General features: G+C 40.3%; 1 protein-coding gene across 1 annotated transcript; it reads right to left on the bottom strand.

Moving 5' to 3' along the window:
- Positions 1-27,546: 27,546 nt before the first annotated feature.
- Positions 27,547-132,347, bottom strand: TMC1 (transmembrane channel like 1). The gene is made up of 20 exons (XM_042912074.1): positions 132,295-132,347; positions 131,701-131,777; positions 127,783-127,954; positions 119,315-119,443; positions 99,279-99,369; positions 97,468-97,549; positions 89,989-90,095; positions 87,003-87,101; positions 70,793-70,935; positions 66,414-66,558; positions 65,611-65,805; positions 62,730-62,909; positions 62,442-62,603; positions 55,470-55,598; positions 45,815-45,882; positions 40,416-40,655; positions 35,287-35,412; positions 31,554-31,632; positions 31,400-31,451; positions 27,547-27,614 (listed from the first exon to the last, which is right to left on the bottom strand). Exons 1-20 carry the CDS (start codon positions 132,345-132,347, stop codon positions 27,592-27,594), a joined length of 2,352 nt encoding a protein of 783 aa, XP_042768008.1. The 3' UTR covers positions 27,547-27,591.
- Positions 132,348-144,179: the final 11,832 nt, after the last annotated feature.

The following is a 144,179-nucleotide window of genomic DNA, read 5'->3' as shown; positions in this document are numbered from 1 at the left end:
TTTCCCATAAGGCAGACGATGCAATTTGAAGAAAAAGAATGGCTTTGCTAGGCTTATAAATATCCCATCTGATCTTCTCCTGGTTTATAAGCTTTTTTAGAATCAAGGAAATGTGGGAAGCTCTGACATGATTATACCCAGCAGGTAAAAGAGAAGCACTGAAATTCCATTTCTGTAAGTCATCCACATTGCAATGAATTTTCCAGGGCTCTTCTGGTTGTGACAGATTGTCCGCTGTAGATTTGAGGAGGAAGTCAGCATCGAATGACTGCAAAGTCAATATCAGCCCTCTAGAAACAGACAAAATCATTCTGTACCTGCCACGGGGCTATAAGGGAGAAGGAATCACGTATACATTTAGCCCAGACCTATCATTATATAGATGAAGACACTGAGGGTCCTAGAGGTAAAGCGAGATGGTCGCTATCACACAGCTACTTAGTGGCAGCTTTACAACTAGAATCTAGGATTGCTGATTCGTCGCCTGGGATCTTTCCCAGCAGCTCGCAACTTACAATTTTCTAAACAAAAAATGTTTGCTATTTGCACCTTGAGTTGGGAAGTGACTTGAGAGTTGCTGCCATACATATTGGTGGTGGTTGGTTTGTTGTACCAACTTAGTATGTGTTTGGGGAGCCAGCTTTACTCCATTCTCACTTCATATGGTTTGGGAAAGTTGGAACCCGTGCATGTTCTCTAACTGCTGGGATGGGCATTAATTCCCATCCGGTTGACTCTGAGTGAATTCTGATCTTCCTGGGTTTGTAGTCCCATACCAGTGACCTACTTAATTTGCATCCTATTGAGGGTGACAGCCTACCATATGTGGAACGGTCTTGCTCTTTTAGTATAATAGCCCTTGCCGTTCAGTTTTGATAAGAGGTTATCATTCTGGGGCTCAACAGGATGGAGGTTTGTTTTAAAGTGACAGCCTGCTTCTCGCGCATTCATTCTGGTTTGTGCAAACTGTCCCACGTGGCCTGCTTGATGGAACGGGGCAGAGGTGTTTTGCAGCAAGACAAAGGGTGAATGGCCAGCTTTGGGGAGCTCTGCCTGCTCCTTCCAGCTCTGACCAGAACATCTCCTGTATTATTTACATACTCTGCTTCAACAACAGATTTTTAGTTGAAAATGAGATACAGAGGGTCACCTGTGTGGCTCAGTCAGTTGAGTGTCTGACTCTTGATTTCCACTCTGGTCATGATCCCATGGAGGATCGTGGGGTGGAGCCCCGCATCAGGACTTGGTCATCCCAGGGTCCCTGAGGCACATTCAACATGTTGGACTCTGAAAAGCTGTCGGGGTCACTAAAAGCAACTTGTGGCATTATTTAGTGACTGTAACGCCAAGCCGGTGTTTCTCACATCCACCAATAGATTATGATGTTTTAAAATTTCCCATTTCTTTCAAAAAAATAAACAAAAAAAAGATAGGTCCCGTAAGAAAGGTAACAAATGGTTTCATATCACTACAAAATTAGGAGGGAGAAGAAAGAAAGAAAGAAAGAAAGAAAGAAAGAAAGAAAGAAAGAAAGAAAGAAGATATTAAGAAAGAAAGAATCCAGAGGAGAGGTACCTGTAATCAATAATGCCTAATCCCCTGGGCCCCTGATGAATTCCAATCTCCCGCTGGGAGGAAAACAATATTCCATCCTCTTCCTTGAGATGTACCCAGGTATGACATAAAATTCAGTCCAGCCCAAATGGAGTCCATCCTAAGGCATGGGCCAGTGAGCCAATAAAGTTTCCTTTTAACTTGAATCTTTGCCCTTGAAAACAAGACAAAACCTGCCTAATTCTCATTCTGTCTCTTTTTCTTTCCCTGTCTCTTCCCCCACGCCCCCCCCCATACTCATAACCAAATAAGAGATATTCCCATATTATATACCTACTATTTCCTCTCTCTTGAGCTGCCACCATACTTTTGATAGAAACCATTTTTCAATGTTTGGGCAGCTTCAACTCTGCATTAAAAAAGAGACAGGGCAGAAGGTGACAGCAATCATCACAATTTATTTTTTGTTGTTGCATGTCCTAGAAAAGAAACTCATCATTCTGGGATAATTCAATACTTTGAAGAACAGCCCGGAAACACAAGTAAAAGGCCTCAGTGTTCTTCTAGGCAATGTAGCTACAAGAACTAAGGGGTCCAACTCTGCTTTGGAAGAGAGCTCTAAATGCATGTCACTATTTTGGAATATGTGCAAAGGATCTTAAAATGTCTCTTCCTGGATTCCATGTTCTGTTCTGTTTTGTTTCCTTCCTGTTGTTCTTGGGGAGTATGGATATGGGAGACGGCATCAGCAAAAAGGACAAGGCAAAGAATTATTTCTTTTCTTGAGTTTTCTTTTTGCCACTGAAATAAAAATATAATAACCATGATAGTTATTGCATATTAAATTCTGCTATGCACATCATGGTTTCATTTAAGCCTTGAAGTTCATGCCAAGAAATAGTTGTCTCTATTGTATTGATGAAGGCTGTAGCTGGGGAGGTAGGGATGAGAATTTGCCCAAAGTCATAGGATGTCCTCGTTGCTAAGAACCTGTGTCCTGAACGAAGCATTTTGCACGGACTATTTTGTGAAATCTTCACAGGACCCCTGGAATAAATGCATGATTATCAACAGTTTTGTAACTTGTCAAAGTAACAGGCTAAGTGGGAAGTTCAGAGCAAAATTAAAACCTGGGTCTTTCTGACTCTAAAACAAATGTGCTCTGACTATACCATAAACATTCTCATACCTCGTCAAAACAAATGGCCTGAGTTTTAGTTATACATGGTTATACATGGTGACCATGCATAGCCAACGATAATAGATTTAGCTTTTTATGGACTTCCTGAAAAGCATTTTTTGCAACATCCTTCAGCAAGCATTTGTTGAGGTGTCTGGGCCAGGCGTTGGGCTGGACGATAGAAGCATGGCCATGATAGACTTGCCCCAACACTTGCCCCCAAGGAGTTTGGAGTCTAAGAGAGTGGGGAGTAAGGATGGGGGAAGAAGAAGAAGAGAGTGAATTAGAGCACACAACACAAAGTCACACCCTTCTACAACACAAACTCAGTGAAACGGAGACCCAGTAAACTCTAAAGTAGAGTTTTCAGCCATGGTACCACTGTCATTTGGGGCTGGATAGGTATTCTCTGTAGGGAGTGCCCTGTGCGTTGTGGGATGTTTAGCGGCACCTCTGAATTCTACCCACTAAATGCCAGTAACACTTTCCTTCCTCAGATTTGACAACCAAAAATGCCTCCTGGGGATGGGAGGTAGGGTAGCCCCCAGTTCAGAATCATGGACCTGGAGGTACACCATGGCAGAGATAAGCAATGAAACAAAATTGCAGGTTGTTAATAATGCTGTCTGATTTTTTTAATTTTTCTTAATTTTTTTTAGCATTTTATTTTTTGAGAGACAGACAGAAAGAGAGAGAGAGAGAGCATGAGCAGGGGAGGGGCAGACACAGAGGGAGACACAGAATCTAAAGCAGGCTCCAGGCTCTGAGTGGTCAGCACAGAGCCCTATGCAGGGCTCGAACCCACGAACATGAGATCATGACCTGAGCCGGACCCTCAACCAACTGAGCCACCCAGGTGGCCCTGTCTGATTTTTAAGTAAGGGCTTGTTCCGTGCCAAGTACTTTAGAAACCTGCTATCATCCCACCCTGACAATAACCTTTTGATGTGTATAAATCATATTGATGACCCTTTTATAGGACTAAGGCACCAAGAACTCAAGTAACTGACCCTATCAGCTATGCAGTAGTTTCAGGTAGAGCTAAGATTTGAATCCTGGCCTGTCATCTTAATACATGCACTGACACATGAACAACATTTTTAAGTCTTGCTGGTTCTCTCATGTTCTTTACATGTCCACAGACTAAACATAAAACTGTCAACATAAGAGAATGCATATTTATAGGTTAACCCACTTCTTTTGTGGGTATTCTATCTTGTCCACCTCGGACCTAATTAATCTAGTTAATTCTAGATGATTCAGTTATGGAAGCAATGCCCATAGCCCATATATCTAGGAAAAATATGGGCTTTAATTCTGAAGAGTGGAATAAGTTTCATATCTTGGTTTATCTTTTGGCCATCCAACCACTAACTGTGGAAATAATCAAATACTATTGGCTGAGGCTAAATGTTTCTAGATATTTTTATTGGAATGAGTTAACAGAAGCCAAAAAAAAAAAAAAAAAAAAAAAAGACCTGGATACCTTCTCTCCCTTAAATAAATACCTACAAAGGATCTCCTGGATTACTAGAAAGTTTTCATTTAAATTTCCAATTCTATCATTCCAGCAATACAAGTAAATTTGCATTAGTTATGTTTTTTAGGTATTTCTCGGAAAATTCTAAGTGGAATATTTCCTTTATGGACAGAGTTTTCTTTTTTTTTTTTTTTAATGTTTATTTATTTTTGAGAGAGAAACAGAGTGCGACCAGGGGAGGGGCAGAGAGAGAGGGAGACACAGAATCTGAAGCAGGCTCCAGGCTCTGAGCTGTCAGCACAGAGCCCTACCCGGGGCTCGAACCCACACAACGTGAGATCATGACCTGAGCTGAAGTTGGTCACCCAACGGACTGAGCCACCCAGGCACCCCCTAGAGTTTTCAAATAGTCCATTTGCTAGGCTTACGTAGCTAAGCGAGAATAGTGATCATTTTATACTCATTCATTTACTCCAGTAGACTTTTAGGATCTGCTTCCTGTTCTTCAATTTTTTGTGTGTGCATCTGTGGTCTATTAATATGTATCCCAAATCCAGTAACTATAGGAACATCAACATAGGCATCAGAATTGTTACTGGAGCTTTATTAAATCAGTGCACTAATTGTGGACTGTTATCTGTGAAATCAGGACCTGGGGACAATAAGGCCACTGGTAACATTGTGACCCAGGGTGGCTAAAGCGCTGATTCACAATTAGCCTGCTGCACTGTGGCTAAGGATTAGGGAGAATTAGGACTGTTTGTCAGATCTCTGACACTCAAGTCTACACCCTGGACACAGTGGCACCAGATGCGTGTCAGGCGGTGTGTGGGGACGTTCGACGACTTGATTTAAAAGAAAAATCATCTGTAGATAGGACGTTGTTTATTTGCCCGGCTCAGATTTGCCTTTGTGCCATTTTGGTGGAAAGAAAGAGAACCAGATCTGCTAGTGTATGTAATAAATCTCCCCCAAGAGGCAGGGAGTTTGGCCAACTGAAAATGTGAAGCGAGTTATTTGCATACACTTTAAGATTACTTTAGGAACAAGCATTGGAAAACCTTGTGTCAATCACAAATTGATGATTTCTACCTTCAGGTACTACATAAAACAAGTATAAAATAAAAAAAACAGTCTGAGTGGAATAGCACTGTGTATATTTCAAAGGTTTTCACAACAAAGGTTTTTCACTAATTTTGATAAGATTTCCACCACTCACCACAAATATGTATGCCCCTTATTAAAATAATAAGGTACTTAAGTAATAAGACTTCTGCCTATGTATGTACATAGAAAATAATTGGATTCTCATTCACACACTTTGTAACTGAGCAAATTTGCTTCTTCACTCTAATTGGGCCGTGAGTCGTCTTTTTAAGTCCATACTTAAATGCCACTTAAAGAATTTTTTCCCATAACCTCATAACTGTAATTAAGTCCCCATGTTACACTGTCTCTTAAAAGCCACACATTTTATGCGGAGCATTTATAGTGATTTACAATTTTATATGCATGTTTGTTTAATATCTCTCTTCCTTATTAATGCCTTATCTACCCCTGTATCTCAAGTCCCTAGCACCATAGCAGATACTTTGCATATTCATGAATGAATAATGAATAAATGAGAAGCAGACAAAAGAGTGAGTATGTGTTCCCTTAAAGAAGCAAAGAGCAGCCCCCAGTAAGCCTTTGCTGTATGTTGTTTCTCTTCCAGAAATGTCTGTGATATTTCTTCTTGTATATTTATAATAAAATTCTCTTTTCTTGAGCCAGCTGGAATGAGTCTCCATTCCTTGGAACGGAAGAGTCCTAAGTCATAGCTAGAGAATGGGGCACATTGACAGAATTGTCAAAGTGAATATAATAATAACAAGGTAACGTTCTAGCAGGAAACATCAGAGGAAAGCAAGAGTCCCCTTGGTATTGTTTATCCTTGCTTGGTCCAATCTGAAACTGAAACTCCCAACCAATTTGCTTCTTAAATTTAACCCTTTAAAACTGGCCTCTGACTCCACCTGGTGGAGATTCAGAAACCTGTGGAAATAAACCAATCCAAATGAGGATAAAAAGGCACCAGACTGATTTCATTTCTCAAAGAAGAAAAGACACATACTGAAAAAGTAAAATAGATGACCTTCTGGAACGTTTTCACCCACTCAGAGTCCCTGACAACAAGTAGGCTTGCTGTTCTCGGCTCAGTTCAGAGGGTCCAGGGATCTGCATGTTCCATTTTCACAGATTCTTGCCCCAAGCTTCTGGGATCCTTTCTACCAATGGGAAGTACAGGCAGGAGTCTTGCAGGCTGGAGTGGGGAGACGGGATTTGCTTCCTGTTCTGGATTCTGTTGGCACTTTCCAGCAGCAAGAGAGCAGCCAACACTCCATCATCATCTGATGGCACTTCTGGCATCCGCAGCAACAGTAGGTACCATCGCATGCTGGCCAGTAGCCCCTCAGCTGCCCCAGTACGGGTTTGGGTGGTGCTTTATTTCTGGTTTCAGCACTGGCCCAGACAGACCCCTTCTCCAGGATTCTGGACTCTGATGGCACATAGCCTCCAAATATTCCTTCAGATAGAGGGTTTGTTGCTGGTCCCACAGAGCTATCTGAGTATAACCAATTCCCTGTATTTGATTCCTCTGTTTGAAAACCTAGAGTGGATTTTGACCCACTTCTGCCTCGAGGCCTGAATATCCTGATTCAGATCAATTTCACAAAATGAATTAAAAATTAAAAGTTGGGGCGCCTGGGTGGCTCAGTTGGTTTAGTGTCTGACTTCGGCTCGGGTCATGATCTCACAGTTCATGGATTCGAGCCCTGTGTGTGGCTCTGTGCTGAGAGCTCAGAGCCTAGATCCCGCTTCAGATTCTGTGTCTCCCTCTCTCTCTGGCCCTCCCCTGCTCATGCTCTGTCTCTCTCTCCCAAAAGTGAATGAACATTTTAAAAAATGATGCAATTAGACAAGAAAAATAAATAAAAGACATCCAAATTGGAAAGGAAGAAGTGAAATTATCTCTGTTCACAGACAAGTGGATCTTATATGACCCATAAAACTTTATACAGCTTTAGTTCATAGTAAAGAACTGATGAGAGGCGCTTGGGTGGCTCAGTCGGTTGAGCAGCCGACTTCAGCTCAGGTCATGATCTCGCGGTCCGTGAGTTCAAGCCCCGCGTCGGGCCCCGTGCTGACAGCTCAGAGCCTGGAGCCTGTTTCGGATTCTGTGTCTCCCTCTCTCTGACCCTCCCCTGTTCATGCTCTGTCTCTCCCTGTCTCAAAAATAAAAATAAAAATAAAAATAAAAATAAATAAATAAATAAATAAATAACTGATGATTCCATAGACACACACACACACACACACACACACACACACACACACAAATACACATATACCTGTTAGAAGTAATAAATGAATCGAGCAAAATAGCAGTATACAAAATCAACACACAAAAATGAGTTGAACTTCTATATATTAACAATGAACAATCTCCATAGAAAATTAAGAAAGCAATTCCATTTACAGTAGCATCAAAAAGGATAAACTCCTTCAGGAGGTTAATTTAATGTGCTTTTCTACTCCCACCACTGAGCTGTATCCAGCATCTAACTTTTGGTCTTTAATACTCTGGTGGACTGAAGGGACACAGGATCCTTTGGAGGAGAGCTCTATCCAAGCCCTAGAGAAAAAAAGACAAAAGTCTATGTGGATCTGGATTATACTGTTTTTGCCAAACATCTACTCCTTATAATAAATCTACTCCTTACAATAAATTTAAAATTTCTGCTGTTAAAAAACGTGTTTCTCACCATTTCTATCCTTGAAATTTGGTTCCTTCCACACTCCCTCATTAATTTCATTCTAGAAGTTTACACCCTTGATGATTCTCCCAGTAATCATGACACCCTCATAAAAATATATGTAAATTTCCAGTGATGCCAAAAAACCCTCAAAATGAGAGGACTATCAATCAGTATTTGTCCATTTTCAAGCATACCTTATTCTTGGAAAAGTATCAAGCTTCAAAAACAGATAATTTCACAAAATATATGGTCTCAAGGTCTCATGATCTAACAAGGGAGATTGATCATTAGAAAGGACTTATCCTAAGCGTTGCATCACTTTGAATGCAACTTTGGGTCCTGCAACTCAACAAAGAATCAACTGCTCTAGAATGTAAACCCTGGACCTTGGCAAGTCAGAGAGAGTATTCATTTGCTTTAGGGTTTGAAAATATTATCACCACCTTCCGGTAAAACTACTGCAATTTTGGAAAAGTAAACACATAAGAGCAAAAATAAGAATGTAAATATGTAATGAAATCATTAATTAATGCAGATAAATGCTTTCATCGTTATCTTTACAGCTCCAGTTGACCCTTGAACAAAGGCAGAGGTTAGAGGCTCCAATCCTCCCCTCCACCCTTATAGCACAGTAAAAAATTCTGGTATAACTTTGAGTCCTGAAAAACTTAACTACTACTATCCTGTTGACTGGAAGGCTTACTGATAACATACGGCCAAGTAACTCATATTTTATATGTTGTATGTATTATATACTGTATTCCTATAATAAAGTCAGCTACAGGAAAGAAAATCATAAGGAAGAGAAAAATACATTTATACTATAAAAAATCCACGTATAAATGGACCTACACAGTTCAAACGCATGTTATTCAAGGGTCAGCTATATTTGAATTTTACTCTAGTATTTGTAATTGGTGTGATATTATGTCCACGTTTTAACTGCTCCTTAAGTTGCTAAAGGCATTTAAGAGATTTTCATGTCTTATGTTTTGATTTTAATTAAACATTTGGAAGAGTAAAGTGAAATAGGTTCCTAATTGTTTAAATATTTGAGATATTCTAACTTTAACTTTAAAAGTTTTGATGGATTTGCTTTATAAGTAGTACAGAAATATTTAGAAAGTTTGTGGTCACTCAATGTTCAAGTGAGTGTTAATAACAGAGAGGTTTTGAGTTTAGTGAATGAAGCATTAAACAAAGTAAAAAAGTATGTGTTTTCCATTGCGGAATTAAAGGATCTATCAATGTATTTGACATTCTGTGTAAATTGCCACACACTGATAGAGGTATGTATTATTCGTTGGGGTCGGGGGAGGGATCTGTCAACTCACTGGTCTCTTCCTCCTCCAACGCCACAGATGCCAGAACCAGGAGCCCCGCAGGCCATAGCTTCAGCTTTATTTGGCTTTTAATACAGCCATGCCTTTTTAATTGTATACTTTTTGCCCTTTACCCATCACTGGCATATATTTGAAGCAGACTGCAGTCATGATGATCTAGGGCCATCTTAACTGAAAATCTCTCCTAATGGGTTTTTAAAATTGAACTGGAAATACATTTTTCAGATATATGTATCTCCTATTTAGTTACAAACTTCTTTAGGCTTTATTCTTCTTTGTATCTGTAGACACACAGAAAAGCATTCAATAAATATATTTGAAGAAATTACGAAAATAGTAATATTTTGTGAATACTAGAAATGCTGAAGAGGACAGATAATATCGCTCATATATTATTGATGGGCAAGTAAATCAGTCCACCTCTCTGGAACTGACGTCTGCAATGTCTTATAAACATGTTCATAAGTTTTGACTACACTTATAGGAATCTGGCCTTAGGTAATAATGAAAAGGAGGCAAAACAATACAAAAAATATTTGGAAACAAAGTGTATATCCACCAATAGGGACTTGGTTAAACGAATTACAGTTCACTCACTGGATGGAAAATTAACCCTCCCTTAAAAATATGTGTTGAGTATCATATAGTAATATGAAAGATTATTTGTGGCATAAGCTTATTTTAAAGGCAGCATTTAAGGCAATTATGACAACATTATGAAACATATGGATTAAAAACTGGTCGAAAATAACATCAAAATTGTAACAGTGTTAATTCCATCTCTCTTCCATTTCTCAAATTATGTAAAACGTGGTTTTGTAAATTGCCTTGCCTTCTGTCCTTAAATTTGCATCAGAATTAGATGCAGTTTTAAAATTGTTACTTCCTCCAACTATATATTTAGTTGCAAGAATCAAACAGAATATGCATTTTGGAAAATGTGATGTTTCATCCAGGAACAAATTCTACTTTCAACTTTTAGCTTAGAGTAAGCATGAATTTAATTTCAGGGACCCTATTACTTTTAATATATCATATCTCTACAAGTTTTGTGTACACGGTTAATGTAAGTAAATGGTGCAACAGCTTTTGGAAAAATGAGGAGGAAGGGAAAAGAAACATGGAGTTGAGATTACAACAAAATAAGGCTCAGACAGACTTAAAAATGATGGTAAACATCCCAGTCTATGACCGCCACCCACACGAGAGTGAGGCCATCTTGAATCTTCCACCCCACTTAGCTTCCGATCTTTCAGATCATCAGTACATTTGAAATCATGCAGGAGTTTCTCTCTGGAAGAGAGTACTTGTCGTATGCCATAGTGTTGAACGTTCTTCTATGATCTTGATAATGGAGATCATCTGGCACAGAGTCAACAGTCCTGGCAGCTCTGAGATTCTCCCCAATGAGTTCAGCAATCCAGGAAAGTTCATACCCCCTGGAGCTCCATGCCTTCTTCCGTTGGAGGTGGTGGGGAACACATCTCCAGAGACTTAATGTCCTCCAGGATTCCTGTTGGTTTAAATAGACAGGGCAATTGAATGTTATCCTGCATAAATACACCAAGGGAGTTTGTTAAAAATGTAGAGTTCAGGGTCCACTCAGCAGGGACGAAGATTGAAAAGATAAAAAAGATAGAGATTAGAAATTTGTATATTTAACGAGCATTTAATGACCACTCCCATCCTTACCAGTGAATCCATTGAAGATGGTATGTATGTCCTATTTATTGGTAAGTAGTGTCTTACCCATTTCTCAGAGTGGTCTCATGCTATACATTGGTTATGAAACTGTTTCCAATTCAGAGGCCTTCCCTAAACTCATCCAGAGATGGTCAGACCGAGTTGGCTTCTCTCAGCCTTCCCTGACCTTCAGCAGCTTCCAAATCCACGTAAGCCGCATCCTATTGACTTGGTCACGGAAGCTTTGGGAATTTGTACTGGGCTCTCTCGTGGTCTGTGTGAAAAATTGTAGTTCCTTTTTTTGAGAAATATATGATAACAAATCTGTTGACCAATATACCAAACATCTCTTCAAACTCACACTAGTGTAGTGATGAGTCATGGGTCAGGATCCACTTGACATCTCAACTTAAGAGCGGGTTCATTTGAATCTCGGGCTTCATTTCTAAGCGGAGGCCCTGTTGCCTTGGAAGAAGAAAAGATGGAAGCTCAAGATATGACACCGTTGTTTACGCTTCCTTTCCTTTTTTTTTTTTTTTAACCTTTATATCCCCTGAGTGCTAAATCAATGCTCACTCACCTGAAATAAATCTGGCTACTGGTAACCGGTACTGGTATCCCGGTACTGTTGTTTCAGATTCCCAGAAGTTCTTCTCACCACCTACTTTTCTGGCTCATATTCACCCCTATCACTGGATTATCCCTGAAAAAAAAAAAACAAACTCACCACATGTCATCATCAGCCTCATCGTCGTCGTCGTGGTCATCGTTGCCATCAACATCAAATGTTTATTAAACACATACTAAGTGACAGGTATTTTTCTGAGCACTGTAGCTTTCATTGAGTTACATTTCAGTTTCCCATTCTTATGAGGTCTGTATATTACCCCTAATCTGTAGGTAAGGAAATTCCATAGTGGCTTTTTCCCTTTCATTCTTACTTCTACAATCTACAGTGAAAACCCCCTCAAAGGAAACCCATATAGTTGCAGCCTGGGGCCTTTTGGTTAGTTCTTTTTCTGAAATAGAGTCAATCTTCTGCTTGTTCATGTCACACATACTTGAAAAATGTGTAAGACTGTTGAGTGCATATGTTGTAAGGAAGATTCTCCTCTCCGAAAAATAAAATATGCTAAAAGTATTCAGTCAAGATACACACACACACACACACACACACACACACACACATACAGTATTTTTCCCCTCAGTGGGTTTCCAATGGGTAGCATGTCTTTGTGCATCACGCATGTGAGAGTCAAAGAAAGTTTCTGACTGGCTGAGCCTAAGTCACATGCCGGCTCTGTGGCTGTATCAGAATAGAGACAGATGTGGCCCCTTGGGCTTCCACAGGGGAGACACTACTCCAAACAGAAGTTAACCTCCCCAGTGGCACTGCAATGGTTCATTTTATGTGTCAACCTGACCTGATAATCTGGGTATATCTATGAGGATTTTTTGGGTGAGGTTGTGTTTAAATTTTAGACTGAGGAAAGCAGATTTCCCTCCTTGAGGTGGGTGGGACTCATCCAATCAATTGAAGGCTTGAATAGAACAAATACTATTTGAACGTAATGGGAACTAATGACTGCCTTGAGCTGGAATGTTGGTAACTCTGGCTCTGCCTGGATTCCTAGCCTACCAGCTTCTGGACAGGATCTATACCAACAGATCTTCTGGTGCTCAAGCCCGACTCAGATTGTAAAGGCATCATGGCCTTTCCTGGGTCCCCAGCTTGCTGACAGCAGATCCTGGGCCTTATCAGCCTCCATCGTCATGTGAGCCAATTCACACACACACACACACACACACACACACACACACACACACACCTTATCGGTCCTATTCTGTTTCCCTGGAGAACCTGATTAATACAGGAAGTCAGCCAAAACGTGGCAAATCTTCACTATAACAGAGTCTTCCACCATTTTGAACGTGTTCTTAAATCTATTCTTTTCTTTCTCATCTACACACCTCATTGAAGTGTTAGACGTAGATTGGGGTTTATCATTTAAGTATCTTTTAGAGAAGTCCGTTTTTATTTCCATGGTATTGTTACTTGTTCCTCTTTAATTTTCCCATTTGTCACTTTTTAGTAAAATAAGATTTTAAAATGTCATCGTTTTTATCCAATTGTCTGATACCAGCATTGCCTGGGTTAAACTAAAATGCTGGGTTGCAGACGGCACTACAAATTGATGGCTTGCGGTGCTCATTTTTCAACTGTATGAAATTTCACTGGGAACATGCTAGTCAAGGACTTCTGGTGCCCCGTGTCCCTTCCCATGAGGGATTTAATTCATTCCTCCTTCTCCAGCTATAAAGCAAGACTGATGGAAAATGCTTTGGTGGGGGAGGGTCTTGGAGGGAGACTTTTCTCATTCTCACTCATTCTGCTCCTTTACCTGTAAAGTGTTCACTATACAAATTAAAGCAGAATAACAAAGAAACGGGCATGCTAGAAAGCATTAGGATTGAAGCCACATTGACTATTCTAACACTCACATGGTCCTGGGGAGGGCAGCTGTGAGCAGTGAACAGATTTGAAGCCAGATTTGCTCATGACGTGAAAGTTGTCTCTAATCACGCAGCCAGTCATTTCAACGGCACGGTATGATGAAATATGGCATTTAGTCAGAAAGTACTGATTAATCTATCAAAGCAGTTATTGCAATGAGAACGGTTCATTTTAATAAAGATTAAAAAAATAGAATCAAACCACTGCTCCTCAAATTACTTAGTGCCCAGGCACAGGTTATAGGAACAGCTCAATATAGCACCATTTTTCCCTAAAGCAGGGGGCACTCCCCCATCTCCTTCATTTCCAATACCACATTTACAAAGAGCATCTACTTATCTCTTTACTGAAGGAGTCAGTTTAGAAATGGCATTGCTAAACTGTCATTTCAAGACATTGTAATGGTTGCACTCTTTCTCACATCAAACCCACAGAGATGACAGAAAACACATTTTAAAGGATATTCAGCCACGCTGAAAAATAAAAAGAAGACATCTCTTATAATAGATAAGAAATTGTGAGAAATTCTGGAAATACAAGAGCCCAACAGGTTGGATTTATAAGGAAACTCATAGCACAAGAAAAGTGTGAGAAATTTCCCGCGGAAAAGGCGGGAAGAGCACCCAGAGTATCTTGCACTGCAGTGTCAGTGTGGATATTCTTGCCCAGGATGTCATTGGAAGTCATGTTTTTCAGAATCTCAAGAAAGCTCAGTTGAGGAATTAAGGTGGGCGGGGGGGGGGGTACTCTAATTCTTCTGCAAGCTAATAATCAACACGGAGGAATTACTGGGAACTAATGACTGCCTTGAGCTGGAATGTTGGTAACTCTGGCTCTGCCTGGATTCCTAGCAAGGAATTCACTGGTATCTAGTAGAAAGCAAATATCTGAAGGACTGAAGTTTGGGACTAACCTTTCCAGAAACCTGAATGGGAATACGGAGGAGAGAAGCAGGAATGATTTAATCCAGTATTGCCGTAGCTCTTGTCATGTATAAATGAGTGTTCATGGTCCAGTCTGCTAACAGTTATTCTTGTCAATGAAATAGATACCGATAAGTTTATCTCATGGCATATTTTAAACAAATCCAATGAGTGGTGTGTCAAAAAATAAAAAGTTTGGAAAACAGAAGGTGTCCTTAAATTAGCAACTTCAATCAGTGATTCTGAACAGTCCTGTGAACTTCCTAGGAGATCTTACTGTCATTCATTCATATACTGCCCAATGACATTTTCTGGCATTTTGAGGGTCTGAATAGTTGCTCTAGGCTACAGTTCTTTGTAAATGCCTTAAAAGAGGAAATGCAAGGAAAAGAAGATGTAAATATTATTGAAGGATTATCCCTTGGGAAATCAGAAATTGACCTAATATCTGAATGAGCAAAAGCATATTGATTTCAACAAAAACTCGACATTGTTTAAAAAGGAAATAAACTTATATGAAGCAATGTGTATCCTAATACCCAACTTAAAGATGGCTATGGGGTACTTGGGTGGCTCAGTTAGCTGAGCGTCCAACTCTTGATTTCAGCCCAGGTCATATTCTCGTGGTTTGTGGGATCGAGCCCCACACCAGGCTCATGCTGACAGTATAGAGACTGCATGGGATTCTCTGTCTCCCAATCTCTCTGTCCCTCCCCCACTCATGTTTGCTCTCTGTCTCTCTCAAAATAAACAAATAAACTTTAAAAAGAAAAAAAAAATCTTTTGGATGAGTGAACAAACACCAATGCAGAATAAAAGTGATCTTCATTACAAAACAGATCACGGTTATCAACGTGTTTTTTTTTTTTTAATTCAAGGATGTTAACTTTTAAACATTAAATACATGTGGTATGTGGTAATCTTTACATTTTAAATAATTTTTATTTGACATTTGTTTTGGTTTCATGTTCCAGTCTCCCAATGCTAGTCATTAATTCGTAAACTTTCTTCATGCTAAAGACCAGGGAAAGTAAAATATTAGCAATCTAGCTAGAATTTTCTTTCAAAACGCTTAAAAAACTGCCTTGAAAACTGTGAGTTATGTCACAGTTTGAATTCCAGGAATGTCAGCTCAACAAGGTTCATCCACATCAAATGTCCGCTGTAACTCCTAGCCCGTCTGAAGTTCCATGTGCCAGACCCTGCATGGAGCGCTTCGTGGACTTTAATTCAACTTCCTCTCGCAAAGCCTCGTGGGGGAAGTGTTGTTATTCTCCAGGCTTTACAGGGAAGGACAATAAGCCTAGAGGGCAGTATGTCTTTCCCCAGGTCGCTCACCTGGTTAACAAGGGGCAGATGCTACCCGAACGTTGGACCCTGGAGCTCACGCTCTTCACCAAGGCTCCATGGCCCCCCTCCTCCATGTGGCATGGGCACCCTCGAGCTGGGACAGTGACAAGACTTGGCCTCTAGCCTTCAAAAGCCAGACTCTAATGGGGTAAATAGATGCATAAATAAGTAGCTGTAATGATGATGATGAGGAGGAGGAGGAGGACGAGGAGGAAGAGGAGGAAGGAAGGGAAAGGAAAGGGAAAGAGAAGGAGGAGAAGAAGGAGAAAAGGAAGTTATAGATGCTAAGATAAAGCCATGAAACCTGTGCTGTACCAACCTGTCTAACCTAGCAGGGGGAGACTCGCCCGGTTCCAATGCCATTAACCCTGCTGGCACAGCCTCTCCCTCTCCACTGCCTCAACTGCACGACGAGAACTTTCACACAACCTCCCGGTCTAGTGTGAGGCCTGCCCGAGTGAACCCCTGTGTGGTGCTCAGAGCCTGTGTTAGAACTTCTTACCCTCAGGGAAGACGAGGTTAGTAAAGCGGACCGAGAAGGTCTGGAGAGACTTCTCAGAGAGCTTTCGATTCCAACTAAGCCTGGAAACAAGAGGTATTTGCAAAAACAAAAACACAAAATGGCCGCGGCCTAGGTGGGCCAACAAAGCACCTTCCGGACAGCAGGAACAACCAGGAGACAAAACCACACACAGGCTACATCTCAGCTCAGGGTGTGGTGTGCGAATGGACGTGTCAGGAGAGCGAGCTTGACAGAGATGCCGAGAAGCCTGAAGGGACTGAAGCCGGAAACCTAGGAAACAGCTAGATTCTAAGCTGGAGAAGTGTCTTCATGTACCTCAGCCTAGAGGGACTAAATGTAAGTTTTCCTTTGCCTAAATGAAAACCTATTTCTGGTCTCTCAGAGAATCCTGGGTTGTTGTTTGTCTGTTTTTAATTTAAAATTTGAATTATGAGCCGATAGGCCCCCAAAGCTCTGTACTCTTCCTGCTCCTTTACCTCTGCCTGGAGCACATAGCGTTGCTCAAAAAGAAAAACAAAACAAAACAAAACAAACAAACCCTGAATTAATTTGGAAAACAAAAACAATACAGTATAAAATAAAAATAAAAATAGATCGATAACGCTGTCAGGCTGGCTCTTAGCGGAGTTAGTTTGCTGTCTGTTTTTACAGTTAATGAAACAATTCTTAACAAAACCAAGCCGCATAAACAATCTCAGCAGGAAGAGGTAGCCTGAGACGTCACAGGATGAGAATTTCTGCTACTGCATTAATTAGCGTTACCTTCCAGTGAAACTTTAAAAAAAAAAAAAAGTTTGAGCTCCCCCTTGTGGTGGTACATTTTGAGAGCTGAACCCAAATCCTGGGGATTTTTTGACCCTGAGGGCCCTTGGACAGCATCCTGCTGACAGATGGAGTGTGCCTGTGTGCGTGTGTGTATTGTTTTGTGCTAATTGCTAACATTTAAACTATTTTGGTTCTCTCTCTCTCTCCTCTCTCTCTCCCCCTCCCCCTGCTCTATCGCTCTCAAAATAAATAAATAAACATTTAAAAATGTGTTTCTATTTTTTTTTAAAGGGGGAGCCTGAGTGGCTCGGTCGGTTAAGTGTCCTACGCTTGGTTTCGGCTCAGGTCATGATCTCATGGTATGTGAGTTCAAGCCCCACACTGTGCTCCAAGCCAACAGCACGGAGCTTGCTTGCGATTCGCTCTCTCCTCTCTTTCTGCCCCCGCCTCTCTCAAAATAAATAAATAAACATTAAAAAAAATGATTTTAAAATAATTTCGTATGTGACATAAAAATTCCAGTTTCTGGCTTCTCTTTAAATATCAAACGATCTGGAGGCACCCGGGTGGCTTAAGCATCCGACTTTGGCTCAGGTCATGAGTTGCAGCCCCACATTGGCCTCATTGCTGACAGCCCAGAGCCTGGAGCCTGCTTCACATTTTGTGTCTCCTCTCTCTGTCCCTCCCCTGCTTGCAATATGTCTCTCTCTCTCTCTCAAAAAGAAATAAACATTTAAAAAATTTTTTAAAAAATCAGAAAATCTGAGAGCCCTGGTTCTGCAATAATTAGCTAAACTGAGTAGTGAAGGCTCCCTAAAGATAGGACAGTTCTTTTCATTTTCTCATATACCACTAGACAAGTTCATTCATTGTGTTATTTTCTTGGCCTCTGTCAGGGGCTGGGTTTGTGGTCCCTGATAAAGCAGGAAGTGCGTAACAAAAAGGCACCAATGTCCTTGGAAGAGCACAAAACACGGACTAAAGGGTTCTTCTATTTCTCAGCTTTGCCACTTCCTGGTTGGGTGACTTTGGGGAAAAACAGTCCCTATCTTTAAACCTCTGCATTCTCCCGGTTTCTTGTACTCATCCAATCCTGCTGGGCTTTCTTTTTTTAACTAAAGAGAATAAAACTTACAGTATGTAAATGAGGTATGGCTTATACCCTGCAACACTATTTTTTAAAGAAATATTTATTTCTCTAAAGCAAACAAACGATGGTCAAGCTTCCAACTGTCTAGTTCTCTGTAATTTAAACTCTTTTTGTGAGGTCCCTCCCACTCCCCAAGAGGGAGTAAGTAATCAAAACAGACAAGGAAGTGCCCTCTGGGTGTCCCTTTCTTATCAGCTTTGTCTATGGTGTCACCCTCCCTGACATGCTTCCCCAATGACCTTGCTAAAGCGGCCCTCCGTCTCCTCCATCACAGTGACCTCTTTTGACCTTTCTCTTGGTCGTTATCAATGGCAGAAGTTGCTTTATTTTTTTTTTCAATTTACTCATGTGTTTATTCAGCGTGTTTATTTGTTTTTGTAACGGTTATTGTCTGTATCGTCTTCATGGAAACATCTCTTGTGTTCACTGATGGGTTCTGGAGCCTCCTACAGTGCCTGACGCTAATTGTCCCGCAAATATTTATGCAACTTATACAGCAGTTTCGCAACCTATACTGAAGGCTCGTTGGTTCTGTATATCCTCACGGAGGATAGATTAGAAAGGAGGGAGATTAGAAAAGGGGGAAGGAGGGTCATGGAAGTCCAGCTGATGTTATTAAGGAAGACAGAGAGCAATCAAGGAGGTAACGATTCACTTTGCTGGGTTGTGTGCTAGCAGGGGGGAAGCAGTTCTCAGAAGTCAGTATGACCCTGAACGTGAACCCCATGAACCCAAAAGCCAAAAGGATTCATTGGATTCATCGAGGAAAAGTTGGTGTCACTTATGAGTCACAGATTTGTGACATTTATGTTTCATAATTTCTAACTATAAAGTAGGTTTAAGAATAAAATAATTAGGAACACTGGAAAGAAAACTGACATCTTGATCCTTATGTCCTTGATCTCTTTTATTAATTTTTCATAGTTTATCACAGATCCACATGCATATTAACAACAGTAAGAAGACAGTCAACACCCATCTGAAAAACGTGGTTAAGAAAAGTTAACCACAGGGGCGCCTGGGTGGCGCAGTCGGTTAAGCGTCCGACTTCAGCTCAGGTCACGATCTCGCGGTCTGTGAGTTCGAGCCCCGTGTCAGGCTCTGGGCTGATGGCTCGGAACCTGGAGGCTGTTTCCGATTCTGTGTCTCCCTCTCTCTCTGCCCCTCCCCCGTTCATGCTCTGTCTCTCTCTGTCCCAAAAATAAAAAAAAATAAAAAAAAAAAGTTGAAAAAAAAAATTTAAGAAAAGTTAACCACAAAAGCTATTGTAAAGTAATAATTTTATTTTTTTTTTTAATTCATAGGCTCAGGAAATAGTACGAGTTAGTATTCAATTTCATCATTGCCTCAAGAATATTATCCCTCGGTCAAAGAGAAGGGAGCTCTGTGATCCCATTTATATGCCACTGGTTTTTAAGCAACAGAAAAGACAATACAAAATTGTCAAGGTGCATGTCTGTCAACACTTTCTTCCTCCCTCTTCACAGACCCCTGCACCTCCAGACAATCTAAGCAATAACACCGTGAACCAGCTGCCTTCTCTTTGACCTGGCATGTCATTGCTTTCAAGAAACTCTGATTTTTATTCTATATTATTTTATTTTAGTAATTTCTACACCCAACACGGGGCTCAAACTCACGACTCTGAGATCAAAAGTCGCATGTTCTTCTGACTGAGCCAGCCAGACGCCCCAGGAAACTTTGATTTTTAAAAGATTATTATCGCTGCTTAACTAAAAAACTTCCCTGGGCGTTACCAGCCTTAAGTCCAAAGGAGGTATTTATTAACATTAAGATCCCAAATGTATTGCATCCATGTCTCAGTACCTACGCACTGGTACCCTGCAAAGTGCCACCTGTTTATGTGTGTTGGTCCACAGCTTATGAATTGATCTCTCAGGCTCATTCACCATGAAGCTTGTGTTGTACTCTCATTTTGCACCTCCAGTCCCTCAAACGAATATCTGAGAAGTGCCTGTCATGGATGTCTGTCGTGGGGACACCAGAACCCTTTCAAGAGGGCCATCTCCCGTGCTCCCCAAGCTGTCAGTTGATGGCAGAACCACAGTGGTGTCATGCTCCATTCATAGGGGCGCAGAATGTCTCTCTTCCCTTCTCTGTGTTAGATTTTATTCCCTGGCCACAGGTAAGCATCACAGGTAGCCCACTGTCCAGAGTCCCCCTCCACCAAGTTACTCCATCAGGCTCTGTGTCCAGTGGACTCTAATTCATTCCTATTTCCCTTCCCCACTTCCTCAAAGGCAGCATCCCCCACCCCCAGTGCAAATCAGCTGCTGAAATTCGATGGGCGGGAGCCACCAGCCCTAACAGTTTATCGTCAATTTCCTAGCACATCTGAAACCCAGCTCTGCGAACGATGCACTTGAAACCTTCACAAAGTCTTATTTCATAAACACAGTTTGGAGAGCAGCGCTCAACTGTCCAACAGAAAGGGAAAGCAGCCACAAATGTAAGTCACGCGTCACTTAAAACGTCTTAGCAGCCACACTAAAGAAAGGACAAAGAAACGAGTGCAAGTAATTTTAGTAATTCAGTTCACTTAGTCGAAAATACACAAAATGGTATCTTTCCCACACTCGAAGTGAAAAAGCAATATTAATGAGATATTTTTACAGTAGCTTTTTCATACAGCCTTCCAAATCAGGGTGAATTTTATGTCGCTAACACATTCCAAGTGCCAAACATGTTGCAAGGGCTCCGTAGTCCCACGTGGCTGGTGCCTACCTGACACAGCGGGTCTGGTTTAGAGCACAGGAAGGAATCTGAGAAATCACGCGCGCAACCCCCTTATCTTGCCAATGAGACGGAGGGGGGCTGCACCCTTCCCAACAAGTCAGGCAGCTAATCAGTAGCAGAGGCAGGACTAGAACACAGGGCCCCTAATGCTCAGTCACATGCATGTTTATTCATTGAATGCTGCTTATATTTGTTAAGCCACTCTGCTACTACAACCACCCTTCTAAAAAATACTAAGGATGTTCCAAAAAAACTGAGCTGGTTTTTTTTTTTCTTTTTTCTGTTTTTTCAAAGTACCCTTAATGCCCAAGGTGGAGCTTGAACTCAAGACCCTAAAATTCAGTTGCATGCTCTACTGACTGAGCCAGCCAGGCACCCCCAGACAGTTGTTCTTATTGGGTCTGTGAAAGATTAGGTTTTCCCGACCAAGCAAAACCTTCTTTGCAATTGGTTTCTGACTAATAGCTCTCTGAAGCAGATCAATTTAAAATCATCCTAATTTTTTAAACTAAAACATGACTGACGTCTTCAAATCAAAATATTTGATTGACAAGAAAAGGAGAATTATGGGTGATATTTATTCAGTTGTTCACTGCGTCCTCCATGCCAAACGGTGCCAGGCGGTTTTCAGCATCATCACCGTCTCATGCAATCCCGATAGCAATTTGAATGGAGACAATTATAATCCACTTTAAAGGTGACATAAATGAAACTTAGTGACAGTAAGTAGTTAGCCTGGGTCAAAAAGCTAATAACGAACATCAGAAAATCACATGGCCAGTGAACAGCGCTTTTCATCAGAAACAGAACTTGAACTCAAACCTTGGCCTCGACTCCCAGGTCAGCACTGTTTACCAGTCATCCCACTCCTGCCCGCTGCACTCCATTCAGCCCCCAGTTAGTAGCCTGTTGAGTTGACATATATGGAGCCTTTTCTGTGATACAAAGGTTGAGTATTTCCACTGGATCTTATTACTTCACTAGGGATAAGCATTTCCCATGAAATCGACTCATTCCATGTTCCATTGAAGTCAGTTGTCATTCCAGCCAATGAATGGTTCCTTCTGCAGCAGGGTAATTTTCATCTGCTGATGGGCCATGCCATTGTCATTTATGCAACTTTGAATTCCACTGCAAATGTATTTGTCAATTCCGAGGTCTATGTCCTAAGCACCTTGCCCTTCAGACCTTCTAATCTCTCTCTTTTCCAGAGGTACCTTCACATCATGCATAACAATACTGCATTCACAAAATTTCTTTTAATTAATGTTGTTCAGTTTGACCTGCCTTAGCACGCACAGGATTATTTCTCAAAACGTGTATTGCAGCCATTTCTCCACTTACTCCTATTATCAGATCTGTGCTATATTCACACAGGAAAAAAGTTTGATCCCCAAAAGAAAAAAAAAAAACATTTTAAGATTTTAACGATCAACTCAGTCACGCTCTCTGTTCGTGTTGACTCACGGTCCTTATTTAACCCATTTATATAATCCTTGCAAAATGCTAACCATGCCCATAGGGCCTTACATTCTAAATTATAAACACATCAGATTGCTAATTCCATGGCTGGATTATACGATACAGCAAGTAAGCAGGTGTTTAGAGAATCAGCAAAGCAGGATTTTTTTTCTTTTTTCTTTTTTTAGAAAGGAGCGTCTGACTTCAGCATCCATGTAGTTTAGTATTTTAAGACTAATCTTGTTTTTGTTTAAAATTAGATGTTGGGGATCACCATAATATTTTCAGTGTTCCACCCCTATAAGAACTATGATCTGGCTCTGGATAAATCTTATTTCAGTAGTGTTCTCGATTACTTCACAGAGCTGATATGTATAGTCAAGCACAAAAAGTAGTTGTAGGATAACTACAAATATTTAGAATTCCATGATAACAAGCATGACAACCGTGTCTATTCCTGAATGCTAGCTGCATGCCAGGCCCAGTGCTATATTCTATAAAGGTTCTATCTCTTTTAACCCTAAATAGACACTTTATGGAGTAGGGCTCTTATTAGCTCCATTTTTATTATTTTTTTTTATTTAAAACCAAAATTTTTTATGTTTGTTTATTTTTGAGAGAGAGAGAGAGAGAGAGAGAGACCAAGCAGGGGAGGGGCAGAGACGGAGACAGAATTCAAATCAGGCTCCAGGCTCTGAGCTGTCAGCATAGAGCCTGACACAGGGCTCGAACTCACGAACTGTGAGATCATGACCTGAGCCAAAGTTGGCTCAGCTTAACTGACTGAGCCACCCAGGCACCCCAGCCCCATTTTTAGAAATGAGAAACATGAGGTTTTGAACAATTTCCTTAAGGTCACATGACATATTTTATAGCCATTAAAAATGTCTCGAAGTTATTTTATGGCATGGGAAAATGCTAAATCAGGAAGTAAGATAAAACTAAATATATCTCATGATCCAAAATATTTTATTAAGTCTGTGTGTCTGTGTGTGCGAATTTGAGGGAAGGAAAGTACACCAAAATATTAAACAGCAGTTTTGCTGGGTGGTAGAATTACAGGGTTCTTTCACTTGTTTTATTTTATTCAAACTGCTTAAATTTGCTATAGTGAACATGTACCTCTATTGTAAGTTTTTAAATAACCATAAGGATTGATATGAAAACTTCCTGGTATGTGTGAAAAAGATGTGTGTTGTACAATATCTAAGTTCCCAGAAAAGGTCAAGTATTCCTTATATATGTTTTTCCATTACTCATAGTTACCAAGTCACCAAGACTGATCCTGGAAAAGACAGCTGGACCATCCAAGGCCAAGTATCAAAGCAATCCATTACAAGAGAAGTCAGAAAAATAAATCTAATAAAAGGGCTTGAGAACTGTCACCACCATACAATGGTATTTCCTTCTTGCAGGAAGTAAACACAAAAAGAGGCCATGACTATAGTTCATTTAAAAAAATACATGGTTAAGTCTCAGTGTCTCTCTTCCAAAAAACGAAGTGCGTACCTGCATTGAGAACTGGGAAAATTTGCCAAACCCATTCTTAAGTCTCTTGTTTTTGAGGCCTGCTTACATCTTCTTTTGGGATATATTTCTTCACGAATAAATTGTGGAGATGCTTTTACCCTTGTATACCAAACAAGGCAAAAGAAAGTTATAACTGAGCATTATATTTTTTGACTCAAGGAAGGAAATAAAAGTCATGAGACACCTATCTCCTTGGTTTCCCTCTTTTGAAACACTCCCTTGGTTTTCCCCCAAGGAACAAAGCCTAAACTGTTTTGTTTACCTTCCACTCACTAAGCATGTGATGCCAATTCTGCATTCCAGGGTTATTTGTCCATCAAAAAATCCTAGTTGTGGATGAAGGCTGGAAAAGGTGAGAGTAACATCTGGATTTTGCTCGGCATCGCACTTGACAGAGAATGAGAGAGAGTAAAACTCTTTTCCAATTTCTGATAGTGTACTGTAATAGCTGCCTCACTGTGAAGAAAGGGACACTCTTGCCTTGAATGGAAAGGTATCATTGATTTTCCTCAATCTTAAAACAGTTTCATAAGTTCTAGTATCATTCTAGAAGATTCTGGAAACCAAGAAGATCAATATGGCAGGTGGTGGTACAAAACAGTGGGAGAAAATATAGAGAGTAGGTGATACTTGGGGTACATTACGTTTAATAAACATTTGACACACAGTATGTGATAAATGTTTATCAAGTGGATGAAGATGTGCCGGCTTCATCATGGTTCCTAACGATCACACACCCGGTGTGGTCCCAGCATGTATGAGAAGCCCACTTCCCCAGAATCTACCCATACTCTTTTAGGAAGGGGCTGGTAAAGCAAAGTGAAATATTTCAAGTTCCAGTAAAGTCTACTAGGTTAAAGGCAGGGCTCCAGCCCTGAAGTGTTAGACAGAGAAGTTGACCCGAAACCTCTTCCTATTAACTCATCCACTGAGGAGTGAAGATAGCAAAGGCTGACCCCCTGTGGCAACGAGGGGAACTATAGCCCGTCATATGATAACATTTTGAGTCACCAAATATATTTCCAAACCCTGGCTAGCTCTGGCTCTGGTAGTTGTAGGGATCCATCAGAATAAGAAAACATAGTTCAGGTCAAAGTATTGTTAACACGAGCCCCTAGGTATGGTTTACACTATGTGCTACTCTCAGAAGTCAAAGGAGATAATTCAAAGAATGTGTCGAAATGCAGTTTTTCAGTTTTCAAATGAATGGCAAAGCTCTGCAGAAAAGTAAATTTAGTTTTCACATACATTGGTCAGAATTGGTTCTTTATTCGTCTTAGAAAAAAAATAAAAGGTGCAGTCTGGTTGGTTGGTTGGTTAGGTTTGCCTTCTCAAATTTTTCCTATGGTTTTGATCATTATATAGAGAAATAATGATAGAGAACTAAATCATAGCAATCAGAACCTTCCCAGTACAAGGCTAGTCTCCAAATTGTCCTCAAACAGCTTTGGAAACGGCACTCACCGTTTCAGATGCTTGTTCATGTAATAAGTACTATGGAAATATTTTTGTCAGCTCTCTGGAGACGAAAAGGGTTAAATTTTCTAAAAATGCTCAGCTTAAATCAGAGGAGTATTTAGGTGCAATCAAAATCCAACTTAATTTTCAATGTATACAAAGATTGAAATTTAGAATGTCATGTCTGAATTCTTTCTTATACCCTGAGCGTTTGTTCCCAAAGTACATTGTTTGAAGAGGTACAAAATTTCCGTTATAAAATATGTAAGTGATGGAGATACAATGCACAGCATCGGGAATATAGTCAATAATATTGTAATAACTTTGTATGGGGACAGATGGCAACTCGAGTAAAAAAAAAAAAAAGTGCATTGCCTACCTTGCCTTTAGGAGATGAAGTCCTTGGGTGACAGTTTGTCAGCTTTCAACACTTCTCTTATGAAGTAGATCAAGAACAAGGGAGTGTCATCCACATTGTAAATTTGGCAACACATGTACACCAATTCTCTAATCTTATTACTACACAGTACAAAATGATCCAAGTAGAAATAAGCACTAACTTTATTTACTCATCTGCATTATAATCGAATGAGGCAAGAAACCCTGCATCGCAACAGATAATTCCATTTCTTCCATCATAATAACACTTTTCATGCAGATAACACAAGTTTTCGTTTCACAGTGTGACTGCTGCAAGTTAAATTGATTCAATTTAATTAATAAGCATATGCTCAGTGCCTACCTGTGCACAGCACTATCCTAGGCATACAAAAGAGTTAAAAGATATGATCCCTGCTCATAGGGAGCTTACAATCTGGATAGGAAAGACGATGCATGCATACAGGAGACAGTAAAGTACTGTTAAAAAAGCACAGGAAAACCTATATAAATAATAGACTCTGAAATAAAGCCAGTAGGGTCCAAGGAAACCTCTCAAGTTTGGGAATGGAGGCTAATCGGGAAAGGTGGACCAGAGGAAGGAAATCTTGAATTTGTGTCATGGCAGTGATGGGCACACGGATTGTCAGAGGAACAGGGCATCCTTTTATGGCCAGAAGAAGAGTGAAAAGAAGGAAGAACTCCCGGACAGGGTAATAAAAACCAGCAAGTCAATTGCAGAGAATGGCAGGCAAATTGACTCAGCTCTGGAAAAGGACATTGTGGGTTCGCATATGTAACTGAAGTCACACAACAAGGCTGGCTGAGGGCATCGATTGCTGCTATTCAAAGTTTAAACAGATGATAACGCTTAAACACATCTATAAACTAAAGCCCCCTGTGAAAGTGTGTGTTTTCCTAACCTTAACAAGAAAGCAAAGACAAATTATGGAATATTAGAATCTAAACTCAGGAAATGTGATCCTTGGAGGTCATGATTAAGCTGTGATGGAGTTGTAATCATGTAGAATGCCTTTTTTTTTTTTTTTTAACTCATAAAGAGGTGGGTTGTCCAAGGTGAGAGACTTTCAATCCAATGCTAATCAGGCCCCTACTTCCCTTAGGATTTTTCTTTTAAAAAGCCCATTCCTTTTCCTACTGAATCCAGCAGCTAATAAAAAATATTGGGTGTATAGTCATGGGGACCCTAGATGGGGAGATGGAAAAAAAAATGGAAAAACAAGACGTTGGTCTCAAAATGCGAGTTAATGAATAATTACAGAGACTACTTGATAAAGATATTTCTTAACTTTGAGGGTAAAAAGAGGTGAAGTATTTCTGTTCCCAGGCAAAGAAAACTAAGGCAGAAGAAGGGTATAAGATGAAAGTCCATATACCCAAAGTTTTTTTTAATTAATGCAACAGGTAAACCAGTAACCTGTATTGTTGAATCACATCCACTTTTAAATTCCATTAGTTAGAAGAAAAGCCAGGGAAATAAGTCAGGGGAAAAGTTGGTGGTGGGGGAACAAATCCCTGAGTTTGGAACAAGGTGGAGATCCTTCTTGCTGAACTAAGACTGGTGACGCCTGGATTGACCAGCATGACCTTGACAATACATCAGGGTTAGAAGAGGGGAACGGCAACTTCACAATGTTTGTGTTCTTGCCCTTTTCAGAAGTGGCTGGTTTTGAAGAGCAAGGTGAAGAGTCCTTCTGGGCCCCCAGCATACCTGGGAACGCTACTGGCCACCAGCAGCTGCAGCTGTTCAAAAGAGAGAGAGAGAAAAGATGAAGGAGCAACAAATCAAAATTTAACTTTCAGGGGCACCTGGGTTGCTTAGTCAGTTGGGCATTAGTTCAACTTTGGCTCAGCTCATGATCTCGGGTTTCGTGAGTTCAAGCCCCACATAGGGCTCTCTGCGGTCAGTACGGAGTCCGCTTCAGATCCTCTGTCCCTCTCTCTCTCTGCCCCTTTCCTGCGCATGCTCTCTTTCTCAAAAATAAATAAACATTTTCTAAAAAATTAGCTTTCAGTGTGCTTAATGTTCCAAATGAGGTGGTCTGAAATCTGTATCTTCCAAATGTGCTCCAGGTTGCCATAATATTTAGCATTTTTACCTACAAAATATTTTTATATTTCTTACTCTACAAGGGGGTGAAAGTTCTGCTCTTTTTATATTTAGTACTGTTTTTATAATTAATATAAAAATTTATTCTTTTTGAATTTTTCAAATAAAAGAGTTCCTTATTGGCCAGTAGAAATTTGGTAGGCCTTTACTGAATGACTGTTATATAATAAAGTTCTGTATTAAGTTCTGAGGAAACAACTATGAATAAGATGGTCTCTGTTTTTGCAAAGGTTTTATATGTTTTTAAGTAAAAATTATGGGAAAATATCAAATAAATAGCATGCTATACTATTATATCTTTAAAACAATGAAGATAAAAACAAGCCTTACCTAGAATTCAGATCTTAAAAGTCAACTTTTGGCTCACCATTCTTTTTTTGTAAGATACTTTAAAAAAAAAATGTTTCTTTATTTATTTTTGAGAGCGAGAGATAGAGCATGTGAGAGTCAGGGGTGGGGAGCAGAGAAGGTGGGGGACAGAGGATCCAAAGCAGACCCTGTGCTCACAGCAGCAAGCCCAACATGGGGCTCAAACTCACAAACCATGAGATCATGACCTGAGCCGAAGCTGGACGCTTAACCAACTGAGCCACCCAGGTGCCCCTTCATTCACCATTCTAAACACGAATTTGATGATGTTACGTTATAGTCACAATCTATAGCAAACACAAGAACAGCACAGATATGTGTGACATACGTGCTTCAAACTAAAAGATGCCCACGAAGGTCTCACGTCAGCTTTAAGGACACACGTAAACTGATAGTGAGAGAATGGAAAGAGATATTCTGTGCAAGTGGAAACCAGAAGGAGGCACAGCTATACTTATTTCAGACAAAATACATTTTAAGCCAACGAAGTAGTAACAAGAGACAAAGAAGGTCATTATATAATGATTAAAGAAGACATAAATAAATGGAGAGAAATTTCATGTTAATGGATTAGAATTGATTTTGTGAAAATGTCCCTACCACCCAAAGCAATCTACAGGCTCAGTGCAATCCTTCTCAAAGTTCCAAAGACATTTTCAAAGAAATAGAAAAAAAAAACAAACAAACAACAATTCTTATATTCGATGGAACCACAAAAAGATCCCTAGTGGCCAAAGCAATCTTGAGAAAGAACAAGGCTGGGACATCATGCTTCCTGATTTCAAACTATATTACAAAGTTGTAGTAATTAAACAGTATGGCATTGGCACTAAAATAGACAACAAGATCACTAGAACAGAACAGAGTAACAAGAAATAAATACATGCATATGTGGTCAGTTAGTTTTTGACCAAGTACCAAGGATATACAATGAAGAATGAATATTCTTTTCAATAAATGGTGCTGGGAAAACTGGATATCCACATGCAAAAGAATGAGACTGAACCCCTATCTTACAACATACACAAAAGTTAATGCATGATGATTAAAGACTTGAATGTAAGACCCTAAACCATAAAACTCCTAGAAGGAAACCTAGGAAAAAGCCTCCTTGCCCTTGGTCTTGGCAATGATTTTTGTACTTGACACCAAAAACAAAGGCAGAAAATGCAAAAATAAACATTAAACTAAAAAGCTTCTGCACAGCAAAGGAAATCATCAATAAAACGAACAGGCAGCCTATGGAATGGGAGAACGTATCCGCAAACCACATATTTGAGAAGGGGTTAAAATCCAAAATAGACAAGGAAGTCTTACCATTGAACAACATCAAAACCAAATAACCTAATTTAAAATGGACAAAGGATCTGAATAGACATTCATTCAAAGAAGACTTATCAATGACCAATATCTGTATAGTACATGAAAAGATGCTCGACATCACTCCCAGGAAAATGCAAACTATCATATGATCCAGCAATCCCACTTCTGGATATATCCAAAAGAAATGAAATCATTAATTTGTATTCCCATGTTCATTGCAGCATGGAAGGATGGAAACCACATGAGTCTATCTATGGAGGAATGGATAAAGAAAACGTGATATAGATACACATAGATAGATTGATAGAGATATAGAATTATATAATATTTTTCAACCTATAAAAGAAGGAAATCTTGCCGTTTACAACAATGTGGATAAACCTGAAAGGCATTATGCTAAGTGAAATAAACTAGACAGAGGAAGGCAAACAGTACATGGTGTCACATGTGGAATAAAAAAAAAAAAAAGGCAAACTCATGAAAACAGAGAGCAGGATGGTAACCCAGGAGCTTCGGGGTGGGGGAAATAGAGTTTGGTAATAGAGTACAAATTTTCAGTTGTAAGATGAAGAAGTCTGAGGATGTAATGCATCACATGGTGAACTATAGTTAATGATACCGCATTGTATACATCGCAATTTGCTGAGACAGTAGACTTAAGTGCTCACACACATACACATACACACACACAAAGGTAAATATGTGAGGTCATGGATGTGTTGATGAACTCAGTGGTGGGAGCTCTTTCATAATGTATGTGCATGTGAAATCGTCCCATCGTACACTTTCAAGTTTTTACAATTTGTCACAGCTGAAAAAAAAATGCTAATGCAATTAAAAAAAACAAGTAGCTTTACGGTGGAAAAACCATCTAAGACAAATGTAATTTAAGGACATAGCACTGGAAATTGCTACATCCTCTCCTGTTGCCATAAAGGTCAGCTGACACAGAGGGAGAGCAGTGTTGAAAGAACCATAAAGAAATGGGGCTCAGCCCTGCTCACTTCTAAACTTGGGATAAAACGTGGTCTCAGGCCATCCACACCGCTCTCCTATTCATTTGTGTGGACTAATGAAGTTTTTTTCTACTTAAACCAATTTGGACTGACTTATAGTATTTACAAGGGGGGAAAGCCCTAGTAATATAAAGAGTTTTAAAGTTAAGAACGAGGGAAAAGTTTGAAAAAATGTTCCCTGAGGTTCTTAGACATTACTTTCCCATGTGGAATGCAGAACGTATCGGGAATTTTGGCAAATAAGGGTATGCCTTATTTTAATGGTTTAAAACTTAAGAAGGTTATAAAAAAGAGAGATGAATGAATTAGAAAAGGCTCCAGGAAATCAACACTGGTGAGCTCAGAAGAGCCTAGTGATACCTTCCTGGTGTATCCATCTATGTATAAAAACTGCCCCAGGGGGCAGAACTTCTGCATTTGTGTCTGCTATTTGTACATGACTATGTGGATGTTGTCTTTTTCTTCTGTCAATTTGCAAAGTCACCTGTCTATTACTATTGCTAAGTTTCCATTTTTCAAGTTTTCTTTCCCTTGCCTTTCCTCCACTGGAAAAGCTGAGAGGGTCTCAAAAGGTGAACAGTAAAAATTGTGGAATGACTCACTCAGGGCAGTAATGGTATACTACATCAAATGCCCATTTGGAAAGAAAAAAAAGGAGGAACACTTTATCCATAGCGGGGAGATTTTGCAATCACAAACATTTCTCCAACCTGCTCGGGCAGCTGCCATTTTCTTGTTGCGCATTTTGTTCTCCAAAGCTTGCTACACAATACAAAAAGGAGAGAAGGACGTGAGATTTCCCGGTGTTTCCTACTACTTGACATTAATAAAGATGATATTTTTATAAAATAAATTGTATCCGACCTGTTTCATCTTCTTCTTTAGATCCAGATTTGCTGCCTTCTGGCCCTTGGCAGTAGCATTGAGATAATAGATGGTCAAACTACATTTTAAAAAATAATAAAATATATGGTAGTTTTCAGTTCGAGATTCTTCTGAAATTTACATTCACTACATCATAGAATGTAGATAAAAGACTGAAGTACACAGAAGTAAAAAAAAAAAAAATGCACTCGGAACATGTTAGTAGAGCTGGACCTGGGAAGGTGGGACTCAAGGATTCTCTTCCACAGCATCAATCTGTCTACCATACCTCGCTGCCTAATTGTATCTTCTTGGAAATGTATTAACGTCAGTTTAAACTATAATTAAAAGTAACATTTCAAATTGATGCCAAGGGCATCCAAGGGAATGGAAAATCTACGGAAGCTTAGGGAATGTGTGGAATAAAAAAGAAATTGACTTTCTGCCTTAAATTCCCTCCTTTGGCTTTCACAACAAAGAATATAATCCTCATAAGTCATAGTCAATTCACATAGATATTTTTTTCCGTAGGATGTATTGTTTGCATTTCTCCCTTCTTTGAAACGAAAATGTTTTATAAAGGAATATCCTTGGCTTTTAACTGACATTTACATTTCTAGAAAGAGCAAATTCCAGCCAAACATTTGTGTAAAAATAAATATGTTCATCTTCACTTAAAGCAAAATAAACAAACAAAATGCATTAAAAAAAAAAAGGTAACTGACATTGCTCTTTTTTGCAAATGACTGGATACTAAACACATTTCCTCTACTCCCCAATCATGCCAGATTATACCCTTTATGAGCCATCTGGTGCTAGCAACACAATTATTGATATTGTTTAGCTGGGTTTGTTTATCTTTTATATGAGTGATGGGAATTTGAATGAAATTACATACATGAAAGCATTTGGCATATACTGTTTGATATGAAGTAGGTGCTCAATAAATGTGTGTGTGTGTGTGTGTGTGTGTGTGTTATGAAGATTTTTTTAGAAAAGCGCCTGGATTTGGAGGGTGAACGCAAAAGACCTCACAAGTCATTTGCAGTTCTGGAATTCTCTCTGTATTTGCCACCTTTTCTGTCTTGTGATGCAACTTAAATAAATACTCTTCATAAATCATTTTCTGGTCTCCGAAAGGAATGAACCTGGCTGCAGAGAACCTGAATTCTACTCAGTTATCCCAAAATCACCCAAGCTGATTTACTATGAGCCACTGGGGAAATTCAAAATGTCTGTAACTTGTAACATTCTCTAATTAAAGGTAATAAAGAGCCAGGCGAATTGTGTGAGCCCCATAAACTAGAAGATGACATCTCAGGATTTGAAAAATCAAATCAGCAATAAACTGAAATTGGGTTTTAAATCAGAACCTCAGAACTACAATCAACCTTGCAGGACATCTATTTGACCTTGTATCCTGCCAACTTTCTTCTGCACAGTCTGTATGAGGGGTTGGCAAACCATCATCTCCAGGGTAGAATGGACTCCCAGCCTGTTTTGCATGGCCCATGAACTAAGACGGCTTTTACATTTTCAAATGGTTAGGTAAGTGCTTACAGAATATCCTCAATTTTTCCTTTTGACCCATACAACCTAACATGTCTACTATTTTGCCCTTTTAGAAAACATGTGCTGACCCTGAGTGTAGACCATCCCTGACAAGTGGCTTCTAGCCTTTCTGTCTATTCCCACTCATTCCAAACTCACTGTTTGGTGCTTCAAATGATTAGGGAAAATAATAGATGGGAAATAAGACATGAGCTTGCATTGACTTATCAGCCACTTGATTTGGGGCATATCTTCCATGTGATAGCAATAATATGATTAATGAGGCCAACCTTTTAAGATTATCGTGGAAATGCAATGATTAATATACGGGTAGTGCCTGGGACATAGGCCATACTAGTTCCTCTTCCACACTCTTGGGACAACTTAGTCAACCTTCAACCACTGGCATCAGAACAGTGTTGCTCCACAGTTTAGAAATAAATCTGTCTCTTACTAAGGTAAGACTATACTCATAAAATCTGACATGAACTTTGATCAGTTTTTTTTTTTTAATACAAGATCTCATTTATACCACTAAGGGGCTTTGACTTTTAAAAACCACTTAATAACTTAACATCGCCCCACAAGCCACTGTATTACGAAAACTTGGAAAATAAAAATCACTTCAAGGGCCATCTGGTGAAACAGGTGGCTTCCAGCAGGTCATTTTCTTTCTTTTTTTTCTTTTTTTTTTTAATGTTTATTTATTTTTGAGAGAAAGAGACAGAGAGAGAGAGAGAGACAGAGTGCGAGCAGAGGAGGGGCAGAGAAAGAGGGAGACACAGAATCCGAAGCAGGTTCCAAGCTCTTGAGCAGTTAGCACAGAGCTTGATATGGGGCTTGAACCCACGAATGCGAGATCATGACCTGAGCCGAAGTCGGATGCTTAACCGACCGAGCCACCCAGGTGCCCCAACCAGATCATTTTCTAACATATCTGCACCAGACATTCACCATCAGATTCTGAATACCACCAAATGATCAAGGTTCTCTAATATACAAAAGTAATCTGTTTTACTGTTTAATTATTCCCATGGGCTCTCCTTCAAAAAAGGTGTCATAGTATAAAGCGGGAGGTAAAGGTTGGATTTACTGTCAGAGTCTTACTATTACCATTTTGCTATAGTCTTACCAGGGGAAAATCATCTTGTCCCTCTAAATTGGTGCCTTAATAAAATTGAAGATGAAGCCTGTCTTCTCTGACATGACTCATGACCATGATCATCACAAAGTAGATGGTAACAACTTGGCCCAGAACCCAGCTCATTTATTTCAAATCATTGGGATTTCTCTCCCTGAGCTTTCCTAGTTTTACCTTTTAAGAAACAAATCCTGTGCATCAGCTTTATTTCTAAAGTGTTTCTGAGGGTGGTTTCATACTTGCCCTTCTTGACTGCGAGCAGTGACAGTACCAGACTTTCTATTTAGGAGGGCCTCAGGCGTTGAAAGGAAGGATCAGGGTGCTTTTCCTAGCTCTTCAATAGCAAATATATTTTTTTCCTTAGAATGTAAGTTTATCTCTGTGCTGGTCAAGAGTCAGAAGCCAATGAAAGTTACAAGGGAACAAAACCCCCCTCCCAAATTCTCCTTTGGATATCACCTCTGACTTTTGAAGGGACAGACTAAGCGACCTTTCCAAGACCCTTCTGGGCCTCTGATTTTATTATCATGGACCCACACTTACTGATAGCCTTTGAGGAACAAGGACATGATGGTTTTTAAGACCCCTTAAACCTTTAGCCCTAAAATGCAGCCTATAGGGTCCCCAAAGGGAATATTAACTTAGAGACTCATCATTTCTGTGTGTTCACAGCCATCTGCTTTATGGGACAAGAGCTGGGGGCCAGGAGATCGGGGGAGCTCAATGTGCTGATTAGATTTAGCATTTAGCATTTATGTTTCCCTTGCTTTAGCTGTTTACTGATAATTATTTTGGTTACTTGGGAACAAATCTTATAATCCTAGGCAGGCAAAGACAGATGCAGATGGCTGGGAATTACATTCAATAGGATCAGAATATGGCTCATGAATTTCAGACTCTCACCACCATGTAATCAGCACTGAATTTGCTGAGGTTACAGCACAACCCTTAGAGAGCATGAGAAAGCTAAGAAAGCTGGAAATTAAAAGGAGCCAGGAAAGACATTACAGAGTCTCTTCCTATGAGAGGGGAAGCACATACGCCATAACCAAAACGACAGCAATAACCAGTCCGGGGTTAGAGAGCTGTCTCAAGATCTTTGCCATCCAGCTTGGGAAATCATGCTCCAGTGTTTCTCCAATGACTTCGAACATCCTATTTTTGCCACTGAAAAACAAAAAGGGGGGGAGGGGGGGGAGGAGAGAAGTTCATTTATAACATATGTAAAAGCCATGGTTACAGCAAGAAAACTAGACGTCTTTCTCAAACACCACCTAAGTACTCTTTCAGATTGGGAACCTAATGTTTAGCTACAACTCCTGGCACTTCGACCTGTTATTATCAACATATGGGTAAGACATGAGAACTGGTATCCCAACGTAAACACGCAGTCGAGCAGTTAGGAAATTAACCACAGCATTAGGAGAAGTCTGGTTTTGTTTTGTTTTTTTCTTAAGCTGTATCCCTAAGATTTTGATTGAAATATATTTTATAAATAACTTGCAAGTCTACCCCTTAGCCAGCTGTCCTTGTTGGAGAACATTCCCTTTGGGCTGCATAAAGAGTGCACTTAATTGTTGAATTAGCCTTGGAAATAAACATACAGAATAGCTTAACAGAATCAAGTCCACAAATAATCCAGTATCTCTCCCCATGCAAGAGTTGCTATCTCATTTTCCACAGAGCTCTTTCATCAGAGTTATTAACAGGTAATCACACTGAAGGGTGAGTCCTTTCTCTCACTGTCTTTCTTGTGGACAGGCTCTAATGACAGCCAGCTCGGTCCTACGGCTAAGAACAGACCATGAGAAGAGAAGGAAAGAAGCCTAAAGGGCCAAAGTCCTTAATGGATTTGTTCTCAACCCACTGAGGTAAGAATCAGCCCCTATAAACTAGAGAAATGAGGGCAGGATGTCTGTCTTATCTTAATATGTAATAGTCAGAATTATTAAGTAATACCCATCATGTCAAGTTATTTTTTCTGTATATGCATATTGATTCTACCATGAAAAGCTGTAGTTTTCAGAGCAGAGATTAGGTTATTTACCACCAAGTTCTTCATATCATCAGAATAAAGGCTGGTATAACACTTAATATTTTTGTTTCACTATCGTTTATTGATCTTCATACACTCTCAACTACTAAACAAACATGACTCACAAGTTCCAGATGAGATTTTTTTTTTTTTTTTTTTTTTTTTTTTGCCTCTGGCCTCACTATAATAAAGTCTTTCAAAACCCTGAGAGTAATTCCAGATATGTGGTCAAGGGGTTGCTGGACTGCCGAGGTGTTAAGTTTTGCTCCACAAATTACAGATCTGCACCCGGCAAGACCTGTGATATATTAAGGGGGAATGGAGTTTAGAGATAATTCAAGATTATATTGATTTATTTCTCTAGGGTTTCTTTGTCGCCATCCATTCTACCTGGCCATGCTTTCTTCCCAACCATACGGGATACAGCGAGAGTAAGAAGGTAAGCAAAGATGAGAGAAGGCAAGACATTCCGCTCCCCAGCTTCTTGGTCTGAAGCTGATGGACGTGGTTAGAATAGGGGAACTGGAATTTTACCAAATGTTCCCCTCCCATAAAGGTCTTCTCTGCATTCAGTGTGTCCCAAAGTCGAAGTCATTGGCATCTCTGGGGATTCTCCTCTTTCCAGGTCTGGTGTTCTTACTAGGAGTCCAGATCTCTTATGTACAAGCTAAAGAAGCTTCTACTAATCCCTGGTAATCCTTTTATCTGACAGTTAGCCAAAGCATGCCATGTTTTTTCTGGTCTGCTGTGACTCTACAGTCAAATGAAATGATACTGAACTTAAGCTTCTATGGGTGTGGCCCCACCCACCCTGGCTTAGAATAGTCTATAAGCAGACCTGTCTTCCCAGTGGACTGAAAGCTTCCCAGGACTAGAATCAGTGTCCAATTTACTCCTACATCTCCTCTAATGCTTAGTGTCCAAAAAATAGCCATTATTCCTTCATTACTTCAAGTTACTGGCCAACACTCTAACTATGCTTAGACTCACAGACATAAAAATACCTTTTTTTAAAAAAATATTTTTTAAAAGTTCATTTATTTTGAGAGAGATAGAAAGTGAGTGGGGGAGGGAACAGAGAGTGAGAGAGAAAGAGAGAGAGAAAACCCCAAGCAAGCTCTGCACTGTTAGTGCGGAGCCCAATGTGGGGCTTGAACTCACGAACCATGAGATCATGACATGAGCTGAATTTGGACACTTAACTGACTGAGCCACCCAGGTGGCCCCAGACATGAAAATATTCTATCCCCAACCTCTGAAAGTCAGCCACACTATTAAAAAAATAAACACATAAGGTATAATGGCAAATAAATAACACAACGACAGCGTCGCAATGTAAAACAAAAATAAAAATAAATATAAAAGTGTCACAATATAATATAAATCTGCACTTATTGTTTGATCTCAGTTATTTTAAAAAACTGCATAAAAAGAAAACCAGAATACAAAATTCCAAAATGTTGAAATGTGGAGGGTTGTTATTTCAGGTCTTTGGAGCCTTTGAAAAGTGTTTATTTTCAAGGAGAAACATTTCTATAATTTCCAGGTTTTCTGGGAGAAACACATAATAAGGCCTTTGCAGTGAGATGAAAATACATTAAAATATAATTACCATAATGCTAGCAGGGAGGTATGTGAGAACCCAGAGAATTATAAATTGTTCAGAATTATTAGCGAGAGGTTGGGGGAGAAGCATCGCGTCAGCAAATGTGGTGGGAGAAATTAGAATTTTCTTCATCTGGGTACAAAATAAATGGTTTTAAAATTGTTGAACTGTTTAAGGTGAATCCACTTAATAGCCTATTGGAATAATTTTCTGACAAATTCACCCTCCCAAACAGGTCAAGCAAGAATACCTCATCAAATTCCTTACAGAATTCCTTTTTTTTTTTTTTTTTAAGTTTTATTAGAGAGAGAGAGAGAGAGAGGGCAAGAGCAGGGAGAGGTGGAGAGAGAGAGAATCTTAAACCAGATGCAGGTGACCAATCAGGAGTTGGACGCTCAACGGACTGAGCCATCCACGCGCCCCACAGAATGGGTCTTCTAAGGTATTGTAGCCACTTTACCTGCGAACATACCTGTCCCTGGGAGTGATTAACCATCACTGTGCTATTGGGTGGGTGTGGCCATCCATTAACCTACCGCAAATGCAAGTTCGCTGCCCACCCAGGTGCCAAGTAGAGTCAGACACTCTTCCGGAGGCAGGCTGACAAAACCATCCCAAACTCAGGATCCTTGAGAATGCCAAGCCATGAAGATCCTAATTCATGCTTTCTCACTTCATTTTTAGGGCAGAGCAACCCTTTCAAACTTCTAAATCCAAACAAATAAATGAAGTATACATTCTTTTGCTCCAAAATGAGTAAACTGACAGGAGAAATAGACTAGTTAAATAAGATAGAGACACCCCTTTCCTGACATGCTATTGAAAATATTTAAATTTTCTTGATCTCAAAATAGTGATATATGTGCGGTAATTTTGCCTGAGTCTGCCAATCAGGGAACACTTGGTTAAAATCAGCTACTATGCCTTAGATACAGGCTCTTTTTTTTTTTTTTTTAATTAAAATCATAGCAACTCTATGTGATATAAAGAGAGGCAGAGGAATTAGGCCCAAAAAGCTACAATTGTGTGGCCATTGTGCCTGTCTAGCTCAATGATATTTTTCACAGGAACGCCCCCTGTGTAACCACCATCCAGCTCCATGTGGACATTGTGGGGTTTCCCTCCCGTTGATACATTTTTCTGAGAAGCATCGACTTCCAGTTAGAAAGTCAAAAGCACATCTAAAACCCATCCCAGATATTTAGTTGTGTGGGTAATTTGCAATTAAGTAAAGTCTTTGAATGGCTTATCTGTTGAACTTTGTACCCAGAGATTCATTAGGGATTTATGAAGACCAAGCTCTTCTTCAAGACTGCAATTTCATATTTAGTCTCCAGATGTCACTGTCTGCATTATTTATTTCAGCCCAGAGTTTGGGGGGGGGGGGGGCGGTTGGGGGTTAGGATTTGTCAGCATCAGCTTCCTGAGTATGACAGAACTCCAGTGGTTTTTGCCCTATCAGCTGGCTTAACATTTTCTTTCTTTCGTTTTGTTATTTTTTCCCCCCCAGGAAAGCAATAATAATAACTCAGCCTATTATTAGAGTGAAATGCCTCTTTTATACTTAGGTCTGTGGGCAACGAAACTTTTGACTTTAATTTAATAACTTGCGTCTGACAGCACGACGGGGATATTACATGTGGCCATTATTGCCTCACGCTCGTCATTCACGTGGCTTTTCACATTCACATTTCTTTCACTTGAAAAGGAGAAATAACTCAAATGCATGCTGAGCAGTGACTCAACAGGCAGAGATTCTTGCGGTTGCAGAGAGGAACTTGTGGTAGATTCATTTTTAGGGCCCTATTTAGGGAATGACATCTCAATTCCCCTGATCCCGGCGACTGGCTTTCTTGGTAAGTGTCACCGTCAGAACTCTGTCATAGAGAACTGGCGGAAAGGACCTTTCAGCTTGGATCAGAGAGACCTCTTGACTCTTTATTACTGACTTGAGCGATCTGTCCTTGTTTGGGGAGAATATATAGGAGCGAATGTCACCCTCAATTGTTTTGCTACCAGGTAACATTTTGGATTGTGAATTGTGTGCCCCACTTTATAGTCACAGTTATCGAATGATGATCCCATTTCCTAGGTAGCTTGTGGAATAATCTATTTTTAATTAATTAATTATTATCTATTTGACGTGATGTAGCACGTCAAAATTGCTTCCGACTTTTGGACACGCTGGCCCGGCACCAAGAAAACTGACACATCCCAACTATCATAATCTAAACACGCTCTTTGCCATCCCCTTTGAGCTCAGATTTATCATCATATTTACCCGGGTAGAGCCTGGTGCACTCAAATCCTTTTCCCTTTTATGATTCTCAAATAAGAAACCAATGCAACTTGCCTAAGAATCTCCATGTTACCTAATGAGCCTGGACGCTCAAAGAATCTCACTTCTACAGGCCAAAATGCCATTGTTTGGAGAAAAAAACAAAACAAAACAAAGCTTATAGGAGTGACCATTCCTATCTCCACGCCTGGAAGAAAACGACACCCGGATGGAATTTCAAAGGCAAGAACCTGAAGGGGCCACAATCAAAAGATGGCGGGAGGGATACGATCATGTACAGGACAGGCATGGTGGACAGGAAGAGAATGAGCAATAGCATGCCCAGGTAGAAATTATTCGATCTGGAAGCTTTGAAGACCCTGGCCTCGGGAACGTTGCAACACATCACGGCCCAGCACTGGAAGTACATGGATGTGTGGAGTCGAAGGATATTGATGCCTGGGAGGCTGGGGGCGAAGAAGGAGCCCATCCTGGAAAGAAAAAACATGGCTCTGCTCACTTCAAGTCGTCTCTTCGTAACAAAGTCACGCGGCACCTTGCTTATCTCACGTCATGTTTATTTGCCAAAGGGAGAAAATGTAGCGCCGCTTTCAAGCACACAAACTCTTTTCATAAATAAACTCGCCTAGTCAATTTCCGTCTTTGATGCACATTTTACCATCTTTCCCTTTACCACAGGGATTGCATACATGATTCTCTCACGCAATTATGCTGTCCGTTAACTATATCTGTTAGCATTAATCAATTTAAACTACACCAGAGAATATGTTACATATATTTACTTCTCTCTTCTACTTCTAAAATAAACTTGATTTCCCCTAACACTCAAATCATCAATTAATAAATCTAAAAATCTAACCTCTTTCTACCGTTACCCTTAAAACCACTCATTCTATTCAAATAAACTACACATCTGGATTAATTACTTTTCTTGTGGGCTAATTAATTTTTGCTTAATGGAAGAGAAAAAATACAATGAATTTTTCTTTTGCTGATGCTTTTCTCTATTAGCTGTGTAGCTACTATGGTGTTTTAGAGCTGATGTATGTATGCCCAGTAATAGACTGTGTTTTGTTGATAATCTATAGGAAGCTTTATGTGTTTGAGATGAAAATGCAACACATCCATTTAATTTAATTTAATTTAATTTAATTTAATTTAATTTAATGTTTACTTCCTTACACTTCTGTTTGTCCTGGAAATCCACCACTTTGTATATCTGGCTTTTAAAAACTATTTTTAAATGCCACTTTTAAAAAGGAAGTACTTAGGTGAGGTCACTTTTACTTGATGGCTTAGTTGGTTATTTTCAACAAAATAAATTTCACTTTTCTTTGATGAGAAAATCCATTAGCATCATCAAACAGTATTAATAGCAATGTATTGGTCCAAAACCAAAAAGAGGTTACATGGGCACTTATTTTAGAAGTATAAGCAGAGTCACGTCTTTTCAACTGTCCCAGCTATGATAAAGCCCTCAGTAGCTCTAGTTAGGGCCAGCAGTTTAGATTTCCTACATATGTAGAGAGGCTGTTTTAACCAATCCAATGTGAATTTGGTATATTATGTTGGAGGGGGGCAAGGGGTGAGTTAGAGGAAGAAATTCATTTCTGCTATTTCTATAATTGAAATGATGCAAACCAGCGTTAAGCTATTTCATTTAAAAGTGGAATCTTCCCCAAATCTGGATTTTCTTGTTGATAGGATTTGATACCACAGATCTGAATGACATTTGAACATAACGAGTGGACCAGACACTCTGAAGAAAGATAAACTATTTTTTTTTTAATGGTACGGACTTCAGGCGATGATCTACCCATGCAGGTTCATCAATCGTAACCCATGTGCCACTGTGGTGTAGGATGTCAATAGTGGGTGTGCCTGTGGGGGCCTGGGGGCGTATGGGAACGCTCTGTACTTTGCACTCAGTTTTTCTATGAACCCAAAACTTCTCTAAAATATAAATTTTACGAATTAAAAAAAGTAAGAAGATAGACTTTGGAACAACACGGGGTATCTTTGTTACAGGATAGCCAGAGAAAACCCGGAGCCTCAAAACTGTGAGCGAGTGAGTGACAGCCTCAGGTAAGGGGCGACAATTACATAGCAGTGCACTGTATTCTCAAATGCCAATATTAGTCATGTTAGATGCTTGTGAATGATTATGTGTGTTCCCTTCTAAAGCAGGGCTTGGCCATACGATTTGTTTTGCCCAAGGAAATGGAAATCAAAATGAGGTGTCTCACTACTGGATAGAAATGTTGAAAGCCCTGTGTGGATTTTTTTCTCATCTCTCTGCTACCCTATCCAGTGTTGTTCCAGATGGACTCAATTTGGCCGGTCTAGGACTCTAGAGTGAGAGTAACTCACAAGAGCAGATCCCTCTACCAACCCACATTGAACATGCAGAGTACATAAGAAGAAAACTTTTCCCTTTGTAAACCACTAAGCTTTGGGGGGGAGGGGGTGGTGTTTAGCTGCTATACAACCTAGTTTACCCTCAGACACAATTCTGTATATAATTTAATTCCTAGACTTACCTAAAGCCACACACATTTGTACATATATGTATATGCATCATTCGTCTGTATACGTATATATGCACACACCTAGGTACGTGCACCTATAAACCTCAGATTTTCAAAATAAATATCAAATGGGCACTCTGAACAAACAGGTTCAAGAACCATAACCTAGAAAAACAGATCCTGGCACAGTGATAGCTGAACCCTAATGCTCAAACTGTCTTTGCCGGTGACTCACTAATCAGCTCGGCTCACTAAGTCCCTTACCCACACTTGATCCTGTCATCTGTCAGTTCAAGATCCTTGTAATACCTTAGCCTTATAAAGTGCTTTTCTTCCAAGAAGATCAAAGCGAATGAAAAGCTTCTTTCATTGAGCTTTCCTTATTACTCCAGTGACATGGTACATGTCAGGTAAATTATTCACATCTGATCAACCAAGAAAATGAGGTAGCAGACAGGGACAAAGGTACAAGAGGTACACAAAGAGACAGTGTTGGAGCAATGTCCACACCCGTCTTCTGTCTCACTGTTTTCTGCTGCCCCTACACCCTGTTCTGATAGAGATATGACGTGTGTTTGTCGTTTTAAAATACGATGACGAAACCCTGTGCTATCCATTTTAAAGTGAAGTGCGTGATACAAAAGTGTACTGATCATGTCAGCCAATTACATGCCAAAATGGATTTTACCTTTAAAGTTGGACTTTAAGAACATCCACTAATTAGAAACCCCTAAAGCTGTACCTGAATGTCGCCAGTCACAAACCAACGGACGTGAGTGCAAACGTCCCACAGTCTTTTGTTTCTGTGTGACCAAGCTCCAGTACCAGTTCCTTGCGCCTCATAAGATAGCAGCTTACCATGTGTGAGTCCCCTTGTGTGGGGGAGCTTACCACACTTGGAACACACACTCCTCACGCCTTGCCCACCAACCACATCCTCCCTCCTTTACCAACTTTCTGGGAGTTAGGAAAAAGACCATCTGTCCAAAGGGTTGACCTGAAAGTAAGCAATAGTTCTTTTGCTTCTGTAACTCCGGGGTGTAGTTATCTCTGTACGCTCAAAAAAACACCATCACATTCTAATGTCCTCTTCAGACCAACAAGAAGCAAGGCTTGACCACTATCTAAAGGAGGAATACACAGAAAGGGATAGCGGAGAGATTTTGGTAATGGGTCTGCCCATGAGAGAATGGGGGAAGGGTTTTGGATATTTAAGAATTTCAACATGAACCATGGTGGACTAAATAGTTGCAAAATTATAAGCGAAACGAATCAGGACAGCCATTTCAACGGCTTTTCTGATCATGAAAATGAATTTCTAGGCCAGTCTGTTGTCTTTGCTATGAAAGAACAAGAAACAGACGTGTAGCATGTGTCTGCACAAATGGCATCCACCAGGCCTGAGGGATTTGTGGCACTCTGTGTAGAAGCCAGGGAGTTTTAAAACTGATACAAGGTGATGGTTTCTCATTGTTCCAGTAGTGAAGTTAGCCATTTTCTGCTGTGACAGCAGAATCCCCTCCAGAAAATGAAAGATCCAGAACTGCTAGAAGCTTTTCCCTTTACTCTCCCTGTTGGTGGTCATATGTCAGACCAACTTGACTTTCCTCCTTGCTTAGAGAATGAAAGATGCGTTTCACTCTTTAATGACTCTATGGGCACATGAGCCATAACTTGCAAAATTTAGAAAGCGAGAGGGCAGGAATTAGATTTTTAAATGTACCTGATAATGGAAAAGATCATCTTTTTATAGCCTTTTCTTCATATGTATTGACCTAGTGAGGCACAGGAATTGGACAGACCCCAGGGCAGGATGACGGGGTCCTTGATTATGGTCTTTATATTACTAAAGCAAGATAATTTTAACATTTGCAGAGGTCCAGTCTTGCAAAGGTTTAACAGCTCAATGCAGCCATGGTTGAAGGACTTAAGTGCTATATAAAGCTTGTGCAAAATTTGAGCCAAGTTACTAGGACTAGTACATAGGACAACGGCGTGGTCAGTGGCACGGTGTTATATTAAACAAGTGTCAGTAAGATAAAGATGCTCAATTGTAGCTTGTGGGTTGGGTGTTCTTAGTTAAAAGTGACAGATTTCCAAGACACATGGTCCCTAGATGAATCGCATGCCATGAACCAATTTTTAAACTCAAAAACAGTTTCTACTATATCGGCTCATCTTAACCTGTCAAGGTTTACAGTGAGAATGCTTTCATTTAATAAAAGATATGACAATCCTTTGTACATCAAAAGACATAATTCTGATGTGTAAATGGCCTGTGAAACAAGTTACGAAACAGTGATCGTATTTTTAGCTTGAACTTCCTAAAATATAAGTTACATCTCCAGTAGTCCAGTTACCTAAAACTACTGGATTTGGTAAGATATTTTTTTCAAAAGCAACAACAAGTTGTATTCTAAACATACTCGATAATGACAGAATAAAATCAGTTTTTCAGAAGGGCCTTACATTAATTTATTTCATACTGAACATGTGGCTATGGGACCATTAATGTTTCACCAGTAGACCCTAGTGTCACAGGATATAAAAGTATAAAAAAGCTTTCAAAGAAGCTACAAAGTGGAAATACACTCCCAGTATTTGATAAAGGAACGCTCTGCAAAACAGGCAGATGTCTTTGAGGACGAAGAGTTAAGATATAAATATAAATATAAATAAATAGAAATATAATATAAATGTAATATAAATATAATATAAATATAAATGAGTATAAATACAAATATAAGTATAATATAAATGTAAATGTAAGTATAATACAAATATAAATATGAATATAAATACAAATATAAATATAAATGTAAATGTAAGTATAATACAAATATGAATATAAATACAAATATAAATATAAATATAATATTAATATAATATAAAATAAACATAATATGTAAACATAAATATAGTGTAAATATAATATAAATATAAATACAAATATAAACAAGATTTTCCTATCCACTTTGCAAAGGCAACAGTTGAGTTAGACCCAGACTGGGGACCTCTCTGACACCAGGCTACAATGCATTATGCAATAATGTTCTTTGCGGCTTTTCTGTAAGTTGTAAACAGTCCAATAGCAGACCTACCAGATCATGCCTTGGTTGAAGATCAGAGCGAGGACATTGCCGCTGATGTCAAATTCAGTGTATGAAGGCTACAGAAGACACAGACATTTGCTGGATTAACATATCAAATGGTGCAAACTGAAAAACCCGAGTGGTTCATGTTTCTGCATAGGTATGCTTCCATGCAGCAATAATCACGGAATAATCAATCTAATAAACAAGTAGTGCTAAATAAAATAATGCAGCACCCTTTTTAACAAAGTAAGGCTCATTTTCTAAAGCAGTCATTCAAAATGTTGTGAACGTGTGGACCACTGGGCTCTCATGCATGGCCCACTGTAAAAATTGGAGCAACCTTCTGGGAAACGTTTGACAATGTATATTAAAAGCTTAAGAAAGTCTCAGTCTCTTTGGCCCTATGAGTCTACCTCTGGGAATGTGAGTTAACAAATCGAGCTTAAATGCTGACAAAGTGTAACAAGCAGAGATGACACCATCTAAATATCCAATAATGACTCTCTGGGCACATGAGCCAGAACTTGGAAAATTTAGAGAGCGAGAGGGCAGGAATTAAATTTTTAAACATACCTCATAATGGAAAAGATAACCTTTTTATAGCCTTTTCTTCATATGTATTGGTTAAGTAAATACAGTATATCTATACTGTGATATACAGTGCACATAATCAAGGTCACCGTTTGAAGAATGCTTACTTACGCAAAAGAAAACTAGGATTTGATGTTAAGCAACGAATATATAAAATTATACATTCATTATTTTTATCAACTGAATATGAAATTATGCATAAGGAAAAGACTTGAAAATGCCCAACAAATTACCAGGTGTTATAGGTGGGGGATGTATCATGACTTTCGTTTTCTTCCTGAAGTTTGCATACTTTAAAACACTGTAAAACCTTGGTTTGCGAGCATAATTTGTTCTGGAAACGTGCTTGTAATCCAAAGGACTCATATATCAAAGCGAGTTTCAAGAACCATTGGCTCACTTGTGATCACGTGACATTCGGCATCACTTACTACTTGCATTGCAAGGCATCCTTGATTATCAAGTAAAGATTTATTAGAAATGCTTGCTCGTCTTGTGGGACACTTGCAGAATAAGTTACTCGCAATCCAATGTTTCACTGTATTTTTCAAAAAAATGTGGATTTCCTTTACAATAAAATGAATATAGAGAGAGACAATTAAAGTTTAAGAAGTTATTCAACTCAATATCCAGTGTTTGTCTCCTAGATGCCACCCTGCTTAGGGTGCAGCATCAGGCTGTTTTTTTTGTACAGAGGGCCCACCAATAGGAACTGAGGTGGGCATCTGTCCCAGGGTGGCCTGTCGAAAGGCTTTCTGGTAACACATCAGGCATCCTAGAAGGAAAGCGTCTATCAATGGGAGTAATGCTAATTAGCAACAGCAATGAAACTGGCTCCTACTTGAGCTGGGCTAGAGAACAATCAGTCAGGAAACTGACTAACCAGTGACAACAGAAAGAAAAGCGAAATTGTGAACTGAGAGCACCAAGAAGACCATGAAAGAGAGACCAAACGGGAAGCAGGTCCTTAATCCTGTCCCAGATCCCGGCATCTGCGGAGGTGGCTTCAGACCCCCTGTATCTTCATCAAAACTCCCTGCCGACACACATACACACGCAGCCCACACACACGCATGCTCACGCCCACAAACATGCACACACAAGCGTCACTCTTCTTTTCAAACTCAAGAACCCCCCCTAAAAATATTTGTAAGAAGATGAGAGAGTTGTCTGGTTTGGAACCCCAACAGAACGATCACAGCTTTTGAATGCCTTGCCTTGAGAGTTCTTGAATCCAGGCCCGAATTTCATCAGGAGCTCTGTGCTCTGGACCACCTTTTCCTTTGCCTGAAGCCTTGTGAGCTCACAGAACACATTTGACAAATGCTCAGCTGGGTGGCCTGTGCCATCTGTGGCCTTGGAACGGCTCTTCTCCATGTCAGTTTAAGAACCAAACCTTCATCTTTGACCTCTTTAGAATAGTGCCATGATTTAGCCCACCAAGCTATGTAAAATTTAAAAAATTCAACCCTTTAGAAGTGTATTTTCTTTACTCTCACAAATATATAAGCCTCTTAAAGCCCATTTGAGATATTTTTACAACTAGGTAACTATAAAAACATAAAGGACACATTGGGAGCCTTTGTTCGCATACTGTGTGTGCAGCAGGGTCAGCCGGAGGGATACAACCTTTGATGCACAAATTGACCTGATGCAAAAGATGGGTAGAGGGCGTCCCTACTGTACCAAGGGTTTGGGGTCCACACACTTGTCTGAGTATTAGACCTTGCCCTGCCATTTCCTAGCTGCGTGAGCTGGGCCCGTTGCGTATCTCGTCAGGCCTCAGTTTCCTCACAGATAAACTGGTGCGAAAAACTAGGTCAGTGGTTGTCACACTGTGGACGAGAAGCCCAATCTGGACCACTGTCTGTTTTTGTAAATAGATAGTTATTAGAAGACAGCGGCCTTCGTTCGTTTATGTATTGTCTGTGGCTGCTGGACACTAAAACAGGAGAGCTCAACAGTCCCCGCCGAGACCATATCTCCTGCTGAAAGCAGAAGTGTTTTCTACGCTCCACGCACAGTACTTCTGATACAGATGTGTGGGCTTTCTCCCCATGCTAAACAGTGCCCCGATTCTCTACAGACATAAGCTGGATGCTCTAGCATTTCACTCAGTTCTGACACTGACTGTCCCGAACTTGTGCAGACCCCACAGGTTAAGGGCGCAGTCCCACAAGACTGCCCCACTGCAGACACCAATCACAAGTTCACATATATGCCAAGTGACTGGCTCTAAGTCAGAGGATCCTACATCTCCCTCCTCAAGTTTGATAATTTGCTAGAACGGCTCACAGAACTACAGAAAACAGTTGATTTGCTCGGCTACTGTTTATTATTAAATATGGCAGGAATAGACAGATGGAGGAGGTGCATGTGCATAGGGCAAGGTATGAGGAAAAGGGCATGAATGTCCTTTCCAAGCACACCACCCTCCCAGCACCTCAACATGTTCAGCGACCTGCTAGCTCTCTGAACCCCACAGGTCAGGGAGTTTTATGGAGACTTCATCAGTAAGCATGATCAATCATTAACTCACTCTCCAGCCCCTCTCCCCTCCCTGGAGGATGGGGGAGATAGGGCTGAAAGTTTCAAGCTTCTAATCGTGGTTCGGCCTTTCTGTTGACCAGTCCCCATCCTGAAGCTATCTAGGAGCCACCAAGCATTGTCTCATTGGAACAAGCAATGTTCCCGTTACCCAGGTAATCCCAAAGAATTTGGGGGCTCTGTATCAGGAACCAGCGTCAAAGACCAAATATTGGAACAAAAGATGATCCTAGCACCTGTACCGCTTAGGAAATTACAAAGGTTTTAGGAGCTCTGCCCGGGAGATGGAGACCAAATATATATTTCTTATTTTATCACAATATCACACCTGCAGAAGTGAGAACACTTACCATCCAGCCCTTTACTTTACAGGGAAAGTCTGCCAACTTCTGAACTAGATCATTTCTAAGATCCTTTTCTAATCTAAAATCTGTAATGGGTTGAAAAATTAGATGCAGTTATTAAAGAATTGCTTCTCTGTAAACATCTTAGAAATGCACTTGAATACTATATGAGTTCAACTCAGAAAATCTCACTCCAAAAAAAAACCAAAAACCAAAGTAAGGAGGCAAACACACATGTGCGTGCACACACACACACACACACACACACACACTCACACGCTATGAAATTCAATGCTCATTCTTTTAGAGATGGATTTAATGAAAACCTGAGATGATACTGTATTTTAAAGTTTTAAAAGCAATACTTTAATAACACAAGCATAAATCAGTTTGCAATACGTTTGCTTAATCGCCTCTAAAACATAAATAGCTTGAAGGTAAATGATGCTTGGGAAAAAATAGGTTTTCCTGAAAACTGAGAAATGAACTGATTCAAATGGGATACATATAACAAAATCACTAAGGGCTGCTCATCCCTGATAAGACTTTTAGGGGCCAGCAAAAGCAGATCCCATTTGGATTTAGGCTGAGGTCTGTAACAGTCAAGGGATTGGAAATTATCTTGTTTTATTTCTGGACCTTTGTGGCGGGCGGGAGTCAGTCATCTGCCCACAACGAAGACAGATGGTTGTCACTGGACTGAAGAGCCATGAAAACTCATCCTCTGTCTGCAAGCTTAGTTATTTGGGACAGATCATTAACCTATGGATATTGTGGAATATCTCAGAGAGAATTCTGTCATTGCAATGTCCTGTCTGACATACAAATCTCACTTGCCCACAGCTGAAATCACTCTGGGTCAATGGTTCTCAAGACTGTTCTGGTCCCCAGACCAGAAGCAGCAGTATTACCCCGGATTTTGTTAGAAAAGTAAATTTTGGGAGCGCCTGCATGGTTCAGTCAGTTAAGCGTCCAACTACGGCTCAGGTCATGATCTCACGGTTTGTGGGTTCGAGTCTTGTGTTGGGCTTTATGCTGACAGCTTAGAGCCTGAAGCCTGTTTCAGACTCTCTCTCTCTGCCCCTCTCCCACTTGCGTGAGTGCTCTCTCAATAAATAAATAAATAAATAAATAAATAAACAAACAAACAAACAAACAAATAAATTTTAAAAAAGAAAATGAAAAGTAAATTCTCTGGGACCTGTCCCAGATCAGAAATGCTGTGTTTTCACATGCCTTCGGGGGATTCTGTTGTCTCCTCAAATATAAGAACCACTGATGTAGGACAAATCCTAGCCTCGTCTACTAGGGTGACTCAGAAAACTCGGGGCTTTGTACTTCAACCCTCATTGTCTGCAGACATACTGTCCAATGTTCAAGTGGAACTTCACATCCAGAATGTACTGTCCCTTTTCCCATGTTGTCAACCCTTCATGGGATACTCAAGACTTCTTACTCACTCCTTAGCATGGCATCTTCCTGGACTGTTAAATAATACCTCATTCCCAGCTGGAGAACATCAGTTTATTTCTAATCAGAGCCTGACGCAGAGCTTGACATAGGACTTGATCTCACAACAGTGAAATCGTGACCTGAGCTGAAATCAAGAGTTAGATGCTTAACCAACTGAGCCACCCAGATGCCCCTCTTTCTAATTGTACATCACAGGCTTTCTTGTTAACTCCATTCTATTGCAGGTGAACTGTCTAATCTTGGGAGTGCTTTGAGTTACCCATGTCATAGATTGGCTCATGAATTCATCATGACTTGACAGAGTCCTTGAAATTTCTAGGGTTAAGCGTTACAGTGAAAATTTAACATGACAGAAATCTGGTTGATGGCTCTGACGCTGATTCAACTGAGTTTGAGTCCTAGTTCCACCAATGATTAGGGATATGTCTTTGAGAAAATTATGAAACATCCTCTAAGGCTTATTTACTGTAAAGTCGGGGAAAAAAGGAGCTACCTCATAGCATTGCTGGTATGAATACATGCAATAATATGTGTAAAGTATTTTGTAGAAGTTCTGACATATAATAAGAACTACATAAGATATACTATACTATGGAGTCCACTTTTATGATCTGTCAAACATATGCCTCTCATTGATTAATAATCTTGAACCCCTTCATCAGATCTCAGGGAAACCTCTTATATTTTCCATTTACGTAAATTTAACAAGGACCACCTCAAAAATGTAACTTGAAACAAGATGCTGAGGTTTCATTTGATTGACCATGTTCTAATACCATGCTGTGTATTCAGTTCTATTTCTTCTTGCATACCTGTTACCTTTTTTATTGATGAATAGCAAAGGTAATGTCAACACAAGCTAAACTGAAAATAAAGGCATTCTGTGTTGAACTGTTGCAGGAAACCCAAAGAGTTTACGTGAGGCTTTAGGGCTGTTGTGCCGAACCTGGGGGGGGCTAAAATCCCTCCTGGGAGAAACCATTTCACGTCCTATGAGTCAGTGAACACTTCGGAAACATTGAAAATTGTCTGCTCTGCTTGGAGAAGCCTTGGAAAACATTAACTTACATTACGTGCTCTAACAGCCTACCATTAGCCAGTAATTTTCGCAGCTCAGCTCATCTTTATAGGTTTGTTGTGATAATACTTCGGCCATAAATTTATAACTGGAGAACCATATGGGGTCGCTTTTCATTCAAGTTACTCTGATACGACCAGTATATACCATTCAGCATATTTAACATAATGGCTGTGTCCTGCCCTTGTTTATTCCCTGGCGGCCACACAAGCCTAGGCAACTCACTTCGATTCATAAGCTCTCAATTTTCAGGTGTGAAATAAAGGATGTATGACTGATTGTGTCAACATTCTGCCAGACATTAACATTCTGTGGCTCTCTGGAGCTGAGGCTGGAGTCCGCAGAGTTTAGTCGTTACAGAAGCTGTTGTAATAAAAGTGACTGAAAATTTGTGCTGAGAATGGAGCCTGTTTAAGAGTCTCTTTCTCTCCCTCTGCCCCTCTCCCCAGCTCGGATGCTGTCTCTCTTGCTCTCTCTCAAATTAAAAAAAAAAAAAGATAATAATTTTTTTTTAAATAGGATAAATAAAAGTGAATGAATTTTTTAAATTGTACATTCTCTAAGACTGGGCAATTCAACGTAGAGAAATTTCTCTTAAGGAAACAATCTGTGCCTACCATTATAACTTCTCTGTGAGCATATTTATCTACATGCCTATAAATAAACGTAACCATAATATTTATTACCATAACTAAAAATTAGATAAAGTTTAACTGACACCCAATAAAAATTTAATCAATGCTGGGCCCTGTCTTACGTTGGTCCCTCCACTGAGAACCCTGGCTTCCACTGGACCTTTGAAATTCTGAGGCTTTCTCAAGACCGGCCCAAGGCCCTCTTCCTACAACACGCCTTTGCATTTCTGATCTCTCTCTGTCCCTCTTCCCCTCTCTCTTTCTCTTTCTCCCTCTCTTTCTGTTTCTCTCTTTCCTTTCCTCCCTCTCTCCCTTTCTCCCTCCCTCCATCCACCCCCAAAGTCATGCAACCATTGGTTTCTTCTGTGGCATTTATATTTTCTGCTCTGTACTAATAACAAGGACTTGGGGGATCAAAGGGCAGTAAAGAGTGTGCGGGCCGGGGGATGCAAATTCCATCTGCCGCCAGGCAGTGGCTTCTCACTGCAGCCAATTTCTGCCGTGTGGGAATGTGGATCTAATGTTGCCAGCCCTCCCAATATGTCACGAAAAGCAAGAGATCCATATTTTTTTTAAATATAAAACTTCCAGTTGTAAAATATGAGCTCATTAAAAAATAAATAAATAAATAAAAACCAAACCAACCAACAAAAACACTCTGTGGACAAGAGAAAAATACATGTATCGGAAAGCTGAATCGAGGCATCTAGCCCAAGTGTGCAACCTCTCCTTAGGCTTACATCTTCTACATCTCTGTACCCCTATCACCCAGCACAGAGGTTTGCTAGTACCGATTTGCACCTGGTAAGCACTCAACCGTGTACCCTCTCTACGTGATGGGCCAATGATAGTAGGATCCACATCGAAGATCCACCATCCACCCTCTACTGTTTAAAACTTGTTTGGATATTGGGCTTCTTTCTAAAGAGCCTTCCAAAAGTAACATGGGAACAAAGTCTCTGTGACCTAAGACAGGAACTCGTCTTTTTTCCTGTACTTTGTACTAACCCAAGAGCACCATCAGCACTCAATAAATAATAAATTACAGTCATTTAATTACAGCTTTTATGCATCCAGGTCATGTTTTATTGACTTCATATTTGAAGCAAAATTTTCTAGCACTTAAGAAGAAAGCAGTAAGGGATAAAAGGCAAGCATAAGCCAAGCGATGGCCTAAGAAAAGAATGGCAATTTTTACGTCGGCCTCAGAAGAGCTGAATCAGACAGGGAAAATAGAAATGAAACCAAGCCAGCTGAATACCTCATAGCAGGGAATGGGAAAACAATACAACAGCATCCTGGATCCATAGCATTACCTCACTGGAGTTCACCAAAGAGCATTACCTAACCACTTCTGGCCTGTCCCAGAGGCACTTTCAGTGAGGGTGGCAGAGATGACCTAATCATCAAAGGTACAATCTCAAAGGCAGAGAGCCACGCTGAAGATCCAGGCTGGTGTCCTGGAAACCGTTCTGAGTATAGGATTTGTCCGGAGACTAGAGGGCACGGGACTGAGGAGAGGGCGGCGGAAAAGGAGACCCCTCCTCCAGCAAGGGGAGAAACAGCACTGGCTCCGCAATACGAAGCCAAAACTGACCCTGTGGGCACGTCCCTGGAAGCAGGCAGAATTCTGTCAACAGGTGGCGTTGCCTTGATGGTGTTAGAAAGCAGAGGTTCGACACTGACGTTGACACTGACGTCTGGTCGACATATGATGCCTGCCATGTGACAAGCATAGTTCTAAGCCGAGAGGTCAAAGCTTCTGTTTTTACAGGGCTCTCATTCAAACTGTGAGAGATAGGTTATAAGGTTGTTTTTAAAAGGAAATGTCAGATAGTTATACATCCTATGAAGAAAATTAAGCAGGGTGTTGAGACAGAGTGCCTGGTAGGCTCTGTTAGATGGGAAGGTCAGAGAACAGCTCAAAGTAGGTGACATAGTAGCTGAGTCCTTAATGACAAGAAGGCATCAACCGCGCCAAATTCTAGGAATCTGCACCCTACAGGGAAAAACAGCTAGAGCAAATGCAAGGATCATCTTGTGTTTGAGCATAAGAGAGAATTCCGAAGTGTACGGACTTTAAAGCAAGAACAAAATTGGTAGAAGACGAGGTCAGAGAGAAATAAGAAACAGATCCCATAAGGTATCGAAGGCCTTGGAAAGGGATTTGGAATCCATTTTAAGTACTTACAAGCCATTGGAGGATCTAAAGCAAGTGATTACAGTCAACCCTTCAGGTCATAGTTCCCAAGATGACTGTTACACTTGCAAAAGAGGGACAGCGGTCACCTGACAAGGTGGTAGACCAAGAGTGATGTGTGCCCTGCTGCTGCCCTTGAACTTTGCGGGGGGCACCTGGGGTTTAGCGTAGAGGGTGAGCTGGGGAGGGAGTCAGAGAAACTTGCACTGTTGTCGTGGGGCAGGAAATCATCTTGCCAGAGTTCAGAGCTCAGGTTCACCGCTCGCCAAAGCTCTATCAGCACCCTGGGCCTTCCTTGAAACTTCCACATGTCCCTGCTCGTGTCTCTACTGAGCTCTCATTACCCTGCGAGCTTTATGAAATTAGCACCATATTTGCTGAATTCTTTTATCCTTCAATGCACTGCACAGTAACTGTCCAGGACTCTGTTTCGTAGAAACAAAGGAATTGACAGAATGTGCAGTTGATACACCCATCTTGCCCTGCTTCTAGAAATGTCGGCAAGCTTCAAGGGGAGGGGGCTGCCTATGGGTCCCAGATCGATTGAGTTCACCACATTCACGGAAAGGTTGAGCTCCGCTGCTTTAGCCATCCCGGGCTAATTTTACCAGAATGTCTGAAATCATGACACTCCTGTCTGAAACCCTTCTGAATCAGAACTGTATTCCCTGGTCTTCATTATTAATGTCTTACAGGTGGCCCCACCTTCTAAAGTCTTTTTCTTGCATTGTGTGTGCAAATGATAATCCACAAAAGAATAATCTGATAAGAGAAAAGTGAATATCATACTTACATATCCATATTCCAAATCCCAGCACCAACAGTAATTGCAAAACCTCACAAAACATGCCCTGAGAAAGTCCCCAACGAGGATTGTGACATAAGTGGTCAGAACATCAGAAACGGTCAGCCGCACAAATTCCTGTTGGGATATTAGCCAGATTAAAATGAGCATTTCTCCTTTCAAATGGCTCTAGTGTCAACATCAGGTTTGTTCTGCTTCTGCATAGTATTAGCTTAGAAACCACAATGAAAAGTTAAAAAAAAAGGCCTATCTAGCAAGTGAAGACTATTTCACCCTTATTTTCTTAGTCTAAAAATAATTGTCTCAACATTCCAAAGCCACGGTATCGAAAGTCTTCTTACTGGGAAACTTTTATAGGTATGACATAAGAAAACCAGGAATATATTGACCACGTGTTAGTTTAAGACTTTAATCTAGCAAACAGCAATATTTATCGAGTTAAAAAGACACACTGGGAAAAGTACTGGCAGCAAATGTGACACGGGATTAGTTTGTCTAATGTGTTAAAAATGTTTGTAAGTCAGGGGCACCTGGGGGGCTGAGTTAAGCATGCAAACTCCCGGTCTCTCGATCTCTGCTCGGGTCATGATCTCACAGTTTGTGGGATGGAACCCCGCGTCAGGCCCTGCACTGACAGTGAGGAGCCTGCGTGGGATTCTCTCCCCGCCCCCCGCCCCCGTCGCTTGTCTGCTAGCTTTCTCTTTCTCTCAAAATAAATAAATAAACATTTAAAGATAAGATAAGATAAGATAAGATAAGATGAGATGAGATGAGATGAGATAATTAGTGAGAAAGAATTTTCTCATGGGGCAAAGGACCATTTGAAGAGCAGTCATTAGGTGAATTTCCAGCCTCACACGTCAGAGCTATGCTTCCCGAAAATTGTGTACCACCTCCAGGATTCTTGGTATGTCCAAGTACCATACGGAATAGAATTTATCTCCTATTTCTTTTAACTTTAATATCCCTTGTTCTTAAAAGATAACTACTACTCTTTTAAACATAATCTGCCATAAGTTGTAGTAAACTACAATACGGATGGAACACAAGCAAAAACTATGATATTAAACACTTTAAAATACGAACTTTAAAACTTAGCGTTAGTTTTCACCACCAGCAATGCCTGTGACAAGGGCCTGGAGGCCAGCAGTATATTTTGGGAAGTGTTGTGAGAGAACAGGAGTGGAGGTTGGGAAGAATGAAACAGAAGGAAGGAGAGCTTTGGCCCAAGAGCATGTTAAAATCTGTCACGTGAGTCTTACCCTGGTGGGCACCCACCTGGAAGCCTTGAAAGCCATATAGAATAAGCCTCCGAATTGTCCGTGCCAGAGACAGAAGGGAGACATATTGAACCGGCACCTAGTCAAGGGTGGCCCCACGTGGAATGATCACCCCACCCCGTGACAGCACAGAAACTTGGAGGGTGATGCAGACGGCTGAGTTGAAATGCTACCAGGTAACCGGGACGCGCAGCTGTTTGGGGCAGCAAGAGCCGGAGTAAAAAGTGGACCGAGAGAGCGTGGGGTCCCTGCACGCTCTGGAAGTTTCTGTATAATCCGACTGCTGTGTAGCTCCCCATATGCTTCTGGTATTGCTTTTCGCCTCTTCTTCACTCCAGCCCCACTGGCTTTCCTTGAGAGCCTCAGTCTCCATACTTCTTCAGACCACAGGGCCTTCGCATGTGGTCCTCATGCCACTCAGTCACTCTCACTTCACTTCTTGACTCAGTTTACACACCAACTCATACACATCACTATAGCATCCCTGAGTGGGGAGAGTTTCACAAGGGCAAGCCTCTCTGTATGGGGAGAGTTTCACTCCCCTCGGTGACAAGGGCAAGCCTCTCTGTACAAAGTTCTCAGATTCCTTGCATTTCATCGTCACCCTTGTAAATTCGCAAATTTGGCAAAATTATTCAAGAACATAGTTTTCACAAGGGCAAGGAACCAGCCCACCTTTATGCCCAATGTACCCCTAGTGTCCAGCACGATGCCTGCTTCTCAGCGGCTGCTCGATAAATACAGAATGAATGATTGGGTGATAGTAAATTCCTGCAGTTATTTCCGGCCACAACTTTTCCCTTCCCTGTTCTGATTCTCCTTTTCATTCCCCAACCAATTTGAGTTCAGGCTCCAATGACTAGTATCAATCAGAGGTAGGCGATGAGGGATATTGTTTTGGCTTGCACTGCCAGCTCAGGAGGGCCTCCTCAGGTAAGAGAAAATTTCAGAGCGGTTTTGAAGTTCCTACATGTTCCTAAACACCCTCACCCAATAACTGAAATCCTACTGTTCCTGAGCAGCGTTCTGTCACCTAAAATACCGGAAGTGCCTGGGTGGCTCAGTCGGTTAAGTGTCCAACTCTTGATTTTGGCTCAGGTCATGATCTCACAGTTCGTGGGTTCAGCCCTGCATTGGGCTCTGCGCTGACAGAGTGGAGGCTGCTTGGGATTCTCTCTCTTCCTTTCTCTGCCCCTTCTTTATCTCTCTCTCTCTCTTTCTCTCTCAAAAATAAATAAATAAACATTAAAGAATGTACCAGAAAAAGATCCAAACATTATACCGAGACATAAGAATATTTATTCACCAACCATTAGAAGAAAACAATGCTTGGGGCGCCTGGGCAGCTCAGCCAGTTAAGGGTCTGACTTCGGTTCAGGTCATGATCTCACGGTCCGTGAGTTCCGTGAGTTCGAGCCCCGTGTCGGGCTCTGTGCTGACAGCTCAGGGCCTGCAGCCTCTTCAGATTCTGTGTCTCCCTCTCTCTCTGCCCCACCCCTGCTTGCGATTTGTCTCTCTCTGTCTCTCAAAACTGAATAAACATTAAAAAAAAAACCCAAACAATGCTTTATAAGGGAATCCCCCAAACAGTGGCTCAGCTCACCTCAGGGGCACGTCCAATCCCAGTTCTAGCGTGTTAGTCAGGATGGGAGCACACTCTCCACACAGGGGCCCCGTTGAGCACCACACCTCACACCTCACAACTTAACACTCAGTCAGTTAAAATGTCTAGGCAGCTTTGATCAGTAAACCTAAGAGTCATGAGTAGATAACAGGAACACCATAGACAAGGGGCATCACAGAGGACCACAGACTCTAGAACTCTAGACATCCCATAGTAGGACGTTGGAGAGTATGTGTTGATGTTAATTATGTTCCTAGGGACAATTCAGCACTATGGGTAAGGATGCAAACTCTACCCAGACTATATGGGTTAAACGTGGGCTCCCGTCATTGACGTCGTTTAAGAGCTTGAGCAAATTATTTTACTTTTTTGGGTCCCAGTCTCCTTAACTATAAAATAGAGATAATAGAGATAATATGATTTATCTCAAAGGATAATTTCAAAATCCAAGGAGACAGCGCTGAGCACATCAGAGCCATTCAATAAATGCCAGACCTTGCTGTTGTTACGTTTAGCTGTTGGCTGCTTTCTCCTTCCCCAAAATGCAGACCTCAGTATATAGCTTCAAAGAGCAGTCTCCCAAGGAGGGCTTTGCTGCCTACCCATCAAATACTATTGGAAATGGGACTAAGTGGCTACATCTTGGAGATTCCCTGGAAGGATAAAGGAGCCACCGAATCATCTCATATCCAAACTCAAAGAGAGGTTTGAGTCTTACATCATCTTTAAGGAAACAAAGCAGAGGGGATCCATGGAGGAGAAGAGGAAACATCTGGAATGTTCTGACGGAACAAAGAATGAGCCTTTGGGGTGTGCCCCAACATTACATGCAAAGTAGTTGCCTCTACTATTTCCCCTGGAGTCACTATTTTTAAGTAGTTAAAAGAAATGTTTCTAGGTGCATGGATAGAGATATTGATCTCGTAAAGAACAGACTTTCCAGACTTTTCACGGTTTTTATGTTCCCTGTGTTCTCTTTGTCCCCATGGACTCTACCTCCCTCATCAATAGTCTGTTCAGAACCACAACCTCATGGGCCAACTCCTGCAGACTTTCCCTCAAGTGCTGAAGGTCCTCCTTAGAGAAAGGAAGGTGAACGAGAAGGGGGCAGTAAGGCAATATAATGAAGCATGAAGATGGGATTTTTTTTTTAATTTTTTTTTATATTTATTTATTTCTGAGACAGAGACAGAGCATGAGCAGGGGAGGGACAGAGAGAGAGGGAGACAAAGAATCAGAAGCAGGATCCAGGCTCTGTGCTGTCAGTACAGAGCCCGACGCGGGGCTCGAACTCACAAACCGTGAGATCATGACCTGAGCCGAAGTCGGTCGCTCAACCAACTGAGCCACCCAGGCGCCCCAAGATGGGATTTTTTTAAAAAGATCAAGACAAGTAGCATGGTCCCCAGAAGAGTGAGACAAGTGACTTTTCCTTTGTTTCAAGTCAGTCTGTGAGGAACTATTGCAGAATCTTCTGCATAATCAGAGACATAAGTAGCCTCCTAGATTGCATTGGCATTCCTACCTAATTAATCACTTTCTCTTCCCCGGAAGTGAGAAGCCTCAATCGTATTCTTTTTTTAATGTTTATTTACTTAATTTTGAGAGAGAGAGAGAGAGAGAGAGAGAGCGTGTGTTCATGCACAAGAGGCGCAAAAGCAGGGGGGAAAGAGAGAGAGAGAGAGAGAGAGAGAGAGAGAGAGAGAGAGAATCCAGAATAGGCTCCAGGCTGTCAGTGCAGAGCCCATTCTGGACTCCATCTCATGGGAACCATGAGATCATGACCTGAGCTGAAGTCAACAGTCAGATGCTTAACCAACTGAGCTACACAGGCACCCCGCCTCAATTTTATTCTTTACAGTTCGTTCTATCAAGACTGTTAAAGGGTAAATTTCTTAGTCCACATGCCAGTCTGCGTTCTGGGATATATAAAAGAAAACATTTCCAGCTCCTTGAGTTTGTGCAAGAAACTTATTTTCCCAAGTCTTTCATTTCTTTCAACTTTAGCTGAAGAGTCAAGGAGCAGTGTCCACGTGATAAGATTTGTGTTAAGCGCCGTGACCAGACTTCACTTCAAGACCCTTGGAATCCAGAAACCTGTGTACTGCTGTGTATTCATTTCCCATTGCTGCCATGACAAATTAACCACAAACTTAGTGGCCTAAGAGAACACAGATTTATTTTCTTATAGTTCTGGAGGTCAGAGGTCTAAAATCAAGGTGTGGGCAGCAGGAAGGAGTCTGTTTCCCCTCCTTGTTCTGCTTCTGGAGGCTGCCTGCATTCTTGGGCTCAGAGCCCCCTCTCTCCATCATTAAAGTACATCTCTCCAAACTCTTCCATGGTCATATCTGGTTTTTCTGACTTTGACCCTTTTCTCCACTTACGATTTCATCAGGTCCATCCACATAATCCAGGATAATTTTCTTATTCCAAAGCTCATCACTTAATCACATCATCAAAGTCCATTTTACCGTGTAAGGTAATATACTCATAAAGACTCCAGTGGTTAAGATACAGACGTCTTTGAAGGTCCACGATCCCATCTACCCACACCTCGGATCACCACGCCTCTCTACTAAGTAAAGGCAACCTCCACTTCACTTCACTCCATTTCATCTCATTTCATTCCATACATAATATGTGCTATAAACATGTATGGAATGTGCACGTCTAAGAATTGAGTATTTAATAAAATGTAACTGGAAAGGGAGTTTATCTGGCCCCTGAAACCTTAAAAATAAAATAAAATAAAATCCTTAATCATGCCATACTTTTTGGACACAGTCTTCGAGGATGTGTGTCTAGCATCATACACATTTTTCTTAATTTTTTTTCCCCCACAATTGAAATCACAGTTGATTGGCTTAAGTCTGACGAGCATCTAATTGAGCATGAGGGTATCTAATGATATCCACTTTTGTTTATTTTTTTAATTAATTATTTATTTTTAATGTTTTATTTATTTTTGAGACAGAGACAGAGTGCGAGTGACGGAGGGGCAGAAAGAAAGGGAGACACAGAATCCGAAGCAGGCTCCAGGCTCTGAGCTGTCAGCAGACCCCCACGCGGGGCTCGAACCCACGAACCACGAGATCACCACCTGAGCCAAAATCAGAGGCTAAACCGAAAGAGCGACCCAGAGGCCCCTACCCACATATGTTTAAATTATATTAGCTTTATAAGGTTAACACTAACTTTTAATTTTTCCTTTTATATTTCCAAAAATAAGTACACAGCAAAAAAGGGCTGAAATAATTCCACAAGACCATGTTACTGCTGAAACTGAACTCTGGTCCAACAGGCAGGCAGACTCATGATGACATATTTAAAAATACCTCTTCATCATCCATGAACCAAAGCCCCAAATCGGTTTATGAAATTCACATTAAAATTAAAGGCTTTTCAAAGTAAAAAATGGATCTGCATAGAAGTAAGACATGTGCAATAGTTTATCGTTCTTGCTTTTGCTTCGTGTGGTTTCCTCCATTGGACAGAAAACCATGTGATGCGTGACTTCTTTTCTCTGGTAAAATAACAGTAGTGTTGGACTGGGGCCATTTACATAATTATCATGAAAGCAACTAGCCTAAAATAGCATTTCCTTTAATACTTAAGGGACAAGTATCTGACAAAAGTGGACATTCCTGAAATGAGTATTAGTGTGTGCTCCCAAAAGAATCTTTTTTCATGGAAAACAAGTAATGATAGGTAGAGTTCCATTTAAATATTCACTTGAGCCCGTATCCAAATCTAGGTGCTTTATGATGACACAAATGGAAAATAAACATCTCCTCACACCACTTAAAAATATCCTTTTTTATTCACAACTGTAAAAAAAGGTGTAAAAGTAGTACTTACCTCAAAAATGGCTGTGAGGACTGCATGAGCTAATAGATATGAAACTCACAACCAGCACGTGGTAAGCATTCGATAAAGCTTAGGTATTTTTTTTTTTTATTAAGCAATGAAAACGATAGGCCACACTTATGAAAAGGAATAATTGATCTTCTCTTTTTTAAGCCATTAATTGTCATCCACTTGTGTTTGTGACATTACCTGTCCCACCATTGTTTCCCAGCAGGGTCCTCGAGGTACATCTGCAGGGTGCACGAAAAAAGGTGGTCCAGTGCTATTTCCAGAGAGTGATGCATTATAGGCCTTGATCATGTTGGCTTCCCAGAGGGTAATATTGGCCTTTACCAGCTTCTCTTCTTCAATCTTGGGAGCAAAGTGATGCACACAAAAATGGAGACAACACAGATTTCAAAGGCATTTGTAGCAATCCGGAGACAGGGAATTGTAATAACACCCTGATGCCAAGAACAATCCAGATACAAGACTCACCTTGTTGTTAATCTCATCCATCAACGCAAGAATAAATACGTACAAGTTGCCTAAGAGTAGAGCAAAAATGCGTCCCAGTAGCCATTTCAGAGCAATTAGAGGATGGTAGTCTTCCAGTTCAGCAAATAAGTCAAACAGGGTTGGACAGAACATCCCCAGGAGGGACATGACCATGTTCATCTACAATGAGACACAATGAATCAACTGAGTTAATGGTATTTTTAAAAATATTATTGCTTTCCTCCAGAATTTTGCAAGATTTCAGCTAGGTTTCCTTTGTCTTTTATAAGATTAAAGAAGATTATCTTATGCATCTTTAAATTTTGATCTTCATAAAACAACAAAGACATTATTCAGCCCCCATTCTCCAGATGTACTTGTGTATGAGCTTGTGTATGTGCCAGTAATAATAGTCTGTTTCCTGGTATAATGAGGGAAGTAATTTACATCACACTCTATCCAAAGAACACAAATTGTTCTGCCTGAGAACTGATTCTGACATGGTGATACACTTTGCAACAAGATTTCCAAAGGAAATGGAAAATGGTCTGCTCAAGGAATGAGGTCCAAACTGGAGCTACTCATTTGACAATTACCAGTTTATGGGCTGGTTCAATCAGTTAGAATGAATGAGCTCCCTGAGATGGGCTCAAGACTAAATACTGAATTCTGGGGAATACATACTATTAGGAGCCAAAAAAAAAAAAAGGTACTGGGTTTATCTAAGAAAACAGGACATACAGAGAAACAAAAGGAGAACACATGACATGATGTTATCACAGCCAAGGTAGGAAAGTTGCAGAACTGGTTTATAATCCGTGTGTGTGTGTGGGGGGGGGGGGGGGGGGGGGGGGGAGTGTATGAGAAAGAGAGAAAATATATGAAAAGTAGCAAATGTCTGACACCCTTACAATTGCCATATGAGGCTAAATTAAATCAGGGAAAAGAATCCAGTGCATGTACCACTTTTTTGATGAGGAAAAAGCCTCCTTAAATGAAAAAAAGATTTCTGGTAAACCTTGGCAATGGTCTTTCCCAAATACCTGCTTCAGGACTATCACCACTAAACATTTCCTATTTCCCACTTCTTGACTCTTATGTTTTCAAAGATTGTAACTACCAGACTGTATTTATAGTATTTTTAAAAAAGTATTTATTTATTTTTGAGGCAGGGAGGGGCAGAGAGAGAAGAAGACACAGAATATGAAGCAGGCTCCGGGCTCTGAGCTGTCAGCACAGAGCCCGACGTGGGGCTCGAACTCGTGAACCATGCGATCCTGACCTGGGCTGAAGTCAGACGCTTAACTGACTGAGCCACCCAGGTGCCCTACTACCAGACTGTATTTAGAAAATAATTGTCAATGTGGTTTTTCCCATTTGTATTAAGAACATTATAGGAGCATGACCATGAGGAGCATGATATCATTTCAGCCTAAAGTAAAAACTTGGTAGACCCCGTGCTACCTGTTACAAGGTCAATTTAAATCCTGTTTCAGCAAATTAATCCCCATTACTACCTTGGCTGGCCCTGAGGACTTTAGGGGTAAAATGGCTGTTAAACAGACTCTTACACAAAGTGACCCTTCTAATGAAGGCCATTGGCTATGACCTTTACTGTGGTTCATTTATACAAAAATATGATCAAATATGAACCATGGACCAAAGTGACATGATAATTTTGCCTGTGATAGCAACTATCACAACCATAAGAAGAAACTTTGACAGCAAGCTTAATAAATGCTTTGAGGTTCTCCTCTGTTTTAAATAAATAAAATCACTCTACCTAAAGAAGTCTGTACAGTTATAGTCTCTTAAATGTATGGTCTCCCATCTCTAGGGCTACCAGTTCTGAAATACCTAGAACGTTTTGGAACCTTTTTTTGTAAATAGGTTATCTTATATCTTGTCCAAGTATTTCTTTCTAGGAAATACTATGCTTTCTTAATCTTTTTGGTCTCCCAGGCTTTGTAGAAGTTTTGATGTGGGAAGTCTACACTTCCAACAGCCTAAATCTATATATGTTTTGAAAATGCCTAAGTTTCAAATGATGCCCCATCATATTCCAGAACATTTTATGAAAGGGAACAGGCCCTAGCAGCAACACATAACCAGTGATTTCCTTATTCTCAACATCTAAATTTCCTTATTCTAAATGTCTGACCTCCTTCCTGTGGCCCGCTAAATGGGTAGATATCCTGAAGATAAATCACAGGCATATTTAATTCCAGGCAAAGACCTGGCCCTCCTTACTTGAATATCTTTTGAAGGGGGAGGAAATAAGACGAGGGGAGGAGAAGGTGCTAAATGTGAGGTTAGGCTGCTAGGGAAAACCAGAGAGAATTCCAGACTTGCCCAAGGTGCGGGAGGCAATCTGAATGTTTCCAATGAGCTAAACATAGGAACCACGGGCTCTATCATTGCTGCTTCAAAGAATTCAAGCAATAATTGGATCTTTCAGAGACAGGTGCAGAGTCAACAGAGAAAGAAACATGGAGTCATGGAAGGACGTTGGCCTTGAAATAAAGATTCCTAAGTTTTAAGTCACTCTTCTCCATGGTTCTGTGACCTTGAACACATCTCCTCCTCTCCTGACACTCATTAACCACATCTGTAAAATGTACTGGTGGGAATGTATGTGTTCTAATATCTCTCCCAACTCTAACTTTCCACAAAGTCACAAAACGCAAAACAGCAGACAGTAGACAGATTTGGAAATAAGGCTGGAATAGAGTGAAAATGCGTGACAGGGCTATTTAACTGCCAGGGCAGAGTGGAGAAGACAGGTAAATGATGGCCTTATTTAATGTTCCACCATAGAAACATAACCCACACAATCTCAAATGTCAGGTTCTAAGCACATAAAAAGCATGCAGAGACGAACTTCATTCTTTTCCCACCACCCAAGGGTGTCAGGATCTTGCTGTGCAAATTCCTGGGATCGCTTCACAGCCCAAAAGATGAGGTATCCACTCCCTCCAAGTGTTAGAAACACGAAGAAGTTAGCAAGAAACCTCAGGAATCTGATCAAGTGGACGTTTTCTTCTACTTGGGCTGCTCTCTCCTCTATGATAGCTTCCTGTACCCAAGCAAAACAGAAAAAGAAAGATGTGTCCGAGTTACAAAAAAGTATCATAATCTCAGAAAATATTCTGCAAACATCAAAACATGAGAAATGAAAATCTTTGCTCTACCTGGGATTCCACAAACCAGGTGAATATCACCGGCAAGTGAGGACAAGTGAGAGAATGAACAACGAATTCTTACAAACTCTGATTGGTCTAATGCTGAAATAACCTTCTTTCTAAATTATTTTCCAATAACGTGTTTTTAAAGCTACAAAAATAATACTTCAGAGTCATTTTAAATATCGAGCTAACCTATTCCTGTAAATAATTATGAGCATCGTCTATTATTTAAACTATCTGATTCTGATTACTAACGGTCTCCTGTTTCAAGTCAATGGCATTATTTTTATTACCAAATTTAGAGAAGAAATCGTGCCATCGTGGATCATCAGGTATTTTCCAATCCCAATCAGAACAATGCCCGGATCCTGCTAGGCTGAAATAATGAGTTGCTCTTTCTTTTAATTGTCAGGATATTTCGTTCACTAAACCATACAGAGTGGCTCCAGTTTTACTCTTAGAAATACAGAGGAGTGGCTCTTGAAGTTGATGTGTTTACCTTAAAGTTCATGGTGATGGAATTGAATTTGTTGTCTGCTGTTTCTGGATTGCCAATCAGGTAGTCCCAGCTGGTGAATACCTTCCAGCTGAAGTTGAAGGTGTTGTCATCACCACCCCCATCGTCCCCGATATTTTTGGTCATCCTGTAAAAACAGGGAGTTTAATCCAGCCCCCAAAATACACACAGAAAGGGAGAGGGTGGGCAGTGGTAAAATCCTAGTTATATGGAAACTGGAGAAGCAATATCCCAAAAGCATGTATTTTCAAATGAAGTTTGCTCATATCACCAGAAAATCAGTTTATTTTTAAATTTTGGTTTTGTTTTACTTTTCAAAACTGTTCATTTTCCAGGACTTTCAGGATCAAAAGACTATGAAGCATTGATGATTTTAACAATTAAGCAGATTTTATAAAAATATATATATTTCTCTTGTTTTCCTCCACTGTTTTCATAGTATCTTATACTTGGTTCTTAATCCTCTGTGGGATAAAGATCTCTTTAGAAATCTGATGAAAATCAATGGGTCCCTCCCCCGGAGGCGGGGGTGGGCAGGGGCAGGTGGAGGTGGGAATATGTGTAGACTCAAACTGCTCTACCCAGTTTTAACTTATTTCCAGATCCCCCTGAAGCTAGGGATGAGCTAACCCAGGGCACAGCAGCTCCTGCATGGATCCAATTCCCGCCCCCCAGAATCTCTTCCCAAAGAACAGATGGAATGCATGAAATTTCTCCATACTATACAACTCTTGAACAAAAATCAAAATTCTTATACACACACACACACACACACACACACACACACACACACAATTCTTATACAACCTTAGTGCCAACTTGTTACGTATATTTTAATCTATGTATTCTAGTATATATAAATCACTGATTGGAATATATATATATATATATATTTTTTTCTTTGTGTGGTTTTTGTTTTGTTGTGTTTTGTTTTATTTTTTCTTGGAGAACTTTAAATGCATTTACTTACAGTTTATTTCAGTGGTTAGAGATCTATATTCCACTCACTCCACTTCCTTTTTTCCCCTTATTACTATAAATAGCAAAATTAAAATTTCATGTGATACATATTATAAAATGATCCCAGAAGGTTTTGGTTTTGTGAATGTTATAGTGATATAGAACCAAAAAGGAAAGAAACACAATGACATAAAGCTGACATGATAGGAAGGCAGGCATCTCTGAGGTCACCCACATTCAGCTCCCCTTCTTTTTAAAAAAGTTTTTAACGTTTATTTATTTTTGAGAGAGAGACAGTGAGAGTCAGGGAAGGCAGAGAGAGAGAGAGAGAGAGAGGGAGACACAGAATCCAAAACAGGCTCCAGGCTGTCAGCACAGAGCCCGACCTGGGGCTCGAACCCATGAACTATGGGATCATGATCTGAGCCAAAGTTGAACACCCAACTGACTGAGCTACCCAGGCGCCCCTCAGCTACCCTTCTTAGAGAGGTTTATATATTTTAAATGAGTTAATGTGTTATAAAAAAAAAACTGAAAACAATTATCCTTTTCATCAGTCTATCACTTTATCCTTTGAAATTGTGTTTTGCACATTACCATATTTGTCCGTTCTCAAAAACTGGGCAAAAGGTCAAGGTAGTTAGTATTATTCTTTTTTCACAGATGGGGAAGCTAAGGGTTTACATTATGAAGTGATTTGCTGGACGTTATTCAGCAGTTAACCACAGAGGGAGGTCAAAGGCTTAGGTTCTCTGATGTCCCTCTGGTGCCCAATCTAGGACTCCAAGAGATCCGTCGAATTACATAAAATGCTTTTTTGAAGGTCAAAAGGTGTTGAAATCAAAGATTCCCAATGGTTTAACCTAGAGAGAAAATTATTTGTTTGATTAATATGCCACTATCCATTTCTGTGCTGTCGCTGAGGAAAGGGCAGGGCCTCAAGTAAACATTTAAGTTTTGAGTGGAGCTTCACAGGCAAAATTGTGTAGCTGAGACAGCCTTCCAGATAAGGGAGCGTGAGCTGCACCAACAAATCGGGAACACGTAGTGTGCAGGAATCGACAAGAAAGGGAGTGGGATGCTGAAAGGAGTAAGGAAAGATCCCAAAGACAAACTGCTTATAGCATATTTTTGTTGAGAGACAACCCAGATATCTGTACAACGTTCCATGGACAGCTCTATCCCTTGCCTGTAGAGGGAAAAAGTGTACATACCTATGAAAATTCTTCCCTTTTCAAGAAAGCTATAGTTTTGAACTACTGTTTCTACAAGAAGCAACCTTAACCTATCATTGGCTTTTCTGAGAGGTTGTATCTTTTTTTTTTTTTTTTTTTTGAGAGAGAGAGGGAGGGAGGGCACAAGTGAGTGAGGGGCAGAGAGAGAAAGAACGAGAGAGAAAGAGAGAGAGGAAGAGAGAGAGAGAGAAACCCAGGAAGGACAGAGAGAGAAGCAGGGTTCACCTGAAGTGGGGCTCAAGCTCATCCAATGTGGGACTTGAACTCACAAGCCATGAGACCATGACCTGAGCCAAAGTCAAATGTTTAATGACTGAACGCCCCAGGTGCCCCTTTGTGAGAGGTTGTAGAAAGTAACTGTTGCTGTAATGCCTTTGTCCAGGGTTTTATACTGGACTTCCTGCATTGGACAAGTTTATATCTCTGTTTACATGCTGAGGTTACTTGGTCATTTTGTGGATGTATATAAAGGTTTTTAATAAATCAAATAAATGCTTCCCTAAATCCTAAACCAACAGGGTCACTACAATGTAGCCTCTGCTAAAATGAAAAGTCAGGAAGGGAAAGGGGATTGAAAGGCAGGTAGGAAGCAACTCTCTAGAAGCTCACAGGATAAGCCCATTACAGATGGGGGGGGGGGGAATTATAGTAAGCACTATACTGTACTAAAAAGCATGGATTACATTCTTGAGAAAGAAGAAATTGAGGCAAATATTTGACTGCAAAGGATAACATATATATTATATCTATAGATAATCTATATATCTATAATATATATGTTAACTGTATATTGGCCACAACCTGTTTTTTCCTTAGTTTACAGACTGTTACTTCAACTGAGCATCACGAGAGCAAGAACTTTATTTTGTTCACCATTAAATCCTCAGGCACTGAGTAGCTCCCTCTACCCAGATTGCCTGTAACAATTGCTCAATTTTTAAATAACTGAATAAATACATGAATTGTGATTTGGGAAATCAAGATAGCAATTGACTGAAGGACCAACATAGAAACAATACTCCTGAGATCTCTGGAATGTAACTGGCGCCCCTGATTTTAATTTTTCCAAATCAGAATGGTTAAAAGACCAGAAATAGCATAGATTTTGGAATGTGGTAATACTTTATTAGGTAGACAAACACCTTACACTTAGGCTCTCTGATTGCATGTGGACAGGTAGATCAATATTTGGAAGTGAGGTCTACATTAAGGCTTTCTTCAAGTCCTCTCAGGACTTGAAAACTAAATAGGAATGGTGTTCTCCAGTGGAACCAGTAAGTTTGACAGACAAGGCACAAAGCGTGTCACGGACCGTTCCAGAGAGCTCCTGCACCGGGTGACATGGACCCTCAGGCAGAGGTCCTTTCCTGCAATGAAACAAAAGGCCAGTTCACCTTGTTCATGGTCAAATAAAAGGGCCGGGACATTAACTGAGATGTCTTGAGACTTCTAAGCTAGCTCAGAGAATTAGTCGGAGGGTTACATAGATGGCTCAAAGCCCCAGATGGCTGTAGTCGTTTTCTGCAATGTCTTTGAACAGGGTGTTACACATATATTGCAGGCAGGGGGGAAAATGAATGGCATCATTATCACTTCTCCAATGAAAGTCTTCTCCATGCTCTAATAAATGTTCTTCCAAGATAAACCATGATTCTGCAGTTCATCATGATGGTCGTATTGGGCCCCTTCGTTTTTGCTGTCTTACACAACTGATTTTTTTTGGTTGAATGACTATTCTGTTTTTGTTTCATTTTGTTTTGTTTAATGAACAGAGAACAACGATTTCTGCCTATTGAGCTGATTCTGCAACGTGCAAACTTCTCTGCACACAAAAACAGGGGCCAGCAGCTGTTTCCCTGTCTTGCTTGCAACATTGATCCATACCTTGAAATCCGAAGAGGCAATCTCTTCAAAAGATACTTAAACGCAGGGTAGGTGTGCAACCCCGTGAGGTGATCCAAAGGCCTGTACTTGAGTTCACCCCTTTTGTTCTGGGGATGTCATAGTCTAACAGTAGCGTCGATATTAAAACTACATTTTATCTCTTACCGACTCAATATCCTCTAGGTATAAAACAGAATAAGAATTATATCCAATTCTGAAATTAATTCTTCCCTTTGATTCTAGACATCATTACTTGCTTCCCAAGAGACCGATAAAACTTACGCTTTAAGGACAACCAGAAAGCTGTATCCAATGCTCATGATGCCCACCAGAAAATAGGAGAGCGGCAGCCTGAAATTCATCCATCCAATTGTTCGTTTATTGTCATAATAGCCATAAAAGAGGATGGAATATTGCGCCAAGCCCTAAAATCCAACAACAAAGCCACTTAGCAGATGTTATGAAGAACAACTCAAAGAAAAAAAGATTGACTTTTAAGAGAAACAGCAAAATGGCATGAATTTTCCAACTTGGGAGTTGAACCCTATTGTTTTTGCCTCGTAGAGCAAATGTCTCCACTGCCACGTTGATTGGCAAGGCTCTTGATTTACTCGAGGTTCAGGGACTTCTAAATAGGCCAAATTTTTAACCGAATACAGGCTTGCTCCGCTGTGGAGCCATTACCGTGAAATGCCCATTGATTGAAACATCAAAACACACTTCATGGTGTCATTAGATTTCCAACGTGAGGAGCCTGCTGCACATTTGGGGAGGATCTGAGATGCGCTTCCTCAAAGTGTGGTGGCAGGTGTCCACTTCCAGTCACCTGAGCCACAGTTAGATTGCTTCTTCTTGAACTACAGAGGCGGTTGAGTGGCTCAGCTCACACTAAGCAAACCTGTAGAGCAGGTGAGATGTCATGGGAACCGATCTGCATAGCCTTGTACGAATCAAGACCATGAGAGCATTCTTCCATAGCAAGCATGTTCAGTCACGCCAAGCCATGCTCTCTCCTTACGATTATCCGCCAGATAATTGGAATCGCCATCTCCCAAGGCTACCTGAGTGACCCTCTTTCTACTCAGAACATTGGCATATTCTGATGCTCTTTCTTTTATCATGGTGTTCATCTTTCTCTCCTCGAATTCACTGTGTTTTTCACTCCCAGCTTTGAAGCGTGTTTCTGTATCACTGCATATACACTTCCCCAGCTTCCTTCTAACTTCTGTGGCAAGAAGTTAAAATTACTATGTTTTGTGAAGTGAGACAGTAATCACTTGCCAGAGGCTTCCTCTGGAGATCAAGTGAGTCACCCTTGAACCTTGGAAAGTCCAACTGGCTACCTTTAACATCATTTATCCGCAGCCAGGGACTTGAAAGCCCATTACTGAAGAAGACAGGAGAAGTGGGGAACAAGGGTGGAAGAGGAGGAGGAGGAAATCCCCTGGATGCCAATTCCCAGAAGAAGATTGAAGAGAAGCCATTTAGAAAATTGCCTTAAACAAAGATCGTGCCTGGCTCAAAACAGAGGTCAACAAAGATCTGGAATAATGATTGCTTTCAAAATTTGCAGCAAGTCTACGTCCCAATACTGTGTAAGAATTAGCAGGAAAAAAAATAGGAAAAAATAAAAATAGGAAAAAAATAGCCAAAAAATCTCAGAGGAGCTCATGAGTTTCCAAGAGGGTCAGCATGGAATGAGAGAGATGTAGGTAAAAACTGAAGGACTTCCCTGCACCACCCCTGCCTGTTGTCTGAATTTTTTCAGCTCAAGAAAAAAGAAATCTGACCCAAAAGAAAATCTGGGACTAAAGAACTAGTAGAAACCTAGGGGAGCCTGGGTGGCTCTGTCAGTTCAGCATCCAACTGTGGCTCAGGTCATGATCTCATGGTTCATGAGTTCAAGCCCTGCATCAGGCTCTATGTTGACACTCGGAACCTGGAGCTTGCTTCGGATTCTGTGTCTCCCTCTCTGCTCTTCCCCCGCTCGCGCTGTGTCTGTCTCTCTCAAAAATAAATAAACATTAAAAAAAATTGTTTGAATAATAATAAAAAAAAAAGAACCAGTAGAAACCTCAAATTGAGGAAGCAAATGGGCTAATCTCTGCCCAAGATAAGAAACCACATAGAGAGGGACTGATCAACTGCCCAAGACTCAGAAATAAGGCCAGGAAAATAATCACTGGCAGGATCTCTGCACCTCGTTCAATGATATCTTTTTGTTTCATACCCATCTAGTTCAGGGCTCTGCTTCCTCTCAACTATTTGATTTTTAAGTTTATTCACTTATTTTGGGAGAGAGAGCATGAGCAGGGAAGGGGCAGAGAGAGAGGGAGACAGAGAATCCAAGCAGGCTCTGTGCTGTCAGCACAGAGCCCAACGTGGGGCTCGGTATCAGGAATTGTGAGATCACGACCTGAGCCAAAATCAAGAGTTGGATGCTTAGCTGACTGCGTCCCCCGGGCACTCCCAGTCAATGACTTTTGCTGAGCATTTAGTATTTGCCAAACACATTTCCTCATCTCACAGAATGCTCGAAAGAACCCTCTGGCGTTGTTATGGTTAGGGCCAATGGTTTTCCTCCACTCTTGGTGTTGCCTTCCATGTGGGGAAGATCCGGAAATGTAACACTCCCAGATCCCCCTTACGTCCTTCTCCTCCCCGGGAGAGGAGAAACCAGTCTGATAACGAAGCATAGATGAAGAAATGGGGATGATGCAGGCCACCTCTCTTCCCCATCCAGAGACAGCACACGTGGTGCTCTACCCCGGGAGGGGGCGTCCTGTTGTGCTCTGGATCTGCTGGGCAAAAAGTTCTGGCTATGAAGTGCACTTGCCCATAAAGAGATGTCACCATCTTGAAAATCAGCCTTAGCAATAATAAAGCTGACATGCTGACCTCCACCCATCTAAGGCTTTGTCTTATTTCTGGTTATCTCACAACCTGGTTAAAGAAGGTAGGAGGTGTTATTTACCATGACTCTCCCACCCAGCAAAGACTCAATAGCCCTGTTACTACTTTGGGGACGAAGAAACTGAGCTTTATTTTCTTTAATGTTTATTTATTTTTGAGAGACAGAGTGTGAGTGGGGGAGGGGCAGAGAGAAGCGGGGAGGGACGGAGGATCTGAAGCGGGCTCCGCACTGGTAGCAGCGAGCCTGATGTGGGTCTCGAAATCAGAAACCATGAGACCCTGACTTGAGCCAAAGTTGGACACTCAACTGACTGAGCCACCCAGGTGCCCCAAGAAACTGAGCTACAAAGAGGTGAAGTAGCTTGTGCGCACTTACATAACCAGTAAGTGACCGTCTGAACTTGAACTGGGTCTGATTCAAATCCATATACTTAATGACTGCTGTGCTGTACCGCTTCCCCCACACTTCACTTTCCACCCCTTGTGTCACGCTAGGGCCGTATCTTTCCAGCAATGCAAAGAAACAAGAAACCCTACCAACTTAGCCAGGCCTTTTGACCTATACACCCTTGGATGGATCCATGTTGGTGCCAGGACCTCTGGAGAAGGACCTGAACACCCCTTCTGAAGATTTCAAATGGCCTCATCTTCATGTCCTTAACCATCACAACCTGACATCTTTTTCTAGTTCATAATGACAGTACTGGGATTAAAAAACACCTCCAAAACAACAGGAAAGGAGAAAGTGGATATATAACAAACATCTGGTGAGCCTGTTAGCTTAGCACAATAGCTACTGGGGCAGCTGGCTCCTCTGGTGTATATACCATTCAATGGCTGGCACTTCATAAATATTAGATGGCAAGCAAAAGGCATAAGGTTTGTAGTTTTTTTTTTTTTTTCTTCTTTGGAATCCTGATAATTTCACAAAGGTTTCTTCCATTTGCCTATCACTACCTAAGCAGCCAAGCATGTAAATGAAAGAGGCACTATTGAAGAACACAATTTTAAAAAGCTTTTTCCAAGTCATCTTAGTGGCATACTGAAGGGTGACTTTAAACAACCCTCCCCTTCCACCCCGTGGGCCCCCCACACTCCACACATCTTTCCTTTTCCCTTCAAACTCCAACGGCAGACATCTGGAAGTGACTAAAATAGCAATGACTCCTAGCCTAGCCAAAGTTCTATTCAGTTTCCATGTCAGCGCGCATGGCTTTCCCTGTGGGAGCACTCTCCCACCCCAAAATCTGTGACAGAGAAGCCACAGTCAGAGCCAAGTTTCAAATGAGCACGAACCATTCCCATCCAACTCTGGGTTCTATGCTTGCACATCGTCTATTAAGCTTCTAATTTCTGTTTGAATGCTGCAGCTGGTCTAGGAATCAACTCATGTATTTGTTTATCTAACTAACTCTGAGAATTTACTATTTCCCCAATACTATACATTGATGGAGCAAGCTATCCCTAAAGGGGATGGCGGATGCCCCCAACAACATTCTGCATGCAAAATATCCACTTCGTAAGGATCTGTCACCTGAAATTACATTAGAGCTCCACCCCTTTGGCGTTTCTCATGACTACAAATAAACACCCACTGGGAAACATGACATTCCATCCCTGGGATGGGAAATGGATTTCATTGGCCTTAGCAACTCTTTATAGTTGGTAGTAACCGTCAGACCACTATTTTGTAAAAAAAAACAAACAAAAAAACAAACAAACAAAAAAAACCAGAAAGAAGAAAAAAGAAAAGAAAAGAAAAAGAAAAAAAATTCTTAAAGTCAAAACTAGTGGAAGGGAAGATATGATTTCTGACCATGCCTGCTAAAGACATGTGAAGGGAGAGTGGCACCAGGTGTGTGTGTGGGGGGGGGGGGGTGGTATTTCTACCATTCCCTGTATTGTTACCATTTATACTTTCGTGTTAAAGCAAGTTGCAAGTATGGGGGTGCCTGTGTGGCTCAGTTGGTTGAGCATCCGACTCTTGGTTTCAGCTCAGGTCATGATCTCATGGTTCCGTGGGTTCGAGCCCCACGTTGGGCTCCATGCTGAGAGTGCCAAGCCGGCTTGGGATTCCCTCTCTCTCTCTCTCTCTCCCCCTGTGCCTCCCATGCTCGTGCTCTCTCTCAAAAATAAATAAATAAATAAATAAACTTTTCAAAAAAGTTGCAAGCATGGCATCACTTGATTATCTGATAAAGTGGACAGAAGCAAGGAGAATGCTAACAACACCCAAAACAAAACACTAATTTCACAAGGATGGCGGCCAGCCCGGCACCTAGGTGAGATCCGGCCCATGACCTCGCTCTTTCTCTCTACCCAGACTCACCAAGCTTCTGCCTCATGCTCTGCTTGCCACTGAGTTTCCTTTCTTTTTGCTACATCCCTGATGTAGAGAGACGAAATTGACACTCCAGCGCTCTTAGCTAGGGTGCATGTAGATTACAAAGAGGAAATTGGGCTGAGCCTTAGCAGAACTTCTAGTTTTCAGTATTTGGAATTAACTACTTGTCCCAGGACTGTAGTCCATGAACTCGGGTCCTCAAAAGGCCAGGAAGCAGACAGTTGATTTTAGTGCCCGTTCATGTATCAGTGCCCTTGTGCCTCTGCCTCCTTCCCAGACAGCTGACTTTACCGGTACCCCGAGTCCCTTTCTGGCTTATGAATACCATGCTGTCCCTGTCCGGGCTCCCTCTTCTTCTTTTATTGTCCCTTTAAGAAATGGGCATTTTCCTGAGTTAAGTACCCTGAATAGGCATTTAAGGAAAGACACGCTTATTAAACATCTACCACGTGCCGGGCATTGTGCTAGCACTTTACACACATGACCTCATTTATTTTTTCACACCAGCCTGCTAGTTAGACATTAATCCCACTTTCTGACATATGACAATTAAGAGGCTCAGAGAGGTTGTCTAATGTCTCTCAGGTAGTAAGTAGCAGGATTCAAACTCAAATCTGTCAAAATCCCATGATGGAGTTCTTTTCATGATTCTACACTGCATTAAAAAAATTTTTTTTAATGTTTATTTTTGAGGGAGAAACAGAGACAACGTGAGCAGAGAGAGAAGATAGAGAGAGGGAGACACAGAATTCAAAGTAGGGTCCCGGCTCTGAGCTGTCTGCACATAGCCTGACACGGGGCTCAAACCCATGAACTGCAAGATCATAACCTGACCCGGTTAAGCCGGACTCTTAACCGACTGAGCCACCCAGGTGCCCCTGCATTTTAAGCTTTGCTGGCTTCCACAAAGAGCATTCCCATTTGTCTTTTCTGTGTCATTGTCCACAACTGACACTAACATTGGGAATTCTAGACATTGTGCCCAGTGCCCGATACACATCTTATTTCACTTGGATATCCCACAGACACCTTGGACTCAAAAGTTCCCCCAAACTGGCGTCTTCCTCCTATCCCAGGTAATGACACCACCGGTGCATCTGTTACCTCAGTCGGAAACTTGGATGTTTCCATTATCTTCCCACTTTACCCATAAGTCACATGCAGTGACTAGCAAAGTCCTGTAGTTTCAGCTTCATGACCCTATGTGATACGGATGCCGTCTCCGTACGTCACTGCCATTCACAGGCCTCTCCGCCTCCATCTTACTCCAAGTCCAACCCAGTCCATCCTACATTCACAAGGAATCTTTTTTTTTATTAAAAAAATTTTTTTATGTTTTTATTTATTTTTGAGACAGAGAAAGACAGAGCACGAGCAGGGGAGGGGCAGAGAGAGAGGGAAACACAGAATCGGAAGCAGGCTCCAGGCTCCGAGCCGTCAGCACAGAGCCCGACGCGGGGCTCGAACTCACACACCGCGAGATCATGACCTGAGCCAAAGTCAGACGCTCAACCGACTGAGCCACCCAGGCGCCCCTCACAAGGAATCTTCTAAAAGGTACCTGACCACATTTCCATCCTATTTGAAAATTCTTCGTGTTCTCCACCACCTACAGAATCAAGTCTGACTCCTTCACCTAATGACACCGTCCTCCTTGATTAGATCCCTTTTTTGTATGACGCGCTTGTCTTTAAGTATGCTACTCTTACTCCCTGAATACCAGCTTTGCTGAATCACTCCTTGGTATTGAGTGCATAGCACTATTTACTGCCTCCATGCCATTGTGCACGTGGGTTCCTCTCTTGGAATGCTGTTCCCACTTATCCTCCCCATTTCAGAGCCTAGTTCATTCTTATTATTTCTTTAAAACCTGTTTAAACTACCTCTGTAAAGCTTTTACTGACCTCTAGACCAGAGCAACTTGTTATGGGGACAACGGTCATTTCCTCCAGGTGCACAGAGCTTTGCTAGATGAAATACTTGCCAGGGCCCCCACCCCCTCTACTCACTTTGTCCCAGGGGAGGTGTTGTCACTTCCCCAATCGATACTTTTGGAATGAATGAGCTGTACTTGCCTAGCCCAAATATAACTTTATTCCAGTAGGAAATAAGCTTTCCCGGGGTAAGATGGATTTGGAGTCCCATATTAGCAAGACCATTTGGCTAAGAGTCCCAGATTAGCCCTCCAACTTGGTCCCTATTAGTGATGAATGTGAAATTTTGGTGCCCATCTGCCTCCCCTCTCAGACAAATCATTCAGAACTCAGAGGAAAAATAGAGTTATTGCTTTCTGGGGCTTCGCAAGTCTCCAGTAAACTGAACTCCAGTGAAATGTAACACAGAATCCTCCCTCCATTATGCCTCCATGTGCCTAGGACATGTGTCTGTTGGCTCGAGGTTGTCTCAGTGTATGACAATTGTTTGCACATCCAATTAAACCAAAAGATCCCCGTGGGCAGGGAAAATATATTAGTTGTCTATGTATTTCCAGCATCTCACATTCAACTTATGTTTGTGGAATGACCGATTGAATAGAAAAATTGCTTCCGGTGGTCATTAACAGTCCTCAGTGAGATGAAGCTGTTTCAAATTATCATCTAAACTACCTTTTTCTGTTTTTCTTCTCTCTACTACCCATTTTAATAAAATAGGGTCAATCATTCAAGACAGTAGCATGATGGTAACAATGAATCAAAACACCAAGAAAGTGTCTGAGAGACACTCACATTGGCAAGACTCCTTAATTTTCTCTACTAATTGTCTAAAACTCTTGTAAAATAAGAAATTCTCAGTGCTATAAAATGAGCTTCTACATATATTTTCATCCCAAATGAGAAAAATGGTCTTTTGTTTCACAAGATGGAGATTAAAAGCATTATATTATGGGGTTTTGTTGTTCAGTTGACTTCCAGTCTTCTAAATCTGCCTACTAATTCTTTCAAGTAATGAAAAATGAAGCATCATAAATTCACATATGAAGAGAGACATGTCTGATTATATAGACACAGCCTATAGTGGGAATTACCTTACTATTATCTATTTTTTAAGCTTATTTATTTATTTTGGGGGGAGGGGAAGGGCAGAAAGAGAGAGAGAGAGAGAGAGAGAGAGAATCCCAAGCAGGGTGCGTGCTGTCAGCACAGAGCCCGATGCAGGGCCTGAACTCACAAACCATGAGATCATAACTTGAGCCAAAATCAGGAGTCTGATGCTTAACTGACTGAGCCACCCAGACACCTCACTATTATCTATTTTAAAAGAAGTTTTGAACAAATGAAAATACAAAAATAAAAGTAGAGAAAATAAGAAACTACTTGAAAAAAAATGAAGTTTAGAAAATTTCAATCCTATATGAGCAGCATATATTTTATTTCAAACATTTAAGATCAATGGATATAGGGGCGCTTGAATGGCTCAGCCCAGCTCTTGATTTCGGCTCAGGTCATGATCTCATGGTTTGTGAATTCAGGCCCACATTGGGCTCTCTGCTGACAGTGCAGAGCCTGCTTGGGATTCTCTCTCTTTCTCTCTCTCTCTCTTTGCCCCTCCAAACTCTCTCTCTCTCTTTCTCAAAACTAAATAAATAAACTTAAAAACTGAACAAAACAAAATCAATGAATGTAATTAATTTCAAGTACAATTCATAAGCAAATAATATTTATTGGAGATACATGATGCTGGAACATAGGATGGAGTTTTTACTGAATTGTTTTCAAATGTGACTTTAAGTAATCTATTTTCACAGCAGACGTATCAGACTCAAAATGTGATGCCATTCGGTTGTGTTATGGAATATAATGGATTGTGAAGTTCTAATCTGGCTCAATGGCTCAGCCTTCAATCTATTAGGTTGACAGCCAATATTCAGAGGTCAACAGATTCCTACCAGGCAAACTGAGCTCTTGCAAACAATCTTAGTCTCTCACTTACTGATATTTATCGACACATGATATGCTCACATATCGTTAGACTCTTTTTGGTCTCCTCACATTCAATTTCCTCCACTCTGATCTGTTCACCTTTTTAAGTTTCAAGTTTGATAGTGCCACTACTCATCCACCACTCCCTAAAACTACTTTCAACTGCTCTGAGAAAAACACAGTATCATGACCTAGATTCTAAAGAGTTCCACACATCTTGATACCCCTTCTGTCTCTGTAAGGCCAACCCCCCCACCCCGACGCCCTTTCACAGTCTAGTTTCACTAACCTCCAGTCAGTCTCTTGAGTGAGGCAATCTTCTCCCGCCATAGGTCCTTTGACTTGCTGTCCTCATTTTCTAGAATGCCTCTCTGCTCTCTCAAACTGGGAGCTCGTACTGACTCTTCAGAGCCCAATTCAAGGGTTTCTTTCTCAGAAAAATTCTGCCATCCTCTACTTCCCTCTCTTAGGCTGTGAACTAGGTCAGGATCCCTGCTGCATGTTCGCTCAATACTGTTTACCTTTCTTACTTGGCACAGTTGCAATTACATTTATTTTTGTGATTACCTCACTACTCGACTAGACTTTAAGTTTCCAAGGCCAGAGACCTTGTTGGGTTTTGCTCACCTTTGCTTAGCACCTGGCACATTATCTGGCATATACTAAATAAATGTTCACTAAATTAATGAAAATAAGACTTGTTCTGGGACCACATCCAAAGAACAGATGCTGTTTTCATGTTGTAAGTATGACATCAGGATCATAGGCATCCCAAATTTTTGCAAAAAGAAAGGTCGGCTTTGGTTTGGCCAGGTGCAACTTGAGATGTTGAAAACTGGAAGTTGTTGTTGAATTAAAGAAAACACTGATAGAAGTGAAGACCCGAAGGAATCAGTTTTCCAAGTCTACACAACAAAAGGATCCCAAGAAAGCCAAAAGCAGACCCTGGGATCTCTTCTACCGCAAGCTATAAATGTGTATCAAGAAGTCCAGGAGTAGCAGATTAAGAGGCCTATGAAGCAAGAGAAACTATGAGTGAGAGCAGAATTTGACATGGCTTTTCTGTTAATGGAATCTAATGAGCCTATTGAGAGGGACCTGGGCTGGACACTGAGGAAATGAAGCAAATATGGTGGCCAGGGATGGACAACCTTTGGATGCTGCCAACCCCGGCATCCCTTGGCTAAGCTGCACCCACCCTGTTCAGTGAAGTCTTCTAAGGAGTCTCACTATGGATACAGAGGAGAGGATCCTGACCCCTTCCATTCTTAGGATTTCCACTGCAGGGGAGAACTATCCCCTGTCTTGATGAGCATGGTAATCTACAAACCTAGTTTTGTCCCAAGAGGCTTAGCAGTCTGCCTCGGGGTCCTACTTTTGCCCTCGGTGAGGGCACTAGATGTTTATCATCTAGGGGTCTGGTCTTTGTTGAGCCAGCTCTGGGTGAGGCTGAGACAAGGGCTGAAGCAAAGAGATTATATTGGTGTATTTGAAGCTTGTTGCAACTAAGTAAGAGCAGCAGGAGAAACAACAACAACACTTCTGACCTAAAGTAGGGGAACCAAGTCACACGTTCAAGCCCACAGACCCCGACAGCAGCCATGCTGGTGTGCTACTCAGAGAGCCTTTGGGAGATGGCCTCCAGATGCCACCACTTTGAATCAACCAGAATGGAACATCGCGTGCTCGTCCTGAGACTACATCCTCCCAGGTGGCCCCCAGCCCATGACCGAGAATAGTAAGAAATAGTAGAGCCAGTGATAATGGGGTTCCTCCAATGGACAGACTTTGCTTGGAGATTCACCATTAGCCTCGTCAAGACTTTTTTCCCAGAGCTGTACTGCAATCTTGAGATTCTTCCTACTCAGTGTCCCCTCCCTCTCTCCCTTCTCAGGAGTCAGGCTGGCTTTGCCATCTGGACACTTTCCCCACCTACGCATGCTTCCTCTCTCCTTTCTTGTTTGTAGGTATTCCCACCCTGCCCCCAGGTATCTCCTGCATCTAATATTGTTTTTGTGTGTGTTTCTTGGGAAGCCAAAAATGACTTGCTCCGTCAAAAGGGCTCCCTAAAAAAACCCTTGCGCACTGTTCGTGGGAATGTAACTTGGTGCAGCCACTATGGAAACCAGTATGGAGGTTCCTCGAGAAATTAAAAATAGAAATGCCATATGATCCAGTAATCCACTGCTTGGGATTTATCTGAAGAAAATGAAAACGCTAACTTGAAAAGACAAAAGACACCTGCACCCCCATGTCACCGCAGCATTATTCACAATAGCCAAGACACGGAAACAACCTGTGTGTCTGTCAATGGAGGAATGGATAAAGAAGATGTGGTGTGTATATATACAGACGTATACATGCTGGCATATATTATTCAGCCATAAAAATGAGGAAATCTTGCCATCTGCAACAACATGGATAGACCTTGGGCATTATGCTAAGTGAAATACCTCAGATGGAAAAAGACAAAGAACATCGAATCTCACTTGTATGTGGAATCTTAAACAAAAAAACAAGCTCATAGACACAGAGAATAAACCAGTGGTTGCCCGCGGCAAGAGATGGGGATGGGAACGATGGGCGAAGGAAGTGACAATGTACAGATTTCCAGTTATAAAACAAACAAGTCGTGGGGGGTGCAACGTACAGCTCGCAGACCATAGTCTGTAGTACTGCATTTCATATTTGAAAGTTGCTAAGACAGTGAATCTTAAAGGTTCTCATCTCAAAAAATAAAAAATAATTCTGTAGCTATGTATGTTGCCAGATGTGAACCAGTCTTATTGTGCTGATCATTTCACAATGTCTCCAAATATTGAATCGTTATGCTGTACACCTGAAACCAATGTAATGTTGTATGTCAGTTGTACCTCAATAAAAAAGGGGGCACTCTCTGAAAATAAACACGTATTTGAACTACTAAAATATCCCTTAAAAAAAGATGAGTTATTCCATATGTATATCGCAAAAATATCTCTTGTAAATGTGGTCAGTACCATAAGACATGAAGGAACTTAAGAGAACTGAGGGGAGATGCTGTCACTCTGGAAGATTATTATTTTAAAAAAAAACCTGTTGATACTCATAAAATAAGGAGTGGACCTGCTGTTTGAGAACATTCAAAATGTCTGTGACAGTTTCCTTTGAGGACAGACTTCAAGGGTGAGATGTGGCACAGGTGGGCAGGGCAGAAGGAGTCGGCTTGGGGTGTGTTAGAAGTAAACTGACGATTTGACATTAAAGTCAGCCACGTTTTACTTTGAATTTCAGCACCTCCTCTAATTACCTGTGTCGTCTTTGGCAAACTGACCGACCTCTCCGAGTCCCAATTCCCTCAACTATAAAAAGATTATTGATCTTCATCCTGAAGGGTTGTTACGAAGATGAAACTTAATGTAGGTGCCTGCTTAACACATACAGGTGCTAAATGTCCTCTCTAGGGCCCCTTTTAGAGCCTCGCCCCACCAACAGCTACGACGACCAGCTGAAAAGGGGGACGCAAAGTTGACTCGCGTTTATCCACACGCAAGGTACAAGACGTTCACAAGCTGGAGAACTGAGTGCCTTTCCCTTTATCCACAACTCAAATGATCTCACCCTCTGACATCATTCTTGTGTCTCCGAGTATTTTGACAACAAAGACGTCCTCTTCTTCCTGACCTAAACTCATTCTTCCAATTCTGTTGCTTCAAATCATATCATTTCTGCTGATTCGAGCCATAACACGCATATTAGACAATCTCCCTATTTCTTACTATTTTAAGAAAATATATTTCCCTCTAGGTTGGTAAGACCCGCACTAGGTACTCAATACAAGGATCAAAAATATGGTGCTTTGTAAAGCACGGCTTTGAAAAGCTGTCAGACTGGCCGACTTTTGCAAATACCAAATGGCATTTGTCTCCTATTAAAGTGAATGTGGATGAGTTATGACATGTGTTTACAAATGACAGAGCACTGAGCTCCAGGGTGATACTTCGGTGGGGAGGGTCCGGAGGGAAGTTCCAAGGTTCCAACCTGAAACTCCACTGCCCCACCTCCACCCCACTTCCCATCCTATAAGCTCCTCTACCACAAGAGGTCATGCTTGCATCTCTGTCCCAGCATTCTATCAATCTTTTTCTGTTTCTCTTCACCTGCATCTGTATGGAATTGTTTAGCTAAGCGGTCACACTAAGCTTCTTAGATGCGACAAACCCATGGCTTAATCAGACCATTCGGGCATTTGTTAACTCTGCCTTAGTCCTGAAACACGTCTTTTTTCCTCCTTGCGTCTCTGGGCTCTTTGGAAGTGCAGAATTCTGAGTTTTCAGGGAATCTCAAGGATATTTCGTTGATGGTTTCCTCCATGATGCCATGATAGATGGAATACTGTGCTGTCCAGGAAGATCATCTTATAATACAGAGAGGGCACCTCTATTGTTCAGAGGACCAAGTAAAGAATTCGAGCAAGAGTAAATATTGAACCTACTATTCTACTTAAGAAGCTAATTTGGGAATTATGTATTTATTATGAAAAGTGAAAATGGGATCCAACTGTTTCAACTCCTCCCCAGTGAGATAGCTATGGCACTGAAAGGAGCCGATCTGTGTTCTAGAAACAGTAAGTGAGAATGCTGTTGGAAATCAGTGCAGGAAAATTAGTTTTTTGGAACCACTCAATAGCTATAAGACCCTGAGTAGGCTTCTATGACTCAAAGTTTCCCTAACTTTATAATGTGAAACATGGGACTGAAGAGGTCTAAAAGCACTTGTATCTCTAAAAATCCCTTATGTGGGGAGTGCCTGGGTGGCTCATTCGGTTAAGGGGGTCCAACTTCAGTTCAGGTCATGATCCCACGGTTCGTGAGTGTAAGCCCCACGTGGGCTCTCTGCTGTCATCATGGAGCCCACTTCAGATCCTCTCTCTCCCTCTCTCTCTGACCCTCCCCTGCCCTCTCTCTCTCTCTCTCTCTCTCTCTCTCTAAAACATAAATAAACATTAAACAAAGTAAGAAAATTTTTAAATCCCTTATATTATGATACATGCCAAATAACTGAGTGGTTACCATACGCAGAAAAATTAAGAAAAGCTGCAAATGAATAACGTCACTTTAATGGCTTTTCATATTTTTTATTGGCCGTTTATATTCTCTCTCTCTTTTTTAAATCTATTCTCTTATTGCTTTAGAACTGTTTTCAGGCAGGCCTAGATTATAAAGGAAAATGAATATCATAGGATACTCTGGTTTCTGTCTTCCTCTATCCGCTGCTAAATTGTATTTCACCAAACTGAAAATGAGACAGCTGTCAAGGGCAGTAAGAAAATCTTGGCGAGCCTATGTGTTGCCCAAACCCTCTACCCTGGCCTTTTCCTGTATTCACCTGTTAGAGCTTCTGGTTTGACCCTCAGAACCACCTTCCTCTTTGTCTTCCAATCAGCTGATCAATATCTTTCACGTCGCTAATGGACTTTTTCCCCCAACTTTTTTTGTTTCAGTTAGTTGACAAATTTAAAAGTGCTTCAACTTCATTGAATATTTGTTCACAAACAAAACACGCTTTTGTTCAGACTTTCAGTTCTTCTTTTCTCTGGTTTGATTAAAACATCAGAACATGCCAATGATATTATTAGTTTGGGCTCTTACTAACCAGACCGGAAGTTTATTATCTTGCTAATCAGAAGATGAGAATGGGAAGGAAAAGCAGATTCAGGAGAACACAATAAGAAATGATTTGAAATCTAGAGAGAGGGAGGAAGAGAGACGGAGGGTAACAGAAAGGAGAAATACACAAGAAGAAGTAAAACCTAACTCAGACACCATATCCTTCACAAATCCTAGACCTTCCCAAGCAAAACTAGCAATCACTTCCTTGGGGCCCCCCGTTGTCTTTTTCTTTTGTCCATTTTGCTACCTTAACACACAACATGTGGTATACTAGTTGACCAACTATCTTCTACTATCGTGAGTACCTTGAGCCCAAGAAACATGTCACATTTATCTTTGTAAAACCAGTGCATGTTTATATTCCAGAAATGAGCGCTGAATTGAAAATGAAAAGTCCAACTGACAAGGATGATCGGAGATTCCAAATGCCACAAAGTTGGGCCTGCCGATGCTTAGAAGCCTTACGCTTATTTCTGGTGCTTACTGGGAGACTGGGAACCTTTCTGAAAGTTTACATTTTCTGGTAATGCTCACGTAATTAATTTCTATGGTTCCAGGGCTCTACAGATCATCCCTCTTCTTGGGGTTGTCAGTCAAGAAGATTCACGAAGATTTTATTGGTTGAGTATCATATTAAGGGCTTCAAAGAAGGTGTAATAGATAGGATCCCCTCTTTAGGAAGCTCATAATTTAGGGAGTTTGAGGACAGAATTCAAAATATCTGTGAAATATACCTATCAGCACTATGAACATGAAGAGTGTTCATTGTTTTTCTTTCCTTCTTTGATTCCCCAGGTTACATAAAAGCTTGTCCTCATTTGCCACTGTCCAAAAATTCCTTGAATTATCAATTCCCCAATCTCCACCTTACTACTTTCTTATCTTCTACACTTCCAACCATCTCCAATCTGGTCACTATTTAGAAAAGAAATGTGTGAAATTTAATAGTTGCCACAGACTTGAATCAAACTCTTGACATGATTTTTTCAATGGGTAAAAATGAATCTCTGCCATAACAATAATCCTCACCCAGGGCAGCTGAAAAAGTGAAACTTACCCCCATACTATAGTGGAGTCATGCTCATACAGGTACCACAACCGTGGTAGTCATTTTAGTATTATTTATCAGTTAATATTTAGTACTGTTTAGTATTTAATATTTAGCTGTGTCTGGAATTGACTATTGAATAATACTAAATAGACTTGTTTAGGAAGCAAAGCTCTAATTCCCTAAGAATCCTATGAGATTTTTCAAAAAGCACATTTGCAAATTCTTCCTTTGTTCTTTTCCAAAGCCAGAGATAAAGATATTTGTTTCAAGTCTTTGAACTCTGAGCTCACCTTCATTCAGTCATCTATATTCCCATTTAATCATATTATCACATTATTAAGCCTATTCTTTTTTTTCTTTCTCTCCCTTCCTTCTTTCCTTTCATTCCTCCCACCCCCCTCCCTCCCTTTCCTCCTTTCTCTTTTTCCCCCTTCCTTCCTTCCATCCTTCCTTTTTCCCTTCCTTCCTTCCTTCCTTCCTTCCTTCCTTATTTTTTTTAACAAGGGGCAGGGACATATCTCTTAAGACCTTCATCTTAAGAGGAGGCCATGGGGTTTCAGAGAGTAAGGACAAATCCATCCTCCTACCAACACAGCTATGTAGAGACACTTACGTTGAAGTCGTACAACACACCGAAGTTTGCCGCAGATGCCTCTTCAGCTCTGGGAACTGTTTTCCTAGGTAAACTGCCATATGGCAAACCCCAGAGGTACTGTATAGAGAAGCAAAGAAAACAGTTAATAATTGGAAACAAAGTCTGAGCCACACATGTGATCACAAATGGTTTTGTTTAAAAGCACTTCTGAAACTTTTTCATGGAGACTCTGTGGGTCTCCACGTGGGGTCCCATTTTCCGAGAATTGACTACTAAATCCAGAGTTAAGAACAAAGGGAGTGCTAGGAACCCTTCCTTCTAAGTTCAGTGGACCACCAGCAGTCGGGCCAACCACAATGCCCAGAAGGCTTGCTGAGAAGCCCCATGACCCACCACCACCTCTAAACTGGTCTCCTTTAGGGGAGGTCTGGAGAGGAGAAAAGAGGCCTTTGGGGGAACTATAGTGTTCAAGCAAACCATACTACCCACATCTTCATGTGGGGCTGCTTCTTAGGGTTGGGGGTGGTGGGAGATTCTCTCCTTCATGTTAAGAAAGAGAAGACTCAAGGGAATCACTTATACAATTTGAGAGGGTCAAATGGGAGGAAAGATGGGTACCCTGATTATATTTGCTTTACCACTAATTCAGGTTTGCTCCCCTGATCTTATGCTGCCAGATTCAAAGAGGAATTTTTAGGGGCCGAGCCAGCCAGCAAGGGGACAAGAATAGGGTCCTGGCAGATTTCCTGGTGAGAACTGGTAAAAGCACCCCGCTAGGGCAGGCACAAGGCTTGCCAAGCAGATGCTGCTTCTTATGGGACATGAAAATTTCTTCCCTGGGGCTGGGGGTGGAGGATGAATGTGACTGGACGCCTGAGTGTGCAGCTTTATGGAAGTCAGCCCCTACTCCTACCCTCCACATAGGCTGCACAGCTTCCATGGAAGCTTCTTGGCTTCCTAGGACTGAACAGAGCAGAAGGTGGGTCCTACCCTGTCTCACTCCAAAGTTGAGGGGCACAGAGAACAAAGGAGATTAAGGTCTCAGGCTCGGCCCTTTGGGCGAAAGGGCATTTGAATCAAAGGAAGGCTGAATGAGTCTGTGGGCTGGAGGCTGCTGAAAAATGGAGCCTCATTGCCAGGAGGGGACCAGTCTTGGCCTCTGGCGGTTCTGTAAAGCTAGCACGTGAGGTTTCTATCCTCTTTTGTTCTTTTGCTGGAGCTGGTAACCAATGCCCAGAAAACAGGATGCCTCTCACAGCAACTAACACAAACCTGTAAGAAAGCATCCAAAGACAATATGCTTCTTAGTTCTAGGAATACATCCAATCAAACACATATTAACTCCCTCCACTATACACCAGGCATTCTGTAATTTCATATAGTTGGAACAAATCAGCCACAACCGTTCATTTCCACGGAGGCTGTGTGCTGTAGGGGAAAGAGTAAGTGCCGTTGATAAAACTCCACGTATGCCCCGAGTCTGACACTAAGGAGTGTCATAATAGCCAGTGATGGAGTTTCAAGTTTCCTTGGAGACATGAGCAGAAATAAAGCTGGGGTTAATCTGAAATAGATGAAATACATACATTCTGCTCTATCGCCTGAAAGTTTTCACTTGAGAAATGGACTCGCCAGACTTCTGATCTATGTCTACTGACTTCTAAGAGCCACATAGCCGTAGAATGCCCCGAATTATCTCAGGGATTATAAAAGTAGTGGATTGAGAGGCAAAATCTTGGGACAAAAAATAGAATCATGATCCCAGTCCTGGAACGACTTGAAAAAAACCCCTCACTCTCAAGATATTGGTTAAGCCCAATAAGCAACCCGTGACTCTGTTTCCACATTTTTAAAGGGGAAAGAAATGCTTCTGTAAGTCTACTTCTTACATTTGTTGTGAGGCTCAGTAAGTAAAAGAAATGAAAGTGTTTTGCACTATTAAAAGCAAAATTCTTCATGCACGTAAAGCACTATTGGGATTGTTATGCCCATGGGGAGGCTCAATGCAGAAGCTGGCACTGATTTAAAACCCAGTGCTCTAACCTAACAATCTGACGGTTGATTGGGGGTGGGAGGGAGGGCAGGGTGGGTGATGGGTATTGAGGAGGGTACCTGTTGGGATGAGCACTGGGTGTTGTATGGAAACCAATATGACAATAAATTTCATATTTAAAAAAACACATGGAAATAAAAAATCACTCAAAACGCTTAGTTTTGGCTGTCGGCAATACTGTTCTGAACAAGTTGGCTTTGAAATAATGACACCAAAAAGACCCTCTGTAGCCCGAATAAAGCCTAAACTGACTTCTGTGTGATAAGTAAGCACCCAAAGATCAGAGCCATCTAACCTCTTGTGACTAAAGACTCCAACCTCAGTCTTGTTTGTTGGCCTTAGTTGATTGACTCTTTTCCCCACATCAGCTCAGGGCTTTGCCTCCTTCTTCACTCTGGACCCACTATCTGCTTTACTCTCCTCTCTGACTTTGATCCTAAAAGACCCCACCCCACTGTGTATGTGTGCGTGCGTGTGTGTGCCTGGGTTATCTTACTTTACATGTGGAAAAAAACTGCTCATGTTGTGTTTCTTCAAATAGAAAAGACAGATGCATTAAGGAATATTTCTTTCCAAGCAAACTTGGCAAAATAAATAAATACAATTCACAAGGTGTCGAAGCTTTCCTTTTGAGCAATTAACATTTGAGCACAGGGACCACCTTGGGAATCTGATAGAAGCCATGAACCCTTCCATATAAAAATGTACATTTAAACAGACACACCACATTTTATATATGATTTCAGGAAGCTCATGTACCCTTTGGAGCAATGAGTAGGATCTTCAGCCCACGGGCACGAGTTTGAAGATTAACCTTGTTACCTGGGCTACGACTCTCAGAGTGGATACGGCCAGTTAATCATTCTATTTTTCAGAAGAGGAAAGAAATTTTCTAGGACAGGAGAAACTTGTTCCAGCTATTTTTTTGTAACCCGGAAGTCAGAATCTTACCTCTGGCAACATGATGAGGCTGAATGTCAAGATAAAGAGAACCATATTTACTCCATACATCCATCTCAAGAAGAGGAAGTATGAGGCCACCGATGAGCCAAACTGACCTACCAAAAAGAAAAGTTAAAAGATTGAGAGACAGGTCAGAATCAAAAGGAAACAAAAGCCACTGTCTTGGTGCTTTCCATAAGAGATCTGCTCCTGGCGACACTTGGGTTCTTTTCACGTGGACATCATATCGACAGTCTCTGGCGTCCTCCTGTTTCTATCCTGGAAGAGGGAAAGTTAATGGTGATGGAAGTGCTCTCTACTGTGTAGTTGCCGTTGTGTAGAATGACTGTGACCTACGCCTTTAGAGTCCATCCGAGGGAAAGCTGCCTTGTGCTTAGCAGCTAGAAGTGCTCCTTGAAGAGCCCATTTCATGCCTGGAGTTAGTACAGTTGCGTGAGCAAATACCTGTAAGGTAGTTGCTGCAGTACCTGGCCAGCAGTTTTCCGCCATTATCATGATCATTACTGCCCTTCTGCCTCCTTCCTGTCAGCCAACAAGGCTCTTCTCAAAAATGTTTACCACATCCTTTCTGGACAGCTGTCCTAACAGACCGCCCCGTGCTATTTGTCTGACTTAACTGGCATTTTTTAGGTACAGCACAGTAGCTGAAGGTTATTCACTCACTCCTCACATATTTAAAGTATCTTCTGGGGCGCCTGGGGTGGCTCAGTTGGTTAAGCATCCGACTCTTGGTTGCAGCTCAGGTCTTGATCTCACGGATCCTGAGATGGAACCCCACGTTGGGCTCTGTGCTCACAACATGGAGATGGCTCGGGACTTTCTCTCTCCCCCCTCTCTCTCTCTGCCCCTTCCCTGCTCGTGTGCTCTCTGTCTTTCTCAAAACAAATAAATAAACTTAAAAAAAATAAATAAAATAAAGCATCTTCTGCCAGGAATTACTTTAGATGTGAAGCACAATGTCACAGATACGGTTGCTGCCCTAATACAACTTACATTTTAGTGAGGTATGGAAACAACAAAAATGCAGGAATTTAAAAACTAAATAAATTAATTAAATATATGTATTTATCATAATATATTATATATTATATTATACATCATATCATGTGTGAATAGCATGTATATTATATATCATATATATTATATATGTATATTCGCTTTATACATTGATTAATGCATATATATTATGTGTGATATAGCATGTATGCATGCATCATTTATATGATACGTATGTATTATATATGATATATAAGATTACATATGATTATATATTTGTAACAATTACATATATGTAATTATTATAACCAGATAGGTCCTGATTATAAAATATCAAGAGGGTTGCTTTCAATAAGTTCGTTGAGGAAGGTATATCAAAGAGGGTAGCATTCGAGCCTCGGTCTGAAGTTGGAGGAAGAGGCACAATGCCCAGGCTGGGGAAGAGCCGCTCAAGCAGAGGAAAGAGCCAGAACAAATATCTGGAGGCAGGCAAGAGCTCAGGACAATTGAGGAACAAAGCAGAGGACTGTGTAGTTGGAGCCCAATGAACAAGGGAAATTGGTGACAGATGAGGACGGAGAGACAAGCCAACCCACACTGCGTAGGACCTCTTAAGGCAAGGTAGAAAGTGAGGCTTTTATTTTAAATGTGATGAGAAGTCACCAACAGGTGTTAAGCAGCTGGAGTGGGGTGGCGGTGGGGGGACCGTGACCTTTAAGAAGTCTCCTCCACTTTGGGAAATGAATTGGGAAGGGACAGGCAAGAATGTGCCATCGACACTCGTGCGCCACCGTGGATAGTGATCTGTCCAAATCGTATTTGCTGAGAAAAAAATAAAAAAACATGATCTTACAACAGAGAATGGAAGAGGAAGAAAGAACAGGAATTTGAGGTCTCACGTTGAGATTTCACCAATTAACAAAAGCCAGACTTTTCTTGACCACTTAAGGTTCAACGTTAAGTTACTAGTTTCCTTAATCTTCCCAATTCCCATTTTCGGTTGCCCAAGAAGAAACAATGAACACTGGCAGTCACCCCCACTGCATCGGGCCCTTTTTCCTGACTCATTCAGCAAAATACCTCCAGTGACCAAAGCTTTTCTTGGCCTTCTGGCTTTGCAACATTACTGGTGGGGAAACATTATTGCAGAAGGAAGGAGGCTGCTATGAAGCAAATTCCAGCCTCTGCTTAGTAACATGAGGCTGAGATCACATGAGAGTCATGCTGCTATTTCTGGAACTTAGAATATTCTTTAGGTGCCACCTTGCCTATTCCCACAACACAGAGGCAATTTTTATAGAAACTTTAAAAAAGTCAATGGCTAAATGGACGTTTTTAAAAAAACCCAATGATTTTGAAATCTGAATCTTTGGATTCATTTCACTTTGTAGAGGGATACGGAGTTCTACAGGATTTCTGAAAGCATGTGGTTTTGCTAAACACGCCCGCAGGTGCTGTAACCAGATGCGCTGGTCCATCTGCAGGAAGGCTCAGCAGATCTGCCCCTCCCAGGACATCTGATCATCCACCTGGCTCCCAGTGATTTCATATCATTTCATGGCTGTTATCTATGTTCTCTGGTAACAATTGCCCAAGGACTGCGTCAGCCAGGTTCACTTGTCATGTTTTATTGAAGGCAGTAGACTTCCAGCTTCCTAGTCATTATAGTTACTCATTAATTGGAGAAGAAACTTTGTCTCTAGGTACCCGGAGTAAGCTTTTCCCTGAAACACACAGGAGATCTTCTGGTGTAGAATCCCAAGCATGGGATGCTGACTCATGCTTTCCTCCTTCTCTCCCTCCCTCCCTCCCTCGTGGCCTTCTTCCCTTCCTCCTTCCCTTCCTTCTTTCCTCCCCTTCTTCCTTTCCTACCTCCCTTCTTACAGTTTTGCTCTACTTATTAGCACCCACGGCTAATGGTCCCCTGATTGGGACTAAATCTGGCATTTACTAAAGAGAGAAACCTGACTATAGTGTAGCTAAAAGATAATTGGAAAGAACATCCATTCCCGTGTGCTTAGTCTCTTAGATAAAATTGTAAAGAACAAGAATAGGTTGTAGTAGTGGTAATGATAACAACAACAACAACAACAACAACAACAACAACAACAGCTGGCATATCTCGCTGGTCAATTATGCATACTGAAAACTTTGACATCAACTCATTTAACTACCTCTAGAACCCAATAAGGTTAAGTGTTATTAGGCCCACTGTGTGGATGGAGAACCCCAAAATTAAACATAAGCATTGGACTGAACCAAAACTTGACTAATAATAGTAACAGCTGATATGTAATGAATGTTTGTTTCAGACACCTGTCTTGATCTTGTGTATTAATTCATTTAGTCATCGAATTCCTGCAAGAGGAGAAATACTGTACTCTCACCTTACAGAGACTTAAGCCCGTGGGTTACACAGCTAGGAAATGATGAAACCGGGGTCACGTGGGTAGTTCTGTAGGTAGTAAATGATGGAGCCAGAGTTCTAAACCAGGCAGCCTTGATTCCTAGGTGTTTGACTCTAAATCTAGATCTCTTTTAACCACAGTGCTATATTGCTCGTCAGGTAGAATCATAATCAAATTATCTTTTTAAAACTATAATATATGGAATAATTATGCCATGTGCATGTATGTCTGAAAGAATATAGGCAATATCCATGAATCAGCCAAGGCCATGCACATTCATAAATTTGGATTGTGCCCAGAAATGACCTGTTCTTTTTTTCTTTAATCTAACTAATAAATCCTGTTTCCATAATGAATTATTCATGTATTAAAACAGAGTCCTTGGTATGTATTCCAGTGAGAACTTTTAAGCTTATGCAATATTCTGGTTGCTGAATTTTCTTGCATTTCTTTTAAATTCAGGTTAAAGTTTCACCTCTCCCTCCCTCTGGTTATTTATTATTAAGGCAAAGCAATTTGTAGTCTGTCATCATGGATAATTTCCTCTTGAACAGTTGGGTAATAAGACAGGCAGACAAATATGAGCATTTCTAAATGGGAAAAGACCAATTAAATCACCTGCTGCATGAGTACAATATACATATCATCTTGTTGGGCTAGGACAAAAAGCACAGTTTCTTTCAAATTGGTCTAGGAAAATTAAATGTGGCAAATTTGATTTGGATTATCTGGAGCCAGTAAGGGGCAAAAGGACCTCAACCTTTAGAAAAGATTGGAACATGACTGCCTTTCCCATCTCTTTTCCAATTTCCATTTAGTTAAGTTTCAAAGACCATCGCAGATACATGCTTCCCCATCTTTGGTAGGGTACTTTCTATGGGATGGTTACTATGACCCAAGGACTTTGCTAGTACAGTCTTAGAGAGGTTTCATACTTTTCAACTAACATAATAGCCCCAGAGTCTATGGTGTATTTATGATTATCATTATGATCATAATGCATTAAGCATCTTATAGAAGATGAAGTATATAATTAAATAAATAGCTCATTCAAAACTAAATGCATGAGAAAATGGAAAATAATTCCCCAAGTAGGATATTGATCAAGAAATTCTATAACTACCCATCCTGCCATTGCCCTGGTAGAATCCACTCTGGGAACTGTTGCCAAAGAAAAAGTTTATAAAATGTTCTGTAAAGTGATAAATGAGCAAGCCACATTGAGGAAACCACAAGCTTTGGACCCAGACAGACTTCACCTTGCATTTCAGCTCCTCTAGTGACTAATTCTGGTACAGTTAGGTTAATGTGCACATTGCATGCATGGTAAAGAGTATATGAAATGTCTGCGGAGTATCTGAGTGATGCTCAAAGGGCAGTGGTTGTGGCGATTGTTGATAGACTAGAAAATGAGGGTCAGTTCTTCACAGGGAAGCATAGCACCATGAAAGGTGGAGAAATCAGGGCAACCTAATCAAATCATAAATTGCATAAGGAAGAGAAAGTAATGTGCTTGACATCATCCAGCTGACTGTTCCAAATTTTCTGGAGGAAGAAGAGAGGAAGGAAAATAACTAAGAGTATAACTGAGTGGCCCTCAATCTGTCTTCCCCACAGTAACACAAATGATAGATGGTGGCCATATATGTAATTCATTCTTGTGTGAAATTCTGGCAATAAAAATAATCCCATCTGTTTCTGGCCTCCTCAAGATAGGCTACTGCAATGCAAGCGGGCATGACATTGTTATTGAGACAAGTTAGAACTGCTCTAGTGTACCTTCGAAATAAAAAATGTGCAAATGTACATATTTTAATGATCATTCTTACAAATGTATGGGGATACATCTCAAAACTGGTCAAGATTCAACCCTATCATCTCACAGGTGAATGAGACAGAGGCCCAGAGAGATTACATGACCACCGAGGAGCAGAACAGCTAATGTGTAGCAAAGCAAGAGCAGAACCCAGAGTTCTTTCCACACAAATTGTATCAAGATCTTAATGTTCCAAATGTCTTTCTGTCCCTCCATACCTCTCAGGTTAGCGTATTTCAGCTGCACACTTGAAACCTAAGGATTCCGTGACGTCTGTTCTTTTCTGACATGTCTAAATTCCTTTTTCCACTTCCTAGAATGGTAGACATGTGAGGAATGTCTACTCTTTCACTTTATTCAACACATATTTATTACAGTCAAATTCTAGGTTTGGCAATCCAGGAGGAAGAGAACCAAACCTCTTCTCTCATGTCTATTCGAAGAAATAAGCACAAAATAAAATGAAATGAAATGACAGTTAAAAATTAAATTTAAGGGGTGCCTGGGTGGCTCAGTCGGTTGAGCGTCTGACTTCGGCTCAGGTCATGATTTTACCGTACGTGAGTTCAAGCCCCCCATCGGGCTCTGTGCTAATAACTTGGAGCCTGGAACCTGCTTCAGCTTCTGTGTCTCCCTCTCTCTCTGCCCCTCCCCCACTCACACTCTGTCTCTCTCTCTCTCTCTATCAAAAATAAATAAATATTAAAAAAATTAAATTTAAAATACAGTATTTAAAAAAATTTTTTTTTAACATTTATTTATTTTTGAGAAACAGATTGAGACGAAGCGTGAGCCGGGGAGGGGCAGAGACAGGGAGACACAGAATCCGAAGCGGGCTCCAGGCTCTGAGCTGTCAGCACAGAGCCTGATGCAGGGCTCGATCCCACAAACTGTGAGATCATGACCTGAGCTGAAGTTGGAGGTTCAACTGACTGAGTCACCCAGTTGCCCCTGTTAAGATGTATTTAAAAAGAAATCACATTCATAGTTTTTTAGAGCCTTTTTTTAAATGTTTATTTATTTTTGAGATGGAGAGAGACAGAGTGTGAGCAGGGCAGGGGCAGAGAGAGAGGGAGACACAGAATCCGAAGCAGGCTCCAAGGCCTGAACCATCAGCACAGAGCCTGATGTGGGTCTCGAACCCACAAACTGTGAGATCATGACCTGAGCCAAAGTCGGATGCTCAACCGACTGAGCCACCCAAGCACCCCTAAAATACAGTATTTTAGATAGTAAGTGTTAAGGAAGAAAATAAAGTAATAATGTGATCATACAGGAATATGTGGAAGTGTAATTAATTAGCTGATGTGTTTTTAATTCATTGCCACTTGATAATGAGAGACAGAGGACTGAGGATAGGCACTCCTAAAACATGCCCAATCATGTCCATGAACTATCCATCAACTGTGTTATCTCCCTGTGGAGCCTCCATTTTAATTATGCAACGCCAAGTTTAACCAGCAGGAAAATCTGCTTCTCAGTCTGAAAACTCAGGGAGGAAATTCAGATCCTAGTCGAAACTCTTAGAAACCAAAACATGGCAAGATTATGCTCACCCTCATTTTAAATATGACCCTTTTTCTTTATATTCTGTATTCTTTCTTATTTAAAAACATTATTTATTACATTTACAATTTTTTAAATTTTTATTGGCTTTATTCCAAGCCTAGAGCACTGTTCTAAATACGCTTTTGATCAAGTATATTCTCCTGACTTCTCTGTACCCTGTGAATACTGTATAAAATGAAGGCACAATAACGTAATGGTATTCACATAACAAATTCCTGGATGGTGATGTGATTAACTTATTCTACTTCAGACGTGAAAATGAGGCTTTAAGATTTCTTCACTCTTTGTAGACATTGTTCAATTTGATTATTGTCTAAATCTCATAAGAGTATATACTTTCAATGTCATGTTCATTGCCAAAATAAAATCACTACCTTCCCAATGATATATATGACTCAGTGTCACTGTGCACAATATTGACTTCCCTGTATAGGACAGAACACAAGGTCAGAATGAGAATATTTTGGTCTAATATAGGAAGGGAGAATGGAGTCTCCAGGGCTGTGACTGGTGAGTACTAACAAATTTTCACAGTAAACTAAAAGAATGTTAAAAATGATAACTTTTGTTTGTTTGTTTTCTTGTTTTTAATCTTTCCAATAGTACAGAAACCGAGAAATACATCTGATAAGCTTATGAAACAACCTTCCCATCTAATGAGATCTCATGAGCACTTACTTTCAATTGCTTTGATTTTGTTTTCCCACGGGACACAAGCAGCTTTGAAGTTTTCAAAATCACGAAGAAATTTCGCCCATTTCTGAAAAGAAAGCCAAATAGAACAATAAAACCTAGCCTCTTGTTTGTCAAGATGTTTTATCCTCCACCCCATCCCCAAATATCACAAGACAATGAACTTGGAAAGATCTCTCTAGTGCCACATAAGGCTTTTTGTAAAAAGAAAAAAAAAAACAAACCAGTAGGATTCACTTGCTTCTCTGTTCCCCACCCACCTTCACACCAATTCAATTAAAAAAAACGTTTATGGATCCCCTATTTTATAAAAAATATGCTGAGAAAGATCTGTTTATTCTTCCAGACCATAAGGGAGCAGGGACTGGGGTAGCACCTACTAAGTTGACTGGCAAATTGTATATGTTTAATTAAATACTTGTTGCATGAAGAAATTAATGAACTATGAATAAGACATCATTCCTGCCTTGAAGGGCTTCTGGGACTATTAGAGTAAGCTGTACCTAAACAAGTAATTTTGATACAGGATGGGAAGTGTTATGACATGGGACACTTTTTATTCTGGGAGGGGTAGAGCATCTAACTAAATGGAAAGTCATGGTATCATAGGAAAGGGAGGAAGAAAAAGAATCATACATTAGCTTTTTTAAAAGCTTATTTGTTTTGAGAGAGAGTGCAGGGGAGGGGGAGAGAGAGAGGAAGAGAGAGAATCCCAAGCAGGCTCCACACTGTCAATGCAGAGCCCGATGTGGGGCTGGGTTCCACGAACCATGAGATCATGACGTGAGCCGAAATCAAGAGTCAGATGCTTAACTGACTGAGCCACCCAGGCCCCCCCCTACATTAGTTTTATAAAAGACCTTCCTTCCATTTTACTCCACAATGTTGGGCCATCCATGGTCAAGAGGACCACAAGGAAGAATGGGAACAGGGAAGCTAACTTTGCATATGTGCACATAACGCTGGGATAATGTGTGAGATGGACAGGTGCAATAGAGCCCAAATAACAGTATGAGACAAGTCTGAAGTTCAAAAGGTTACCCAACCTAGAAAGAGCCCAAATATCCATCTACAATAGAATGGATGAGTAAATAGTGGTACCTTCATACAATGGAATACAACACATCAATAAAAATGAACAACTACCACAACACAGATGTGTCTCATGAATATAATATTGCGTCAAAGAAGCCAGAAACAAAAGCATAAATATTGATTCCATTCATTTAAATTATAAAGACAGACTTATTACTCCCTGATATATATCATAAATCTATATTTCATATTTAAGGTGTGAATTTTATTCACAAAACCCCATCTTTATGGAAATGAATTCAGCCTACAAGTGGTATAACAATTATAAAAAGGGGATAATAATACCTATATACCTATTTTGCTTTGAGAATTAAATACGGTACCTTCATAGAGGGATTCGATTCAGTGCTTGGCATAAGTAAATACTAATGAAATGTTAGTTTCTTTTCTATCTTTTCCAAGGATCTATGTTTATATTACTATATCATTTGGGGCTTTTTTCATATTCTATTCAATTTATAGTTTATGTTCCTGGTAGCTGTATGGCCCTGAAACTTGTAGATAACAACTTGTAGAGCAACAAACTTTGACCCAGAACCCCTTAACTACCAGGGAATGGAAGTGAAAGGGGCACAATCTTTACCGTTTCAGAGTGATAAAATCACACAAGTAAGTCTTTTTGCCATAAATCACCATTTCATTTGAGAGGCCGCCATCGAGAATATACAACATCGACCAAACTGAGTTGTGAAAATGCTTACCTTAGCCATCATCATCTTAAATGCAAACCACTGCTTTCCTTTTCCTTTCCCAAGGGCTCCTTCATTTTCACTCACAAATTTTTTTGCTTCCCTGAGAAAATAAAACAAAATAAGGGGTAAGAGGGAATGGGGTATAGGTTGAGATGCATAGAATAGAGGTAGTGGACATTTCATTTTATCAGGTTTGTAGCCTTAGTTCTTCCAGACCCTTAGCACATGAATTTAAGCTCTATTTCAAGCTCTGGACTCGTAATAGATGTTTAAGCTTTTTAATTCCGGCCAGGAAGAATAAGATATTTTAGTCTCACTTATTAATCAGCTGGAGTCATCAAAAAGCAAGGAATTTATGCTAAGTGTCAAAATCGAGAACTCTAGTTCTTTTCATTTCCACCACATATAAAATTGAATCCAAAGTTGACTTCAGCTTCTGGCAGTCAGAATGTTTATTTTAAAATATTTTCTCTTCTTCTTTTTTAAGGGTTCCTTTTGTAAAATAAGGCAAAGAGTTTAGGACAAACTGACATGGAGCACAGTTACTGACCTGGTATTTAATCTCATAAAACCAATTATGAGTTGAAACAAAAATGTTATGTACAGCAAATTGGGTTGAGGGAAGAAGAGAAAGGGAAGGAGTACTTTTGGCCTCACATTCAGAAAGGGCCTCAAAGATAAAGTTTAATATTACTCCCAAATAGTTATACCTTTCAGTAGTCACACTTAGGTCTCTCTGTATGTGTGTGTGTGTGTATAGAAAAGCATCAGTTCACGAAAATGGAGAATGTTAAATATACTATAATTTTATAAACTCGGCTGGCCAATTTTGCTATTGCTGTTTGTTTGATATACGAAAAACTTTTAAAAATAGAGGTGGCCCAGGTTTGTCTTGACTTTTCGGGACAGCAGAGGGCATAACCCAGGAGAACCCAAACCTGAACTATGGTTCAATAGCTGCAACATCGTCCTTTGGTTGGAAGGCCGCTGGACCGTGAGATTTTACAGAATATTATTAACACAAAAAAGCAAATTAAAAAAAAAATGAAAAGTCAGTGAAGGATTTTTTTTTTTTTTTTTGGTAAGGTGTTCCTGAGTAATAGTTCTAAACTCAAGATTTTATAATACCCAGGGATGGAAACACAACATGCACCTGCTGACTTACCCAATAACTACACAGTGGTGCCTCCTGAATTGCCTGGGCATGTGAACCCACCCACATTCTGCCATAAAAACACAAGTGCAACGGAGAAGATTCACTTTAGGCATCAAAGAGAGCTCCCAAATTAGTTCCTTGATGGCAGAGATGAAATCCTGTCCTTGTGTATCTCCCACAGCACCGACCACTACTTTGACCAGAAGAGGATGCTTAATAAAACTAGACCTTCTGGAAGTGGAGATGAGAGGCATAACTTGGGATAGTTACCAGATTGGGGAGAATCTGGTAATTGTATTTTCCATATTAATTAATGCTCAAATACAAGGTCATTCCCAAATGCTGGGATTGTACCCTTCTTCAGGAGTCCACTCAGAAACTATGACAGTCTCCTGGAAATGACAAGGGTTACTAGACTGGCCTTGTCAAATGGCCTGACCATTTGACATGACCTCAGAGCTATGAAGATTAATTTGATAATGGTTTCTAAAACACTCTACAGATCCTAAAATGTTTAATGCAGCCACATCACAAAGTATAAACTGAGCTCTCATGGCTGGGTTTCTACATCCACACAATCAGAAAGTGCATCACATTTAAGCCTTAACTATATGTTCTAGAGAAGACAGGGCAGGAGTGAGTATGGCACCTCGCTGACATTTATAAAATGTTGAAGTGACCTACACTAAACTTGACTCTGACTTGAGTTCTCAACCAGCCTCTGATTTGTCTCTGTGAGCAGGGGAGGGGCAGAGAGAGAGGGAGACACAGAATCTGAAGCAGGCTCCAGGCTCGCAGCTGCCAGCACAGAGCTCGACGCAAGGCTGGAACCCAGCAGCCATGAGATCGTGACCTGGACCGTAGTCGCAGGCTTAACCAACGGAGCCACTGAGGCGCCCCTGATTCTCCTATTAATACTTGCTTCAAAACTGAAAATTTGCTCTAACATGATTGATTCATTACAGAAGAATTTAAGCATAACACAAATTTTGCATTTGCTGACATGAGATTGTATCTGCAAGAAACTCGAGGGGAATGCAGAAAAACCGCATCCAGCTAAACTTAGCGTATTCACGAAACGTGCACACCTCACCCGGCTACCTCACTGCGCCTCCTGCCTTATGGCCGCAGCCATTCACAGCTGGTCTTAAAGAACTTCCTCCAAACGCCACATCCCAAATTGCAAACCTGTTGAAGGCCAGTTCCACGAGCAAGCTTCAGGTCTTTTGCAAAGGAAACTGCCATCATTTACTGTAGCTTTTCTGTATTTCTTAACCACTTAGCGTGTGCAAAATGTTGCTGCCGTTTTATACCTATCTTTTTAAATGTGTCACTGATGATATTCCTGAGTATTCTTCCCTTATTCCCAGGTTTCCTATCAGCCCTGTGGTTTTCATTGCCCTATTTTGCATAGTGTGGTGGATTTTAGGTACCCATACAATGTATGACAGCCGAACTGACTACAATTCAACTATTTGGTATCGAGAACTTTGAAATTCGTAAAATCAGGTCTACATAGGAATCATCACATCACTTTATTATAGTAAAACATATAAATAGAGAGTCAAAAATTCTTCCTGGTAGTAAAATCAAAATTTGTTTTTCAAATGTAAAGTGCCTACTTTATATGGGCATATTTGCTACTCTAGATACTTAGTTTGGTCTATAGAGTTACATCACTTTCTAGATGAGTGGCCAATTAGAGAACATGACTGCTCTAAACAGCCATTATTCTACTTCATATTTCTGACAAGATTTTTAATTTTGTGAACTGATGATTATGTAATAGGATCATTAAACTGGCAAGGTTTAAGAGAGAGAGAGAGAGAGACGGAAGTCAGGGTTATAAACAAATTAAAATCATCACAAAATTAATGGAACCTATTTCCATGGCATGCATAGGGTTTTTTGTCAGTTATTATAAGTATAATTTTCCCTGGAGCCATCTAAGCAAGGTTTTATCGTTTGCCTCCTCAATTGCCAAGTTTTTCCTGATGCTAGGCACAGTTTCATACTTCCCTCCAAAGCACTACCATCCCCCACCCTCAACATATGTATTCTTTTGTTTTTTTTAATGTTTATTTATTTTTGAGAAAGAAAGAGACACAGAGTGTGAGTGGGGGAGGGACAGAGAGAGAGGAAGACACAGAATCCGAAGCAGGCTCCAGGCTCTGACTTGTCAGCACAGAGCCCGACGTGGGGCTCGAACTCACGAGTGCAAGATCATGACCTGAGCTGAAGTCGGATGTTCAACCAACTGAGCCACTCAGGTGCCCCTCAACATGCATATTCTGACGCTGGTTTTCAGATACCAGCCTGGACCGAACTCAACTCCATGTAATCTCAGGTATACATTTCTTCTCTTCCCTAATGCCTTACTCCCTCCTCCATTCTCCAAAAGGCCTCTCTCTAGTTTCATTCCTGAAGGATCCTTGAAGAGCCATTCTAGCTCCTTCTGCTCCCCACTGCCCACCCTTGCCAAAATAAATTTCTAGACTCAACACATCAGAAGTCTTGTGGGGGTGTGGGGTGATGTTAAGACAAAGCCAGGGGTAATGGAGTAGCCAGAGAATAATTTTTTTTAGCAAGTACAGATTCTTGAAATTCCTAATAGGATGCTCTTCGGATATAAGGAAGAACTCTTGCAGCTTGCTGGTCTAGAAGAAGGGACATCAGATGGGAAGACGTAGGCAACTCTGAGAGAACATCCTTTCACACTATTTTCAAGGCTAACCTTTGTAGTGAGCTGCATGACCTCGAGATGAAAAACAAACAAACAAAAAAGTAGTACGGCCCAATCCCATCATCTCCAATAACAGATTTCTTACCCAGAAGACAGCATCTTTCATTGTGCTATTAGAAACAAGATACAAAAAGAAAATATCCAATATGGAGAGGAGCACTGACTGATACTTATCACACTCAAGTGCCCGTTACGGATAGCAGAATCCAAGTAAATAAAGAGCAGAGCCTTCGAAAACTGTAAAGCAAGACAACTTCTTCATGGTTTTCTTACAGTTAATCCATTTTCCTACCCATTTGTATTCATCTGGATAATTTAAAGGGATTTTTTTTTTTGACACAGATAACATGAATAAGATTGTGTGGATAAACTTGGAATATCTGTTGGCTTCGAACCATCCAAATGTCTGACTGAAAAATGTGTGTCATTCCCTTGAACTGCATTCAAAAAAAGCTGCCTGCCAAGACCGTAATCCGGACCCCAGGTCTCGGAGCTCCAGCCGGCCCTGGTACAATATGCACAGGTCCATGAGCTGTAACCCCAGACCCAGGGATAAATAATTGAGTGAGATCTATTTAATGACAATGATACCTGGCCTCATCATTCATTTATCAACCCCTTGTGTTGGTAATTAGAATAATAAGGTTTCATGGGCTTTCAAGAATGCTTTCACAGTTAGTTGGAGGAAGACACTTTGGTCCAACTTACAAAATAGATAATTTACCCATAACACATGATACAACCCTGATCGCCCAGGGGAGTCAGGACATGCAAGGTTGCCTTTGACACATTCTCATCCCAGGAAACATGTTCTCTGTTTGGGTTAGGTTAAGTTGACTTTTCTTCCCTCTTGTTTTCAGTTTGATAGTACGATTGGGCAACCAACTTCTTGCTCAAGTAAATGAAAGACATTTCAAAACTAGTCTTCAAGGCAACTGTAATCAAAACTTGTACTCAGGAACACTTCCCAGTAAAGGGATCTGGGGAATGAGAAGCCTTTTCTTAGTAAACACAGTTGTTAAAAAAAAAAAAAAAAAAAAAAAAAAAAAAAGACCAATGTAAATTGACTCAAAGTCAGAACTCTGACTTTTCCTAAAACAGTACTGAGTAAATTGAAAGAAAGGAGCAGAGGTTGGAAGCTATTCTAAGCACAGAGATTGGAAATAAAGACTATAGGCTACTAGACTACTAGGTAATGTAATTCCATAATGAGACTGGCAGCATGATTTAAAATCATCCTAATCCTAGAAGCGATGATTCCAAACACCTGCGTTTTGTTTTGTTTTGTGTTTTATAAAGGAGACACTGGTGGAAGTGGGTGCAATGGTTTGAGGCTGAGTTGCTATCCCTATGAAGTAAGATCATAATAGCTCCGTCATGGGGCTGTCCTGTGTTTTACAGGAGATAATGCATACAACACGTTTAGCAATAGCACATGTAATGGGACCATGGCAAATCGCAAGAGCTCTATAAACAGGAACTATTATTCATAGCCCTAGTACTGGTAGTGCTGACTTCGATTTTTGTGCCTGAGTCTCCAAATTACAAAGTTGAGAAACGACTAGATATTTCCAGGCAAAAACCCCTCGGAAAGCCAGCCCGTTTCCCTTCACATGATGAGACGTGGGAAGAGCGGGAACAGTTCTTGCCACTAAATGAGCAAGAGAGGAACCAGCCCCGCATTTAAGACGCAACGTGAGGGCCCTGGTGTCGGGCTTCCGAAACCCCGCTTATGACTCAGCCTGAGAGGAGGCAGCAGTGAATTCCAGCCTGAGTCCTGCTCCCGCCTGGGGCTGTGCTGCCTCTGAGAGCTCAGGTCAGCCGGGGAGTCTCTGTGCTCAGAGGTAAAAAGAGATCTCTCTCTCTCTTGAATAGGACTATATGCCGTTCAATTTTGTGATCTGTGTCTTATCTGCGAGACACGGGTTTGGATCCTGGCTCCGCCATAGACTAGCTGTGTGCTCTTGGGAGAAGATTACTAGACTTTATGGATCCCGAGCGTTCTCACCTGTAAAATGGGATCAGCAACAGTAATGGCAGTGTCAGCTAACATACACTGAGTGCTTGCCGCGTACCAGGCATGATGGATGACCATCGATTCATTTTCTCCCCCACAAAATCCAGCAAGGGGGGAACTATCTCAGAGATGAGAAACTGAGGGTTGGATTAATGGAATAAAGGTCCAAGCTTACCCAAAGAGTAAGCGTCCCAGCTTGGCTGGGATTTGAGCTCAGTGTCCCCCGGCCCACGCCAGTTTCCCCCTAATAACAGCATCATCTACCTCGTGCGACTGGCATATGGACACATATGAGAGACATAAGCAAAGCAGTGGTTGCTACACTTAGCCATTTTTTCTAAGCATGTGTTGAGTGTGTTTGTTCTTAGCAATGCGTTCAGTGTTTTGAAAGAAATAAAAGAAACATTGATTCTTTTCTGAAGTTCAAACTCTGTTAAGAAAAATGAGATATAGACCCATAAAATTGTTATATAACATTGCTAGACAGCTTTAAGTGAAAAGGGAGAGGAAAAAGGAGGCCTGAGAACATGTTGAAGATGTAGATAAGAGAAGAATTACACTGGACATCAAAGGGCTGATAGAATTCAAGTAGGCAGAGAAAGGCATTCTAGGCATTGGTTTGCAGGAATTTTTCTAACAAAGGAGATATTTCCACCATGGATCACATATACAAACTCATAGTCTCATATAGACTAACAGCCTTTCACGAGGCCATTTACAGGGCTTGGTAGTCAGACTGAACTGATTTTGCTCAGTTCGGGTGCATATGAATCAAATGCATGTGGTACATTCTCAATGCTGTAAACAGACAGATTTACAAGGTGTTGCCTCAGAGTGAGACAGGCGCTCTGCTTTGGAAGGTTGAGTAGAATGATTCTGCACCATATCTGTGTGTTCCTGTTTCTACCCTATGCTAAACATTTCTAAGTACTATGGAATATTTTTCCAAAATGTTGTGTTGTGATAATTAGGAGTGCAAAAAAGTCTTAGTTTTCTGGTGGAGCAGTGTGCTCTGCCTTTTGATCCTTCCTTGAGTGGGCAAGACATTTCAAATGATGGCAGTTCAGTGAGCTCTGAAAATAATTAAGACCACCTAGTAAACTTGACTGCTTGCCACATGGCAAACTTAGCTCTCGAGGTCTGTCCTAAGCACTTGGCAACACAACTTAGGTGAGGTCACCCACAGAGAATTCTACACTCCTCTGTGAACTAGGCTTTCTACTGAGTTGACTTATCTCTTACAATTTCACTGTTCTTTTGCATAGCCTCCCTTCTAAGCTTCCCTGATCCTTCTGTCCAAGCACTGGTCAAGAGCACTATAATAGGATATACATAAAATAAACAATTAATTCATCCAGAGTCATGTGTCTTTATGCAGATATCCCAGTATGTATGTATATGTCTATATGCAAGAACATAGACATATATATACATAGATATGCAAATTCATGCATGTATACCATAAACACATAATTAGCAACTATTTGAAATAAGTGGTTTAGAATATTTAAAAATTTCTAATTTTCAGGACTGTAGAAAGAAATTTTAGACACATTATACTGAATATATGAAACTACTCCCCTCTCTTCTTCCCGTCTAACTTGTCTTCTTCTAATATTCTAATACAATGTTCTCCAAACGTTTACTTTAGTATATGCATTTTAATAAGGCATTTTAATAACCACTTTTATTCTACAACAACAGGCTTACCTAAATCCCCCAAAGTAGTGTTCCGTTTGCCATTCTTTTGTCCTATACATAAAAACATCCTCAAAAATGCCTTGGCCACTCTCTTATTATAATCCTGATAAAGTAAAGGGTTATCTTCAAAATTCATACCTTACCCAAGATCTGGATGACACTCCCCCAAACCAAAAAAAAAACAAAAAAAAAAAAAACCACATTCCTCAAATTAATGGTATTCTGTGCTTATCATCTACACATTTGCTTTCCTTTTACTGTTAATGTATTATGTCAAACACACTTAAAAGCATTTCTAGATAATTGCAAGTGGTAATTAATGCATTTCTCTTCTTAATCACCTTTCAAAGATAATATATTTATGGAGAGTCTAATAGCAAGTTGTGAAAATTAGCTGTCACCAGTAGCTGACATCCTAAAGAATGCGAGTTAGGTGAAATGGTTGGAGAGTAGGACACCCTGGCAGCCTGGGAAACCAATTCAGTTTGCTTTACCACACCTAATATATTGACTGATAACACTCTAGGGAAGTCATAGACAATGAAATGCAATTAAGAAGATAGTAACTACATGTTACCTACCTAGAAGAAAACTTTAGAACTTTCTTTTGTCTCATATTTACTTTTTGTTGTAAGTATTATTATCTGATAATGCACTCTAAAAATCCCTGTCTATTTGAAATTTGAGGTTATCTGAATTCTGGATAAGCAGATATTTCTGGAAGGTAGTGAATAATATTGATTGACAAGATGAATATTAGCATATGTTAGACCCATTTTCCAATGACCGTTACCCTTCTATCAACCATCTGGGCAGAATCTCAGGCTGATTTAATGAGGCTGGGAGCTTGAGATCTTGACATAGGTACAAGAGCTATAAATGCCTTTACAACTGTCCAAAAGAGATAGGACCTGTGGCCCATGGGCCATCTAAAAACCATGCCAAACCAAGGTGAAGAATAGGACATCTCCAAGTATCTCTGGTAAAATGATGCAGTTATAGATAGGAAAGATGAAATAAATCAGGAAACAAACAGAGAAGAAGAAAAGAATTTTTGGTAGGCAAAAGTATATTTATCCCCAATGCTTCAGAGCTGACTTCCTTTTTCAAGTCTCAAGAAAAAAAAAGAAATATGATTTTGTCATGTGGTTCCTACCAGCATCCTTTCAGGGAGAATTTCAAAATATTATGTGAAAAGCATTATTAAAATTACCCAGTGATTTTCTAAGCATTATTAAAATTACACATAGTGATTTTCTAAGCACTTACAATAGCACAGAAAATATTAACAGGCTAAATCTGAAAGAGAAAGAATTATAAAGAACATTGTGCTTTTATTTAATAAAGAAAGATCACCTTTAATTCAGTGACAATGATAAGATAGTTAGGACAAGTGAACGCAAATGTGAATGATAATGGGAATGCAAACTGGTGCAGCCACTCTGGAAAACAGTATGGAAGTTCCTCAAAAAACTAAAGATAGTACTACCCTAGGACCCAGCAATTGCACTACGAGGCATTTATCCACGGGATACAGCTATGCTGTTTCGAAGGGACCCATGCACCCCAATGTTGATAGCAGCACTATCAACAATAGCCAAAGTATGGAAAGAGCCCAAATGTCCATCGATGGATGAATGAATAAAGAAGAAGTGGTATATCTCTACAATGGAGTATTACTCAGCAATCAAAAAGAATGAAATCTTGCCATTGGCAACTACGTGCATGGAACTGGAGGGTATTATGCTAAGTGAAATTAGTCAGTCAGAGAAAAACAAATATCATATGACTTTACTCATATGAGGACTTTAAGAGACAAAACAGATGAACATAAGGGAAGGGAAGCAAAAATAATATAAAAACAGGGAGGGGGGCAAAACAGAAGAGACTCATAAATATGGAGAACAAACTGAAGGTTACTGGAGGGGTTGTAGGGGGGGGATGGGCTAAATGGGTGAGGGGCACTAAGGAATCTACTCCTGAAATCATCGTTGCACTATATGCTAACTAACTTGGATGTAAATTAAAAAAAAAAAATTAAATTAAAAAAATGTGAATAAGTCAGAAGAGATGTCTTATCCTAATCAAGACTTGTTTATTCTTAAAAAAAAATTCTCTTTAAGATGAATTTTAAAAGGAGAGAAAAGAAAAAAAGAGATAAAATCAGACTCTTAAATACAGAGAACAAACTGGTGGTTGCCAGAGGGGCAGTGGGTGGGGTGGGTGAAATAGGTGATGGGGATTAAAAGCACAGTTAAACATGTTGAGCACTGAGAGATACACAGAAGTGTTGAATCATATTGTACACCTGAAACTAATGTAACACTGTATGTTAACTATACTTCAATAACAGAGAGTGAGAGAAGAGCAGAATAGGAGAAGGTAAAGGGAGAAAGATTGAAACTCTTGGTCATGCTCACAGATTTGGGAAGAAATTCTAGAATACAAAATGAAAGACATTTAGCAGGGTGTTGAAACAGAAACTAGAATAAGAGGTTATCAGTGCACTTTGGACCCTTATCTGGAGTTCTGAAGTTAAGTCCTTAATGCCTGCTTTTCTCACAGGCAGCTCTAATTCAAGCATTTCATTGTTAGTTACCAATTAAATAAAGGAAATATGTTATATCATAACAAACAGTTCTTTCTTTAGCCTCTGCTTTCTGTTGTTCCAGATTGAGATTCCTCTAACACAAACTTAATCAAAGGGCATTCTTAGATCCCCGTATGAGGTGCTGGAACTGACTTGGCTACTGATTGTTACATTTTCAGGGATTCTGTAAACTGGTTCTTAAACTGTTAGCTGAAATTGATCGTAATGGGAGTGTTTATGCCATGGAAATTGGCAAAAGGTACAAATCAAGGCTTTTTACCAGCACATTCTTGCCTTTTATTCACACATTCATACAGACCTTAAAAGGCTCCATCATGTTAATGATTCTCTTACCTTGAGAATGAGTGTCCAACAACTAAAGAAATGACCATTAATACTGTCACCCACACAGGAGACAGTAATTCAATGTTTCTGACATACAGAGCGTTATGCTAGTCTCTGCAGAACTAAAGAGCTCACAGTCTGTTTTGAAGAGAAGGAGATTTTTGTACAATTTTTAAACTATAATGCAACACAGCCTAACAGCAGAGTCAAATGAATAATAGAGTCTACCTGAGTTCTACTTCTATAGGAGTGGACAAAGAAAGGACCTCAGAGGGGAGATGATAATTCACAAAGGAGGTATAACTGGAAGAAGCATAGGAAGAAGAATAGCAGAGAAGTGGACAGGAGACTCGAGTACAGTGGGAAAATGTACCCAGAATGTCTACAGAAAATTAAAGTCATCTTCCTGGAAAACATGGTTCAAATGAGAAGTGATGTGGCACAATAGAGAATGCATGAGGTTTTGGGGATGGAGAAATCTGGATTTAATTTTCACCTTTACAGTTACTAGCTGTGTGAGGCTACTTTACCTTTGTCAATCTTAGCTTGCCTGTCTGTAAAATGGGTATAACATTCTGTTTTCAAAGTGCTCATGAGGATTAAAAGAATTAATGTGTGCAGCATCTCCTAGCACAGAACCTGATATGTAGTTGACAAAAAAAAAAAAATTAAAGATAGTATTGTCCACCTTCAAACCCTCATGGTCATTGTCATCAGTACCTAATGATTTGGAAGAGAAGCTGGACTTCAGAGTGTAAATCCAGATTGTAAAGCTCACTGATTTGCTAAGCAAAAGCTTGTAAACTTAGTTAATTACTGGGGAGATACGGAAGGCCTTGAACGTGGGGATAACATGTTCCAAGTGGTGTTTCAAAAGAACACCCCAGGGGCGCCTGGGTGGCTCAGTCGGTTGAAAGTCTGACTCCGGTTCAGGTCATGGTCTCGCGATTTGTGAGCTCGAGCCCCGCGTTGGGCTCTGTGCTAACAAACAGCTCAGAGCCTGGAGCCTGCTTCGGATTCTGTGTCTTCCTCTCTCTCTCTCTCTCTCTCTCTCTCTCTCTCTCTCTCTCTCTCCCTCCCTGTTCATGCTCTGTCTCTCTCTGTCTCTCAAAAATAAATAAATGTTAAAGAACAAAATTTAAAAAGAACACCCTGGCAATAATGCGTGAACACTGTCTTTGGAGTAATATAGACTTGGGTTCTGTTACGTGAGTTTGCTGTGTTTTTTGAGAGCATTGAATTATGCTATTATAATGAATGGAACTCATCAGAAATATTAAGCATAGGTCACAAGAAAGCTCTTGGCTCATAATATTCAGGTGAAACTCATGGGCAGAGTAAATTTGGTGTACCTGTGACTGTCCTGATGCAGAGCACCATAGATGAGCCCAGTGCCTACTTTAATGCCCTGCCATAGGTGTCTTGAAATTCTTTTTTTCATGTTTATTTATTTTGAGAGAGAGAGAGAGAGAGAGTAAGCAGGGGAAGAGCAGAGATGGAAGGAGAGAGAGAATCCTAAGTAGGCTCTGCGCTGTCAGCACAGAGCCTGACGTGGGGCTCGATTCCACAAACCATGAGGTCATGACCTGAGCTGAAACCAAAAGTCAGATGCTGAAACCGAGAATCGGATGCTTAACCGGAGCTGCCCAATTGCCCCTTGAAATTCTTAACAATTGACGTTCTTAATTATTTTTTTAACAAAAGGCCTTACATTTTCATTTTGCACCAGATCCTGCAAATGACGTACCTGGCTTGGCACATAAGAGGTGTTAAGTGTAGCTAATAAATACTTTAAATAAACTTGTAGCATGTGACACACAGGCATAATTTGTACGTGATGTGTTCCAAAACAGATAGCAAGTAAGTTAGGAACGTGTAATACCTGACAAGGAAAGACAAAACAGCTGAACAAATAAGAGTATTAAAGTTAGAAGTGGATGGAAAGACCAAGTTATGATCCTGTCGCTTTGGGACTGATATCTGTCACCACTAAATCGACCACCCATTGGTGTCGTCCAATATGTTTCTGTTCTCCTCGCGTGTGTTCCGCTCAAGAGAAGCAGCTACCACTTGTGGCACTTCAACAGGCTAACTGACAAGGTACTACTATCGTTGAGTGTACTTGCTCTGTGTCATTCTGATAGAGCAAATGCCTATCACTGGCCTGAGTCATCTTCATTCTGTGGGGGCCTTTGGGACCTCAGCCTTCTTAATGACACTGCCAGCAGGATGGTGAACATCAGTAGGGCATGTGAGCATCGTGAACCCCAAGATTCAAGAAATGTGATCCTGTGGCCTCCACCACTCTATTGCCATTCCTTGCTTGGCATGCCCATTTATGCCACCTCTTTGCTCTTGCTTATCACTATACTTTAACTTGACTTAATAGACCATGTGAGTTGCGCATGTTAGTTTGGTCTTTCAGTCCCATGGCCAGTGGTCAAGGTTGCGTAGTAGTATAGTTAAAGACCTCCGTCTCATCAAAGGAAGTTTCTACACAAGTCCGAATCATAGTTCTACCACTTAATAGTTGTCTGAACATAAACAGTCACTTATCTCTCAGAGCGCTGGTTTCCTTATACACAAAACCAAAGTAATGATACGTGGTTGAGAGAGATAAATGGGATTATGACAGTAAAATAATAATAGCTAACACATATAAAACAATTCCTACATGCCAGGCACCACTCTAAGTGCTTTATATCTTAACTGATTTAATCCTCCTAATAATTCTATGAAGTAGTATTACTTTTTATCCCCATTTATAAGTGAGAAAACACTAAGTTCCAGAAGTTAAGAAAATTGCCCAAAGTCACAGCATAGCGCTTGATACCTACTAGGCCCTGATTAAATAATAGAAAAATTGAATGTCAATGTTACATTTTGATCAACAAAATTCAGCCATACTGACTTCCAATAGTCTCCATTCTATGGATGAGAAAATCAATATACTTCAGATACCTGTAATGTACAAGAACTGAAAGTTGATGCTTTGGTTGAGCTATTGACTAAAAAGAATCCCAAATGGCTGAAGGGTGTGTTAGTAGGTGTGTACATGTGATTAAAGGTCCTCTTGTGTGGAATCCCTCATTCCTTCTCAATGACAGATGAAGGAAACGCCTTTGTGAACTGAAGGAGAAATCATGGTTCTTACCTATAAAAATCTCAAGCTCCAAGGAAACTTGAGAGAAAGGGATGAAAGCCAGGAGGCTAGTTTTCTCAGATAGTTCCAGCAGAGAAAATCAACCCCAGTCTATTCTTACTGCCCTAGAAATATATTAGTTCCCTCAACCAAGAAAATTCAATAAAATCAAAAACAATACAAACAAAAAAGAATACAGGATTGTGAAGGAAGATTGAGTAAGGAAGAATGCTACCTTAATGACAATCTGCCAGTTTCAAGCACATGTTTAAATGCAAATGAAATAGTAAGGATTCCTTTTGGCTTTATTGAACGTTTCATTAATAAATCACTAGGCCAAGTCGGCCGATGGACAACTCCCAGAAACACTGGATCAGGGTGCCACACAGCTAAGAAATTAGAACAGTCAGTGTAAGAGCTAAATAAACATGCTTGTTATCAAAATAAGTGCATTTGAAATGGCTTCTACCCAAGAACCATTTCCTTGCAAAAGTATATTGGAGTACTCCCATATCTTACTTGGTAGACTCATGAAATGTTAGAACTGCTCGGTCCCCAAAATAAGCTCCTTTAAATATCCAGCTAAGTGAGGGCTTTTAATGATTTCTTATGTTAATAGGCACAGAAGCATTTTTTCTTCAAATGGGTGCTTTAGACACAAGTACATTCTGAAGAAGAAAGAAGTCGTAGGTCTCTCCTCGAAGCTGGTGCTGTTGGCCAAGCAGCCCTGCTTCTTACCTCTGCCTCCCTTGCCCTGAAGGGATTTCACCAAACCGCCTTAACTTGGAGACATTAATTTGCAAACCATGGGCCACAATCCAATCCCTTCATTTTACAAATAAATACAGGAGACTCAGAGAGATGAAGTCAGAGGTAGAGCTCAGCCCGGAGTCCGTGTCTCTTACTTTTCAACCCCAAAACTACCCTACTATAACAAAATAAAGTGATTGCTTCATCAGGATTAGTCATGCAAGCTTTAAATCTACCATGTAGAAAGTTGTGGTACAGTTAGGTTTTAGGTTTCAGGATGAGTAATAAGTAGATGGTTATTTTCCACAAAGGTGTTTTATTTCACCTGTGATGGTTGCTCTCAGATCAGTGTAGCCACCTATAACAAGGAGGAAAGATCTAGTTAACCCCCTTCTTTTTATTTTTTATTTTTTATTTTTTTTTAATCTTTATTTATTTTTGAGAGAGAGACAGAGTGTGAGCAGGGGAGGAGCAGAGAGAGAGGGAGACACAGACTCCGAAGCAGGCTCCAGGCCCTGAGATGTCAGCACAGAGCCTGACACGGGGCTCGAACCCACGAACTGTAAGATCATGACTTGAGCCAAAGTCGGATGCTCAACTGACCGAGCCACCCAGGCGCCCCTAGTTAACCAACTTCTAAGTGAAACCCATTAATAACTTCAAAATAGATATGCCTAAAATCCTATGTTTTTAGTTCATTAATAAGAATAGGAACTGATGGGGACGCAAGCTGGTGCAGCCACTCTGGAAAATAGTATGGAGGTTTCTAAAAAAACTAAAAACAGAACTACCCTACGACCCAGCAATTGCACTACTAGGCATTTATCCACGGGATACAGGTGTGCTGTTTCGAAAGGAGACATGCACCCCAATGTTGATTGCAACACTATCCACAATAGCCAAACTATGGAAAGAGCCCAAATGTCCATCGATGGATGAATGGATAAAGAAGATGTGGTATATATATATATACAGTGGAGTATTACTCGGCAATCAAAAAGAATGAAATCTTGTCATTTGCAACTACGTGGATGGAACTGGAGGGTATTATGCTAAGTGAAGAGAAAGACAGAGAAAGACAAATATCATATGACTTTACTCATATGAGGACTTTAAGAGACAAACCAGATGAACATAAGGGAAGGGAAGCAAAAATATAAAAACAGGGAGGGGGACAAAACAGAAGAGACTCATAAATATGGAGAACAAACTGAGGGTTACTGGAGCGACTGTGGGAGGGAGGATGGGCTAAACAGGTAAGAGGCACTAAGGAATCTACTCCTGAAATCACTGTTGCACTATATGCTAACTAATCTGGATGTAAACTCTAAAAAATAAAAAATAAAATTAAAAAAAAAGAATAGGAACTGACTTTCAAATAGTTGGAAAACATACCACTATTTCCCCTTCCCTGTCTGCCAACATATTCTCACCCATTCAATAAATAGTTTAGAGTAAGGTAAGATGTTCTGCTTCTGAGGTTTTCTGTTTCTCAGAATCGAAAGACAGTGGCCCTCAATCCTTGGCTTTCAGAGTAGAAAATTAAAATACACATAGCCTGGTCTGGGCCAGACACACCTGTCCCCTCCACCTGGAGATTATTATTTGATAGGTTTAAGGCTACCTGACTGTGTGAAACACATTGAAACCACATTGCAAAACACTGTTCCACAGTGACGGTGGAAAGGATGTGACCTCTCTTCAGTCCTAAAAAGCCAATACTGCTGCCTTCAAAATGCTGAGCTCCAATTCCTGAGCCATGTTTGAGAGCCCTTAGGGATTAACAACCCATTTTTAGAGCTTCTTGCCTATGTATTAACTGCTTCTTTTAACTGTCGTTGGGTCCTCAGCTCTGAGGATGCTTACCTTGCTAGCGGTAGATATTCTTTCAGAATGTGGGACTCCCTGAGCGCCACCTCCCAAGGCATCCTCAGAACAATAAGTTACCGTTCCTGAAGTTTACTCTAAAACACATCTTGAAAGCCTGATCCTCCATAGAATCTGTTTTAGAAGTTTCACAAGCTCATCAGAGTCCAGAGCCAGATGGAAAGCCTTGGAATCCCGACATAAATCCAAACCTGTGATCAAAATATCTGCTCCAGTTATACTGAGACTAGTATCTTGGTCTCCATGTAGTTAGCAAGGATTGATGACTGGAGGCAAATTCTGGGAATAACACGGTCCTCAGAAATGCATTCTCAGACTCAGAAGTCCCTGAAAGAAATAAAGGGTGCGAGAAAAGCTCCCTGACTGCCATGTTTCAGTGGCATTGGGGCAGAGAAACCTTTATCTCTCCACACTATCAAGTATTCACCACTTGTTCTAATAATGCAATTGAGATCCATGCGGGAGAAGCTCAATACAACATTCAAAAACCCACAAAGGGAGACAGGCTGGCCACAGTAGTGCCAACAGCTTCATCCCAGAGGCTGAAACCAAGAGGATCAGGCTGACCATGACCACTGGTACCAGCTGTGCAGAGAATTGCCAAGCTACAAAGCAGGACTGACTTCTGGCCATGGAGAATCGTTGTAAGACAGTGAGCGTTACTGACAGGTGAGAAGCCATAGTTGTTTCTTCTCTGGGCCTAAATCTGTGCTTCCATTCTGCAAGCTGGCTTTGAACTTGATGTTCTGAATCACTGCCTTGGTAACATGCCTAACTCGCTCCCTGGCTGCACGGGTAGGAGGCAGCAGACTGGAATGCTTAGAGGGTTTAACCAAATAGCGTGACCAACTGATGTGGATCGAGAATTGTGCGCACTGAAGACTGAATTCCCTGTTCCTAAGTGCAACTATCACTGAGCCCCAGCTGCTATTTTCATGTAAGAATGTGGGACCAGATGCTCCACTTGTCCAGCAGGAGCTGGACATGTGGATTTTTTTAGTGTGAAATCTCCTACTTTTTAACATTTGACAACAAAGAAAAATGTTGTTAAAAAATACACCCCAGGGGCGCCTGGGTGGCTCAGTCGGTTGAGCGTCCAACTTCAGCTCAGGTCATGATCTCATGGTTCGTGAGTTTGAGCACCACGTCATGCTCTGTGCTGACAGCTCAGAGCCTGGAGCCTGCTTAGGATTCTGTGTCTTCCTCTCTCTGCCCCTCCCCTGCTCACGCTCTGTCTCTCTCTCTCTCTCAAAAATAAATAAACATTTAAAAAATAATTTAAAACAAAATACACCCCAAAATGGTTAAAATGGTCAATTTTATGTTATAGATATATGAATAAAAAGAACAAAAAAAAAAAGAATAAAAAGAAAAAAAAAGCATGTGGGCCAAATAAAAACCTAACACTCAGATCTAAAACCTAAGATCTAGACTGAGCTGCAGACTCATTTTCAACCTCTGCCCTAGCATTGGGCCATCCCAAGCCCCATCTCTCCACTTCGCAAAATGGGTTAATTCCTGGACTCAGTTCAAGGCCCCAGGTCCTAAAATCTGCCACAGGATTACCCTGGGTCCATTTGGAAGATCTGAAAGTGGCCTGGCCCTGGATTCTGCCAAATTGTCAAGAGGCTCTATTCGTTGCTGGAACGTCAAAATCGGTTACCCATCTAGACTGCTACCAATGTGTCACCATCCCCCCAGGTGGCTAAGGTTATCCCTGACCAGGTGTGCCTCCACCTAGCCCTGCTGTGTCTCACACGCACTCTGTCTCTCCTGACATGCTGCAGGGGACCAGGCAACATTGACTCTGTCCTGAGGTGAAATAATAATTACAACTTGTGCTTCCCAGCTATGTGCTATGTTCTGGCAGCGTGCTAAGTGTTTTTTGTAAATTATCCCACTTTATGATTCCACTAACCCGGTAAATTAGCATAATTTCATAAGGAACCTGAATGTCAGAGAACTAAACAATTCATTCAAATTTGCACAGCTATGAAGTGAAGGTCTGAGATTCAAACTCAAATCAGAAGCCCATTCCTACTCCATTGCCCGGCATGGGAGAGACAGACCAGGGAGGGTGGGGGTATTTCTACACTTTCTGCAGGTGGAAAGGGAAGATACGCTCTTCGGCATTCTTACCCAATTTCACACCATGCTTTGAAAGTTCACAATATCACTGCTTTCCAATTTTACAACTTTCTACATACAGTTACTAATGGTTTCCAGTTTTGGGCATTTTATGGCCAATCGTATTTCAAATGATATTTTGGAAGCGACGTAAAGTGGTTGCCAAACTCCTGTTTTGCCAAGCAAGGATATTTTTAAATCTATCATTTAGCGTCATTATCACCACGTCGAATGCGTACGCGCACGCACACGTGTTACTAGCTCCAGGGAACCAGGAACCCTGCTTGCCTTTGCTTTCATTCAGGGCTGGTGGGTACAAGCACATGCATATAGAGTTCCCAGCCTACGACTGTGCAGTGTTATAGAAGTTTGCTGGGAAAACCACTGTTTGGAACTTGGAAAACTTTATCCGCAAACAAAACAATGCCATTATAAACGATGGCTAGGTTCCCACTTCACAGAATAGATGGAGAATTTCTTGTTTTATTTTGGATATGAGGCCCCAGAAGTTTAAGCAGTGTCCTCAAATAACACATACTCGTTTACAAAGCTAAGATTAGAAGAGAATTATCCCGGTAGCTACTTCAATTCTTTCTTTCATCACCAGAGACAATAATATTCTTCTCTATACTATTTAACATTATTAGTTAAATAGCCTGGTGGAGAGACAGCTTTGGAAATTTACCACTACTTACAAAAATGGTTCTATGGAAAAATGCAATCGGTAGCACCACTGAAAGCTATAAACATGGCTGTTATCACCGACACATTCCCTTTTATTCACGCCTCATCTCCCCAACAACCGTGGCAAGGAAATATAGCGTGATCCTCAGAAGTGATCAGAAGCGAAGATGCTTCCATCCCCCAGAAAGAGATAATCATTTGCCTTTTCATATAGGAAGTTTGTAAATCCGGGTGCCCTGAGTGTGTTTGTTACCCCCGTCAACGTTCAACGTAAGAGTGAAATTGGGTCACTGACGTGTCGCCATGGAATAGCTATTAGCATAATCCTTAATTGGAATCCTATTTACTCTTCTGTTGGCTTAATATCTTCCCTGTGCTTTAAAGAGAGCTGTCACATGATTATGTCACCTGAGGCTGGGACCCTGCAGAGAAACAAGAATCTGCCAGTCACACAGACTTGTAAAATTCAAATATATTATCTCTTTCAGAGAGAAAGTAATGAATGCATTACATTAAAGAAATTCTCAGGAACAAATGGCTAAAAGTGACCAGAGGTTATAAGACTCCAAACAATGAATTTGCTCATAATTTTTTAAAATTGATAATCATTAGCCCAGCCTCTCTAATGATGATATATATGTGTATATATATATATATATATATATACACATATATATGCATATATGCCCATGTATATGATATATGATATGTTCACATACATGACATGTAACGTATATAATATGTTGCATATGTGTATATGACCATGAACGTTATATACAATAATGAGTATTTTATATATATGATATATTATATATAGCACTATGTACAAAACATAGGTAATAGAGGAGTTGGGAGATCAATAATCAAGGACAGTGTTTCTAATTATGAAAAGAGGCATCGTACTTGAGAACTTCAATTTTCTTCTCCATTTTCCAAGGCTTGCATTTGACAGTAGCAATCATTTGTCTTTTCTCATCTAACTCTGCCTTCAGTCTTTCCAATTCCTCCTCATCAATTTCTTCTTCTTCTTCCCTTTAAAAGATAGAAAAGAAGGAAACCTTAATAGAGTTAAGTTTTGCCTGACTACCAGACTTAAAGAAGAACGCTCTCGGATACTCAGCCAACGGATATCAACTTGGTTGTACATAGAGGAGGCTGAGATTTATAAGCCTTAGAGCTTGCAGATATCTGAACACTGATGTGGGGTTTCTGGAATTATTGCAACTTTAAAATAATAGCGTTTACCTTCTGAAGTCCTGAAACAGTTTTACATTCATAGCCTCAGGACATAACTCTCAGGACTAGAAGACCTGTGGAATATTAGTTGCAGATCTATCAAGATATTTTCCTCTCTACTTTGTTCCCTTGTATGCTTTCCCCAACCAATTCTACATTTCATTGAGAAACGTTACTTTTTGATAAGGATGGTAAATGAGAGGGGAAGATGTCTTTGAAGTGCCCTTACAAATTTGTTAGCCATGTCTCAAGAGAAAGAGAAAAATTGAAATAGGAAAAAATTAAAAAAATCTATTTCTCGAAGGTAACTTAATCTGTTAATTAAATTCAAAACTTCAGTTGATAAAATTCAACTTGAAGTTTATTTGGTAGAAACGAAACCTTTGAAGGGACCTTCAAAGGAACTTGGCTTCTCACTGAGCAAATGAGATGTTTCTTTTCTCTTCTGTGTTTCTCGGATTGCAAAAATGCCATAGGGTCCAGAACTAACGAAACAAATCAAAACAATCTAAACATGGGCAGCAGGATTTTAAGGTGAGGAATGTAATGCCCCATTTTGTAAAGATCAACTTTTTTTATAGATAGCTTCGTTTATTGAGCTATTGTCCTTCAGCTCCAGACTGCCCTTCTATACTGAATATTGGGATGCTGGGGCTGGGGCTCTGTAGGGCACATTTCCGCTTTGTCAGCTGCCTCAGTAGTAGCCTGTCAATAAGAGATACCCAGAAGGGACTTGGGATTCCTGTTCGCTTCCTGGGGTGGTACTTCCTCCCTGGTAATGCCTCTTCACCCCACTAGCTGAAGGGCCCTCCCACAGCTACAGGTGAATCCAGCTTGCCAATTTCCCCAACACTAACAGAACCAGCTTCCTCACCACCACGGTAGAAACCAGCACCGCTGGTGGATCACCCCCTTTGCAATGGTTTCAGCCCCATACGTCTTTCCTCTATGCTTCTTGGGTTTCTTTATTTTGAGAGAGAGGGGGAGGAGGGGCAGAGAGAGAGAATCCCAAGCAGGCTCCTCGCTCAGCACAGAGCCCGACTCGGGGCTCGATCCCACAACCCTGGGATCATGGCCTGAGCCAGAATCAAAAGTCAGTCGCTTAGCCAACCGAGCCACTCGGCCACCCCTCTCCTCTATGCTTTTAAGTTTAAATTTCAACCTCTCTCCTCTGTTCCTGTAGCCCTTGGAGAGGTAGCTGCTTCATATACTTGTCGTCACCATGATACCTGAGTGTTGTCTTGTCACCTTCCCAGTAACCTAGACAACAATTATTTATCCCTACTCAACAGTTCTCTTATCAAATACTTTCTGTTCAATTAACTGCAGAAGTTTCTTTCTCCTAAATAAACCCTGACAGAGAAATTGCAATCTGACTCAGTGTTAGTCAGAAACATACTTTGCTGTGGGGTACCTGGGTGGCTCACTGGGTTAGGCATCCAGCTTCGACTCAGGTCACGATCTCGTGGTTTGTGGGTTTGAGCCCCGCATCGGGCTGTCTGCTGTCGGCACAGAGCCTGCTTGGGATCCTCTGTCACCCTCTCTCTTTGCTCCTCCCCTGCTTGCATTCTCTTTCTCTCTCTCTCTCTCTCTCAAAAAATAAATAAATAAATAAACATTAAAAAAAAAAAAGTAACAGGGGCGCCTGTGTGGCTTAGTCGGTTAAGCATCCAACTTCAGCTCAGGTCATGATCTTGAGGTTTGTGAGTTCGAGCCCCCATCGGGCTCTGTGTGGACAGCTGAGAGCCTGGAGCCTGCTTGGGGTTCTGTGTCTCCCTCGCTCTCTGTCCCTCCCCCACTCGTGCGCTGTCTCTCTCTTTCTCTCTCTCAAAAATAAACAAACATTAAAAAAAAATTGTAAAGAGAAACATACTTTTCTGTTGACTATACTCATCATGACTACACACAGTAAGACCATGGCAGAGCTGCTTTTGAAAGTTCCAGCTGAAGGAGAGGGGGACATAGCCATAGCGTTACAGGCCACCATACAAAATGACTGTGCACCCTCCTTTCTTTCCCACCAACCCAGTTTTTAATCATGTCATGATTACTGAAATAAAAACTCATATTAACTTTCTAAAATAACACTTCCTGTTGACAGTTGGGTTTCTTGACCAATTCAAATGTTTTGCTTAGAATAGTAATTTGGGGTGTCCGGGTGGTTCAGTCAGTTGAGTGTCTGACTCTTGATTGTCAGTCAGTTGAGTGTCTGACTCTTGATGGCTCTGGTCATGATCCCGGGGTCATGGGATCAAGCTCTGTGTCAGGCTCCGTGCTGAGCATAGAGTCTGCTGGAGGTTCCCTCTCTCTCCCTCTGCCCCTCTCCCGCACTGTCTCTCTCTCTAAATTATATTTTTTTTAACTTTAAAAAGAATAGTAAGAGACCAGTAAGAGTACACTCTAAAATACAACTCTGGTTGCCATTAGGTTGTTTTCGTTTTAATTATTTGTTTGATTATTATATAAAATTTCATGGCGGTTGCAACTCTGACATTTTTACTGCATCTATATTCACAGTTTTTGTTTGCTTAATTTGCCAATCAGAATAACAATATGTGTGTTGATTTGTCACAGGAGGAAAATGTATGTTTTAGTGAAACTGATTGTTTTGGTTGTCACATCACTATGTTGAACACCTGAAACTAATGCGACATTGGCTGTCAATTATACTTCAATCGAAAAAAAGAGACTGTTTTACTGAATATTTACTCAAAAACTTGTTTCCATGTAGACATAGACCAAATCCAAATTTAATAAATATTCAAAATCCATGTAAGACAAGAATGTGCAATGGGAAAAAGATAATCTCTTCAACAAATGATGTTGGGAAAACCAGACAGCTTCATGCAAAAGAATGAAAATGGATGATTTACTTATTCCATACACAAAAATAAACTCAAAATGGATTAAGGACTTGAATATGAGACCTAAAAGCATAAAAACCTAAAAGAGAGCACAGGTAGTAATTTCTCTGACATCAGCTGTAGCAACATTTTCTATATGTCTTCTGAGGCAAGGGAAACAAAAGCAGAAATCAACTATTGAGACTACATCAAAATAAAAAGTGTCTGCACAGCAAAGGAAACAATCAACAAAACTAAAAGACAACCTACCCAATGGGAGAAGATATTTGCAAATGACAGAGTCTGATAAAGGGTGAATATCCAAAATATTCAAAGAACTTATACAACTCAACACCAAAAACACAAATAATCCAATTTAAAAATGGGCAGAAGACATGAAAAAGACGTTTCTCCAAAGAAGATATATATACAGATGGCCAACAGACATGTGAAAAGATGCTCAACATCACTATCATCATGGAAATGCAAATCACAACCACAATGAGATATCACCTCACACCTGTCAGAATGGCTAAAATCAACAGCACAAGAAACAACAAGTGTTGGTGAGGATGTGGAGAAAAAAGAACCGTCATGCACTGTTGGTAGGATTGCAAACTAGTGCAGCCACTGTGGGAAACAGTATGGAGGTTCCTCAAAAAATTAAAAATAGAATTACCATACGGCCCAGTAATCCCACTACTGGGTATTTATCCAAGGAATATAAAAATACCAATTTGAAAAGATATATGCACCCCCATGTTTATCGCAGCACCGTTTACAATAGCCGAATTATGGAAGCAGCCCAAGTGTCTATGGATAGATGAATGGATAAGGAAGATGCAACATAATGGAATATTACTCAGCCATAAAAAAGAATGAAATCTTGCCATTCACAACAACACGGATGGATCTAAAGAGTGTTATGCTCAGTGAAATGTCAGTCAGAGACAGACGAATACCATAGGATTGCATTCATATGTGGATTTAAGAAACAAAGCAAAAAAAACCCAGACTCTTAACTACAGAGAACAAACTGATGGTTACCAGGCTGGGGGATGGGTGAAATAGGTGATGGGGGTTAAGAGTAAACTTATCATGATGAGCACTGAGTGTTGAATCACTAGATTGCGTGCCTGAAACTAATGTAACACTGTATGTTAATGAAACTGGAATTAAAATCTTTTTAAAAAAAAGGAAAAAAAATCCATGCAATTCAAAACCATGTTGTTCAAGGGTCAACGGTATCTACATGTAAGTACCTTAAAGCTTTACATTAATGGATTCCCATTAGGAATCATATATGAAACAGTATCTTACTTAATGTAGTGTCATCAAAGAATTAAAAAAAAAAAGATCTATTAGGATGTGGATTTACGATGTAACTAAAGTTTATTTCTTTACATGCCAATTCTTAGAAACCACTTAATGGAAATCTTCCTAACACGAATTCTATCCTTTCCTGCTATCTTAAATTCAGTTCTTTATGCATTTAAATTCTATGATTCCTTGAAAACTTATGTCAAATCTCTTCAACCCTTTTCTGATTATCCATATATATTATCCCATATAATAAATAGTTTTGTCCTCTCCAAAACTCCAAACAACCTTGTTCTTCTCTGACACATTTATACTGTCTTACTTCACAATGATTTGGGTCCAAGTAACCCCTCCCTTACTCTATTACGAACTTCGGGAGAATACAGTCAATTGCATATTCATATCCATGTCTTCCAAAGAAATTAGCAAATTAGCTTCCACAGCAGTGGAACTGGATAAATATTAATTAAATAAATGTTTATGTACAGAATTTTTCTGGATGACAGGGTTATCATCGTAAATCCACTGCTCAAAGTCCACTAAAATTGAACAATGTCCTCCAAGATTAGTATGGTATAGAAAGTTCTAAGAATAAATTCTTACACTAAATAACCCCAGACCGGTATATTTTTAAAGTCTTTTTTGTTAATTGTTGATTGCTCCAGACGGATTGTGTTGTGCTACCAGGAATGGTTCTTCAATAAGTTATCTTCAAACAGGCAGGTAATTATAATATTACTTTCACCAGCATATAAGGGAACTGTTTTCCTAAGAATCACTCAAAGAAAGTGCTAATCATATTAAAAGAATATCGCAGAGGTTTGCTTCATCTTCTAAACTGTAGGGCTAATCTGTGCAAGAATGGCTTTCTATCTTCAGTTTGATTTATTTAAACAACAGTTGTTAGGGGGAAAAAAGGCATAATGTGCTGAATTTCTCACTGCTATGAACATATTTCTTACACTTAAAACTGGGTCAGGAAAAGCCTGTCATATTATTAGAAATCCTCCAAAATGTCTAACGAGGCAGTATTTTTTCACTGTCTCCAAAGATAGTTAGCATTGCAACCTTGGTTTTAGTTGGCTTCAAATGTTTTGTTAGTGCAGGGGAAATTCCCTAAGGTGTTTCACTTGAACATTTAAATTTAAAAAGACCGTAAATCAGTTAATCTAAATAAACATGCCCTGATTTGCCTACAAATCTTTCTCACAATATATTTGCCTACAAATCTTTCTCACAATATATTTGCTAATATATTTTCTTTAGGAAAAAAACAAATGTTTGGTGGGGAGCCTAGATGGCTCAGGTCCTGATCTTGCAGTCTGTGAGCTCGAGCCCCGCATCAGACTCTGTGCTGACAGCTCAGAGCCTGGAGCCTGCTTCGGGTTCTGTGTCTCCCTCTCTCTCTGCCCCTCCCTCGCTCATGCTCTCTCTCTCTCTCTCTGTCAAAAATAAATAAACATTAAAAAGAAAATTTTTTTTTAATGTCTTCAAAATGAACAACAGAAAATGAACCTTCATATTGGGATTGGAACCATCAATCACCAGAAATAATTTATGATACTATTTAGACGAGTTGCCCAAATTATGGAAGTAATCATATAATTTGAAAAACCTTTGGAGACAAAGCTCACTGTAGCCAGGTTTGGCTGTTTGGAGGAGTAAGGAGAAAGAGGGGCAGGGCTACCCTTGGGCCTCTGAGAATCAGGGTGAGACTGGTACCAGCTAAGGACAGACACTGTCACAGGGACAACTTTCCTTCAGGCAGTAGGGGCCAAGACCCACTGATTTATATGGTCCGATTTCTAGGAGTTGAGCAGTTAACATGTGGGCCTTAAGCAAACCGAGAGAGCACAGAAATTTTCTTTTTCTTTTTTCTTTTTTAACGTTTATTTATTTTTGAGAGAGAGAGAGAGAAAGAGAGAGAGAGAGAGAGAGAGAGACAGTGTGTGTGTGTGTGTGTGTGTGTGTGTGTGTGTGTGTGTTCAGGGGAGGGGCACAGAGAGAGAGAGAGAGAGAAGGAGAGAGAGAGAATCCCAAGCAGGCTCTGCACTGTCAGCACAGAGCCCAACGCGGGGCTCAAACTCACAAACCACAAGATCAGGACCTGAGCCAAAGTCGGACGCTTAACTGACTGAGCCACCCAGGTGCAACCTCCAGCCCCCAATTCACCTTTTTGAAAGGACCTCTCTGAGGCACAAGTGGAGAAGAATAGCAAATTCCGGAACACAGCCTATATCATGCATGCATCTATTGTTGAAATCTCACTATCAGAAAACGCAGGCTTTGTTAATAGGAAATATTACTGCATTATAATAGTGATGACAATAAGGACATAGAGCTTAAATGTATGAGATGAGGTGGCTCATTTGGTTAAGGGACCAAGTCTTGATTTTGGCTCAGGTCATGATCACACGCTAACAACATGGAACCTGCTTGGGATTCTCTCTCTTTGCCCTTCACACGCTTATAAATGTTCTCTCTCTCTCTCTCTCTCTCTCTCTCTCTCTCTCTCAAAATAAATAAATAAACTTTACAAAAATTTTAATTAAAAAAACTATGAGATATTTTGTTTTCAAAAGTAAAAAGGATAAAAAGCATAAAAAAGAAAATAGAAAAAAGAATACCAGAGGCAAAGAAGTAGGTGGGGTTAGTCTTTTCATTTTAAAAGGAACCATCAGCTGTCAATGCTAAGCTTCTTTACCTGCCAAAATTTCCATACAATTGTATTTAACTACAATTATTTACAAAAAGGAAAGTAATAGCTAGTTGTTGAACACTGGAATGTATCATTTGGGGAGGACATCTTAGAAAATTCCTCTTCATCTAAAGTCCTAAGAGTGTTTTGGAGGAAATAGTATCACCTTGTAGTGGTTCCCATGGCCCTACTACCTGAGAGGGGCAGAGTAGCTGCTCTCTTAAAGCCTTTCCAAGGGGTCAAGGTTTTCTATTATTAGATGTGTATCACACGCACACTTTTCCTACCAGCCCGCCATCTGCAAATTTCCAGAAGGCAAAGACTCGAAAATCATTTCATTAGATTTTTCCTAACTAGCATTTAACAAACTATTCTATATAAAGTCAGTGCTCAGTGAAATGTTCGCCTGGTGGAAATGGTAGGTGCAGGGTTGTGTTAAAAAGGAAATGACAGCCCCAATGCTCTTCTGTAAAAGAAGAGATGCATAATATTTTAGGCTTTGAGGGTTACATACAGTTCTGTCCCATATTCGTCTTTGGTTTTGTTTGTTTGTTTGTTAATCAACAACCCTTTAAAACTCTAAGAACCACTCTTAGCTCTTGGGCTGGAATTAGCCATATTTTGTCAACCCCGGCTCCCTAAGCTAAAGTGATTTGGGCTCACTGTTTAGGAATTTTCCACTTAACTTTGATAACTATATATGTCATTAATGGGATAACTTCAAAACACCTAAATGAACTATTAATATTAATTAATAGCAATATCAATATTAATTAATGAACTATATTAATAACCATGACAATTTAGATGTCTCATTAGGAAATTTCTCTTAGCCCATTCTTAATACATATATTCGTTTTTAAATTTCATTTAAATTGTAAAATACATTTAACTAAGTGGAGTAAAAAATGGCAGCATTGGATTAAGTCAGTGTTTATTGTTTTTAAGTTTATTTATTTTTGAGAGAGACAGAGGCAGTGCGAGTGGGAGAGGGGCAGATAGAGAGGGAGGTCTCCGTGCTGCCAGTGCAGAGCCAGACGTGGGGTTCGAACTTACGAAACCACAAGATCATGACCTGAGCCAAAACCAAGAGTCGGTCACTTGACGGACTGAGCCACGTAGGGGCCACCAGGCTGTCTTTCTAAAAGTAGTTTTTAATTACCAGTTTTAAGGCCACAGAGAGCCTAAAGGGTGGGGGAGTGGGGGGGTCCTCTTTCAGAGTCAAGTACTTTTGAAGGAGCCACAGTTTCAGTTACAGATCAGACTGAACTTACGCCCCCCTCTTCAGCCTCCTCCTTCTCTCCTTCTCTCTGGCCTTCCTTGTTTCTTCATCCTCTGGTTCAGGTTCTGGGTCATCCTCATGGATAACATCTCTTTTTCGTTTCCTCTTTGGTCTCAAGCTCTCTCTTCGAGGTAATTTATCTTCCTCCTCCTCTTCCTCTTCGCCTAAACATAGCCGTGAATGCTTCAGTGAACAATATCAAAAAGCGCTCTCTCCCACTACCAAATGTATGCTTACCATTGTCACACGTAGATCATAATTCAGCAAGTCTCCGCACCATAAGAAGATGCACTGTGCCATTTATGTATTCCATAACTTGTTTTTCAAATACACTCATCTAGATTTTCATTCCTTTTGTGGTTCATCTACTCACATATGTGAATGTGGATCCCCAAATTGTAATAATCCTTAGAATTCCAATCTTCATTTAATGTCATAAATGTCATACCATGACCTCTCAGACAAGTATAGAGGTTACCAATATAACACATAAGGGTTAAGTGATTAACCACTATATGCTTACTGCTACCTCTGTTTTGGAACAAAGGACCGGAATAACAAGGAAATGCAACAAACTAGAATAATTTTGAAGAAACTAATTCGGTCCCTGAGATGTCTTCTAACTCAAATTCTCTTTATTCCTGATTCCAAATTTTTTCTTCTTTTTCCTAAATATTTTTCCCTTTCTTAAATGAAATTGATACTAAATATATTTATTTACATAAATAGTTGCTTGATCATAGTATCTTTATGAATAGAAATAGATAACTTATAATTTTAATGTAAAACTGAGAGAAATGACATTATTTTATTTTATTTTATTTTATTTTATTTTATTTTATTTTATTATTTTACTTTATTCATCAACTAACAATTAATGCTTCCTATGTCCATAGCTTCACCGGAATCTTCCAGGTAAAGAGTAAAGAATCCAGTTCCTTCCTTCACAGTTTATAACACACAATCTTACTTCTCTTTCATTTTTGTCACTTCTTAACTTCTGATATTTAGATTCAACTATCAAGAAAGTCAAATATTACTCATAGTTATCACCATCCTCTTTAAATTTTTTTAATGTTTATTTATTATTGAGAGACAAAGAGAGACAGAGCATGAGCATGGGAGGGGCAGAGAGAGGGGGGAGACACAGAATCGGAAGCAGGCTCCAGGCTCTGAGCTGTCAGCACAGAGCCCGATGTGGGGCTCAAGCTCACAAATCGTGAGATCATGACCTGAGCCAGAGTTGGACGCTTAACCGACTGAGCCATCCAGGTGCCCCTTTATCACCATCCTCTTAAATATAAGTACTATAAAGAAAAAGTTGTCTTCAATGGAAAACTATAAATTGTCTGCAGTGTATCCTTTTGTGTTATTTGATTCTGATTCCATGGGAGCGATTTTGTACTTTTGAAAGTTCTAGATCACTGCATAGCAATGCAAAATAATCCTTGTCCATAAACATGTACATAAACATGTCCACAAACATGTTCAGTGGAGACACAATCCTTCCTCACCAGAAAAAAAAGAAAAAACTCCCACAAAACAGTGATGCCTCCATATGCAAATCATTTCAATAAACCTGACCTATAAATGTATCTGTTCTTTAAATTTTCCTTTGAACTGATCATAACAGCTCACTAGGGTTCTGATTCGTTAATTAAATACGTTCATTATGCCAATTATCTTTTAACATTACTTGCCAAAACTTTTTTTATTGATATTTCAAATATGACGCCTAAATATTACCTTTATTACTAAAGTTTGGCTAGCAGAGAAAAACAGGAGGTTAACTGTTCAAACTAAGCTTTGAGAACTATACACTGTCATCAAAACCAAGAATGGTTTTCCATTTGTTAAATATGCGGCAGATGTTGTATGTTACTTGAATCCCGTTCTGACATTCTGAAAATCTGCCCGGTCTTTATTAGTCACATTAGTCACTAATTATAGAAAGGACAAGACCTTGATAGGGATTGAGAAACAATTTTCCCACAAATAACTCAAGAAGCCAAGCAGCCACTTAGTACTCTGCATGATAGTATGTTTTGTATTAAGACTACCATATTAAACTCGCAGTTTTACCATGGACAAAAAGTGTTTTATTGGATTTCTCTTGTACCATGTCAGAACAGAAAGACTGCCTCTGGTGCCTTAACTTGTTTCCAAATATTTCAATTCTAAGAAAAAAAAATCAATATTTTACAGTTGCCTCCTAACTGTAGATTTGCCTACAATCTTACCATTTGAAATGGGCTCCACTCAGGGCAGAAGCATAGCAGAATATACTACCTACTACCTCAAAATATGACTGTAGGAGTTAAGGATACGCCACTCCAAACTATGCCACTTTGGTATATTGATTGTTTTGGGCTGTAGACACTTGAAAAACAGCAAATTCAGTGAGAGGTTTTTTTGTTTTGTGGTTTGTTTGTTTGTTTGTTTGTTTCTGAACTCCCCTCATCTGCCCAAACACAGACACTTCAAAAGGAACTCATTGTCATAAATCCCCTCACCAAGAATTTCACCCTTAAGGAAGATTGACTCTTCCCACAAAGGAAGGTGCTAGAAGTCAATACCACACCCAGACAAACTTGGTCACAAACTATCAAACTTCCCATCTTTTTCTAAAGGCCCACTCATCTTTCTTTCAAATTATTTATTCTCTCCTGAAAGGCTTATATCTCTATCTTTTTTTTTTCCTTATTAGGATGGTATTTGAGTCTAAATTCTAAGCCACCTCAGAATGTTACATATTACCTGAGCATCTCTCATGTACACATGAGGCGTACATGCTAATGAATTTCTGTATGTTTTTTCTCTTGCTCAACTGTCTTCTAGGGGTCTCAGCTAAGAACTCAGAAGGCTAGAGGGAAAATTCTTTTTCCTCCGCTACAGTACGAACGCCATGACTTGCAGGATCTGTATGAAACTGAGCTGTTTGCATGTAGAATGCACTGACTGACTCAAAACACCTGGCCTCGTGAACATGCCCTGGCTGCCATATTGCATTCAGGTTATTAACTTGATTGTATTGATGTATCCCCTAACTGAACTTTTCTTGAGCTACGGCTCTTTCTTTCAGTTTGAGTACATTCAACGCTTTTGCTTATATAATGGTCTTTCTCATGCTCCAGTCCATGAGGGGTCTGCCTGCAAGGGATCACAACCCAAACTCTTGAGCTGAACCTACACAGGTTAAAAACGGAGCAATTCTGATGAAATACCCGTGAATTCAGTACAAAATAACGTGCTTATTCGTTTTAATTGAACCATCTGATCAATTCAGTCAAAATGGCCAATCTGTTCTATTATAATAGACTCAGCCCTAGAGAAGAACTTTTAGGACAAATGCCTTAATAGAGAAAACAGTAGAGAAATTTTAAAAAGCAAATTTTGGGAGCACCTGGTTGGCTTAGTCAGTTGGGCATCTGATTCTTGATTTCAGCTCAAGTCATGATCCCAGCCAGGGTCGTGGGATCAAGCCCCCTGTCTGGCTCAAGGATGAGTGTGGATCCTGCTTGGGATTTTCTCTCTCTCTCTCTCTCTCTCTCTCTCTCTCTCTCTCTCTTTCTCTCCCTCTGCCCCCTCCCTCCTTTGTGCTCTGTCTCCAAAATTAAAAAAAAAAGGGGGGGTGGGGATAAAAAAGCAAATTTTTGCGGACTATCATCTATTGGATCATGAGTAACTTACACATTTGGTAAAATGTGTGTGGGCCAATTAAATGGAATCTAGAGTGGAGATCCTATTTGCTGGACTTGATCTCTTTTGTGAGACCATCAAAAATCACCCACATGGGTGGTAGCCTGTGCTCACATGCGGCAGCATGATCCCACAAGATAAGACGACAAGTCCTCTGAATTCACTGCCATTCCCCAGGAAACACATCCCATGCGGGTCCATTCTCACTTACTTGAGCTTTCCTCGGTGTCATCTTCTTTTTCCTCCACTTGAATTTGTACTGTTGAAGAAACGAAAAATACGGCAATTCTTTAAATGACAGTACAACCGTTAGTAATGGGCTTTTATGATTATTTTCATCATAAGGTTTTCTGTGCAGTTAATAAAAGCATTTTTCAATGAGCTTGTCAAAAAGAGCATTGTTCATTAAAGATATACTGCTACCGTATCTTATGCAGTGTTGTGCAAAGACTTCTCTGCTTCATTGTCTTCGAAGATTTGCAAAACACATCAATTATAAGCCTGTCAGCTCCATTGAAAATAACTGCTACCAAAATAAATTCTACCCTGCGGTGAGTAGTCTTGGGGTTTGGTGGATTATTTCATTCTATGATAAATTGACTTGTTAATAAAGCTATATCCGCATGCACAAACACTTTGGTTATTAGAACCAAAGGAATTTATTAAAACCGAGAACAGTTCATTCAGAGCAGCTACCAGTGTCTAAGAGCCTTTCAAAAAATGTCACAAGGCTGATATTTCCTATTTCAATTATTTCTGTAGGTTGTATACAGACACAGCCTAAATTTTCCAATGTATGATTTACCTTGACAGTGTGGGGACAGGTAATTTTCCAGTTCTTTCCAAGACAAAGAACATCTCTTCTGTGTATTCCTCACCTTATACTCAGAAAGCACCTTGCTTTCAGTTTTGCTCTATTTTTGTAAAGACATATAGAGCTTTCATAAGAATTTTAATTGACCAATAACATGTGAAAATATATTCATTGGCAGATGTTTTTCCACTTGTCATCTACGGTCCATTCATCACAGATTTCAGCAGATGCAAAGCTCTACAACTTGCCCAGGTAAAAATTAGAGTTGACTATTTTTTTTAAAGCCGTAGCCTCGTAACTTGCTTATAAAATATTAATTGTATCATATTTTCATTTAAGTTGGATGAGCATCAGTCTGAAAAAGCAAAGATGACAAAACGACGTTGCTGTGAACAGAGGAAACAACCTTCGTTTTGTTTTTGCTCGCACACCGTCAAAGGTTATTTTTCAGAACTTGACAAGCATACTGAAAACGGAACAGTTGCCAAGAGTTTCAATCCCATTCACAAAGAAGATTATTGTGAAAGCCCATTTTGCCTTTAAACAGCATCTGCATAAAAATTTTTAGGATATGCAAAAACGTTATCACTCAATGTCAGCCGCGGAATGTGAAAATAAGTCTGCTTTTGTTCAGAGTGGACATATGCCTTCTGTTACGGGCTGTAACTGGATCTTCACGGAACAAAGATCTTTATGTCACCACTGAGAGTCCGCCAATAGTGAAGGCAGACACTTCTAAGAAGATATTTTACGTTTAACAATCGGTCTTGGTCTTTTGTTTGTAATTAATGCTGCCATCAAGCTTCTCCAGTCAAGGAAGAATTCCTCAGGAAGGAATTTGAATGATATAAGCTTAGCTTTGGAGCAGAGTCAGCTCCGTGTGTATATAAAAACTGCTAAGGATAAATAGCAAAGATGGATATACAGCCTGTTCTGCAACCTTATAGCCAAAGCGAAATTCACACAAAATATTACGCTGATTTGTAATAATCAACTCACTAGCCGTGATTAAATGAAACAGAAAAAACACCAAATGGACAAAAATATAAGCAAATCTTTAGGAAGGATCATATATTAAATAAAAACAGCAGAATGAAATGTCCCACGCCAAGGAGATGAGCAATGAATCAATCTCCTCTGATAACCAGGGGAAGGGAAAAAACAGGGCTGGAGTCACGGATCATCTTCTCAAGTACAGGAAGGATAGTAACAAATGGCTATTAAATAAAACCTAAGAATCCATCAGAGGAGACATCCCTGTGGTTTCAAGTAAAGAACTAAAAAAGAGCTATGGTTTCTAAGTGACGTAATGGAGAGCACTGCGGAAATAGCCCTGTCCCTCCTCATGAGGTGACTCTCCAACAGTAATATCATCTGTGTGTAATCATCTGCACCTTCTCATCAGGTGCCTTCTTGGCTCAACAGCGTTTCTTTAGCAGTTGAGTCCGGGACAATGAAACAGTTGTTTGTATAGTTGTTCTGATAATAATTGATGGGTTCTGGACTCGAACCAACAGCAAAAGCATCATCAGCATCAAGAACTAAACAACGGCACCGTGACCAAATTTAAGACTCCTTCCAGGGCCTCAGACCGAGCTTGGTTTTAATGGGACATTATTTGGTCTGAAAAACAACTGTCAATGGTGGTCTGCATCTCCTGCAACTCCAACCAAGGCTGAAGAAGCAAGACAAGAAACACCTCCAAGACAAAAAGCCTGGGCAAAAGAATTACTCAGAACACTTAAATGGGAGCTACAGAATGTCTTTCTCTCCTCAGACAATTTTTGGCATGGCCTGTTGCCATCCCTTCTCTCAGCAATCCCCAGTAGCTTATTCCCAATCATATGACCCCCCTCAGGCTTTGGCTGCTTCCCAAAGCCTATTGATTATGTACTTTAAAAATAACCTCTCTCCTGGGGAGTGATGGGAGGGCAGTGGAAGGAGGGGAGGGGGGGTCCTGTCAAAATGTTGAAGGCCAGCAAGGAAAATTTCCCTGAAGTATGCTATTTAAGAGAGGAATATGCATTCGGAGCAGATGAATGCCTAGGCAACCCAGATCTTCATTTCATGCAAATAGACCCAGTAATTAAAAACAGTAAAAGGAAACAACAGCAAAATGTCACATTTTAGAGGCATTGGAATCGTTCAGAGAAGTGGATGCTGTTCCAGACTTTCTTTTTTAATCTATAGCCCTGAAAGTAGTTTATGGTTCACAGTAACCAAGGGGCCAGAAAAGTTAAGTGGTATTACCTCTTGCTCGACGCCACATTTGGCTCTTGAAGGGATGTTTGTAGCACTAGGTTATTACTCTGGAAACTGAAAGCTTGTTTGTCCAATTAGCAGTTATCGTCCACTCACAAGGGAGTACAGAGCAAAATGCTCAGGGAGGCAGTCTGTAGAGCGCAGAAGAAAATACCACTGCCTTTAAGGAGTCTTGCTATTTTATGCAAAAGAACGACTTTCTAAAGGAGATCCAAGATTAGGTACCAACATCTTATCCAGCTTACTTGCATTATAGCAGCAATGTATTCATTATGTTTCTTAGGCTTTTTGTGTGTGTTACTTTTCAGGGTTCTTTTTGTGTGTGTGAGGAAATGTCAACATCGGCCATTCCTGTATAAGTGTGGTACATATCTCACCTCAGACTAAACAGCATTGGAAGGGATATTCACCTATGCTGTAATAAGGATTTTGCCAAATCTTAGCGGAAGAACCCATACCATCAGTATGAGGTGTGATGTGGAATGTGAAAGGAAGAGAAGAATCAAGGACAGCCAGAAGGCTTTTGTCCTTGGCAGAAAGATAGATTCAGAAGAAAAGGAAATGAAAAGGCCATAGGAAGAATAGCTTAGGTGGGAGGAGTTGAAGATCAGAAGTTTAATATGACATGTTGGTGTTGGGATGCCTATAAGACGCCCATACATGAGTTGAGTAGGCAGTTGGGTGTTTGAGTCTAGAGTTCAGAAGAAAAGTCTGGGCTGGAAATAGACATTTAGGAATTATTAGCATATTGATACTATTAAAAGCCACAAGACCAAGTGAGATCACCAGGTAAATGAATATAAACAAAACAGAAAAAGAGGGCTCCAAAGTTGAGAGGACAGGGAGAAGAAGAAAAATCAACCAAAGACACTGAAAATGAACAATCAGTGACGTAGAAGGAAAATAAGAAACGTGTCGTAGGCTTGTAACTCAAGTATCATGAGGACTAAAGATCGACCTTTGGATTTTGCCATATGGATGTCGATGATGACTTTGACAAGAATAGATTTAGTGAAATGGTATAAGGAAAAGCCTGAATTTCAGTGGCTTTACAAGAGAATAGGCAGTGAGGAATAGAGGACAGCTAGTTATGTTGGCCAAACTGTTCTTACATGTTGATGGCAAAGATCTAGTAAGAATGAGCATTCAATGTAGGTTATGAAAAGATAATGTTACTCAAACGACACATATTAGATTCTGAATTCTTTTATTTCATTGATTTTTTTGTGGTTTTGTTACTGGGCTGTGTGTCTCTGACTGAGACTTTGTTAAGAGACTGGCAATTTACTAATATAGCCCTTGCTTATGTATATAGTGCCGACTGTTTAGCAATTCAAAAGTATGGGACTAAAGTATGGTGAGGGAAGAAGAGAGAAAGAAAAAGAGAAATGGGGGAGGGGAAGAAGGGAAGAAGGTAGCAAAGAAAGGGAGTTAAAAGGGCAAAAATGAGGTGACATTGCAGTAAATGAGAGGTGAAAAAGTATACATGTAAAGCAAAACATTTGTCTTTGCTACATATTATAAATAAACATACCTGTATTTATACTCATGTAAATAAGTATTCTAAACAGAAAATGTTATCAGTTCTAAATTTACGTACTTAATATTATTTCATATTTTAGAAACACCTTGGGTTAACAAAGTCTAGACCATCTTCAACTGTTCTCCTATCAGTACTTTTTCCTGACAAGAATTTGAAGGTGAAAAGGCTAGACAATGTGAACAAAATAAAAATATCTTTTTTCTTAAAAGAGAATATATTCCAAAGTAAAGGTTGCCTTGTTCTGTAAGGAAGACAAGTTAGGATCCCCTTACCCAAAACATGAAATCTCTTTTTTTTTCCAAGGGAAAAAAAAGAAGAGAGAAAACTTACCAGTGAAACTATGAAAAATAAGCTATGATTTAAAAAAATCTCTTTTAAATGTAGCCTCTTTATGAGTAGACACTGTAAATTTTATGTTTTGAAATTTCTAGGTCTGATGCCTTCCAGTAGCTGCTCAAGTGGATGATTATTTATTTATTTATTTATTTATTTATTTATTTATTGTTGAGAGGGGGGGGGGGCGGGGAGAGGGAAAGTGCAAGCAGGGGAGAGGGGCAAAGGAAGAGGGAGAGAAAGAATCTTATCTAAGGCTCAATGGGCAGCCCGGATCCCAATGCAAGACTTGATCTCAAGACTGTGAGATCAGGACCTGAGCCGAAATCAAAAGTCAGTCCCTTAACTGACTGAGCCACCCAGGTGCCCCCACTAAATTTGATTATAGTAATGATGATGATGGTGGTGATTCAATTATGATATGGACAAAATTATATGCATGCGTATGTATGTGTGTATTTATAAGCTGTATATAAATTATGGCCGAGGATAGCATTTAGATATTTTGTTTTCTAAAAACCAAACAGAAGGTAAACCAACCAAAATTTCAAAAGGAATGATTAACATTAACCATAAAGAAGAATTTCCCATCAGTGGGACACTTGGGTGCTAGATCAAGTCACCAAACCATAATGAGGTATCATCTCTTCTGCAAAGAATGCCCCAGCATCCTGCTTTCATTCAATTATTGATGGGCACTAAGTAGGGAACAGGATGCACTGTCTGCAAAACAGAATTAAAATGTTGGGATGTGGGGCGCCTGGGTGGCTCAGTCAGTTGAGCGTTCGGCTCTTGATTTTGGCACAGGTAATGATCTCGCAGTTCCTGGGATTGAGCTCCACATCGCGCTGGGCTCTGTGCTGTTGCACGGAGCCTGCTTGGGATTCTCTGTCCCTCTGTCTCTGCCCTTCTCTCTCTCTCAGAATAAATAAATAAACATTAAAAACAATGATGAAATGTGATTCTTCTTCCTCAAGAATAGTATGTGCCCAAGACATGAAATCTGATTCAGTTTAAATCAGCAGCTCCTTTTCCTTTTATTACTTCTAGGGAAGGACAAAAAGATGCCTGTGACATTTGTGTCTAACAATCCCAAGTCCTTCAAACGGTGGAATTAAGCATAATATTTGGAAGCCATTGAGTAAAGAGGAAACTTACTTAGTTCTTATATCATTCAAATGCCTTAATAAACCCGTAAACTATAAGACATTTACAAAATCCTTGGGGTGGAAAAAAACAAAATGAGATCATTACATTTGAATATCATGAAGGTATCTGGGGAAAAGGTTTAATTTGACAGGTTGGGGCTGCTATTCTTTCTGCAGGTGTTAGCATCCTTCTTATCTGCCCTAGACCACAGAGAAAATGAACCACGGAGCACATGCATTCAAAAACACCCTAATGAAAACTTTTAAAACAATGCCAAAAGGCTGCTCACATTTTCAATCAGTATAATATCTTGGAGATGCTAAGCACTTTAAACTGCTGTGCTTATAAAACTGCAACATTAATAATGTTGATGTTGACTTTGGGTAAGACGCAGCCGACCAGAAGAAGCGAGTGGGCGAGAGATTCAGCTGCTATAATAGCTGTCACTCTCCAATATTTTTCCTTCTAGATTATATTTATTTTTCAAGTCCGTGAAACCCTTAAGAAGCAGAGAATAAATAGCCACTGATGTCTGCTTTATTAAAAACACAATGTAAGATACTGCAGTTGCCAAATCGAACAGGATGGATTCTGGAGAGAAACGTGTTGTACGATGAGGTCCTGGAGAGACAATAGCTAACCCCAGGAAGAACAGAGAGGAAAAAAAAAAAAAAGAAGATCCACTCAAAAGAAAAATCCCCCTTCTATCTTTTCACAACGATAATAATCTTTTTTTATAGACATAAGAAGGAGGGGCAGGAGATGCACACCAATTTTTTTTTTTGCACTTTTTCCTTCTGTTTTTATGGTACATGAAATTAAAATGAAACACAGGCTGAGTGAAGTGGGTAGCTGATACATTTCCAAATTCTACCACCCTTGAGCTCGAAGAGCAAATATGAAATGCTAAAGCATGGTTCTTCAAATAGTGAATTATATGCTAGAGTATTTGGGAGAAGCTGTAATTAGATAGTTTATGACACCGTCGGTCTACAGAAAAACAAAAACAGTTCTTATTCTCAACTGGTTTGGGGGGTTGGCTTATTTTTTTTTTTTTAAGGTTACATATTCAATAAACAAATAGCTATTAAGAAAGGCATTTGGAGCTCCCCGTGGTTACGAAGAACTAAGTGGTGAGTCTTGGCTTTTTCTTTGCATTTAGAATATTCTGGAGGAGGGCACATTTCTTATTTAACCATGCTGTCACAATATATATTCAGAGTGTGTGCTCTCACATTTCAGTTACCACCATAAAGAGCAACCCGTGTAAATAAGTGTGCTGAAATGAAAATATATTCTCTTGTGTGAGTTTTTGTGGCTCAGATCTTTTCTAGTAATAGGATACCAAAATAACAACCAGATGAAAATAATGTGTTGTAAGCCCTTGGCATCCTTATATCCTTGGATAGCCTAGAACAAAAAAGGAATGTGTCTGTCCCCCAAAGCATTTCTGCAATATTCCAAGTCATGAAGGAGAATGCTTGTCAAGATTCATGGTTAAACAAAGCGAAACAAACAAACAAAAGGCAGTAAATAATTGCGTCACAACTGAAAGCAGACAATTCCCCCAGCATAAAGAAGCAGGAAGCAAGGCTGACTGAACTCGGTGGGCCTTCATCCTTCCTTCCCAGCAACGCACAGAAGATGCTAATTACTTCTCATTAGCATACATTAGCAAATGTTAATGAGTGTCTTCTACAGAACAAAGGCAGTGTGGGGAAGCACTGAGGCTGGAGGATGGCTGAGCTGTAAGTTAAGGGCTGCAACCGAAGACAGAGACGGAGAAAAAGAAAAGGAGAGTGGCTTCGGGATTGGAATTGGTAGTTCCCGAAAATTTGGAACAACTGGCTTCCTAACAAAATAGTAATAGCACCAAAATGGAGGAAAGGATTTTGTTCATTTTTGTTTCTAAAGAAAATTTAAAAGAAGGAGAAGGAGAAGAAAAAGAAAAGAAAAAGCAAGTCATTGACTAGAACGAATCACTCTTTCTTTCTATTCTTTAACTGTTGGGGGAAAATCATACTTTGTAGGATTTGCTACCCAACTTTTAATTAGGGATATTAATTAGCATCATCACCCATTAAGGGAAAGGAACTCTGAATTCTAGGTGTCCTCATGAGTTTATAAAAATTGTGACCACCCACCTATCCATTCCAGTCTTTTGCCCTACAGGCTCAATTTATGATATCCAATAAAACAAAACTTGCAAGTAATTTGCATGTGGTATATAATTTTATCAAAATAGTTCACATAGAATGTATTCATTTATACCCTAAAGGCAGCTGAATCATTACAATACATATTATATGCATATATACTATGTATAATTTCTTATAATAAATAAGAAAATACTTTTGGGGCACCTGGTTGGCTCAGTCAGTTGAGCGTCTGACTCTTGATTTCGGCTCAGGTGATGATCTCAAGGTTCCTGGGATTAAGCCATGTGTCAGGCTCTGCACTGAGTGTGGACCCTGTTTGGGATTCTCTCTCCCTCTGTCTCTGCCCCTCTCCTGCTCACATACACACACTCTCAAAATAAACAAATAAACATTAAAAAATACTTAAGAAAAAAAAGTAGTTTTTAAAATAATAAATAGAAAATATATAAAGCAACTCTAAAATAATAAATAAACTAAATTCTTTACAATAAATCTCTTGATAGATGACAAATGATAGAAAGAGAGTGGTAGATAACCTACTGGTCTGTTTCTCTGGAGAACCCTAATCCAAAGTCTTCTCTTTAAGATTACCATGATGGGGGGCGCCTGGGTGGTTGGTTGGTTGAGTGTCCGACTTCGGCTCGGGTCATGATCTCACGGTCTGTGAGTTCGAGCCCCGCGTCGGGCTCTGTGCTGACAGCTCAGAGCCTGGAGCCTGTTTCAGATTCTGTGTCTCCCTCTCTCTGTGACCCTCCCACGTTCATGCTCTGTCTCTCTCTGTCTCAAAAATAAAATAAAATAACGTTTAAAAAAAAAAAATAAGATTACCATGATGGAATCAGACGAATACTAGAAACTAGAAGCAATAACACAAGATATAATTTGACAAGTTTCACCAGAAAATACAAGCAGAAGGTCGGTTAGAGTTCATAAGAGAGAGGCGGAAATCATGTTCACTAGGGAATTTCAGGATATTGCTTTTTGTTACATTTCTTCAAATTTTTCTGGGAACAGGCAAAAGACTCATCAGGATAAATAAATGTATGTTTCACCACCCGATTTCCTTTGGATTAATCCCAATTCCTTCAGGACCATGGCCATGAAGAGGAAAGTTTATTTCCATGACTAGCCAAATACTGAGAAATATGAACAAGAAAGAAGTTTTGTTCATCTGGCTCCCCAAAACGATTGCACTCATACCGTAGAACTAGAAAAGACAACTCAGAGCTTTCAAGTAAGCAACCGATTTCGTAGAAAGATCCCGAGTTTTTGAGTTAGATGGATGAATATCTGTGTTTTGGCTGTTACAATTTTATGTTATCTTACAACTTCGAATAGTTTATTTAAATTCTCTACGTTGTAGTTACAGGAAGGAGCACTAACCACTACACACAGGTGCTGTGAAACTAAATGTAATAATAAATGCATGCAATGTATATAATATAGCGTACTTGGCATATAGCAAACATTAAAATAACCTACAAGAGCTGTTCAAATGCTTTACCACACACCTGCACCCAAAATTTCACCTAAAATTCTAGGAAGACAAGGAAGACACATCTACTCTGACCTTCACCTTAATATCTTAGACTCTGCAAGTAGAAAATTGCCATAATTTCAGTCTGTGATTCCATTAAAGGCAATTTAACCAAAAGATGAAGACAAGGAATAAAATATTTCCCTAAACTCTCCGTCCCCTAAAATTGATAACTTTTAACTGAAAATAAGACATCACTTAGTGGGCACCTGAGTGTCTCAGTCAGTTGAGCATCGGGCTCTTGATTTCAGCTTCGGTCATGAGCCTGCTTAAGAATCTCTATCTCTCCCTCTGTCCCTCTCCCCTGCTCGTGTGTGCTCTCTCTCTCTCTGTCTAAAATAACAAAATTTTAAAGTTATCAATTTTATCTTGATTAAATACCAAGAGGTTGGGACTGTAATTTTAACTATTGTATGCCACAGGGAAGGGCAATGGTTAAAAACTAAGATCTAGGGGTGACTGGGTGGCCTAGTCAGTGGCCTAGTCAGTAAGAGTCAGTAAGCATCTTACTCTTGATTTTGGCTCAGGTCATGATCTCATAATTCATGGGTTCAAGCCCCATTTCAGGCTCTGTGCTGACAGTGTGGAGCCTGCTTGGAATTCTCTCTTTCCCCCTCTCTCTGCCCCTCCCTTTCTCTAATAAATAAATAAACATTAAAAAAATAAAAAAAAATTAAAAAAAAAATAACTAACCTAAGATCTAGATCTAGTTCTATGACATCCAGGTAGAAGGTGCTTTTATATTTACAATTACACACTATCCCTTCCTTTCCTTTCCATAAGATGAAATTACTTTGGTTTATTAACACCTTTTCTAATTTCTTTCAGCAGTGTTTTGTAGTTTTCAGTGCTTAAATCTTAGAGTGCTTTGGTCAGATTTGTTTCTAAGTGCTTTGTAATTTTTTATTCTGGTATTGAAATGATAGTTTTAGAAGTTCAATCTCTGATTGTTGTTTTTATACATTGGCCTGTAGTTTTGTTTTCTTGGAATGTTTTTGTTTGATTTTGGTATCAAAGTAATGCTAGTGTCTGAGAAAGTTGGAGAATATTTTCTCCTCTTTGTTCTTCTAAAAAAAAAAATGTGCAGAATCAGAATTACTTCATCCTTGAATATTTGGTAGAATTATCCACAGAGGGGCACCTGGGTGGCTCAGTCGGTTGAGTGTCCAGCTTCGACTCCGGTCTTGATCTGGTGGTTAGGTTCATGAGTTTGAGCCCTGCATCAGGCTCGCTGCTTTCAGTTTGCAGCCCACTTTGGATCCTCTGTCTCCCTTTCTCTCTGCACTTCCCCACTCATGTTGTCTCTCTCTCTCTCAAAAAATAAAATAAAGGAAGAAAGAAAAGAATTATCCATGGAAGTAATCAAAGCTTGCTATATTATTTGTAAGACAATTTTTTTAATGTTTATTTATTTTGAGAGAGAGACAGAACGAGCAGGGAAGGGGCAGAGAGTGAGGGAGAGAGAGGGCTCCATGCTCATCCCAGAGTCCAATGTGGGGTTGGATCTCATGATTGTGAGATCATGACCTGATCCGAAATCAAGAGTCAGATTCTTAACCAATTGAGCCACCCAAGTGCCCCTGTAAGGCAATTTTTAACTATAATTTCAATTTCCTTAATACATGTAAGGCTATTAAGTTCATTGATTCTTTTCGTGAGTGAGCTTTAGTAGCCTGTCTTACAAGTAATTTGTACAATGTATCTAAGTTATCAAATTTATTGGCCTGAGTTGTTTCTAAGATTGCCTTATTATCCTTTAAGTATCTGTAGAATTTGTAGTGATGCCACATTTTTCGTTTCTATCTTAAAATTGTTACTTCCTCTTGATAAATTTCTAATCAGTCTGACCAGTGGTTTACTAGTTTTACTGATCTCAAAGAACATATTTTGGTATCATTTTCTATATTGTTTTCATGTTTTCTATTTATTTCAGTTCTGGTCTTTGTCACCTACTTGCTTCTGTTTATTTTGGATTTTATTTATTCTTTTTCTTTTGTTTCTTAAGGCAGAAACTGAGATCATTTTTTTCTAAAATAGGTATATCATACTATAAATTTTACTCTAAATACTACTTTAGCTGCATCTCAAAATTTTGAAGCTTGTGTGTTTATTTAAATTCAGTTCAAAAGACTTTCTAATTTCTCTGTTGATTTTTGATTTGGCCCATGGGTCACTTAGAAGGGTGATATTTAGTTTCCAAATATTTTGGGATTTTTCAAATATCTTTTGATTTCTAATTTAATTCCATTGTAGTTAGAGAATAGAATTTGTATAACTTGAATCCTTTTAAATGTGTTGAGATTTACACCTTACAATGTGATATATGTTGCTAAATTTTCTGTATGCACTTGAAGAGTGTGTATTCTGCTGTTCTTAGGTGGAGTTATATAAATGTCAATTAGTTCAAAATGGTTGATAGTGTTGTAGAGGCCTTTCATATGTTTACTGATTTCTTTTTGCTTTTTCTATCAATTATTGTGAAAAAGGTGTGAAATCCAACTGTAACAGAGGATTTGTCTATTTTTTCCTTACAGCTCTATCAGTATTTGTTTTATGTATTTTGGAGTTCTGTTATTAGGTGTATACATGTTTACATTTGTTATTTCCTGTTGATCAATTTACCTCTATCATTATGAAATCACATTATTTATTCCTGATAATATTCTTTTTTCTAAAATAAAACTCATACAACATGAACGTGGCCACTTTAGCTTTCTTTTTACTATTTTTTATGGTTTATTTATTTTTGAGACACAGAGTATGAGTAAGGGAGGGGCAGAGAGAGAGAGAGGGAGAGACACAGAATCCAAAGCATGCTCTAGGTTCTGAGCTGTCAGCACAGAACCCGATATGGGGCTTGAACTCAGGAACCGCGAGATCATGACCCTTGCCA

This window comes from Panthera leo, chromosome D4 (assembly GCF_018350215.1).
Source record: "Panthera leo isolate Ple1 chromosome D4, P.leo_Ple1_pat1.1, whole genome shotgun sequence".
Taxonomy (NCBI): Eukaryota; Metazoa; Chordata; class Mammalia; order Carnivora; family Felidae; genus Panthera; species Panthera leo.
The sequence above is the reverse complement of the archived record's forward strand: the minus strand, read 5'-3'. Positions and strand labels throughout refer to the sequence as shown.

Excerpts from the sequence above, each read along its gene's own strand:
- TMC1 (XM_042912074.1), bottom strand. The coding sequence starts at position 132,347 with ATGTTCTTTGTCTTGGAAAGAACTGGAAAATTACCTGTCCCCACACTG. Across the intron at positions 97,550-99,278 it reads TTAAGATGATGATGGCTAAG|AAATGGGCGAAATTTCTTCG; the intron begins GTAAGCATTTTC and ends CTTTCTTTTCAG. Across the intron at positions 55,599-62,441 it reads GGGAAACAATGGTGGGACAG|GAATTTGTGCGGCTGACCGT; the intron begins GTAATGTCACAA and ends ATATCCCAACAG.